Below are 143,291 nucleotides of genomic sequence, written 5' to 3'. Positions count from 1 at the left end.
ATCGTTTCAATAGAGGTTTTATCTTCTTTTCTGGAATATAAGCTCCATTAGAACGAGGCTTGTCTATTTCTTAACTTTGAACCCTCCGAGGAGGATTGCCAGGAATAGATACACTATTAATTGCCAATTGGATGGATTTACTGTTTTGTTAACATTATCTCTTTTTTTCAGTAAACATGAACTTTACATTTATATTGACCTCATCTTTTGAATTTAGATAATTTATGAGAAGTTGTCATCATTGAATAATATCAAAAACAGGATCTGTGACTGAAATAGAGCTTTAAAACTAGCTATAAAGTAGCAGACAACTAGTGGCTGAAGTTAAGGAATGTAGCCCTCTGTTATGGGTTGAATTATGCCCCTCAAAAAGATAGGTTGAAGTCCCAACCCCTGTACCTTGTGAACGTGACCTTATTTGGAAATAAGAGTTGCAGATGTAGTCAAATTAAGATGTGATCATTAGGGTGATGCCCTGATCCAGTAGGACTGGTGTCTTTGTAAGAAGAGGAAGCCAGTTGTGGTGGCCCATCCCTGTAATCCCAGCACTTTGGGAGGCTGAGGCGGGTGGATCAGTTGAGGTCAGGAGTTCGAGACCAGCCTGGCCAACATGGTGAAACCCCATGTCTACCACAAATACAAAAATTAGTCAGATATGGTTGTGCATGCCTGTAATCCCAGCTACTCCGGAGGCGGAGGCAGGAGAATTGCTTGAACCCGGGAGGTGGAGGCTGCAGTGAGCCAAGATCACGCCACTGCACCCCAGCCTGGGTGACAGAGTGAGACCCAGTTTCAAAAAACAAACAAACAAAAAAACCTAAGGAAAGGCATGCCTGACATATTCCAGGATTGATAAGGAGGCCAATTTGGCTCATGTAGAGTGAGGAAGGAGAAGAAAAGCAATAGTAGATGGGAGAGTGGGGGTATATCGTATAAGGATACATCTTACTGAGTTTAACAGTGTACCCTTGGGAGTGTTTTGAGTGGAAAATTGACAAGCTCTGGCTTGTTTAAACCGGATTATTCTGGATGTTGTGTTAATAGAGTTTAAAGAGACAAACTGAAGCAGGAAAATCAGTTAAGAAACCATTGCAGTAATCTCAGTGAGATGATGTTTTGTAAGCCAGGGTGCTAGCAGTAAAGATGAGAACTGCCGGATTCTGGATACATGGAAGGTAGACCAACAGGATTTCCTGATAGATCTTACGTGGATGTTTCAGTTACCTATTGCTATGTAACAAACTTCTAAAAGTTAATGGCTTAAAACAATATGAATTCTATTTGCTTATGGTGTTGTGGGTCAGAATTCAGGCAAGACTCAGGTGAGCAGTTCTGTTCCATGTAGTATGAGCTGGAGATAGCCACCTGGCTGTATTTAATTGGTGTGCTGGGGTGGAAGGTCCAGGACAGCCTTGTTTACAAGTCTTAGTGTCAGTGCTCTCTCCATGCCTTCTCTGTCTTCCACATGCTTCTCTCCATGTGGCTGGCTTAGGCTCCCTCAGCATGGTGGTCTCAGGATACTGATTTATTACTTGGCAGCTTGGATCCAAACCCCATTGTGTGAGTTCTCCTCAAGACACTGTTTGCATCATGCTTTCTGTTGTCCTATTAGCCAAAGTTAGTCACATGGCCAAGCTCACAGTCAATATGGCAGGGGAATATTGAAAGACACTTTCACAATGGGGTTGGAGAGATAGGAATCAATAATGTTTCCAGTATTTTTCATCCATGCATCTAGAAGGATGGTGTTGCCGTTAGTGGGGGAAAAAAGAAAAATTACAGGAGAAACAAGTTTTGGGGCAAAGATAAGAGTTTTTGTACATGTTTAGTGTGAGTTATCTACCACACATCCAAATGGATATAGACGTTTGACATTTAAGAGAGAGATCTGGGCTCTCTTAAAAGTTTTGAATCAGCCGGGCACAGTGGCTCACGCCTGTAATCCCAGCACTTTGGGAGGCCGAGGAGGGCGGATTACCCGAGGTCAGGAGTTTGAGACCAGTCTGACCAATATGGTGAAATCCCGTCTCTACTAAAAATACAAAAATTAGCCGGGTGTGGTGGGGGGTGCCTGTAGTCCCAGCTATTCGAGTGGTTGAGACAGGAGAATTGCTTGAACCCGGGAGGCGGCAGTTGCAGTGAGCCGAGATCATGCCACTGCACTCTACTGCACTCCAGCCTGGGTGACAGAGTGAGACTCCGTCTCAAAAAAAAAAAAGTTGTGAATCATCAGCAAGTATCTGGTATTTAAAACTGAGATCACCAAGTGCATGAATGTGGATAGAGAAGAGGAACAAGGACTCACTCGTCCCTAAGCACTCCCAAGTGAAGAGATAGGAGAGAAAGGAAGTAGCTGGTGAGATAGGGGAGAAAACAAGAGAGCATTAGTGTCCTGGAAGCCAAAGGGGAGATGTGGATCCAGCATGGAGTGATCAAATTTGTAATAAATTTCTGATAGTCCAAGTAAATTAGGCCTTGCAATTAATTTGATTTTGTGGAGATGAATGATGACCTTTTCATGTACAGTTTAGTAGACTAGTGGGGTGTACCGAGAGGGGCAGGAAGTCATGACTAGGGTGGGTTGAGAAGAGCAAGAAGTAGTGCCTGACATCTGAGAACTAATCTAACACAGGTAAGCCTCAATGCTATTACAGATTGATATGACGCTTTCAGCAAACTATGCTTTTCTTCTGTTTTTCACATAACACACACTTCAGACAAGTTGGTTACTGTGCAACTCAAAACACCAAACATCCCTCTTGCTAAAGGAGTGACTGTTACTTTGTTTCACCTTTATCCCTCCTTTAGTCTGCCATCCTTTCAGATTTCAGATCCTAGAATTGCCCTGGTTTTCTGAGAGCACACAATTCAGAACAAGCCCCTACTTACTTAGACCCTCCCCCAAATTACCCAACAAAAGCCAAGATCCTATAATCACCATCTTACTGAATCACCCCACACTTCTCCCTTGTTGCCATGAGTAATAAACTAAACGTATTTGACAACAGGTGTGGGGGTTTTCTGTTTTATTTTATTTTATTTTATTCTTTGGTCTATGGCTGAAAGGCATTGTCAGGGTTAAGAGGTGGTAGGGAGGGGAAAATTGAGCTTAGGCAAAAGGGGATGGGCTTTTGCTACAAAGGGGAACAGAGAAATAGAATGGCAGCCTGTGAGGAAACCAGGTCGAAGTTTTTAAGAGAAATAACAGCATGTTTGTGTGTTGAACGGAAAAATCAAGAAAGGAGAAAAATTGATCCTTTAGTGGAGAGCTGGGGGATGACACGTGGAGGGTACAGGATCCAGTGCTTTAGGTAGGATTGGCTTCAGGTATGAAGGAGCATAAACCGTTCGCCTACGTGTTCTGGTGGGTGAGATCCTGGAATGTGTCTGGCTGTGGTGGTTCGAATGGGCGAGGACGTTCTGATGACTTCACAGTTCTCAGTGCAAAGGAGAGAAGGCGGAAACCATTCCTCCCTCATATATCCAATTGCCTATCCAAATTTTCACATTTCAGTTTTTTTGTACGTTTTCAAAGAGCCTTTACTAGAATCTTAATTTCCTAGTATCCATCCCCAAGAAGAATGGAAGAAAACTTGATGTATGCACTGGTGGTATAAATCTTTTTTTTTTTTTTTTTTTTTTTTTTTTTTGAGACGGAGTCTCGCTCTGTCGCCCAGGCTGGAGTGCAGTGACCGGATCTCAGCTCACTGCAAGCTCCGCCTCCCGGGTTCACGCCATTCTCCTGCCTCAGCCTCCGGAGTAGCTGGGACTACAGGCGCCCGCCACCGCGCCCGGCTAGTTTTTTGTATTTTTTTAGTAGAGACGGGGTTTCACCGTGTTAGCCAGGATGGTCTCGATCTCCTGACCTCGTGATCCGCCCGGTGGTATAAATCTTACTACAGATCAGGGATACACTCCATATTGAGTGGAGGAAAAAGGAGAGAGAGGAGAGAGAGAAGAGAGAGAGAGAGAGAGAGAGAGAGAGAGAGAGAGAGAGAGAGAGAGAGAGAGAGAAGAGAGAGAGAGAGAGAGAGAGAGAGAGAGAGAGAGAGAGAGAGAGAGAGAGAGAGAGAGAGAGAGAGAGAGAGAGAGAGAGAGGAGAGAGGAGAGAGGAGAGATAAATTGGTTCTTTTTCTTCTGAGTCCTCAGGTGCCTCCAAATGTTTTTACATCCGGTCTCTTAAATTTTAGAAAAGTAGCCAAAATGTGGCGCTCATACGTTTGTTAAGATAACAATTAAAACTGCCCTCTACCACCAACTATCCAAGTATGCATAGTAACACAAAAAACTAGTCTTCAACAGTGGGCATTTGGTTTCCTGTGTGTTTTAAAGAGAACACGGGGAGGGGACATGTGATTTCAATTGCACAAGCACAATTTGTGACCTGTTTCGTTTACAAAAGGAGAACTTTTTACTGGAGAATCTGGTTAATACTGAAAGTGTTTAAATTAATTCGGCTTAAGAACTCTGTAGTTCAGGTGCTTTCGAGAAACCATTTAGGTTTCAGAGGAAAAATTTCAAGCCGCGCCCAACGTGGGGCTCGAACCCACGACCCTGGGATTAAGAGTCCCATGCTCTACCGACTGAGCTAGCCGGGCACCTAGCACGGCCGTTTGCAGTTCTACCTCTTGAGGAGTATTTTAACTACATGGTTTGCTCCTCCCCGTAGTTTCTTTTCTAAACAAATGTATAATATACTGTTAGATCAGCACTTCAGAATTATTTTTTAAGAGTGTTCTAAATATTTAATTGTACTTAGATTTAAGAATGTTTGTATATGTGGCCGGGCGCGGTGGCTCAAGCCTGTAATCCCAGCACTTTGGGAGGCCGAGACGGGCGGATCACGAGGTCAGGAGATCGAGACCATCCTGGCTAACACGGTGAAACCCCGTCTCTACTAAAATATACAAAAAATTAGCCGGGCGAGATGGCGGGCGCCTGTAGTCCCAGCTACTCGGGAGGCTGAGGCGAGAGAATGGCGTAAACCCGGGAGGCGGAGCTTGCAGTGAGCTGAGATCCGGCCACTGCACTCCAGCCTGGGCGACAGAGCGAGACTCCGTCTCAAAAAAAAAAAAAAAAAAAAAAAAAAAAGAATGTTTGTATATGTATCCAAAGATCATTGAAAACTTATGCGAGTCTTCATCATTACAGAGTCATTGAATCTTTTAAACAAAGTGTTTAAAAATATTTACTAACCAATATGTTTTGTTTACATAAATACATATCAAGGCCATCCAACTTCCATCAAATGGCATACCGGATTCCTACATGTTTGGGCTCCGCATTTGAGAAACAAAGTCCGATCTCTGAGAGGTTAGTTTCCCTGAACAACCGCGGGGCTTAGCTATTTTCTTTAGTATGGTCTGATGAAGGAGAGTTAAATTCAGAAAAGGAGGCTTCGAGTCAATTAACATAAGGTCTCTTTCGAGTAATTGTCTGACAATGAGCGATAGGACGTTTGGAGGGTGCTATTATTCTCCTCAAATGACAGAAGCTGGGAAGAAAGAATTACAGTCTCTAAATCTAATGGTAAAGAATGTGAACTCTAAGAGGCAAAGGGTCAGAAACCTGATTTTAATCAAATTACCATAGGATATACTGGAATAATGTCATATGGAAATATATATATTCTGAAATGATGGTGAACCTTTCTAGATAAGAAATTCTGGCCGGGCGCGGGACGCCTATGGGAGGCGGAGGCAGGCAGATCACGAGGTCAGGAGTTCAAGACCAGTCTAGCCCCCGCTCCTGTCTCTACTAAAAATACAAAAAATTAGCCGGGAGTGGTGGCCGACACCTGTAATCCCAGCTAGTCGGGAGGCTGAGGCGACAGTGCGGGACTCCATCTCAAAAAAAAAAAAAAATTCTTCTAATTTCTGTGATAATGGAGAGGGATGTGGTGTTTATACTACTGCTTAGCAGTGCAAGTTAAAGACCAATTTGTAAACCTGAAAATAACAAATAATTCTTACGATAGTATCCCCAAAGCACAGTATTTGGAAGCTAGATACATTGGTCTTCACATTTGAGGTATTCAATTTAAAAATAATAAGATACGTCATAAAATAGTATACATTTAGAGTTGTCTTGCTCTGTCGCCCAGGCTGGAGTGCAGTGGCATGATCTCGGCTCACTACAACTTCTGCCTCCCGGGTTCAAGCGATTATCCTGCCTCAGCCTCCCAAGTAACTGGGATTACAGGAACCCGCCATCATACCCGGCTAATTTTTGTAGGGACGGGGATTCACCATGTTGGCCAGGCTAGTCTTGAACTTCTGATCTCAGGCGATCCACCCGCCTAGGCTTACCCAGTGGGCTGGGATTACAGACATGGGCCACCACGCCTGGCCTTCTTTTCTTTTTTCTGTTTTTGAGAAGGAGTCTGGCTGGGCGCGATCTCAGCTCACGGCAACCTCTGCCTCCCGGGTTCAAGCAATTCTCCTGCCTCAGCCTCAGCCTGCGGAGTAGCTGGGACTACAGGCATGCACTACCAAGCCCAGCTAATTTTTGTATTTTCAGTAGAGACAGGGTTTCACCATGTTGGTCAGGCTGGTCTTGAACTCCTGACATCAGGTGACTCGCCTGCCTTGGCCTCCCAAAGTGCTGGGATTACAGGCATGAGCCACCGCGCCCAGACGAAAGAGCCCCCAAATTCTTAATTATTAATAAATATTGAGTGCACTAGGTGCTCAAATAGTGTTTATCACACACAGGTAATGATGTTAATTAAAAGATTAACTGGATACCTAAACAAGCTTTGAGTACTTATGGTTTACCTCCAAGGCCAACCCTTCTGCAACTATTAACCTTCAGCTTTCTTCACCTCTTTCTTGAACTATCGTGGTCTAAATTGGAACTCCCCAGGAAAGAATTGCAACTAGAGGCCAGGTGCAGAGGCTCACGCCTATAATCCCAGAATTTTGGAAGGCCAAGGAGGGCGAATCACCTGAGGTCAGGAGTGTGCGCTCAGCTTGGCCAACATGGTGAAACCCGGTCTCTACTAAAAATACAAAAATTAGCCCGGCATGGTGGTGCACACCTGTAATCCCAGCTACCCGGGCTGTTGAGGCAGAAGAATCGCTTGAACCCCGGGGGTCAGAGGTTGCAGTGAGCAGAGACCATGCCACTGCACTCCGGCCTGGATGACAGAGCAAGATTCAGTCTCAAAAAAAAAAAAAAAAAGAATTACAACTGGACTGTTTTAACGAGGGTTAGGTAAATTAAGTGGCTAGTCTTCCCAGTAATTCAAGTCCTTTTATCTATCAATTTGTTCAAAAATAAAAACATCAATTGTAACGCTTCATTAGCAGGAAAAAGCAATTGAAATTCTTTTTTTTCCCCTTACTTTCTATATCCAATTCTGCAAACCCTATGTCTTAGCCCATATTCTGCTACTATAACAGAATACCACAGACTAGGTAATTCACAAACAAGAAAAGTTTATTTGGCTCATGGTTTTAGAAGTTCAAGAGTATGGCACTGACATCTGGCAAGGGCCTTGTGCTGTATTATCCCATGACAGAAGATCAGAAGAGCAAGCGAATATGTGAGACAGAGAGCTGAAATCCAGTGAAATTCATCCTTGTATTAGGAACCCACTCCCAAGATAACTAACCCATTCTAGAAATGACATTCATCCATAGTGCCCTCATGACCTAATCACCTCTTACAGGCCCCACATGGCAATACCATTACATTGGCAATTAAATTTCGACACGTGTTTTGAAGGGGACATTCAAACCATAGCACCCTACACATCTGAAATCCATCCACACATTTCCACCTCCACTGCCACCACTTTAGTCCAAATCACTCTCCATTACTGCTAGCTCACAAAAGAGCAATAACTTTCCAACTAGTATCCCTGTTTCTCTTCTTTCCCTTAGCTATCATTCTTCACACAGAAATAAGAGCTCATTTAATGATTTAAATCAAATCATATAATTCTCCTGCTTTAAAAACCCCTGATAACCTCACAGTAGAAAACCAGTAATAAATGTGAAAGGAATGACGGAATTAGAAAATCACCATTTGGCAACCATTGTAATAATCAATTCAAACAAGAATCATCAGATATTAGAATTAATGACTGAAATGTTGAGGTGTAAACAAGATGTGTACATATTCTCAAAGTATTTCCTCACAAGATACTAATTACAAAGGTAAAAATAGAAACATTATCAGGGATAAATCTTCAGCCAGTGATCAAAGTTAACATTATCAGCAATAAAACAACTAACATCATGTCCCTCCTAATATAATGCTCTGACATGAATGAATACAAGGTCATTTCTGTAGTATTCCTGCCACAAATGCATCACTTGAATCAATTAACAACAAAAAAATCAAACCTAAATTAAGGAATATTCTACAAAATAAATGGTTTGTATTCTTCGAAAATGTTCATGCCATGAAAACTGAAGAAATACTGCTGGGCGTAGTGGCTCACGCCTGTTAATCCCAGCACTTTGGGAGGCTGAGGCGGGCAGATCACAAGGTCAGCAGATCGACACCATCGTGGCTAACACGGTGAAACCCCGTCTCTACTAAAAAATACAAAAAATTAACTGGGCGTGGTGGCGGGCGCCTGTAGTCCCAGCGACTCAGGAGGCTGAGGGAGGAGAATGGCGTGAACCCTGGAGGCCGAGCTTGCAGTGAGCGGAGATCGCGCCACTGCACTCCAGCCTGGGCGACAGAGGAGACTCTGTCTCAAAAAAAAAAAAAAAAAAAAAAAAAAACCCTGAAGAAATACTAAGCAGCTATTTTCCAGACTAAAGCAGACAACTGAATGCAAGGTGTGATCTTGGATTTTCTTTAGCTATGAAGGACGTTATTGGTAAAATTACCAAAAAAAGAAAAAAGAAAAAAAAAGCAGAAAGTTGATAGATCATAGTATTGCTAGTTTTCTGATTTTCACAATAATACTGTGTCTATGTAAAATAATGTTCCTGTGTTGGGGGAAAATACATACTGACGTATTAATATTTAGGAGTAAAAAGATGCTGATGCCCTATTTACAATGGGATTAAAATTCAAACCACTTTAAGATTTGGTCTCATGTGCACTTGTTCTCTTCCTGTCACTCTTCCCCACTTAATGAGGGGTCACTCTGACGTGACAGTTCCTAGCGCAAGCCAAGTTTTTTACTGTTCCCTAAACCACTGTTTTGTTACCCTATTTTAGTTTAAATATCACTCACTTAGAAAGTCATTCCCTGAGCACACTGCCTAAAGTTAGTACCTCCATTGTCTATTAAAGCACTCTTCCTTCTTACTATTTTGCTTATTTCTTGTTATCTATTTCTTTCTACTGAATGTAAATTCCATTAGAAATGGTGGTATGTTCTGTTTACGGCTTTTTCTTGAACACGTGGAATATATTAGGGCTCAATAAATATCTTTAATCAGACTTATCTTTAACTCTACCAAAAAGCGTTATACTCATAGAAAGAGCACTAATACTTGTGTAAAATTCCAAGCTGAATTCAAAGACGATACCCTGGAAGCGAAACTTCCCGAGAGCCTGGCATAAAAGAAGGTGAGGGGGATGCCATCAAGATTCTGGGTCAGGATGGGGACGCGGAGAAGGACAGGTTACTTCGCCCCTACTGCTTTTTCTATTCTTTGTGAGTATACGAACATCTCTCCCTTTTGGTTAAAGAAAGAATACAGTGAGGAGAAGGGAATAATAATATAAAAAGATAAATAATAATTCCTAGGAAAGGAATACAGCAGCTTCTCAGACAAAACGACGCCAAAAAGCTCAAAGTACGGGAACTGAACGCGGAGCCTTTGCTTTCCCCAACCCCGCCTCCATTGCTTCTGAACATGCGCGCCGCCAGCCTCTCGCGTACCGCTTCTTTCCCACAATACCCCTGGTCCTGGGGGCCGGAGCCCCGGAACGAGCCACAGAGAAAAAGGTTATTGGTTGGCCCTGCAGCCAATGAGCGGGTCTGTTACTAGTTTGCAGCATCCTGTGGTGTAGGGGAAGCGCTCTAGGCCTGGAATCCTTACGAGTCCCGTTGGGTTTAGCACGATGAGCTCAATCGGCACTGGGGTGAGTTCGCTGTCTCTGGGTGTGATAGTTTAACCTAAGGATTGGGGTTGAAGGGAACTCGGACAGACCACATGGGTTTCGCGGACCCTGGGTGCTCTGAGACCGCCTTCGGCTGGGTGGGCCACTTGCAGCTGTTTGGAGACCAGTCGTCTTGATCCCCTATATGCTAGGCCTGCGTCTCAGGTGACCATGACTCCTGAAGCTTTTCAGCCCAGGTGTAGCCGGCTTGGCGTCGCTGCAGTGAGGTTTGGAGCAGCTTTGGATTGCTGAGTCACTTTCTTCAGCCACTTAGGGAAACCGAAAGTGGAAACTCGTGGGGCTTGAAATAGTGTGTGCTCTTGAGAACCACCGAGGCAGTGAGATTTGGGATTCCACGGTCTGGAGATCGTGCTTTCTGTGGACTGCGTTTGCAGTTCCCAGGTTGCTGCTGATTCATGGGCCTTCTCTTGTCTTTAAGTGTGCTAAAGAGTCACTGGAAACCCTGTCGGTACAGAACTAATAAAAATGACCTGAATAACTAAATCTGATGAATCCTTCAGTTTTCCCTTTGTCCTTGTCTATACAAAGTACCCAACAGCACTTGTAGGCATTTATTGCGTAAACGTTTAAATGGTTACTTAGGAACTTAACAGCTTCAGACTTTTGATAGACTGTTGAGGATTTTGCAGTGGGGCTTCACTTGTTTGGCTTTCCTTTGTTAAACGTATGTATATGTGCAGTTTACTCCTTTTATGTACTTCTCTATGTGGAAAATACAGTTTCTACAAGATTTATTGGTTATTTGCACTAGAGTTACTGAATACTGAGTTTCTCAGTTCCTCAATTTCTACTTAACAAGATTCTCATGCTCAGCCTTAAGTTCAAGTACTAGTGTTCTAAATTTGATAACAGGCAATTTATGTCTGGAATGGTTTAATCCATTCGGTTATGAATGCTAAAGTTCTGCCATACTTTTCTTAGATAAATGCTCAATAATAAATCTTGTAGCAAACTGACTTTGCAATTATATTATTACCTTCAATTATTAGTATTTCATTCTACAAACCTTTTAAAGAATACTTGATAATATAACCATGTGGGATATTTTAGTAACAGTGGTAGGGTTAATGATCTGGGTTTAACAGATCAGGAAACAGACTCAGAAAGTACCACTGTTGAAGGCTTATCTTCTGTATTCATTTCTCCCAAGAACTCCAGATATGAATAATTGTCTGCTTGACATGTCTGTCCATTTGATAGTTTATTTTGTACTGCATGTCAAAGTAGAGCTCTGGGTTTTCTCCTTACCTTGCCATTTTGCATCTACTACAGTCTTCAGCTCAGTGAATGGTCATATGAAAACATCTGTGATTCATCTTTAATTCCTTTTTTTACTTCCAGAACCAACACTTTAGCAAGTTTATTTTTTTATTTTTTATTTTTTGAGATGGAGTCTTGCTCTGTCGCCAGGCTGGAGTGCAGTGGCACGATCTTGGCTCACTGCAACCTCCGCTTCCCAGTTCAAGCAATTCTCCTGTCTCAGCCTCTCGAGTAGCTGGGACTACAGGTGCACACCACCACGCCCAGCTAATTTTTGTATTTTTAGTAGAGATGAGGTTTCACCATGTTGGCCAGGATGGTCTCGATCTCTTGACCTCGTGATCAGCCTGCCTTGACCTCCCAAAGTGCTGGGATTACAGGAATGAGCCATCACGCCAGGCCTCGCAAGTTTATTTTTATTATTTTTATTTTTTTACTATACTCTGAAAAAGTATTCCCTTCTACCTCTTCTCTCGTCTAAGCTAGTACCACTATCTTTGGAACACCTTATCTTTGCTTCTGTTGTTCTCTCTAGAATTCATTTTCCACATAAAGCCAGAATGATGTTTTTTAAAATATAGATCATACCACTCCCGCTGCTTAAATTCCTCGTTGCATTTAGAATAAAATACAAAGTCCTTATTCCAGCCTGGAAGACCCAACATAATTTGACCCTCAGCTGCCTCACTAACACAGTCTACTCTTCTTTCTGCTGCTTACAGTGGTCGGGACACAGTGACCTTACTTCTGTTTCTTGACTGTGGTAGCCTTATTTCTACCCTAAGATCTTTGTGCCAAATGCCAAGAAGGCTTTTCCTTCATATCTTAAATGGCTAGCTTCTTGTCATTTAGGTTTGACTCAGCCTAAATACTACTGCCCCAGAAGGCCTTCCCTGATGATGTAGTCTGTAGTAGTTCCTTCCATTGCTTTACTCTTTTATTTTCATCTTAGTGCCTTTTCTGATTTACTGCTGTATCTCTAGCACCTAGATTCATGTCTGATTTGAAATTGAAGGACTTAATGAATGAGTGATCACCTTTGTATTCCATGTAGTGGACTAACATAATAGATACTCATTATGTGCTTGGTGAATGCCAAATGATTTGTTTGAAGTCTTTTAGTTTGTTAATTGCAGAGTTATGGTTACAAATTTAAATGTTCAAACTCCAATGGTGGTTCTACTGCCCCATATTAATCTTTTTCAAAAATGAGTTTTGTAATCTGTGTGAAAAGTGTTCTGACTTCACCTGGGACTTCATTCCATTACTCTTCAATAGCTGAAATCTAAGGTACATAGCTTTACCTTAGCTACTGTTGCTGCCCTGACAAGTTTCCCTTTCCTCTCTTGAAAGCAAGGTCTTTGTTGGGATATAACATGTTCCTGATGCTTAAGCCATTTAGAGGGGAAGAAACTGTATGGTCATTACTGCCAAAGATACAAGCTTACTGTTGCCTTTTCTCCTTAAGTATGACCTGTCAGCCTCTACATTCTCTCCCGACGGAAGAGTTTTTCAAGTTGAATATGCTATGAAGGCTGTGGAAAATAGTAGGTAAGAAACATTTAACCAGGTATTTACATGTCTCCTTTTATTTTGTATATTTTTGGAGATTAGGCTTTGTTATGTTACTTTGGTACAAATTAGTATATGTCCCCAAATCTCTATTCATTTCTAGATCTCTTTCTAGGCCAGATGTTTTCCATGAACCCCAGTCCTATATTTCTCATTGATTCCAGGATTATCCACTTAGATTATCCATGTTGCAGAGTATATAAAATCACATTCATTATCATCTTTTTGTTTTCCATTTTCAAATTCTTGATTTGTATCATAGGCTTCCTTGGCCATTAGGTTTGTGACCTTGTTATTTTTTATGTCTCATACATCTTGTGTTTTAAATGTCTTTTGCAGTTAGTCACGTGTTCGATTCAGCAAAGATTTTCTATGTCTGTTTCTCTTTTGAGACTTGAGTCGCACTCTGTCACCTAGGCTAGAGTGCAGTGGTACGATCTTGGCTCACTGCAACATCTGCCTCCTGGGTTCAAGTGATTCTCTTGCCTCAGCCTCCCCAGTAGCTGGGATTATAGGCATGTGCCACCATGCCCGGATAATTTTTGCATTTTTAGTAGAGACGGGGTTTCGTCATGTTGGCCAGGCTGGTCTCAAACTCCTGGTCTCAAGTGATCCGCTTGCCTTGCACTCCCAAAGAGTAGCCCCAGTCCTATATTTCTCATGATTACAAAGAGCTGAGATTACAGGTGTGAGCCACCACGACCAGCCTAAATATGATTTTTAAAAAGTCAGATTTATGCAAAGATGAAATATTTTTAAAAGTTGAAACCTTAAAAACAAATGTGTTTTTTTCCTGAGTGAAGAAAAAATGCAGCCGGGCGTGGTGGCTCACTTCTGTAATCCCAGCACTTTGGGAGGCTGAGGGGGTCAGATCACTTGAGGTCAGGAGTTCAAGACCAGCCTGGCTGGCCAACATGGTAAAACCCTGTGTCTACTAAAAAATAAAATAAAAAAATTAGCCGGGTATGATGGTACACGCCTGTAGTTTCAGCTACTTGGGAGGCTGAGGCAGGAGAATCGCTTGAACCTGGCAGGTGGATGTTGCATTGAGGCAAGATTGCACCACTGCATTCTAGCCTAAGCAACAGAGACTGTCTCAAAAAGAGAAAAAGTGAGGAAAGTGCTTTTTTTTCTTTTTCTTTTTATAATGAGACATAGTTTCGCTCTTGTTGCCCAGGCTGGAGTGTAACGGCGCGATCTTGGCTCACTGCAACCTCCGTCTCCTGGGTTCAAGCAGTTCTGCTTCAGCCTCCCGAGTAGCTGGGATTACAGGCATGCACCGCCACACCCAGCTAATTTTTGTGTTTTTAGTAGAAACACGGTTTCTCCATGTTGGTCAGGCTGGTCTCGAACTCCCAATCTCAGGTGACCCACCTGCCTCGGCCTCCTGAAGTGCTGGGATTATAGGCATGAGCCACCATGCCCAGCCTAAAAGTTCTTCTTTTTAACGATCTATGTAACCTGTCTTTGTTACACCAAAACTGAACAAATGACAGTTTCTTATTAAAAAACAAATATATATTTATTTCGAAAAAGAGACATGGTCTCACTGTGTTGCCTCAGTTGGTCTTGAACTTTTGGGCTCAAGTAATCCTCCTGCCTTGGCCTCCCAAAGTGATGGGATTACAGGCGTGAGCCACTGCGCCCAGCCTGTTATTCCTTCTTTTTAAAAAAAACTTTTTTTAGGGGCAGAACATAGGATCTTGCTTTGTCACCCAGGCTGCAGTGCAGTGGTGTGATTACAGCTCACTGCAGACTCGACCTCCTGGTCTCGAGCTATTCTCCTGCCTCAGCCCCGCAAGGTAGTTGGGACTGCAAGCATGTGCCACCATGCCTAGCTAATTTTTTGTAGAGACAGGGTTTCACCATGTGGCCCAGGCTGGTCTCAAACTCCTGAGCTCAAGTGATCCGCCTGCCTAGGCCTCCCAAAGTGCTGGGATTATAGGTGTGAGCCACTGCACCCAGCCGAAGTCTTTGAATTCTTTTGAAATTAATTGACCGTGAAGACTGCCTGAGAGGATCTCAGAGATTTCCAGATTTTCAAGAATGTTTTAAACATTGAGGAAGATGTTGAGTTGAGATAATTAAGACAGGCTTCCTGCTGAGCGTGAGCCACGCCTGTAATCCTAGCACTTTGGGAGGCTGAGGCAGGTGGATTGCCTGAGCTCAGGAGTTCGAGACCAGCCTGGGCAACACGGTGAAACCCCGTTTCTACTGAAAATACAAAAAGTTAGCTGGGTGTGGCGGTGTGCTCCTGTAATCCCAGCTACTTGGGAGGTTGAGACAGGAGAATCACTTGAACTCGGGAGGTGGATGTTGCAGTGAGCCAAGATCGCGCCACTGCACTCCAGCCGGGGAGACAGAGTGAGACTCCATCTCCAAAAAAAAAAGTGACAGGGTTTCAAAATGTTGGCCAGATGGGTCTTGAACTCTTGGCCTCAGGCAATCCTCTCACTTGGGCCTTCCAAAGTCCTGAGGTTACATTCTGACCTGTAGAGCTTGAGTTCAAGTAAGTTTGCAAACCTTTTGGGGAAATTCATTTAAATTAGCAGTGGTGAAGAGGAAATGTATTCTAGCATCCAGGATAACCTCAAAGACATGGAATCAAAAATGAACATGAGGTGTTTGAAGGTTGACCCTGAGGTAACTTCAGTAGAGTACAGAATTTATAACAGGAAATTGAATATGCTCAGGGGGCTCTGCCAGACTCTTAGGAGTTTAAACTTTCAAGGGGAGCCATGGAAGACACCTAAAGTGTTGGGAAAGGAGTGTCAGAAATTCTTAGAAAATTTGTTGTGTGCATCTGTTCATTTTTCTGGGAAGAAATGCCATAGTTTCATCAGATTTTAAGAGACCTGTGAATGACACAATTCTCCTGCTTTTTAGGTTGTGGATCCCTTTTTAGATTATGACTGGCAAAATGAAACAAAGCTAGCAATTAGGCTGGTCTTAGATAACATGGATTAGAGAAGTAGAAAAGATGCTGTAGTAATGTAGGCCTGAAATTATAAGGATCCCAATGCTGGTATAATTATTGTAAAGAAGTGGACATGAAGGAAATTTTGAAGAAAAAAAATTAATAGTAAATAGAAGCTCAACCTGGAGGATGTAGAGTTTGGTGATGCTGTTACCCAAAATTGAGAAGTTGTGCTGGTAGTCCCAGCTACTGAGGCTAAGGTGAGAGGATCACTTGAGCTCCAGACTTCAAGTCAAGCCTGGGCAGTATGGCAAGACTCCATTTCTTTAAAATAAAAAAAATAAGAGAAAGTTGAGATAATTTTACCAGAAAACTGTACAATCAAGCATTGCTTATTTTGTCTCTATTGTTTCCAGTCAGAACTACCTTTACCAAAAAGGAACAGAACAATAAAGTGTAACACATTTTCATCTTGAAATGGCAACATGTAATTTCTCCACATTTTACTTAAGAGGTTGTGTGTGTGTGTGTGTGTGTGTGAGTGAGACAGGGTCTTACCCTGTTGCACAGACTGGTGTGCAGTGGTGCAGTCTTGGCTCACTGCAGCCTCCACCTAACTGGGCTCAAGCAATCTCTCACCTCAGCCTCCCAGGAAGCTGGGACTACAGGCGTGTACCACCATGCCTGGTTAAGCCAGGTTCTGCCACGTTTCCCAGGCTGGTCTTGGACTCCTGGGCTTACGAGATCCTCCTGCCTCAGCATCCCAAAGTGCTGAGATTACAGGCGTGAGCCACCATGCCTGGCTTTAAGAGGTTATTTTAAGATCTTTTTATTTTAAACAGTTGTAGCAGAACATATATTTCATTCTCTTATATACTTATTAGAAGCAATATGTTTATTATGGGAAAATTGGAAGAAAGAGATGAGCAAAAGGAAGAATAAATCATAATCCTTCTACCCAGAGCAGTCACTGTTAACTTTCAAGTTTGTATCTAACCTGTCTTTTATATGTCTGTTATGTACCTTTTTTTTTTTTTTTTTTTTTTGAGACAGAGTCTCGCTCTGTCACCCAGGCTGGAGTGCAGCGGCCGGATCTAAGCTCACTGCAAGCTCCGCCTCCCGGGTTTACGCCATTCTCCTGCCTCAGCCTCCCGAGTAGCTGGGACTACAGGCGCCCGCCACCTCACCTGGCTAGTTTTTTGTATTTTTTTAGTAGAGATGGGGTTTCACTGTGTTAGTCAGGATGGTCTCGATGTCCTGACCTCGTGATTCGCCCGTCTCGGCCTCCCAAAGTGCTGGGGTTACAGGCTTGAGCCACCGCGCCTGGCGTTATGTACCATTTTTAATGGGCATGAATTTATGTCATTTGTTTATAACATAATTATCATAAGTCAGACACTGCGCCATATTGTGTTTCATTAGCATTTTTATACTTATATATTAATATATTTTTAGTCAAATGATGTACTAGATTCTGGAGGGAGGGTCACATGATATTTATATGGATTTAATGTGTTTATTACACTTTAGTGTGTTTTCTCTTCCTGGTTTTCAAATGTTTTAAGGTATTTGGCATGCCTTAAATGTTACTTATTTTTTTTTTTTTTTGTTAAACTTAAGTTTATGAAGTTTATTTTCAGTTAAAAAACTGATTTTCTTCTTGTTTCAGTACAGCTATTGGAATCAGATGCAAAGATGGTGTTGTCTTTGGGGTAGAAAAATTAGTCCTTTCTAAACTTTATGAAGAAGGTTCCAACAAACGACTTTTTAATGTTGATCGGCATGTTGGAATGGTAAGGTCATGTTTTAAAATGTTCCTTTTTGTCTTGTCCAGTTTCTTTTGAAGTAACTAATTGGAATAGATCACTGTGCAGTCAAAAAAGTAATCAGAGCGCATTACTGCATTGGTCCAGTTCACTGTCAAATAGAAAGGCAGTATTCTCATAACCTTATTAGTGATGGAGGAAAATCCAAGTTGCTGAAAGAAGAGCAGGAGAGGGAGAGGGCTGGGGAGTATGCGTAGAAATGAGATCTTGGCAGCACACATCACTGATGAAGGCATATGCTTGAGAGGTGAAGAATCTTTAGCTTTCTGTATCTCTTGTGGGGATCACTGTCACAGTAAAGATGTCATCAGATAGCAAACGCCTTTATATAAGGTGGAACATCAGGAAAGGATGTTTAATGAAAAGGAAAAGTGAACACATCCATAATAGTTTCACAGGGCATCACTGAAATAAGTTATTCATGCAGTTGGTATCTAAGTTGTGAGGGACTAAATTGCAAGCACAGCCATAAATACACTACTGGTATATTCCGCAGTTACCCTACATAGATGGCAGACTTGGCTTAGTAAGAACCAATATCGGGGAAAAAAAAAAAAAAAGAATGAAATGATTCTAATCCTGCCACCTGAAAAGGAAAGGAAGAAAGAATATTTGTATATTAGGTTCTATGCTGGGAGCTCTTTACATAAATTACCTTGTTTAATTTTGACAACCCAGTGAAGGTTATATCAATGTCATTTTGTTTATTTTCATTTTGGTTTGAGACAGAGTCTCTCTCTGTCACTCAGGCTGGATTGCAGTGGTTGCCATCTCAGCTCACTGCACTCTCTGCATCCTGGGTTCAAGCAATTTTCCTACCTCAGCCTCCCAAGTAGCTGGGACTATGGGTGCCTTCTACCATGCCCAGCTAATTTTTATGTTTTTAGTAGAGACGGGGTTTCACCATGTTGGCCAGGCTGGTCTTGAACTCCTGACCTCAAGTGATCCATCCGCCCGCCTCAGCCTCCCCAAGTGCTGGGATTACAGGCTTGAGCCACCGCGCCTGGCCATATTTTAATTTATTTTTTGAGGTGGAGTCTCACTCTGTCGTCCAGGAAGGAGTGCAATGGTGCAATCTCAGCCCAGTGCAACCTCCGCCTCCTGGATTCAAGCAATTCTTCTGCCTCAGCCTCGCCAGTAGCTAGGATTACAGACACGCTGCCACACCCAGGTAATTTTTGTATTTTCAGTAGAGACGGGGTCTCACCATATTGGTCAGGCAGGTCTCGGACTCCTGACCTCAAGTGATCTACCCGCCTCTGCCTCCCAAAGTGCTGGGATTATAGGCGTGAGCCACCACGCCCAGCCTAGCATTTTGTTCTTTTTAAAGGATGAACAGTATTCCATTGTGTATATATACATTTTCTTTTGACTTTTTTGTTGTTGTAGTACATATTTTTTTCATTATCTGGGTACTAAGCCTAGGACCCAATAGTTATTTTTTCTGATCCTCTTCCTCCTCCCACCCTCCACCCTCAAGTAGGCCCCAATGTCTGTTGTTCCTGGCTTTGTATCTATGAATTCTCATCATTTAGCTTCCACTTATAAGAGAGAACATGTGGTTTTTGGTTTTCTGTTCTTGTGTTAGTTTGCTAAGAATCATGCTGAACAGATTTATTGTTGCCAGTGAAACTGGTATGTTTTGATGAAATGTGCTAGATTGTAACCTAGCTAGTAGGAGGTGATCTTTTATTCTTTTATGTAATAGAAAAAGTTTATATTTTGAAAAAAATTATGCATAAATATATACACACACACACACGCAGGCCTTGCTCTGTTGCCCAGGCTTGAGTGCAGTGGCATGATCATAGCTCACTGCAGCCTTGTGCTCCTGGGCTCAAGTGATTCTCCTGCCTCAGCCTCCCAAGTAGCTGTGACTACAAGTGTGCTAGCACACCTGGATAACTTTTTGTTTTAAGAGATATGATCTTGCTGTGTTGCTCAGGCTGGTCTTGAACTCCTGGGCTCAAGCGATCCTCCTGCCTTAGCTTCCTGAGTTGCTGAGATTACAGGCATGAGCCAATGTGTCCGGCCAACATTAGACATTGAGGAGGGTTGGAGAAAATTAAGGCTTAATATCCTCCCTCCTTCCACAGTTGTCATCTTCAAGTGATTTGAGAATTATGTGACTTTACAGTAAGCTTTCTCTAAAGCAATAGAAGATTCTTTAAGTGGTATAACTTACTGGCATGGGTTACCTTGGGGAAGTTATTCTAAACACCCATTTCCTTGTCTGCAAAACAAGGGTGATAATAGTACTTCGCACATACAGTTGTTGTGAGGTTAAAAATTATTACGTAAAATGCTTAACATGTAATGAGTGCTCAGTATCTCTTAGTAATTATTATTACTATTACTGAGTAGCATAGGAAAAAAAGGCTTTTAAAGATTTTGATACCACTTTTAAATTCTGTAACTGTCCTAGGCTAGAGGGTTTCAAATTTGGTTGGTTTATGGTACCATAAGTGTCCCAGTAGTTTTTCTCATGGCTTCTCTAGGCTAAAAATACCTAATGGTTTCATTTTTAAGTATTTAGGTCCAAAGAACTTAGTGTTTACATCCTAAAAATTTAGCCATTTTTAAAAAAAATACACATATAGTGAAAAATATTTTTATTTAAAAATTAAAATGTTTTCTTTCATTTTAAGCAATCAAAATTTCTAGTATGTACACTGTACAACTTCCCAACTTTGGATGCAGCCACTGTCATTTCCTGTTTCACACTGATTTTTGCACAGTACTTACTTTTTTTCATAGCCACCACTAACAGCCTAGCTTCTGAAAGATGTGAAGGCATTGAAAGGAATGTAGTAAAATGATCTAATGTTCAAACTGAACTACTTGGACATTTTTCTCCAAACTTAAAATATGCCACACTAGACTGGGCGCAGTGGCTCACACTTGTAATCCCAGCACTTTAGAAGGCCAAGGCGGGCAGATCACCTGAGGTCGGAAGTTCAAGACTAGCCTGACCAACATGGAGAAACCCCGTCTCCATTACAAATCAAAAAATTAGCCGGGCTATGGTGGCATGCACCTGTAGTCCCAGGTACTTGGGAGGCTGAGGCAGGAGAATAGCTTGAACCCAGGAAACCGAGGTTGTGGTGAGCTGAGATTGCGCCACTGCACTCCAGCCTGGGCAACAAGAGCAAAACGCTGTCTCAAAAAAAGAAAAAAGAAAAATATGCCACACTAACATGTGATTTCACTGCAGTGCCTGAGGGCTTCTCGGCACATACATAGTAACTGCAGTTCTGTTTTTTGTTTGTTTGTTTCAGATTCTGAAATGTTTTAAATTTCAGATTTTTGGATTAGATATCCTCACCCTGTAATAACTTTAGAGAAAAGATCAAAATTGGGCCAGGCACGGTGGCTCACACCTGTAATCACAACATTTTGGGAGGCTGAGGCAAGCTGATCACCTGAGGTGAGCAGTTCAAGACCAGCCTGGCTAACATGGCAAAACCAAACTCTGTCTCTACTAAAAATACAAAAATTAGCCAATTCCAGCTGCAGGAGAATCCCTTGAACCTGGGAGGCAAAGGTTGCAGTGAGCCCAGATGGCGCCATTGCACTCCAGCCTAGGTGACACAATGAGACTGTCTCAAAAAAAAAAAAAGATGAAATCTGACCAAGACCCATGGTTTTTTTTCTTTATAATGAGGTAGTAAATCAGGGGAAGAGGATTTATGATAGAAGTAGTCCTGAATATTGGCTAGGCACGGTGGCTCACGCCTGTAATCCAAGCACTTTGGGAGGCCGAGGCGGGTGGATCACCAGGTCAGGAGATCGAGACCATCCTGGCTAACATGGTGAAACCCCGTCTCTACTAAAAATACAAAAAAATTAGCCAGACGTGGTGGCGGGCGCCTGTAGTCCCAGCTACTAGGGAAGCTGAGGCAGGAGAATGGCGTGAACCTAGGAGACGGAGCTTGCAGTGAGCAGAGTTTGCGCCACTGCACTCCAGCCCAGGCAACAGAGCGAGACTCCGTCACAGAAAAAAAAAAAAAAGTAAATAGTCCTGAAAATGAGCATTGGACAAAGCAATGAAGTTATACTTAGTAAATTTCTAAATTATAATTTCATACTCAAGCATCAGAATGCCTTGTAGAGAGCCTTTAAGCCAAAAAAGTTTATTTTGAATGGTAATACTTGTTAAAAAAATTTAGTAAATCTATAATAATTGCAAACTTTGATTTGTGATAGGAACGTGTTCCTCTAGTAAATTGGTGCTTTTTTTTCAGGCAGTAGCAGGTTTGTTGGCAGATGCTCGTTCTTTAGCAGACATAGCAAGAGAAGAAGCCTCCAACTTTAGATCTAACTTTGGCTACAACATTCCACTAAAAGTAAGTTGATAACATGTTGAGAAACCTTTTGGACAGTAATAGAAGTTTATTAATAAGCTCTTCTGCTTCCCTCCATAGCATCTTGCAGACAGAGTGGCCATGTATGTGCATGCATATACACTCTACAGTGCTGTTAGACCTTTTGGCTGCAGGTATGAAATTTTGTGAATTATTCAAAAGGCAGATCTGTACTATAGATAATTATTATGTTCCCCAGCATCTTAGCCTTTTACATACTTAAAAATAGGAACTCTTGTCGAGAAGTATTAGGGCAATTATTAAATAAAACAGTGTACATAGAAACTACTTGAGGCTGGGTGCTATGGCTCACACCTGTAATCCCAGTACTTTGGGAGGCTGAGGTGGGAGGATCCCTCGCGCCCAGGAGTATGAGACCAGCCTGGCCAACATAGTGAGAACCTATCTCTACAAAGAAATTTAAAGTTTAGTCAGGTGGAGTATCACATGCCTGTACTCACAGCTACTTATGAGCTGCTTGGGAGGACCATTTGAGCCCAGGAGTTCAACAGTGGAGTGAGTTGTGATCATACCACTGTACTCTAGCCGGGGCAATAGAGACTCTGCCTCTACAAAAAAAAAAAAAAGTAAAGTTTGAATAGTGAAAAGGACTATATAGATCTGAAGTGATTATAAAACACGGAACTGATAACAATGACTTTAATCTGATTATAATAAACTCTCTGGTATTAGTCCCTGATATTCTTAGGTAATTTTAAATATATGCTGTGTTAACATTAAGCAGCCAGTTATACTTCAGTTTTCTCATTAATTTCCATCTGATATACTTGAAGCCTGTAGGTAATATGCTATTAAATGGAGATGATTTTTGGCAGTCAGTAATTAGTCCATACAAAATTACATCTCACAATTCCCATTAAGCACAGTTTTTCTTTCTGTTAAAGTGCTGATATTTTATTTTGGGGTGAAGTGGGGATTCAGCTGCATAAAGACCTGGAATAGGTATAAATATTCAAATTTGGCTTCACAGAGAAGACTTATGACTAGATTTTTCTAAAATGAAAAGACATGTTTGACTTACGACTTAAAAAAAATGTCAAACTTGTTTAGTCAAAACAGTGCATATACTAACATCTGAGTGCTCAGCTGTAGTCCTACCTTTGAGTTGTTTATCATCAGTCATATTTAATTACTAAGACAGATATTAAAGAAAAATCGAGTTTTATTCTATTGGTAATGTTACATTAGTGTTTTATGTTTTGTTTTACTTTTTGAGACAGTTGCTCTGTCACCTGAGCTGGAGTGCAGTGGTGCCATCATGGCTGACTGCAGCTTTCACCTCCTGGTTCAAGTGATGCTCCTACCTCAGCGTCCCAAGTAGCTGGCACCACAGACACGATGCCTGGCTAATTAAAATTTTTTTTTTTTTTTTTTTTTTTTTTGTAGAGACAGGGTCTCACCATGCTGCCCAGGCTGACATTAGTCATTCTTAAGCCTCTCACTTAAATTACATTATGAAACACTTTGTTTTCAGACTATGTAGAATACCTTTCAACTGAGCTCTGAGTTCATCAAACTTCTCTACTCTTTTCAAAGGAGTAAAAATAGTAGAGATAACTTTTTTTTTCCCATAATTTTTTTTTGTTTTTTTTGGGGATGGAGTCTCTCTCTGTCGCCCAGGCTGGAGTGCAGTGGCATGATCTCGGGTCACTGCAACCTCTGCTTCCCAGGTTCAAGCCATTCTCCTGCCTCAGCCTCCTGAGTAGCAGGGATTACAAGCGCCTTCCACCACGCCTGGCTAATTTTTTTATTTTTAGTAGAGACGGGGTTTTGCCATGTTGGCCAGACTGGTGTTGAACTCCTGACCTCAAGTGATCTGCCCACCCTGGCCTCCCAAAGTGTTGGGATTACAGGCTTGAGCCACTGCGCCGGGCCAGAGAGAACTTTTTCAGTAAACATCTATTGGGCACTGAGTTAGTCATAGATGTGGAGACACAGGTGTGAAGTCACATTGATAAAATCTTAGAGGTGATATGATAAAGGGACAACAATTAGGGAGCGGACTGTTTCTGGACAGGAGGCAAGGAAAAGAGTGTGAGCTGTAGGGAGACTTGGTAGTTGCAAGCACAGGAACTGGTATGAAAATATGTGGGCCTGAGATAGTTAAGTATGCTTGGTGTGTAGAGTATGAGGTTTAGAGATGATATTGAAGATGTAGGAAGGGGTCCAGTCATGTAAAAGTCTGTGTTCCATGCTGATTTTCAGCAAAGAAAATGTTAAAAGGCTTTAAAATAGTGACAATGAGCTATATATTCTGAAGGATAAGTCTCATATCAGGGTAGAAGATGGATGGAAATGACGGTAGGGATGGGAATTGAATAGTTAAAAATACTCTGCATATGAGATGATGTGTAAGATGATGCTGGTTTCTTTTCTACTCTAAGGCAAATATAGTCATCCCTTGGTTTTTCTGGGGGATTGGTTTTAGGACCTCCCATGAATACCAGAATCCAAGGTTGCTGAAGTCCCTCATATAAAATGGTTAAGTATTTGCATATAACCTGTGCATATTCTCCTGTATATGTTAAGTCATCTCTACTTGCAATACCTAATACAGTGTAAATAGCTGTTACACTGTATCGTTTAGGGATAATGACAAGAAAATCACAGTTGTTCAGTAGAGAAGCAATGTTTTTTGGAAGTTTTCTATCTGTGGTTTGTTGAATCCACAGATGCAGAACTCATGGAAACAGTGCCCACTGTATGTTGCAATTTCAGAAAATCAGTATTTCATACAATCAGCTAATAGCCTAATTTGTTGAGCATAGAAAAATACACTGAACCAATTCTGATTATTGCAGATAAATGACTGGCAGGATATTGGGAAATAGAATGAAGGGTGGGAAGGATTTCACATGGATTCAGTATACTCTCTGCCAGGAATTTTGTTCCCTTGACCTTTTTGTGTTTATGCCTTATTTTTTGGGCCCTCTCATTAGTTTTGATTTTCATCTATCTTATCATTACTCCTTTCCCTGTACTGCTAGACTTTCTAGGAGACCTTAATCAGAAAGATTAATATTAAACAAACAAAGCTACATGAATTTTGAATAATCTCAAGTATGTACTAGTTTTAATTATTTGAAACCACTGTATGAAAGTACTATGAGTTATATGTATATTAGTAATTTATCTCAGAAACAAAATATAATTGCATTTTAATCATTTTTTCAAAAATACTTTTATGTTATTGCTGTGGTTTAAGCTGTTTGTATACTTTTATGCAGTTTCATGTTAGGGTCTTACAGTGTGAATGACGGTGCGCAACTCTACATGATTGACCCATCAGGTGTTTCATACGTGAGTACTTTTGAATCATTTGAAATTCTATTTTAGTTTAATGGTATTTCATTAGCATTTAAGTCTCATTATAAGATTATATGAAATTTAAAAAAACTCATTCAAGGAATTTTTTTTTTTTTTTTTTTTTACAACAACCTCTTGTCCAACAGCATTTTTTTTTTTTCCTTTTTGGTGGAACAGGATCTCACTGTGTGACCCAGGCCGGAACACACTGGCGTGATCCAATGGCTCACATTGGATCTGATGTTGGTCTAACAACAGTTGCGTGAGCACAGTGGCTCACTGCAATCTCTGCCTCCCAGGTTCACACGGTTCTTCTGCCTCAGCCTCCTGGGTAGCTGGGATTACAGGTGTGCACCACCTGGCTAATTTTTTTGTATTTTTAGTAGAGACAGGCCTTTGCCACTTTGGCCAGACTGGTGTTGAACTCCAGGCCTCAAGAGATCTACCCACCCGGGTCTCCCAAAGTGGGAGTATTACAGGTGTGAGCTACTGTGCCCAACCATGTTTTCTTGTTTATCATTAATAACCGATATGAGGCAGAGAAAAGATTTGTTGTTTTCAGTATGTTATTTATAAAAGCTATACAGTGCATATAGTATTTTGAATATGTGATTTTCCTTTTTTACTATAAACACTGTCTTAAAACTATTTAACGTCTTTTTTTTTTTCCCCCCTCACTCTTGCCCAGGCTGGAGTGCAGTGACACAATCATAGCTCACTTCAGCCTCTTAACTTCGAGGCTCAGGCGATTCTCCTACCTAAGCCTCCCAAGTAACTGGGACTACAGGCTTATGCCACCATGCATGGGAATTTTTCTATTTTTTTGGTGTCTGTAGAGACAAGGTCTTTCCACATTCCCAGGGCTGGTCTCAAACTCCTGGCCTTAAGCAATCCTCCTGCCTTGGACTCCCAAAGTGGTGGGATTACAGGCATGAGCGTCCATGTCCAGCCATGTCATCCCTTTTATTTTATTTTATTTTATTCATTTTTAAGATGGAGTCTCACTCTGTCTCCCAGGCTGGAGTGCAGTGGCTCGATCTTGGTTCACTGCAACCTCCTCTGCCTCCTAGGTTCAAGCGATTCTCCTGTCTCAGCCCACCATGCCTGGCTAATTTTTGTATTTTTCATAGAGATGGGGTTTTGCCATGTTGGCCAGCTGGTCTCCAACTCCTGACCTCAAGTGGTCTGCCCACTCCAGCCTCCCAAAGTGCTAGGATTACAGGCGTGAGCCACCGCACTGGACCTAATTTTGTTTGAGACAACATCTTGCTCTGTCGCCCAGACTGGAGTGCAGTGGCGCCAAACCTCTGCCTCCCCAGTTCAAGCAATTCTGCCTCAGCCTCCCGAGTAGGCTCGGATTAGAAGCATGCACCACCACACCCAGCTAATTTTTGTATTTTTAGTAGAGACAAGGTTTCACCATGTTAGCCAGGCTGGTCTCAAACTCTGGATCTCAAGTAATTCGCCCACCTTGGCCTCCCAAAGTGCTGGCATTACAGGCGTTAGCCACCTTGCCCTGCCTTCCCTTTTAAAGAGAAGGTTTAAATGTGATTTCTAAGAGCTTTCCCTAAATTATTACTTTTTTTTTTTTTTTGAGACAGTCTTGCTCTGTCACCCAGGCTGGACTGCAGTGGTGTAATCTTTTTTTTTTTTTTTTTGGAGACAGAGTCTCGCTCTGTCGCCCAGGCTGGAGTGCAGTTGCCGGATCTCAGCTCACTGCAAGCTTCGCCTCCCGGGTTCACACCATTCTCCTACCTAAGCCTCCCGAGTAACTGGGACTACAGGCGCCCGCCACCTCGCCCGGCTAGTTTTTTTGTATTTTTTAGTAGAGACAGGGTTTCACCGTGTTAGCCAGGATGGTCTCGATCTCCTGACCTCGTGATCCGCCCGTCTCGGCCTCCCAAAGTGCTGGGATTACAAGCTTGAGCCACCGCGTCTGGCCCTACAGTGGTGTAATCTTGACTCACTGTAACCTCTGCCTCCCGGATTCAAGGGATTCTCGTGCCTCAGCTTCTCTCAAGTAGCTGGGATTACAGGCCTGTATCACCACACCTGGCTAGTTTTTGTATTTTTAAAAGTAGAGACGGAGTTTCACCATGTTGCCCAGGCTGGTCTGGAACTCCTGGCCTCAAGTGATCCACATGCCTCGGCTTCCCAAAGTGCTGGGATTACAAGTGTGAGCCACCGTGCCCAGCCTATTATTACCGTTTCTTAACTGTTTTCTTGAGATGGAGTCTCACTCTGTTGCCCAGGCTGGAGTGCAGTGGTGCGGTGTCTGCTCACTGCAACCTCTGGCTCCCAGATTCAAGTGATTCTCCTGCCTCAGCCTCCCTAGTAGCTGGGATTACAGGCACCTGCCACCACAGCCAGCTAATTTTTTTGTATTTTTAGTAGAGACGGGGTTTCCCTATGTTGGTCAGGCTGGTCTCCAACTCCTGACCTGAGGTGATCCGCCTGCCTCGGCCTTCCATAGTGCTGGGATTACAGGCATGAGCCACTGTGCCCGGCTGTGCATCCTTTTCTTTAAAAAAATTTACAGAATAAAAACATTGGGGTTTAGAGTACTGAACTCATAGGAATTAACTTTATTTCTGTGTCTCAGGAATATATAATTTCATTTTTCATTGTCATAGTGCTAAAATCTTTCCCATTCATGTTCCCCAAAATGTCTCAAAGTGTGTATGATTACGCAATTTAAATATTTTTGGATATACCTCTATTAAAAATAGAGGTAGTTTTAGAATTGTTTGGTATTTTAATATTTTTGAGCCCTTTGGCATTCATCAGAATGTATTTGACTATATTTTTCCATACTTGCTTTTAAAAGTCATTTAACATCCTTTCACTAGGTTATAAATAGAAACATTAGTAGTCATTAATTATATATAGCATACTAATTCAGTGACTATTTTTTTTTATTCTAAATAGGGTTATTGGGGCTGTGCCATTGGCAAAGCCAGGCAAGCTGCAAAGACGGAAATAGAGAAGCTTCAGGTAATAATTAATGCTTGAATTTTTACTACATTGTCATGCTAATGCAGTGAAATTTTATCACCACAGACATTTCAGTCTAAGGCAGGGATGTCCAATCATTTGGCTTCCCTGGGCCACACATAAAATACACCAACAGTAATGATAGCTGATGAGCTTAAAACAAAAATCTCATAATGTGTTAAAGTTTGAATTTGTGTTTGGCTCTGGCGCCCCGTGGCTGGAGAAGCTTGGTTTAAGGATATAGTGTGGTTTGATGTTTAGAGTAGAGCTTTATGAGGCTGCTAAGTCACTGAATGTGAAAGCTGATAACATATCTACAGTTGTGTTATACATCCCTTTATGATTTTTAGTAACTGCTATAAAGCCTCAATCTAGAAAAACGCAACTTTTAATATGATTTCACAAAATCCTTGAAACCTATTTATGAATCTACGTGAGCTCTAGTTTGAAAATTTTAAAATTTTGAGTTACTAAAAAGTTACATTTTTCCTATATTATTTCTTTCTTTGGAACACAGCTTTTATGTCTGGCTGTGCTCCACTGGTTCTCTTAACTTTGCTCCTAGCCACATAAGGCATAAATTTTAGCCTATACTCTTATAACTACCCACTTATTTTTTCCACAACATTCAGCTATTAGTGTGAACAAGTTTTCTTAAAAGCTTGGTTTTCCTTTTAGCCATACATTGATCAACTTAAAGACTTCATGGATACTGTTTCAATATTATTGATGACCTGTCAGAAACTTGCCTAAAAAGCAGGCATACAATTTATCAGTGTTTTGGTAAACTCAAGTGAGATAAAATTTCACATACATTTAAATGTTAATGCTGCACTAGAATCTTTCTCAATTACTCATTCAACTTATTTAAGACCAGCTTCTAGAAAATATTTATTCGCGCTTGGCATTTGTACAATGCTGAGTTCTAGAACCATCTATAAAGCCTAATTTGTTTCGTATTTTAGTAAAGTTGACAAAAGGATCTTAGAGGTCATTTAGCCTAAGCTCAACTGCAGATTAAACACACTGCATAGGAACGAACACAGAATCAGCTGGTTCTGAACAGTATCCAGACCTTATGAGTCTTAGACCTACGTTCTTTTCCATTGCACACTTACTAGTATGATGCTAGGTTCCTATCTTCTACTCTTTTCCTTTTGTTTTCATCTCTCCATACTATTATATGGAAATTTGAAAATTAGAATATTTACACTAGTTGAGGGGGATTACCCCTGTAATACCCTACCAGTTTGGTAGGCCAAGTTGGGAGGATTGCTTGAGCCCAGGAGTTCCAAGTCCAGGCTAGGCGAAAGAGTGAGACTCTATCTCCTAAAACAAAATGTTAGCGAGGTGAGGTGGTATATATCTGTAGTCCCAGCTACTTGGGAGGCTGAAGCAGGAGGACTGTTTGAGCCCCAGGAGTTGGGGGCTACAGTGAGCTATGATCACGTCACTGCACTCTAGCCATGGCGACAGAGTGACACCTTATCTAAAAAAAATAAAGGAAATTAGAATATTTAGAGCAGTTACTATCTTTCTATAGTTAAATCCTAGTAAGGAATGGGAAAAACAGTAAGTCCCAGACAAAAATCAAGAAAAAAAATCACTTTAATTGAGGAACACTTACAGTTTGTGACAAAATTATGCTGTGAATCAGGTGTTACAAATTATGGCCCACGGCCTGCTTTTGTGTAAGTTTTATTGGAACACAGCTACATTCAGTCCATGGCTACTTTTAGAAAATACAACAGTAGACTTTAACATTTGGAACAGGGAACAGAAACCAGAGCCATACAGCTAATAAACCTGAAAATATTTACAAGTTGATGCTTTACAGAATCCATCTGCTGACCCCTGCTCTGTATCATTGTTCTCTTCTGATAGTTTACCAAAAAATAAGAACTTTACAAACATATGTAAAAATATATTTGCCAATTAAAATATGCTTTTCAAGTTTGACTTTGTAGGATGCAGTTAATTCACTAAATACAGAACTTAACCAATAAGGGCAAAAATTCAAAGATCAGTATTCTTTCCCTTCCTGTGATCACCCTCAATTTAACATGAAGAACTGTAAACATCATAAGCTTACAACAAACTCATCTAGTTAGACTTCAGTTAACCACTTACACATCCCCCTCCCCTATGAACTATTTGAAAAAAGCTGCAGGCATATTGCATCCCTAAATACTTTATTCTCCTTATACCATTATCAGACCCAAGTATCATCTAATAGTCCATAATCAAACTGCCTGAGCAATTTCTACACTGCCTTTTTAACTGTTTCAAACTATCGAGGTTCACATTTTCTTCCTTAGATCTCTTTTAGTCTCTTTCTTCCCCAAAATATTTCTTTAAGAGTCTGTGCCACTTGCCTTTAGTTGTACCCAAATAATGGTTTATGTATTTCCTAAGATTAGTATTCTTAAATTTAAATCTAGTGTTTTGTTGTTGTCATTGTTCCTTCTTCCTCATGTGGTTGTGCAGGCATAGCTTGAGCATCCAGATTTCAAAATGGAAAAAAAAAGATAATCTAGCTTAAATATATAGTAGTTGAATCACCTAAAGTCTAGACTGCTGTATGAGCACCCATTATCTTTCACTATATTCCATCATCCCCCAATGTATCCGCAATAGATGAAGGGCAGTTTGCGCAAACATTGTTTTGATCCTGTCATGTCTGTTCAGAAATGCCTGTCTATTCAGAAACCCGTATGTCTGATGATAAAATCTTGCACTGGTTACTATCAAAACCTAACGACATACAGACTCCTCAGCTAGGCCCTAGTGGTACTTTTCTACCTTGATTTCCAAGTGTTCATTGAAAGCATGCTTAATTCTAATTTGGATAAAAGCTTTTGGCTTCCCACTTCTGCTTTATACGTTCATCTCTCTTGAAATCCAATCCAATCCAATCTATATTCTAAGAACCTGCTCAAATCTTGGTTCTTCAAAGCTTTCCCTGGTATTTTGCATTTTTGCTTTGAATAGTTCCACAAAGGATGATTTGTTACTCCTTCCTTCATCTTTCTGTATCTTGCATATAGTAGACATTAATGATTTGTTTGCATTTTATTATCCTAAATTGACTATAAAGAAAATCTAGATGTCTTCTCCAGTCGTTCAAACTTCAGGTCAGACTTCAGATTTATAGGTGGCTGTGGATTTTTATAATTTTATCACAAAGTTAGTGGTAACTATAGGATATCTCAGAATATCTTTTTTGGTGTATAAACTTTTTTTTTCTTTTTTTTTTTTTTTGAGACGGAGTCTCTCTGTCGCCCAGACTAGAGTACAGTGGCGTAATCTCGGCTCACTACAACCTCTGCCTCCTGGGTTCAAGAGATTCTTATGCCTCAGCTTCCTGAGTAGCTGGGATTACATGGGTGCACCACTTCCATGCCTGGCTATTCTGTATTTTTAGTAGAGACAGGGTTTCACCATGTTGGTCAGGCTGGTCTTGAACTTCTAACCTCAGGCAATCCGGCTGCCTTGGCCTCCCAAAGTGCTGGGATTACAGGCGTGAGCCACTGAGCCTGGCCTGGTGTATAAATTTCAAAACATTAAAATATGAATCAGGAAACTTCGATTCTGGTCTTTTTCAGACTTCAGGTTATTTTCCTTGGTTTTATATCTGAGTATAAAAGTGAAAATAATTACACAAGTGGAAAATGTTCTTCTGATGAATATACATTTTATTTTCTGTAGATGAAAGAAATGACCTGCCGTGATATTGTTAAAGAAGTTGCAAAAATGTAAGTTGAAATTTTTCTTACCATCCACAAAGATATTTCACTTGACCTTTGCATATATATATTACATTAATCCTAAGAGGCTGTTTTCCTGTAAAATAACTTAGTGTGTTTTAGAAGGTAAATTTAACAGTCTAAGAAGCCTCACGAAGGAGGAAAATGTTTTCAAGCCCCGTTTTTTAGTAGAATGAACAGGAAGGGAAAAATAGCTTTTGACAAAATAAACTCCTGTTACAGGTTAAGGACACATAATGTACCATTAGGGTCTTAATTTGTTAGCTCCCAACTTCTCAAATCTCTTAAGTACTAATAATAGTAATCTTAGATTGCCTCTAAGAATGCTTACAAACTTTATAGGTTTACAACTAATTATTTCCATACATGATCCATGAAGCTGGCTCATTTACATAATGTGTTTATTTGGGAAAGATATGTTTCACTTTTTCATGTTTATTATAAAAGTTCCTATAACAAGGTAAGAAGAGCAGTATTACAAAACATTTCAAAAACTAGCTTAAGAAACACTGAATAGTTGATGACAGGTATGTAAACTAGAATACTATTAATACGTAACAGGTATTTAGACAGTAAGCAATAAAAAAGTCAATTAACCTGGGTAGTGATGTTTCAAAAATTTTTTGATTCTTTTAGATAAAAGAGTGTAGACATTTGGTATTACAAAGATTCCAACAAAACACGTTGTGTAGCCAGCTTTTTAGATTCAAAAGTTATATTCAGATAATTCTTAACACCTCTAACTATTCCACATTAGAACTACATGAACAAGGTCTAGTCAATCAGCTCTCTATACGGTAGTGTCTCAGGTTTTACATCTAACAATACAAGAAAAAAAATTCCAATGGGCTCTACTGTATAATAAACATACTATTTACATGACACTCAGTCTCTTATAAACTGGTCCATCATTACTGCTATTGCCTTTAGCCCTCCTGCTTCCTCCTCCCCTCTGCCCTCCCAGTTTCAGTTGTGAAGCAAGCAGAAGCCATTCTAACGGCAACATTAGGAACCAACATACAGCAGAACTGCTAAGAAAGGAAGTCAGTTATCTTCCTTGAATTGTGTAGTATTTTATCATGATATACTGTTTCCTTCACTGAACCAATCCTTTGAAGTGCTTCTGGAAATCAGTTCTTACCATCTTTTATATTTAGGTATAATGGTAGTCATCTATTAAGTGTTCCATGTTAGGAAAGCCATCCCTTCTTCGTTTAAGAAAATGGAGCAGCATGTTATCTTTTACTTAGTTCTAGAAAATTGAGATCCTCTCATATTATAGCAAGGTTTTAGAAGACCCTCCTAAAAGTAAGGTATGTAACTCAGTGGAAAGTATTAGATAAAAGCTATACTCTGCTACTGTACTTAATTTCTTGATTTTTTTTTTTTTTTTTTTTTTGAGATGGAGCCTCGCTCTGTCGCCCAGGCTGGAGGGCAGTGGCATGATCTTGGCTCACTGCAAGCTCCACCTCCCATGTTCAAGCAATTCTCCTGCATCAGCCTCTCAAGTAGCTGGGATTACAGACACCCACCACCACGCCTGGCTAATTTTTGTATTTTTAGTAGAGAGGGGCTTTACCATCTTGGCCAGGCTGGTCTTGAACTCCTGACCTTGTGATCCACCCGTCTTGGCCTCCCAAAGTGCTGGGATTATAGATGTGAGCCGCCGCACCTGGCCTCTTGATACTTTTTATGTTACTTTAATATGTTGCATGACAGTGCCTCCTTCTTTGCTGTAATTTGTAAAGTACTACAATGTGAAGGCCAGGTTATGTGGCATATAAGCCATTATAAAATGGACAAGGAGCTTAAAAAGACTACTGCCAAGAAGCTGTAGGTTGAAGAGACCACTAATAATTGCAAGCACATAAATTAGTTGGTTTTACTTATTTATTTGAAACAGAGTCTCACTCCGTTGCCCAGGCTAGAGTGCAGTGACACGATCTCAGCTCACTGCAGCTTCCACCTTCTGGGTTCAAGTGATTCTCCTGCCTTAGCCCCCCGAGTAGCTGGGACTACAGGCCCGTGCCACCACACCTGGCTAATTTGTGTATTTTTAGTAGAGACATGGTTTCACACTTTTGGCCAGGATGGTCTCAATCTCCTGACCTCATGATCTGCCCACCTCTGCCTCCAACAAGTGCTAGGATTACAGGCACGAGCCACCGTTCCCAGCCAATTAGTTGGCTTTAAAAATATTAAAATTAATGGGACAAAAAATAAATTTCCTAAAACACAGTTAATGACACCTCTTCCTAGTGAATCCATTTTCTTTATGAGTTATCTTTTATAGTTATATCTTTTTTTTTTTTTTGAGACGGAGTCTCTCTCCGTAGCCCAGGCTGGAGTGCAGTAGTGTGATCTTGGCTCACTGGAACCTCCGCCTCCCGGGTTCAAGTAACTCTCTTGCCTTAGCCTCCTTAGTAGCTAGGATTACAGGCACCCACCACCACACCCAGCTAATTATTGTATTTTTAGTAGAGACAGGGTTTCACCATGTTGGCCAGGCTAGTCTCAAACTCCTGACCTCAAGTGATCCATCAGCCTTGGTCAAGTGTTGGGATTACAGGTGTGAGCCACTCACTGCACCCACCCAAGTTATATCTCTAAAGCAATGTGCAAAAATAAACTGAACTTGGGTTGATTAAATATATTGAATATTTGTTGGGAGAGCAAATGTTTCATTTCAGTCCCTGTGTAATTTGTCTTCTCTAATGTTAAATGCTATGTAGAATGTGTCTGTGTAATTTTATAAATAATTTTATTATGGATGGACATTCTAATTTGTACTGACTATGGGTCTGTGAACTACTACAATGTTTGGAGGTTACCAAAATCTTACCTTTCCCTTTTCTATTCTAGAATTTACATAGTACATGATGAAGTTAAGGATAAAGCTTTTGAACTAGAACTCAGCTGGGTTGGTGAATGTAAGTTATTTTTGTACATTTATTTGCCTTAGGAATGATCTGTACCACAGCTAATTTACAACTGAGAGTCCTTTCTAAAATAATGAAAGCTAAGACAAATTTACTAGGTTGTCTAAATGAAGGGAAAGTTCTGCTTAATAATTGACTTAAGTTGTGAACAGGTTATTTTTTGAAACATCCATTTCATGGTTTTAAAGATACTATGCTATAAATTAATGCTCAGGATTTATAAATTATAGCATAATTTACTTTCATGTCCATAAGAACTTAATATGTAGGCACATATAATCTCATGTGGAAGCAGCACACTAAAATATTTGAGTATTACTCATAGTACAACTTTGCAACCTTAGGTGAGGCAGATCTGTGGATTGGGTAGATCCTATGGTATACTGCAAGTTACAATACAGTTCTCAATTTAAAATTCATTTACATATGTGGCTTAATTTACAGTAACTAATGGAAGACATGAAATTGTTCCAAAAGATATAAGGGAAGAAGCAGAGAAATATGCTAAGGTAAGCCACAGCACAAAAACTTCTCTTGGCCAGGTACAGTGCGGGGAATCACTTAGCCCAGGAGTTCAAGACCAGCCTGAGCAGCACAGCAAGACCCCATCCCTAATTAAAAAAAAAAAAAAAAATCCTCTAACCAAAATTATGTCTTGAATAATATAAATCAACTTGGGTGGCTTCTATTAAATATCACTAATAGTTCAGTTGAACTAAGGATAGAAATTTTCTAGGTTATCTCTAGTGGGTACAGTTGCCTTGGTTCCAAAAAAATTGTGGGGGGTTTAGATTGCAAAGAGGTTTTTTAGGACTTTTAAGTATATGTTCTATTTTTTTTTTTTGAGACGGAGTCTTGCTCTGTCACCCAGGCTGGAGTGCAGTGGCACCATCTCTGCTCTTCAACCTCTGCCTCCAGGGTTCAAGCAATCCTCCTGCCTCAGCCTCCCCAGTAGCTGGGATTACAGGAGCACGCCGCCACACCTGGCTACTTTTGCATTTTTGGTTTCACCAATAATACAGGGATGGGTTTTCACCAGGCTAGTTTCAAACTTGACCTCAGGTGATCTGCCTACTTCGGCCCCCAAAGTCCTGGGATTACAGACTTAAGCCACTGCACCTGGCCTCTTAAGTATACATTCTATCAAAGATACAGTCATTGCATGTTAGAGCAATATTTGCTTAATTATCTTTGCGTCGGTATCTTATTCTAGAACTGTTGATTCAGTTACAAGTAAAGGAATTTAACCACTTAACTCAGGTTGTTGTAGCTTAACTTGCCCACAGGTATGGGATGTAACAATTTTAAAAATCAATTTTAAACACCTATTTTCTCTTAACAGGAATCTCTGAAGGAAGAAGATGAATCAGATGATGATAATATGTAACATTTACTCCAGCATCTATTGTATTTTAAATTTCTACTCCAGTCCAATGTAACTATTTAGCCCTGGATTATACAATTTTCATTAAATTTTTGTCTTATAACTATTGAAGTTTGGTTAATATCTGCTTTACAAAATTGGTGGGGGTCAATGAGAACATTTACTCAATTTTAAAATATAGATTTATGACTACTGAAAAATTCCTTGGTTAAAACGCTGCAGAATTAATTCCAAGACTGTAGATTAATTCAAAGCCCCATCTTCATCACTCAACTAGAATTTACAGATCGTATTCTCCTGGGCTTATCAACTTAGTGGACAAATAATTGATACGGTTTCCCACTTTCATATTTAGTGAAATAACTGGTGGTAATCAGTCACTTTTAATCTTTAGGTGTGATAAAGATGAAAGATGTTTCAGTTTTGGATAATTTTTCAAAAACTGACCCTTCTCAAAAAAGATTGTTCAATGCATGAGCCAAGAATGTTTTTGCTTTTTTCCTTTATTGTGGTGAGGGGTAGATTTAAGGATCAATAAAGTCCCTATTCTGTCACTAAAAAAATTTCTTGATCTCTAAAGATTAAAACAAAAATACCATCAGACAGCTTTAATGTTAAAAATCAGAATTTATGTCAAAGTGCTCTGTAAACAGAACTGTTACTAAGTGGAATAAACAGCACTGTGGCCAAGAAGAATAACTTGAAGCTGAAAAGCAGTACTCACAGCAGGAACAAACAATTTGAACTCAGGCCACGTATACACACCCTCTAGTGGACTCACGCCAGTGTCACTCCATTCAAGTGTTATGCTTTCCTAAGAAGGTAATCTAGCCAGTGAATTTGGGTGCAGGGTATCACTGGACTTTGAGCATTTGTGTAGTTTAAATAGCAAATCATTATACCTGAATATTAATAGCTAACTACTATACAAACAACTCAAAACCAGTAATGTCATATGTCATTACCATGGCTGCTTTTATGTAACATTATCTGCTATATATTACCACTCAAAATATATTTAAAAACACGTATTTTAAAATATATTAGAGCATATGGCTCAAGCAATCCACTCACCTCAGCCTCCCAAGTAGCTGGAACCACAGACCACAGGCAAGCATTACCATGCTTGGCTAACTTTTAAAAATTTTTTGTGGAGATGGGATCTCACTATGTTGCCCAGGCTGGTCTTGAACTCCTGGACTTGAGCAATCTGCCCACCTCAGCCTTCTAAAATGCTGAAATAACAGGCGTGAGCCACTGGGCCTGGCCACAACTCATATTTAATTGTGAATGACACAAGGGTCGGTTTTAGAAAAATACAGGAACAATACTAAATTGGATCCATTTACAGACGGATAAATTGACTATCCCTAAGCCAATCTATGGTCATTCCTATACCTTCCCAAAGTTCCAAAGTATAAATGGCACATGAATCTTTATTCTTTCAATCTATCCTTAAAATTTACACCAGCATAGTTAAAACCCTCTTTAAAAGACACTGGTTTTAAAGAACCAGTGAGGGGTTTGACATCTATAGATGCCATAACGTAAGCAGACATACCTAGCTCTTCAACTCTTATGAAAGAAAGAAAATCAAGTGATGTGATTTTCTTTTCTTGAGATGGCGTCTCACTCTGTCACTTAGGCTGAAGTACAGTGACACGATCTCAACTCACTGCAACTTCTGCCTCACGGGTTGAAGAGATTCTCCTGCCTCAGCCTCCCAAGTAGCTGGGACCACAGGCACCTGCCACCACGCCCGGCTAATGGGGTTTCACTGTATTAGCCAGGCTGGTCTCAAACTCCTGACCTTGTTATCTGTCCACCTCAGCCTCCCAAAGTGCTGAGATTACAGGCATGAGCCACCATGCCCAGTCACCAAGTGATTTTCATACACACTAAACAGGATTAACAAATAAAAAGCTGGTACATTTTACTTTGATAATTGTAAAATTTATTTTAAGCAAAGACTGAGCACCTTATTACCATAAATCATCTTGATGCCGGGACCTAAAAAAAAAAAAAAAAAAAAAAAAAAGTTTAAAAGGTTTGCTTTAGAGATTCCAAAGAATAAAATATATTTAGACTTATAAAAGCACTTATCTGATAAGATTCTATTTGCTTTTATTTCTTTATTCATAAAGAGACCTAAAAAATAAGAAAATCAACTTGTAGGTTATCAATGTTTAACAGATTTCAGCATTAGAATATTCTTCATTTCATAGAAGCGGCAAATTAAGATTACAAATATTCCCATTTTGTAAAAATAATCCAGCTATCAAAGGAACTTCAAAACATGAAATGGAGCTATTGTAACCCCAACCAAGTACATAGCTTTTTTTTTGTTACCACTGACCACAGGTATCTATCTATTATGGCTTAACTATAATGAAGTATATACCACTACCCCCGCCACAAGACTGAGAGTTGTTTAAAAAAAAAAAAAAAATCCTGTCCTTGTATTTCAACTGGTGAGCACAAATAACTATTCACATGCTAAAGGTACACATATTGAAATCATACTGATTAACTACTGGATAAGGTAGACTGTTTAAAAAACAATGATTCAGAAATGTGTCAACTGAAGGCTTGTAGATTAATATGAGCATGGAGGCTGGGTGTGGTGGCTCACACCTGTAATCTCAACACAGGTGAGACTGGGAAGCTGAAGCAGGAGGATCGCTTGAACCCAGGAATTCAAGACCAGCCTAAGCAACATAGTGAGAGACCGTCTCTACAAAAAATAAAAAAGTCAGCCAGGCGTGGGCATGCGCCTGTAGTCCCAGCTACTTAAGAGGCTGAGGCAGGAGGATCACTTGAGCCCAGGAGTTCAGGGCTGTAGTGAGCTATGACACCAATACACTCCAGCTTAGGTGACAGAGCAAGATTCTGTCTCCAAGAGGAAGAAAAAAAGCATGGTTTATCACCTGAACAGATCTGGAAAACTGAAACGCTGAAAATACATAAATGTGGGAAGGACCAATTCTTTTATGAACTACAGTAGTGGGATTTTTCTTAAAAGAAGTTAGGGCTTCCTCTCTACCCCAGTTTACAATTTAAGAAAACTAGTACTGTAGTTCACAACAGGACATTAGTTTATAAGCTCATAGATTTCAATCTGGCTTTGTCATTTAATAATTGTGTGACTTGGGGAAGTTACTTAATTTTCTCATCTATAAAATAAGAATTATGTACCATTTGAAATGACAACAAAACTGGAATTATTCAGATATAAATCTAAATTTGTCCAAGGTTTTAATGTTGGAAAATTATTAAATGAGAAAAATAACTGAAACAAAGTGTTATCAGAAAAGACTGTATTGCTAAGATATCACTTCTCTCCAAAATCATTTATTAGATTAGATGTAAACTTACGTCAAATTCCCAAGAGGCTTTTTGGGGGAAAGTGGCAGAAATCAATAAGCTGTTTCTAAAATTTATGTGGGAAAAGTAAAGGAATTAGAAGAGCCAAAACAATTTTGAAAAGAACAAGAGAGAAGACCCACACTACCTAATTTCAAGACTCACTATAAAGTTCATGATGTAGACATAATATAGAATGGAGTTTAAAAATAGACCCACAAATACAATTAACTGACAAAAGTAAAACGGCGAATTAATAGAGAAAGGATAGTGTTTTTTCAACAAACGGTGCTGGAACAACTGAACATTCATATGCAGGAAGAAAAAAAATCCCAAACACAACCTCAAACCATATCTTACCTATATATAAAAAGTAGCTCAAAAGTGATCATAGACCAAAATGTACCTCAACCTATAATGCTTCAAAGAAAACAGAAGACATGTGACTGGTTTAAGAAAGAGTTCTCAGATACTACACCAAAAGCACGATCCATAAAAGAAAAACAATTGACAAACTTCATCAAAATTAAAAGCAGCTGCTCTCCTTCCTAAAAACACTATTAAGGGACTGACAAGACCTGAAAAATTCTGGGGGAAAATATTTGCAAATCACATGTCTGACAAAGGACTTGTGTCCAGAATATATGAAGAACTCTCAAAATTGAACAATATGAAAACTCAACTTTTAAAAATGGGCAAAACAATAAGACAATTTACTAAAGAAGATACATGAATGACAAATACATGAGAAAAGATATTCATTAGGAAAATGCAAATTAAAATCACGATGAGATACCACTCTACATCTGTTAGAATGTGAACAATGAAAACCATACATTCTGACTACACTAGCATTGATGAGTATGTAGACTAACGAATGCTTTATTGCTGGTGGGACAGGAAAATGGTAGATGCTTTGGAAAACAGTTTGGCAGCTTCTTAGGAAGTTTAACACTTAGCATATAACCCAGCACTCCTATTCCTAGGTGTTTACCTAAGTGAAATGAAAACTTTGGCTACATGATTCACGCATACTATATGATTCCAATTGTATGACATTTTTGAAAAGGTCAAACTATATGATCAGAAAAACAGAGCAGTGGTTCTCAGGGTGGGAGTGGGGGGATGAGCATGGGTAGAAGTTGTTAAATTAGCACAAAACAACTTCCTGTAGTGATGGAAATGTTCTCTAACTTGATTGTATTTAGCTGTAAGACTGTTTAAATTTGTTAATATTAATGGAATCATACGTACACAGAGTAAATTTTACTGTATTATAACACAATAAACCCAGACTTAAGAAAAACTGCCTAGTATATAGAAAATGTTGAAACGCACGTTATCCTTCACTTCAGTTGAGCATCTGCACACCACACTAGCATGTGTGCCACCTGGGATCCTTTTTATTACACTGCAATAATCACACTGGCTAAACCTATTCTTTAAACTTGTAACAATACCTAATTTTACAGTTTGAGGAAAGCATTCCATTTTAATCCAAAAAATAGACCTCAGTATTTCTTCCCCCAAGACAGAATTTCGCTCTTGTTGCTCAGGCTGGAGTGCAGTGGCACAATCTTGGCTCACTGCAACTTCAGCCTCCTGGTTCAAGCGATTCTCCTGCCTCAGTCTCCCGAGTAGCTGGGATTACAGGTGCCAATTTTTGTATTTTTACAAGAGACGGGGTTTCATCATGTTAGGCTAGTCTCAAACTCTGACCTTGTGATCTGCCCGCCTCAACCTCCCAAAGTGCTGGGATTACAGGTGTGAGCCACCGTGCCTGGTCTTTTTTTTTTTTTTGAGACCGAGTTTCACTGTTGTTGCCCAGGCTGGAGTGCAATGTCGCAATCTCAGTTCACTGCAACCTCTACCTCCTGGGTTCAAGCAATCTCCTGCCTCAGCCTTCAAAGCAGCTGGGATTGCACGCACGCACCGCCACACTTGACTAATTTTGTATTTTTAGTAAAGACGGGGTTTCACCATGTTGGACAGGCTGGTTTCGAACTCCTGACCTCAGTTGATCCACCCACCTCCCAAAGTGCTGGGATTATAGGCATGAACCATTGCACCCGGCATACCTCAATCATAATAAACATTAATTGCTTATTAGAACTGTTAAAGGACACAGGAAATAGAAAACGCAATTCTTGCCCTTTAGTTTACAAAATATTCTGAGAAGCTGTTTCCTTATAAAATCACTAAATTATATCTTACCCTCCTTTGAATTAAGGTGAATTTTAAAAAGATATCTTTTCGCATGTTGCTGCTGCTTAAACTAAAACATCACCAACAAAAAAAAAAGTAAATAAAAAAACCCAAAAAGACCCGTGTGCTGGTGTCCAACTGTGGTCCCAGCTACTCGTGACACTGAAGTGGGAGGATTGCTTGAGCAGTGCTGCAGTGTGCTGTGTAAGTGCCTGTGAATAGCCACTACACTCCAGCCTGGACACCATAGCGAGACCCTGCCTCTATAAAGTTAAAAAAAAAAAAAAAAAAAGATTAACGGTGGCTCAAGCCTGTCATGCCAGCACTTTGGGAGGCTGAGGCAGGTAGATTACACAGTCAAGAGTCAGAGACCAGCATGACCAACAAGGTGAAACCCCGTCTCTACTGAGACAGGAGAACTGCTTGAATCCAAGAAGTGGAGGTTGCAGAGAGGCAAGATCGTGCCACTGAACTCCAGCCTGGGCAACAGAGTGAGACTTCATCTGAACAACAACAACAAAAAATAAAATAACAAAAAGGGCAAAGAAGAAAGTCATCCATATTCCCACAAACTGGAGTAACTATTTTAGGATTTTCTTTTTTTTTGCTTGCTTCCATGGTTTCTCTCTTTTTTTTGGATACAGGGTCTCACTCTGTTGCCAGGCTGGAGTACAATGGCACGATCAAAGCTCACTGCAGTCTCAACCTTCTATGCTTAAGCTATCCTCTCACCTCAGCCTCCTGAGTAGCAGGAATCACAGGCATGTACCACCATGCCTGACTAATTTTTTAAATTTCTGAAGAAACAGGCTCTCCCTATATCGTCCAGGCTGATCTCAAGTTCCTGACAAGTGATCCTCCCACCGTGGCCTCCCAAAGTGTTGTGATTACAGGTGTGAGCCACTGCCAGCCTCCATTGTTTTTGCAATGTATGTACTTAAGTTATGTGGTATGTTCATGTGTACCTATATATTTACTGTCCCTCATATAAATATTAAAACATTACAAATAAAAGTAACATTCCTTCTTTGACCACGCAACCCCTTCAAGAGGTACTCTATTAAAGTGTATCCTTCCAGTCCATACATCTCTTTGAAATAAATACTAGTATAATGTGGTTAACATATAAAGATAGCTGATGAGCAGGATTCCTTACTCATGTATCTTGGGTTTGTCTTTGAAGTGTATCATTTGGACTTATATTTGATTTCTACTACATGGAATCACAAAGTTTTGAGAAAAATTCTTGTAAATAAAGAGTTGAACTGTAAGATCCATGTGGAAATGGGAGTTAATATTTTTCAGGAAAAGCCAAAGGCTGTAAGATCCATGTGGAAATGGGAGTTAATTTTTTTTTTTCAGGAAAAGCCAACGGGATTCAAGATTAATGTAATATAAGGAGAATTATTCTTAAGATAGCACCAAAGAAAATTCTGATAATTCAGAGAAAAGGAAATGGTAAGGAAAATTACAGACATAAAGATAGTAACATATGATATTTAGTAGGTTTGACTGGCTTGAGTGTCAGCAGCAGCCAAGTGATAGCAGTAGAAATTCAAGGCAAACATCTGGATGCCTACAATGTATCACATCACCAAGGAAGATTAAAATTTAAGAAGATATAGTCCTTTCCCTAGTGAGAAAAGCAGATACTAAAATCACTGGCAAGGTCTATTAAATGTGTATACAGGCTGGGCACAGTGACTCCTGCCTGTAATCCTAACACTTTGGGAGGCCGAGGGATCACTTGCCATCAGCAGTTTGAGACCAGACTGGCCAACACAGTGAAACCCCATCTCTGCTAAAAATACAAGAATTAGCCAGGCATGGTGGCCTGTGCCTGTAGTCCCAGCTACTTGGGAGGCTGAGGCAGCTGAACTTCTTGAACTCGGGAGGCAGAAGTTGCAGTGAGCCAAGGTAGTGCCACTGTATTCCAGCCTGGATAACACAGTGAGATCCTGCATCAAAAAAAAATATATAAAAAAGATGTGTAGGCCGGGCGCGGTGGCTCAAGCCTGTAATCCCAGCACTTTGGGAGGCCAAGATGGGCGGATCACGAGGTCAGGAGATCGAGACCATCCTGGCTAACATGGTGAAACCCCGTCTCTACTAAAAAAAATACAAAAAGCTAGCCGGGCGAGGTGGCGGACGTCTGTAGTCCCAGCTACTCGGGAGGCTGAGGCAGGAGAATGGCGTAAACCCGGAAGGCGGAGCGTGCAGTGAGCTGAGATCCGGCCACTGCACTCCAGCCCGGGCGACAGAGCGAGACTCCGTCTCAAAAAAAAAAAAAAAAAAAAAAAAAAAAAGATGTGTATACATATACTTGTATGTCTATAACTGAACTACAAACATGTGCTTTGGGAAGGAGAGGACATAAATTCTGACAAATACGGAAGGGAATTTGGGAACATTTCCTGGACACCTAGTGGAAGACCCCTCCAGTGAATGAATTCAGGAGAAAAAGCATATCAATAATTAGGAGCAAAATACTTCTGAGATGCCAGTAATTAAAACAAAGTAGACTATGTAAAAATATGAAGGACAGAATTTACATGATAGTGGGAATGCATGCAACAGACAACTTTCTCAAAGTGTGGTTCAAAGATCACCTAAGTCAGAATGCTACAGATTTGAATTCACTAGGTATGAAGAGGGACCCAGGAATCTATACTTTGAATAAGCACCTGATGTAATTCTTATTAACACTCTAAAATTGAGAATCACTGATTTAGAAACAGGTTACTAAAAGGAGAACAGGGTAACAGAAAAGGTTACTTTTAAAGAGATGACACTTAGGGCTGGGTGCAATGGCTCACGCCTGTAATCCCAGCACTTTGGAAGACCAAGGTGGGTTGGTCACCTGAGGTCAGGAGTTCGAGACCAGCCTGGCCAACGTTGAAATTCCATCTCTACTAAAAATACAAAAATTAGCCGGGCGTGGTGGCAGGCGCCTGAAATCCCAACTACTCAGGAGGCTGAGGCAGGAGAATCACTTGAACCTGGGAGGCAGAGGTTGCAGTGAGCCGAGATTGCACCACTGCATTCCAGCCTGGGCAACAGAGCAAGACTCCATCTCAAAAAAAAAAAAAAAAGAGATGACACTTAGAAAGCAAAATGGGGGATGAAGCAGTGGGGGATGATGGGTATTTAGGAAAAGTTTTTTCATGATTGTGTAAGAACTGTATGTCTCGGAAATAGCAGCATACATACACCTAGATGACAAAAAGAGCAGAGGGTTGGGGAGAAGGGGAAGGAAGAACCTGGCAGAAAATTTACAGGGATGGTTCCAAATATTTTACAATTCAACATCAGCTCCCAAAAAAGACAAGGTACAGATGTTAGGAGAACATTTCCAACATGTGAGTGAACAAAGAGCCAGGGTACCAATAAGGAAGAAATCCTGTAACTGTTTACTAACGGTCAGGGATTGAAAAGCATCTTTCATATTTTACTGACAGGTCAAAAAAGAGAAAATTAGCTCTGACTTAATGCAGAACAGGACGATTTGGTCAAAGAGAATTTTATAGAAGAGCTTTGGTTCCACCATTGCAAAACAGTATTTCGTTACCAGCAATATTAATAGGATTCAGGATTACACTGAAAGCATATTCTATTTACACATTCTATTAACAACTAATTAGAATTTCATTTCATAGGATAAAAACTGACAGAAAATTCATCATTTATAATTAGATGTTATATTTACTATTTTAGCTGCAAAAGATTCTTAAAATGGTTTTACTGCAACTTCCCCCAAAAGATATTCAACATTTACAATGTAGCCCAGTTCTAATTACCACCTAACCTTTGACCTGTTTCTTCTGTAAGTGAAGCAAATGTGGCTAAATGCAGTTCTTACATATTTCTGGAATAAAAGTCTACTAGAAATGAACATAGATCCTTCCTTCATAGGCAATATAATAATTCATTCATAACCTCAAACACATTTGACATGGAAAGCCTAAAGGCAAGCCACAAAGTAGGCAAGTCATACACTAAATAGTCTGACAGCAAAAAGTTTCTCTTCCTTCCTGGCAACCCTTTTTCATGATAAGCAGCCAAATGAATCTTTCTGACAAATGACATCATATGTAGACAAGACATGCCATTCTCCCCCACCACCCGACCTAGATATCTGGACAGCTTCCAAACTGAATTTCAGGAGAAGCTAGGCTAGCATAAAATCCATTCTTTTCCCTAAATGGAAATCTGACAAAACAGGAAGTACACAGCAGCACAGAGAAGCAAGTTTTGTGGCTTAAGTATTTGCTGGTAACAGACTAGTTCTTCATGACTAACAAAATGCAGAACTTCAAATTTGAGAGGAAGACAGCAAGTTTGCCTTGGGTTACCAAGACCTTGGCAATTCTAAGGCCTTAAAAGCAGTATCACATGATACACAGAGGAATAAGAAACAAGAAGGTGGTGCCTTTTTTGTTGTTGTTATGTTCCTTCATACAAAAATCCTCCTCCCTGTACCATCTGACCAAGATCTAGGCCACCAAAATTATACAAACACTGGAAGGAGCTTTATGAATGCATATACAGACTAAAGAACTAAGATTTTTTTGAGAAACTAACAATTCTGGTTTGATTTGAGGGAAATAATTGGGGATTTATTTTTATTTTTTTGCTTGCCACAGGATTTGAGGTAACTCTAAATGTAAATAAATACAAATCCTTATGATCCCTAAGTGGGCTGTTTGAACTGGCAGACTCAATAATATATTAAACTTAACAAAAGCCAACAAAAAGAAAAAAAAAAAAATGAACTCATCCTCCATGCCTTTTTTCCCACTCAACCCACTGCTGTTAGGAATTTTTCAGATAATGATTAATTTGTATCTAACTTTTAAGCTATCATACATAAGTGTAGTAGTATATCTAAGTGACTAGCAAATGTTAAAGTACCAAACAAATTTAAAACGTTGTTATCTAGTTGATTCCTCATCCCGTCCAAAGCAGGCTGAGACCCACAGTAAGTCATGAAACCACTTCTGTGGATCACATCAGATTTTTTTTTTTTTTTTTTTTTTTTTGAGATGGTGTCTTGCTCTGTACCCAGGCTGGAGTGCAGTGGTGTGATCTTGGCTCACTGCAACCTCCACATCCTGGGTTCAAGTGATTCTTCTGCCTCAGCCTCCCAAGTGGCTGGGACTACATATGTGTGACATCATACCCGGCTAATTTTTGTATTTTTAGTAGAGACGGGGTTTCACCATATTGGCCAGGCTGGTCTCTTAACTTCTGACCTGTGATCCACCCATCTTGGCCTCCCCAAATGCTGGGATTACAGGCGTGAGCCACTGAGCTCGGCATCCACATCAGATTTTTTTTTTTTTTTTGAGACGGAGTCTCACTCTGTCACCCAGGGTGGAGTGCAGTGGAGCGATCTTGGCTCACTGCAAGCTCTGCCTCTTGGGTTCACGCCGTTCTCCTGCCTCAGCCTCCCAAGTAGCTGGGACTACAGGCACCCGCCACCACGCCTGGCTAATTTTTTGTATTTTTTTAGTAAAGATACAGGGTTTCACCGTGTTGACCAGGATGGTCTCAATCTCCTGACCTCGTGATCTGCGCGCCTCAGCCTCCCAAAGTACTGGGATTACAGGCGTGAGCCACCGCGCCCGGCCCCACATCTGATTTTTTATACAAATGAACTACAGAAGAAAATACTGAATCACACTGTATTACTTTTGTGTGTGGGCAGCATAGACATATATATAAAACTGAAATGTCACTATAGTGACATTAATGAAATGTCACCATAATGAAATTAATCAGTGTGGCTATTACTTGAAATAATCTGTTTTAACACCAACCAATGAAAGCAATCAGAACTCTTGTTAAATAAAACAGTGAGACAGAGGGGCCATTAAAGTTTCTGTCGGAATTTGATTCTAGGAATGTCAGCCAATTCCTCAAATGCTAAAATTATCAAGTAAATGTCTAAAACTTCTAATTCTCAGGGTTTATTTAAAAAGTTAACCTTGCAGGGAACAGGTAGATATCAGAAGCTTAGAATTCTTGTTTTAAAAATATGGTGCTAGATTGCAACCCTAAAATATTAAGAGCTGTAAATACCTAGCCCAATGACCCTCTCTCTCTAAAAGCAAAAGCAGTGATGTATCCCAGGTCACAGCCAAAGAGTAAAAGGCTAGAACACGTAACATCCGGTTTTCAAATCCAGTGTTTTAGAGTGCTTACTCAATCCAATGTCCTTTTAATTATTGTAAAAATTCTGAGAATTTGGGAGCTAAGCGCACACAACTACTGCTTTAACTCTATGAATGCCTACTACGAGGCTGATATTTTAACTTATCTCCCCAATTCCTGCCATTCTCATTTCTTCCAAATCATGATGCCACACCTTAGCAATATCACAGCAAGGATCAAGTGTCCTCATGAAATATCTCATCCAGTTCCTATTCTCAGACTATACCCAGTTTCACACCTAAAGGCATTATGGTATTGTGATAAAAAAAAAAAAAAAAGTATTTGGAGGGTGAGATTATGGGTTCAATAATTTATTGAGCCACGTGGCTTATCTATCCCACTATTGGCACGTGACGAATCCTCAGCCCTGGATGAATTTTTCCCAGATTTGTACCACTGATAATTATTAGGAAGATCTGTGAAAAATGAAGTAACAAGAAGCAGAAAAACAATTCTCTGGTGGTTATTTAGAGACACAATCTTTTTTTAAAAAAAGATTTCATTTTAAGTGACTGGCCAGGACGTTCCTGAACGTACAAACACTGACAAAACACATTTTTACTGGCATGCATTTGTCCATTAAATATGACCTTTTAGCTTTTGATATCTTTTATAAATTTTCATTACACAAATGAATGCCTACTAAATCCCAAGGCCTATGTTAGGTTCTAAACCTACAAAGAAGAAAAAGGTAGTTTTCTGCCTGTAAAGATTACATAACACAGTAAAAGAGACTTACGTTAACAAAAGGCTGAAGTGCAATACAGACAGTGGTAAAGAATCATGTAACAGGAAACATGAAATTCACATGATTACCTACATAGTTCTACCTATGGAACTATCAGAAAATTTCACTTAAAGATAGCATTTGAACACAGGGAGATGGGATAACATTCAAACTGGTGAGAACAACATGAACCAAAGTAAATGAGAAAATATGGATTGTACAAGAGAACCATGGTAGTTGAATGCGACTGCTGCATATGATGCTTGAAGGGAAGTAGTGAAAAATAAGGTTGGAGAGAGGTGGATATGACCTTTAGGAGGGTCTCAGAATCAACGAGTCTAGATGCTTAATTTCTGTGTATCAATGCAATAAACGTATACATTTAAAACTCTCTTAGAATGAAATGCATGTAAGAGTATTACATACGCTACCATCACCACCTCATACCCATGAGGTACTTCCTAAATATTTGGCACCACTCTAAGCACTTTACATGTATTTACCATGTAATACTAATTCCAACCTTGTCAGGTCAGATCTATTATTATCCCCATGTTACAGATGAGGCAAGGAGAATAAGAAATTTGCTCTAAATCACCCCTCCTCATAAAAATCCTGGCCATACCTACATATTCTAAAGCTAGAAGTATCTTCTTTGCTATCCCGGCATAATTTTTAAAGTTATCATTCTTATGGGGGCACAGGAAAAACCTAAATCCTACAAAGTAACCTAAATGACTTAAGAATCCTTAAAAAAATAAAAGGTGTCAAGTGAGAGCCAAACGGGCAATAGGTGACTCTGTGCCTCGCTGAGGAAAAACAACTAAACATGGATAAAGGATATCCTAAGAAGCCAAGAGACAAAATGTTGTCATATGCATTTTTTGTGCAAGCTTGTCGGGAGGAGCATAAGAAGCACCACCCAAATGCTTCAGTAAACTTCTCAAAGAGTTTTCTAAGAAGCGCTCCGGGAGGTGGAAGACCATGTCTGCTAAAGAGAAAGGAAAATTTGAAAATATGGCAAAGGTAGACAAGGTCCGTTATGAAAGGGAAATGAAAACCTGTATTCCCCCTAAACAGGAGACAAAAAAGAAGTTCAAGGATCCCAAGGTACCCAAAAGGCCTCCCTTCAGCCTTTTTCCTGTTCTGAGTATCGCCCAAAAATCAAAGGAGAACATCCTGGCCTGTCCATTGGTGATGTTGCGAAGAAACTGGGAGTTACGTGGACTAACACTGCTGCAGATGACAAAACGGCCTTATGAAAAGAAGGCTGCAAAGATGAAGGAAAAATACAGGAAGGATATTGCTGCATATTGACCTAAAGGAAAACCCGATGCAGCGAAAAAGGGAGATGTCAAGGCTGAAAAAAGCAAGAAGAAGAAAAGGAAGATGAGGAAAATGAAGATGATGATGAGGAGGAAGATGAAGAGGATGATGATGAATATGCTGGTTTTAGTGCAGTTTTTTTGGTCTATAAAGCATTTAACTCCCCACACACAACTCACTCCTTTCAAAGAAAAAATTTGAAATGTAAGGCTGTGTAAAATTTTTAATACTGTACAGTGTCTTTTTTTGTATAGTTAACACACTACCAAATGTGTCTTTACATAGCCCTGTCCTGGTGATATTTTCAGTAGCCACTAAACTTGCCTAGTACAAGTACAGGGGTTGTAAATTGGCATGGACATTTAAAGCAGGTTCTTGTTGGTGCACAGCACCAATTAGTTATATACGGGGATGGTAGTTTTTTCATCTTCAGTTGTCTCTGATGTGGCTTATACAAAATAATTGTTGTTCTGTTAACTGAATACCATTCTGCAATTGCAAAAAAAAAAAAAAGTTGCAGCTGTTTTGCTGACACATTGAATGCTTCTAAGCAAATACATTTTTTATTAGAAAAAAATAACAAAAGGTGTCAAAGGCAGGAGATAAAAAGTGAAGCAATAAAAACATACACATAACCACACATTCATTAAAAATCAGAATGTTGTAAACTGATGCACAAATGTTAGGTTTCTAAATATACTAATTTGTTCCTGAATCTGAAAACAGGTATCTTTGTGTAACTCAAAGCTAGCAGTACAATGGAAAACATTTTAAGTACCTATTTAAATCAAATCAAAGATTGTCTTGATAAATATAAAACAGCAGCTCAAATTTCATAAGCTCACATACTATCCCAAAAGGAAAGCTCCAAAAAAGTTAAGTTTTATAAAAGCAGACTAAAAAGTGGAATCAAAAAAATATATATATTTAATATTGTGATTGGTATGTAATTGATAATGTAAAAGACTGACTTTTTCCTAAAACAAAATCAGGAAAGAGAGCAGCAAATAAAACCTTTTTTTTTTTTTTTTTTTTTTTTGAGACAGGGTCTTGCTCCATTGCCCAGGCTGGAATGCAGTGCTGCCATCTCGGCTCACTACAACTTCCGCCTCCTGGGTTCAAGCAATTCTCCTGCCTCAGCCTTCCAAGTAGCTGGGATTACAGCCGCCCACGACCACACCCAGCTAAGTTTTGTATTTTTAGTAGAGACGCGGTTTCACCATGTTGGCCAGGCTGGTCTTAAACTCCTGACCTCAGGTGTTCCGCCTGCTTCGGCCTCCCAAAGTGCTGGGATTACAGGTTTGAGCCACCACACCCGGCCATTTTTTTTTTTTTTTAGACGGACTTTTGCTCTTGTTGGCCAGGCTGGAGTACAATGGCACGATCTCGGCTCACCACAACCTCTGCCTCCCAGATTCAAGCAGTTCTCCTGCCTCAGCCTCCAGAGTAACTGGATTACATACAGGTATGCACCAACACGCCAGGCTAATTTTCTATTTTTAGTAGAGATGGGGTTTCTCCATGTTGGTCAGGCTGGTCTCAAACTCCCAACCTCACGTGATCCACCCGCCTCAGCCTCCCAAAGTGCCGTGCCCGGCCAAAAAAACATTTTTAAAAAGTCTTGGGAAAAAAGGCAGTGGAGGTGGGGTGGGAGGGTGATGGTGGTGGCAGATACACAGGAGGCTAACTGGTGAAATCCAGCTCTTTCTCCAGAGTTAGCTCAAAAGTCCACCTACTGCATGTTTTCACGTAATTATTAAAAGTAATTTCTTATACTGAACATTTTGTTGAAATAAAAGTGATTTCTAAAAACAAGACACTTAACACCTTTACTTGGATTTCAGATAAAGAATCTTGGCTAAACATTCATGTTCCATAAACATATCTGTTCCCTCTAGATATTATTTTAAAAATAAACTAAAACAGAATACATAAAAATTAGTCCACTCAGGAAGAGGGGAAAACATATTTCACCCTATATATTTGAGCCCTTTTAAAACATACATATATGAAAAGACTTCAAAAAATTTGTGGAAAAATAGAATGATAAAAAAACATGAAGTTTACTTCTCAACATAAGCTCCATCAAATCAAGACACTTTTATAAGCAATAATACCAGTCATTCAGTCCATTCCTAAAGAACTGAGGGTCCTGGGAATTTAGCTATGTCAATGCAGTCTTTTTTACACTAACTGAAGAAAAACGGGTGCCCTTAAAAAAAACCTGTTAAGATTAGGAATCAAAGCAGTCACAGGGAGCCAAATCAGGACTGCAACGTAGATGTCTCATGATTTCCCATCAAAATTCTTGCAAAACTGCCCTAGTTTGACGAAGGGCCTTGGCTGCACTGTTGGAGTAGAGTACATTTTGGTGAAGCTCTCTCAGGTGTTTTCCTGCTAAAGCTTTGGCTAATTTTTTCAACAAAATACTCTCATAAGCAGATGTTGTTGTTCTTTGGCCCTCCAGAAAGTCAACAAGCAAAATGATTTGAGCATTCCAAAAACCTGTTTTGCCTTGACCCTTGCTCTTGACCAGCCTGCTTTTGCTCTGACTGGACCACTTCCACCTCTTGGTGGCCATTGCTTTGACTGTGCTTTGTCTTCAGAGGTGTAATGGTAAAGCCATGTTCTATCTCTTGTTACAATTCTTCAAAGAAATCCTTTAGGGTCTTGTTCACACTTGTTTAAATTTCAATTGAAAGCTTTGCTGTTGTCTTCAGCAGATCTGTGTGTACAGTTGTGGCATCCACTGAGTGGAAAGTTTTGCTCAAATTTAATTTTTCCATCAAAATTGTGTAAGCTGAACCAATTGAGATACTGGCATAAACAAGATTAACTTTTCCCTTGCAAACTGATGTGATTGGTCTGCTGCTGTAGGCTTCATCTAAAACTTTGCTTCGTCTTAAACTAGTTATGCATTTGTAAACTGCTACTGATTTCTTTGGGGGCATTGTCCCCATAAAGTACTTGTAAAGTATCAATGATTTCGCCATTCTTTCACATCACAACTTTCACCATCAATTTGATGTTTGTCCTTGCTACAATTTTAGCAGAACTGATTTGCCCTGATAGGGGCTCTTTGCAAACTGATGTCCTAAACTTCTTAGTGCCTCAAACTAGATCCTGTTCAGACATGTTATAACAAGTTAGTATGAATTTATTTTGGTGCAAAAAAATTTATGTTCTCACAAAACTGTATTTTTTCAATAATGAAAAACAAATCTCTCCTTAATTTGAGAATCACCTGGTTTTCCTGAACTTAGTTTTTCTTAATTCAAGTTGAACTACAGTATCAGTTACACTTAAGTCTAATAGAATAGAATAAAAAGCCACCATGTAGAAACAAGGTAAGGTTTGGTTTAATGCGTTGTCCCAATTAAGGAACCCATAAAGATTTTGACAAAATGAAGAATAAATGCTTACTGGACATTTCAAGCTCTAACTAGCATGTTTAAAACAGATTTCATCTTCTTTACCAACCAGCGGCTTTTCTTGACTTGCCAAATCAGTGAATGGTACTGCTTGTTCCCTCTTTCTTAAATCTTGAGTGTGTTTTTTCTTTCTTCTTTACCTCTATAATCAGAGATCAAACGCTGTCAAGTTTTCCTTCCCCAAAAACAATTCCTTACTCACTTATTCCTTTCTCTCTCCAGACCCTACTCTAGTGTCATCTCATGCTGATACCACTTCAACAATATCTTGTCTCCCCACTTCCAATTCCTGTGTCATTTCTTCAGTTACACTGGGCAGTGTTTCTAAATAATTTTCCAACACTGTATTTTGTTTATGCCATGCCTTTCTGTGTCTATTCAAAAACTCTCAGCAAAAGTAACTAAAATTAAAAGGGAAATCTGCATGGAAAAATATGTGCAAGTTACCACTACTATATAATAAACTCAAGCAATTAAGAAATAAAATATCTAGATTCTAATACATAACTAGAACTGTGAATAGACAACCTGTAAAAGAATCAGTAAGTGAAATCACAGAACAAGGTCCCATTTCACTAATTCACAACAAAAACCCTACAAAGAAAAAAAGAGCTCAATATATTTTGCACCTATTAAATTAGTAAAAATGATAATTATAGATTACTCAATGCCACTAGCTAAACTCACAGGAAGAGTGATAGTGTAAATTATTATAACCAGCTTGAACAACATAGCAATATTTTAAGAGTCATAAAAATGTTCATACAATGACTTTTTAAATGTACTCCTAAAAGAACAGTCCAAAAGAGAAAACACTCTATGCATGAAGAAGGTAACTGAAGCACAACACTGAAGGACTATGAAACCTACATAGTCACGCAATAGAAAAGTGAAAAGGATAAAAAAGCTTGATGGAATATTTTCAGACATTAAAATCATTATAGAGGCTGTCCATTACACTGAATGCTTGTTATAATGTTAAAGGAACAAAGAACACCAAAAACTACTATAAGACTAAAGAAAATACATATAGACAAAGAGGAAGGAAATTTTAAAAATCTCTTAGAGTGGCATTAAAAGTGATTTCTTTTTTCTTTTGAGACAGTCTCACTCTGTTGCACAGGCTGGAGTGTAGTGGTGCAATCTCGGCTCACTGCAACTTCTACCTCCCAGGTTCTCCTGCCTCAGCCTCCCGAGTAGCTAGGATTACAGTCACGTGCCACCACACCAGGCTGAATTTTGTAGTTTTAGTAGAAATGAAGTTTCACCATGTTGGCCAGGCTAGTCTCGAACTCCTGGCCTCAAGCAATCTGCCCACCTTGGCCTTCCAAAGCGCTGGGATTACAGGTGTGAGCCACCACGCCTGGCTGCACTTTATTTTGTTTAGTTCCATTATAATTTGTAAAATTTGAAGTAAGACAAAACAAAAATAATAGTCAATTTCTGCTTACACCCAATCTTCCAAGACCCTCTAGAACCTTGTAATACCCCATTGGATTCTGATGTGCAGCTAACCCTAGAAACATGGGTAGGTTGGCCACATACAATTTTCCCTACATAATCTTCAGCCAATCATACTTTCTGAGCTGGTTTACCCTCTGTCCCAAATACAGATTTCCTTCTATTCTTGCTCACAACCTTTCATCCAAATAGAATGCCTTCTTTCCTTCTAATTTTACATATTGTATCTCACTACCCTTGAAAAGCCTTTAATAACCATTATAAATTTCTTTCTGCTCTGCTTTCTAAAGCAATTTGTTTTAAAAGAACCACTGGATGTGACTGTATACAGAACTTTGACAAATCCATTATCAGGTACCATTTAAATCTATACATAAGGTTATATAGACTGCTTACATCTTTTGAAATAACTACTTAAATTAACTTTCCACATGTGTAATTACATTCTCCCTTTTATTGATCTTAAGCCCCTGGAGCACAGATCCTTGTAGGAAAGCCATTATTTAACGCATATCTGCTTGAATCCGAATCCTAAAATACGCTGTCATTCCAGTTTGAATTATACGAACCATTATCTATGACTCCATGTGGCCATAAAATCAGCAGATAAATCTAACAGGGTGCTGGGCGTGGTGGCTCACCCCTGTAATCCTAGCACTTTGGGAGATGAGGTGGGTGAATCACGAGGTCAGGAGTTCGAGAGCAGCCTGGCCAATGTGGTGAAACCTGTCTCTATCAAAAGTACAAAAATTAGCTGGGCATGGTGGTGTGCACCTGTAGTACCAGCTACCCAGGAGGCTGAGGCAGGAGAATCGCTTGAACCCAGGAGGCGGAGGTTGTGGTGAGCCAAGATCATGTCACTGCACTCGAGCCTGGGCAACACAGCGAGACCCCGTCTCAAAAAATAAATAAATAAAAATTGAACAGGGCAAAAAAACAATATAAAAATTGCAAAGTCTGCTTTGGTTACAAATAAGTAAATTATGTAACTTTCCATAAAATAACTAAATCTTCAGGAAAGCTGCTACGTTCAACACAGCAATCATTTCCACTTCTCAACATACATAAACAACTGCACAGTTGAACAAATTCTACGTTTTTTTTTTTTTTTTGCGACAGTGTCTCACTCTTGTTGCCCAGGATGGAGTGCAGTGGCGTGATCTAAGCTCACTGCAACCTCCACCTCCCGAGTTCAAGTGATTCTCCTGCCTCAGCCTCCCGGGTAGCTGGGGTTACAGGTATGTGCTACCACACCCAGCTGATTTTGTATTTTTAGTATAGATGGGGTTTCACCTTGTTGGTCAGGGTGGTCTCAAATTCCTGACCTTCGGTGATCTGCCCGCCTCTGCCTCCCAAAGTGCTGGGATTACAGGCATTAGCCACCATGCCCAGCTATCATTTTTCAAAAGATACACAGATACACACACACACACACACACACACACACGAGCAACAGACCGGTCTTGATTACCTAAGAGGAGCTAAGTAAAATTACTTACCACAGACAGGTCGCAGATTCAGGTTTTTCAAGGAACACTTTGCTTAATTTTCCCATAAAATCAGCCTTATTCTAAAAAACAAGACTTTTTTAAAATTTTGAGTATGTTATAGCTCGGACATTCAGAATACAGAGTGTTGATTAAAAAAAACCACACACACAAATTTGCTTCCCTCCTAAACACTCTCATTGGTAAGATTGGTTAAAAAAAAAAAAAATTTACATACATGTTCATGGGGTTCTGTGATAAAATTATCAAGAACTTAAAACTGGAAACCACACAAACGGGCAGACAAATCCATAAGGATGTGCTAACTTTTAAGATTTCGGTCTAAAATACCACATTGGGAAGCTAATTATGTATTCTCTTTCAAACTCTTAACAAAGAAATAAAATATTCTTCAATATAGCTTTATGTCACAGAAACAATAAAAAGTTGATAATTATGACTCCTAATAGTTTGGGCTCATTTAACTAATAGGTTACAAAAATACAATTACATCATAATTTCATTCATTTATACCCAAGATGTTGTCTCCTAATTACTAATATTCGTCCATAGTTACCATTAAAATATTATAAAACTTAAAAAGGGATTGGAGAATAAAAAGAAGTCTGAAAAAACTAATACTCTGATACATTCTTCGTTTTATTTTTAGATGGAATGCTTCTTATGTCATCCTTGCACTGAGACCATGCTAATCTCTGTATGGTTCCAATTTTAAGAGGTGAGCTGCCAAAGCGAGCATCATACATTCTTAATGGGCCTCTAAGTCTACATTTTATTAACAATTACAAATCAATTTGGTATTAAAGCTAAGTATTTGGAATATTTTAAAATTTAAAGGTTAAGACAGCATCTATGAAACATTAATTTTCAAGAAAGAATTATTGTTATGTTGAAAAAACAAGGCCGGGCGCGGTGGCTCAAGCCTGTAATCCCAGCACTTTGGGAGGCCGAGACGGGCGGATCACGAGGTCAGGAGATCGAGACCATCCTGGCTAACATGGTGAAACCCCATCTCTACTAAAAATACAAAAAACTAGCCGGGCGACGTGGCGGGCACCTGTAGTCCCAGCTACTCGGGAGGCTGAGGCAGGAGAATGGCGTGAACCCGGGAGGCGGAGCTTGCAGTGAGCCGAGATCCGGCCACTGCACTCCAGCCTGGGCGGCAGAGCGAGACTCCGTCTCAAAAAAAAAAAAAAAAAAGAAAAAACAAGTCTGGGCAACTAACAAAACCCCATCTCTACCGAAAAAACAAAAAATTTAGCCGGGCCTGATGGCACACACCTTTAGTTCCAGCTACTCAGGAGGCCAAACTAGAAGGATCCCTTGAGCCTATGAGTTTGAGGCTGTAATGAGCTATGATCGTGCCACTGTATTCCAACCTGGGTGACAGAATAAGATCCTGTCTCAAAAACAAAACCAAACAACAGAAAGAAGTAGAAGAAGAAAAAATCCCAAGAAAACAAAAGACGTTAAATTGGTTTATTTCACATTTTGCATACAAATGTGCATACAGATTTAGAAGAAATATCTACAACAGAGCACCTATCAGGTGGGGGAACATAACAGTGATTAAATAAAACAGTTGCTGCTTTCTGGGAATATAGTTTCAAATTTGGGAAGAGTGAAACAAATGCAAAGTAAGTGTGGTGAGGCACATGTACAGAGGGTCCTATCAGGCTACAAAAGCACTGAGAGAAAGAATACACACAAGAAGGGGAAACTTCAGAGAAAACTACAGGGAAACAGAAAGTAGTTAAACTCAACTAACTAGATCATGGAAATAATTTGTTAGTATTCCTAAACATCACTTCTGTGTAACAAAATGTTTCACTGTACAAATGCTCACCTAAAGTGAAAAAAAAAATTAAAGTAAAAAAAAAAAATCACTCCTATGGTCCAAGAAAAATTCTCATATATTTTATGATATGTGTAACTTAAGGACTGCGATTAATATTTTTTGAGACCAAGTTTTGCTCCTGTTGCCCAGGCTGGAGTACAATACCACAATCTCAGCTTACCGCAACCTCCATCTCCCAGGTTCAAGGGATTCTCCTGCCTCAGCCTCCCAATTAGCTGGGATTACAGGCATGCACCACCATGTCCAGCTAATTTTGTATTTTTAGTAGAGACGGGGCTTCTCCATGTTGGTCAGGCTAGTCTTGAACTCTCGACCTCAGGTGATCTGCCTGCCTCGGCCTTCCAAAGTGTTGGGATTACAGGCATGAGCCACCACGTCCAGCCAATTATTTCTACTTGAACAAAGAGAGATCCAAGATAAAATGTTCAGAAATAAAGCTAAAGAAAAACCAGAAATTCTGAGGGGATGGGAGGGGAGGCAGTGACAAAAAGGACAATAAATGTAAGTACAGTAAGAAGAAAAGCTTTCTGATGGACTATACAAGCATCCCTAGCCTTAAATACATAACCCTTTCATATAAATATACGTGCAATACATATATACATATAAACACACACATATATACACGTATATATATTTGAGACGAAGTTTCACCGTCACCCAGGCTGGAGTTCAGTGGCACAATCATGGTTCACTGGAGCCTTATTTCTCGGACTCAGGTGATCATCCCACCTCAGCCTCTCGGTTAAGGGTGAACACAGATGCATGCCACCATGCTGGCTGGTTTCTTGCACTGTTTGTAGAGATGAGGTTTCACCATGTTGTCCCAAACTCCTGGGTTCAAGCCATCTGCCCACCTCATTCTCCCAAAGTGCTGGGATTACAGGCTTCAGCCACCACACCAGGCCTTCAGCCTTGTATTTCCACCTCTGGGAGTTTATTCCAAAAATAATCAGGGATGTGAAAGAAGATTTAGATGCCCAGAAACTTCAGCATCTAAAATTCAGCATTTACATTCGGGCAAAAATAATTGCGGTTTCAGACTGTGAATTTTAAATCATTATAAATAGGCTCAAACACATCTTCATTAATCAAAATAGAAACCATTACAACCAACACATTTTTAAGTTTGTTTATTCCTGTAGTGTAGAAGTCCATGCTTTAGGATTTGACGAACTCTTGGAAAGCATTTTCTGCATCCTGCTAGTTGTGGAAGTGTTTTCCCTGCAAAAAGGTGTGGCAATGCTTGAAGAAGTGGTAGTCAGTTGGAGAGAGGTCAGGTGAATATGGTGGATGAGGCAAAATGTCACAGTCCGATTTGTTCAACTTTTGAAGCACTGGTTGTGCAACATGCGGAAGGGCATTGTGAAGAATTGGGCCTCTTTCTGTTGACCAATGCTGACTGCAAGCATTGTAGTTTTTGGTGCATCTCATCGATTTGCTGAGCATACTTCTCAGATGTAATGGTTTCCCCGGGATTCAGAATGCTATAGTGGATCAGACCAGCAGCAGACCACAGAACAGTGACCATGACCTTTTTTTGGTGCAAGACTGACTTTGGAGCATCTTCTCAGTCCATCCACTGAGCTGGCCATCACCGGTTGTCATATAAAATCCACTTTTTCTCGCACATCAACATCTGACCAAGAAATGGTTTGTTGTTGTGTAACATAAGGGAAAACGACACTTCAAAACAATGATTTTTTTTTTCAGTCAGTTCATGAGGTACCCACTTATCGAGCTTTTTCACTTTTCAATTCACTTCAAATGCCGAAGGACTGTAGAATGGTCCACGCTGAGTTATTCAGCAACATCTCAAGTAGTTGTAAGAGGATCAGCTTCGCTGATTGCTCTCAACTGGTAGTTATTAACTTCTGGCGACCAGTCACTATGCTCCTAATTTTCAAGACTCTCCTCCCCTTTGCAAACTTTCTTGAACCAGCTGGGCACAGTGGCTCAAGCCTGTAATCCCAGCACTTTGGAAGGCAAAGGCAGGCGGATCACGAGGTCAGGGGTTCGAGACCAGCCTGGCCAAGATGGTGAAACCCCGTCTCTACTAAAAGTACAAAAATTAGCTGGGCATGGTGGTGCGGACCTGTGATCCCAGCGACTAGGGAGGCTGAGGCAGGAGAACGGCTTGAACCCAGGAGGTGGAGGTTGCAGTGAGCAAAGATCATGCCACTGCACTCCAGCCTGAAAGAGCAAGACTCCATCTCAAAACAAACAAACAAACAAACCCTGAACCACCACCGCACTGTACGTTAACAGTTCCTGAGCCATAAGCATTGCTGATACGGTGTCTCTGTTGTTTTACAACCCATTTTTAACTCATATAAGAAAACTGCTCCAATTTGTTTTTTTGTCTAACATCATTTTCATAATCTAAAATAAACATGAAGGCTGGGCACGTAGCTCACGCCTGTAATCCCAGCACTCTCGGAGGCTAAGGCGGGCAGATCATGAGGTCAGGAGATCGACACTATCGTGGATAACATGGTGAAGCCCCTTCTCTACTAAAAATACAAAAAATTAGCCGGTGTTGTGGCACGTGCCTGCAGTCTCAGCTACTCAGGAGGCTGAGGCAGGAGAATCGCTTGAACCCGGGAGGAGGAGGTTGCAGTGAGCCGAGATTGCGCCACTGACTCCAGCCTGGCAACAGAGCGCGACTGTCCCTAAAATAAAATAAACAGCAAGTAGTAAGTCATTACCAAAAAAAAAAAAGCAAGAAATGCCCATTAAAATGATATATAACATAACCACATTTATTTAACAACGTAGTCCAACATCAAATGGCAAACTCCAGTAATGCAAAAACCACGATTACTTTTGCAACGACCTTCTAAGACAATATTTTGCAAAACATGTACAAGGATATTCACTGACATATTACTGCCATTATATACACATAAACAGGTTACATAAATTACGGTATATTTATCCCACAAAACACTATGAAGACATAAAAGATGCTTTACGATAAAATATTTTCAATGTTCCCAATGTTTTTGATAAAGAAAAATAATGGTAAGAACATGAACAAAACTTGAATATTTTGCAAAACAACACAAACAAAAAAGACAAAGCCTTTTGTATAATATATAACTGTAGTAAAACCTGTAACTACCTTTTGGTGGAGGGAAGAGATTTTTGTATTCTTCTTTGGGCTTTTTAGTAATTTCCAAATGTCCATGCATTATTTGGATTCCATAGTAACAGTTTAAACTTTGATAGTGGAATTATAGATTCTTACCCTCTAAAAAGTTCAGTAATACATTGTTTTATAAGGTCTTTTAAAAAACTTCACTCCTACGAGATCGCGCCACTGCACTCCAGCCTGGATGACAGACTCTGCCTCAAAAACAAAACAAAACAAAACAAAACAAAACAAAACAAAAAAACCTGCTTCACTCCTAAACACTCCTATTTACAAGATCTTTTCTATATAAGAAATTTTCAAATAGGCGGGGGCAGGGGGGAATCTCAAAAATAACGCATAATGTTTTATGATAAAAACATTAGGTACTTCAAAGTCCAGAAATAAAAACCACGTAAATGGGTAAACAAGTCCATAAGGATGTCCTAATTTTGCGATTTCATTCTAAAATATTACACCAGGAAGCTAATTACAGACTCATTTGAATTTGACCAAACAAAACATCTTTCAACTACCCTTCTTCCCATTCTAGTATTCCTTTACTAATCCACAGAAAGTTTTTCCAGGTGGTCCCCCGCAATTCTAAGGATTTTCAGACATTATGACTCACCTCAGTAATCACCGAGATGTTCTGTTTTTTTCAGCACGACTGCCAAAAAACCCAGTCACTGTTAAGTCACACAATCATTTTCTAGTCTTGGGCCCCACCAACAGAGCAGCAGGGTTTAAAACAGAGGTACTGAGGGTAACTATTGGGATCTATCCTGTACGACTAGGTCACTCACTAGAAATGCCAACATGCCTTTCACTTTTTTATGAATACTTTTGAGCAAAATCACTGTTACGAATAAAAAACTGATTCTGCTTAGTTGTTTTCTTACTGAGAAAACTTAGTCCACGTGGATTACTGACGATATATCACATTAAAAAAATTACTCCATTCTATAAAACTAGTCAATTTATACTCCAATTCCACCATTTAAAAATACGTTTCGTTTAACAGAATACAAAATGTTAACAGAACAAGATCAACGTCTATCTTATCGGGGACGTCCTTTTAAGATGTTTTCAGTACCTGCACAACCACTCTTTCCTTTCAAAAAGCAGCATAAGCCTCGCGCAGGGTGACACAGACGCTTGTCTAACGTCACAGAAGCAACGTCTGTGCTGGCAAGTAAATTCCTCAGCATCCAGAAAGCCAGCGCTTTCTCCAGTTTCCTCACAGCTTTTTCGCGTGAGGAGCACGCGGAAACCTCTACCTATGCAGAATGTTTCTAAGAATCACTTCTCCCCTGTCTTAACTAAGGAGACTCCCACAGCTTGTGCCAATCAGGTGGAGAATATGGCAAGTATCCAAGATGCACTTCCAAAGACAGGAATGACTGCTCAGAGAGAGGCAGAATTCAGAAAATCTCTCACATTCTCGAAAGCCCGAAAAAGCACCACCAAGAAAGACGTTTGCCTCTCCTCCACCTCTTTCTCTCTCGGCGGGAGAGGAAGCCTCGCCCCCATTCATCCCACCCCTTCTCCCCACCCCGCCGCAGGGAGAACTTTTACCATGGCTTCCTGCGGCCCCTTCACTTCCGGTGCCGGTGCCGCTAGGGCTGCGCCATCCCCCCCAGTCAATCGGACAACCACAGCCTCCAACTGACCTTTCTGACAGCTCTGAGACTCCTCCGGCCAAGACTAGGTGCTGTCCTGGAGGAAACGGTGAAGGACGCACGCACAAAAACCAATCTACCTGATGAAAACTCCGTTCCCTTCTTGCCAGAAACATAAAATGCGATGGAGCTACGGCGACCGCTGCCGAGACAAAATGGCGCCGAGAAGCTGGTTTAGCGCAGGCGCCTTGGAAAGACCCTGCCCCGCCCCCGTGCAAGCCCCTGGCTGCATTTCTGGGTTCCGTTTCCATGGGACACTCCGCCGCCAATCCTCATGCCGAACTGCTCTTCCTGACCCCTCAATTCGCCAATCAGTGCCCAGTCAAGCACATCCGGAGTCGTCTCTACCAATCATTTCTCAGGACTTGCTTACTCAATAACCAACTCTCCTATAACGTTGGTCTTCGGCAAAAGCCAATCATAAGTGGAAGATGTCCTACCTGCTGTTTTTCGCACCAATCCATGAAGTTTCAGAGCTACATCCAATGAGGACGGCAGGTAGCGAGGTCCTATCCGAAGCTCTTCGGCGTCATGAGCAGCCAATAGGAGTTCGTGTAGAAGCGAGTCTGCTCAACAGCTTGTTATTTGGTGGATTGTGGCAGTAAATCGGGGCGAGTGGGGAACCGGGCGCAGGAACTGCAGCCGCGGTTGGGAGTGGTGCTGCCCGGACGGGGGCCCACGGAGGTCAGAGGGGAGGAGGACTCTGGAGCTGACAGCGCGCACTTCACCCGCAGTTGGTAGGTCGGGAGAGGGGAATCGGGGGATACTGAATGGACGAAGCGGCAGTGGCAGCAGCTGCTGCTGCCCGGGGTCCCGGTGCAGTTGGAAGCTTTGGAGGTGGGGAGAGTGATGCTAGGCAAGTGGCGCGGCAAGCGCAAGAGAAGGGGCCAGCCATGGAGCAGCGGCAGCAACTGCAGGAACCGTCGCCGCAGCTGCAGCCGCCTCGTCCGCTTCCCCGGGTTCCCGGGAAAATGGCTGTGGGGCTGGCCGCGCCGCTAAGTTTGCTTCCGCGCCGTGAGGAGCCAGCTGCTTGGGGGAGCCGTTCCCCAACTCCGCGGCGCGTCCACCTTTGCGGAGTCCGTGGCAGGACTCGAGGGGCTGCGAGCTGATACCTCTCTAGGCTGTACAAAAAGTTGAGGCGGGCGCTGGGAGGAGGCAGCGGCTGCTGCGGTGCGGCTCCCCTCCCCTCCCACACCCTGTCCGGGCCACCTCCCCTCCTCCTCCCCTCAGTCCCCCGCCCCCTCCCCCGCGCGGGTCTCCCGGGGCTCTGGCGGCTCCCGGCTGAAGGCCGCGGCCCCTGCCCCTTTGGGTGAAGGAGCGATTCTCCTTTCTGACATGGTGCAGAGCAAAGGAAGGAGAGCAATGGCGCCGTGACACTCCGCTGCCGCCACCGCGGGCCCGGGGCGGGCCGAGGGGGCCGAGCGGCGGAGGCGGGGCGCGGGCCGAAGTCGGGGTATCCGGGGGACAGCGGAGCAGAGGCTCGGCCGTCGCCTCCGCGGGGGACCTGGGGAAGCCCGAACGGCGCCCTGCCCTTTTCCGGAGCTATCTGTCCTGGGGCTCCCAGTTGAGCATTCCGGGTCAAAGTGGCCAGCGAGGCGGGGGCGCGGTGGGCCGCTGGCAAGCTCCGGGGCGGAACGGGCTGCCCTTTGGCGCGCGTGGGGTTCTCGCTGCCCCCTCCGCTCCTGCATCCTGGCTGCCCTCGGAAGTGGTCTTGTCCCTTGGCTGGTGAGGATTCTGCCCCTCCCCGCTGGCGTTTGTTTACTTTCTTTCCCTTGGTCGCTCCCTGCAGTTGACTGATTCTGTCTGTGCCTCTTTCCCCCTCCCCGTAGTTCTAGCGACTGCGAAGATAGCTCGCTGAGCTGGAACCCCACAGATCACCAACAAAAATGAAGGTAAGTGGAGTCAACGCTGCCGTGATCCTCGCGCCTTGGACACTGCCAGTTGTCAGGCTAGTGCCGTGGAATGTCATTTGTTTTGCTCCTCAAAATTGATGTTCCTACTGATCAGCAGTTTCGGCATAGGAGGATGTGTTGAATGGGTGAGAAATGATCTGTGTGTCTAAATGCGGAGTTTGGGCCCTCTCTGTAGCAGTACTTTGGAAAGGCTGGTGCAGCCTTTCAATTGTTGTCCATTCGGATAGTATTTTTAAACACTTCCTGTGTTGGCAGCAACCTTTGCAGAAGTAAAACTTTTGTCCTGCTTTGGTTCTTTGGGGGATTTTTCGAAAATTTTTTTCTTCCTCAGTGCCAATGCGATTTTGTAAAAGAAAGAGTACGTGGATTAAGTAATGAAAATATCATTTCTTCTGTGTGTAAAGTGAACTTATGTGGCTAAAATATTTTAAGTTGAACTATAATAATAGTTTTAGTTAAATCTTTCCAGTAAATATTTTAAAACATATACTTATTCTAAAAAGATACATATTCTACTGAGGATGACTGCAAATATCGATATGTAGATGGTTAAAGGGAAAGGATCTCATATAGCATTCTTGAATGCTGTGGCCATTGAATGTTTCAGGTCAGATTTTTATTTGCCAAAAGCATTCCTATTCAATTTGTATTTTTTGTAAACGTTCTTAAAAGGTAGCCAATTCCTGTCTTATTTACCATTTCAGTATATTAAGCTCTGAAATATAGCATTTTCCCAAACTTTCTCATGGTTTTCTATTTTCTCCAAGTAAATGACATGTTTAACCTTCTTTAATATTACTTGGGAAAACTTATTAGAAAACAAAAAATCATTTTCTACTTAAAAACATATCTCCAAAGTGTATACTGTTAACTTTGCACTTAACAATGTTATGTTGGACTTGTATGGATACACTTTAACTTCTGAAAAAAAAAAAGGTAAAATGACAGATTGAGATAGCAATCATCTTGTTACTGTAAAGATTAAAATGAATGGTAGAGTGAAATTTCTTGCATCATTCAATGTATCATTCTGGTTATGTCCATTTGCTGAAAGTAGATGTTTCTTAGTAACGCTTATTTTTTTATACTAAGAAGATCAGTATGGTAAACTAGGTATGTCTACAAGTCTTGAACCATCGGTTCATCTCTGCATTCATCGGCTGAATTCAGACTTAAAACCTTTCAAATGCAGCTTTTAGCAAATGAATTTTCCAAATTGATACTCTCCTTATGAAAAGATGTTACCTTTATGTAGCTTTGTCAGTAAACAATTATGTATGGTTAGTGTTAATTTTAGTAGCAATATTTATTTTAATTTGAAAAATTTCAGGTAGCTATAAATGAATAACTTAGTTTTATGGTATGTGTAATATGAAATATTTTTTCTGATTTTTTTATTTTTCTGCTTATATAAATAGAATTTTTGAAAAATTTTGTATCTGGAGAAAAAACATTATATTTACTCACTGATAATTTTAAATTACAACTTTAAAACATTTTATCATATCAGGACATCAGTCTATAAAATGAAAGGTTGCTCATCAAGTGTTTGCTTTCGGGTATTTTTCAAATTTTCAATGATATTAATAAGCAAGTCATTTTGATATTTTTCATGCTTCAAACACAACCTTTTAATGAGACTTGAGGTTGGAGTAGGGAGGCATAGTAATGACATTCACAGTTTATGTTCCTTTCACCAGGCGGCGGATGAGCCTGCCTACCTGACAGTGGGAACTGATGTCAGTGCCAAGTACCGGGGTGCCTTCTGTGAGGCAAAAATTAAGACTGTGAAAAGGCTGGTGAAAGTTAAGGTAATATTTGTTTTTATGCAATAGTTTTATTAGCTCTAGATTGTAGAAATTTGGGGAGAGAGAGACTGCAAATCAGCATTTTATTGAGTCATTATATAAAAATCCTTTATATACTATACTTACAGGAAAAAAGCACATCAAAATTCAAGAAATAAAGAACTCAAAAGGAGAAATTATTCCAAAATGCTACCACCAATATACCATGCTCATGATATTTCCTGTCATTTGGATCTTTACTATTTGTGGTAGCATACTTGGACTGTAATCTATTTTCTCCCCTCATTTAATGTTCAGGTAGAGACAATTTCAATGTTTAGGACAATATAAATAACAACGGGAATTATGTTTTCAAGACAGTGTAAAAAAGCATTGAAAAAGTTTATTTTGGGGCTGGGCATAGTGGCTCATGCCTGTAATCCCAGCACTTTGGGAGACTGAGGCGGATGGATCACCTGAGGTCAGGAGTTTGAGACCAGCCTGACCAACATGGTGAAATCCCGTCTCTACGAAAAATACAAAAATTAGTAGCTAGGTGTGGTGGCGGGCACCTGTAATCCCAGCTACTCAGGAGGCTGAGACAGGAGAATTGCTTGAACCCGGGAGGTGGAGGTTGCAGTGAGCCAAGATCATGCCATTGCATTCCAGCCTGGGCAACAGAGCGAGACTCCATCTCCAAAAAATAAAAAAATTAACCTGGCGTGCACATCTGTAGTCCCAACTACTCGGGAGGCTGAGGCAGGAGAATCGCTTGAACCCAGGAGGTGGAGGTTGCAGTGAGTCGAAATCGCACCACTACACTCCAGCCTGGGTGACAGAGGGAGGCTGACTAAAAAAAATATACATATTTTTGGCTGTGCAAGGTGGCTCACACTTGCAGTCCCAGCACTTGGGGAGCCTGAGTGGGGGCATTGCTTGAGCCAAGGAATTCAAGACCAGCCTGGACAACATAGTGAGACCTTGTCTGTCCAGAAAAATAAAAAATAAAAAAATTAGCCAAGTGTGGTGACAGGTACCTGTGGTCCCAGCTACTCTGGAGGCAGAGGTGGGAGAATTGCTTGAGCCTGGGAGGTTAAGACTGCAGTGAACTGTGATTGTGCCACTGCACTCCAGGCTGGATGACAGGGCAAGACCCTGTCTCAAAAAAAAAATTTTTTTAAAGATGCTTTTGCTCAGAAATAACTTTTTTTGGTGATTCCTGCCAGTAATTTTCTTATATGAATATATTTTTAATAGTCTTTGTTACTTTATACTAAATACAAGAGTAATCTATGCTTATTATAAACATTTTTAACATAGAGGCATATAAGTTCATGAAGTCTTCTTAAAAAATTTTATTTAAGTTGATTAATAATTTCATATATTCATTGGCTACATAGTCATGTTTTGATACATATAATGTATGGTGATTAAATCAAGATAATTTGCATATCCATCTCAAACATTTTTCATTTATTTGTGTTGGGAATACTCAGTATCCTCCTCTTAGCCATTTGAAACCATGTAATATAGCATTGTTAACTAGTCATCCTGTAGTGGTGTAGAACACTGTGAAAGTCCTCCTTGATATGACTCCAAAGAGATTTGATGTGGTCTTCCAAATTTTTTTTACTGTGCCAGTCGTAAAATTATTGTCATTGGTATTGGATCATGCTACATTGCAGTTTGCTTTATTCACTTAAGTATCTGATGTTTTCCTACCAGAATTAAGCACCATAAAAGGAGGAAATGTCTGACTTGTTCTATGCCCAACACATAGAGTAGTGCCTGATACACAATGGACACTCAAAATTTGTTGAATAAATCAATGAACTAGAGCAGTGATTCCTAAAGTGTGGCCCCAGACCAGTCGCATCAGCCTTACTTGGGAACTTGTTCCAAATGCAAATTTTCCCCACCCCAGATCTACTTCATCAGAAACTCTGGGGGTAAGATCCAGTAATTGTATTTAATAAACCCTTTAAATATTTCTGATGCATGTTAAAAGTTTAAGGATCAGGCTGGGCACGGTGGGTCATTCTTGTAATCCCAGCACTTTGGGAAGTCAGAGTGGGCAGATCACTTGAGGCCAGAAGTTTGAGACCCACCTGGCCAAAATGTTGAAACCCCATCTCTAGTAAAAATGCAAAAAATTAGCCAGACATAGTGGTGCACACCTGTAATCCCAGCTACGTGGGAGGCTGAGGCATGAGAATTGCTTGAGCTGGGGAAGCAGAGGTTGAGACCCTGTCTGGGGAAAAAAAAAAAAAAAGTTTGAGAAACATTGACTAGAGGAGTGTGATTTGTAGAGTAAATAGATGTATCTATGATTATTATAAAACTTATGTTTCAATTTTCTTGATGAACCTTCAAGTATTAGGATAGGATGTCAATTGACATTCATTTCTTTTTGTTTCATATAGTGTTTTTATCATGTCAGCTATATAGGATTTGATTACTCTATATTTATTTGGGATTCTTTAACAATTCAAATTTGGTATTAGTATTGTGTGTGTGTTCTTATTTACTTAAAATTAATACAATGATTGTTTTAGGAGGTCTTACCATGCATTACCTAGATTTTGAATTTATTTGGACCATCTCTTATTTGGACCATAGTAACCAGCCATCTATTATGGATGGTTACTCTGTGTATTTAGATGTGTCCTAGAAGGGAGCACTTGTTTGTATCATTGCATATTATGATTATTGTTTAGCTTCACTTTATAAAGGATCAGAGTTGTGGTTTTAATTTGTTTACCTTTCATATAGGCAATACAGTTTGATACTGGTTTTTTTTCTTTGTGTACTTGGTGACAGTCAGAACCTTTTGTGACTTGTTGATAAAATGCAGTAAAGGCATTTTTTTTTTTTTTTACAGTAATCACTACAGATTATTATATAGTTCATTCATTCAGTAAACAGTTATTGAGTGCTGGTAATATTCATTGACACTTGCTAACTGTTGGGGATATAGCAATGAAGGGAGGACTCAGCCCTCAAGGAGCTCACAGTTAATAAGAGAATGTAGTAAGTATTATAGCAGAGGTCACCACACGGTGCTAAGAAAGCATAAATTAAAGACATTATTGTTACAGTGTTACTGTAAATGTATTTGTTTTAAAAGTAATATGCAAATTATCTTGCAAAATGTTTTTCAGGTACTCCTGAAACAGGATAATACCACGCAATTGGTACAAGATGACCAAGTAAAGGGTCCTTTAAGAGTATGTATGTTGTACAGTTTAAAATCTAAAATAATCATAGATTTATACCGTGTTTACTGAATTTACATTTCTACATAGACTTAACATTTATGAGAACGTTAATCAGAAAACAATACATATGAAGGGTTTAAATATAATTAGTATAAATTATGATATTGCAATGGCTGTATTCTAAGTTTTAGAACACTAAACATCTTCTAGAAGGGTAATTTAATACATATAAACATGTTAAATTTTTCACCTACCTTTCTGTTATGAATTCTTGAACTGGTTACCTGGCTTTGTTTTGCAAATTGTTGCCGTATCTGAGGTGATGTTTAGCCTTCTAAGTTGAGTATCATAACCATCAATCTTCAGTGGTTCTAATTTACCAAGCAAACTATGTTCACTTCCTAATTCAATTTCATGAATACCTAGATTATGTTTTCCAGCCATTTCTGGCCATTTGTTTATGTAATAAATCTGTTATATCAGAGTACCATTTTGGTTAATATCTGATATACAAAGGTCTGGAAACTGAGAGAAGGTCAACTGGTCCATCCCTATCTCTCCAGGTGAACCTTTATCTAAAAGATTCCTTAAATATGCTGAATCCAATATTCGTATTTCTGTGAAAGAAAATTGATGCTATTTTGGTTGTCTTATAATTTTACAGTTCTTCTATTTAATTTTCTTGAAGGCAGTGTGATATAGTGGAAAAGCTCTAAAGTAAGATTTAAGAGACTGGGCTGTCATGCTGGACTCTGCAAATTATTTTCTCTTTCTGAACTGCAATTTTCAGTGTGTAAAGTAAGGGTAATAATAGCTACCTAAATTTTGTCAGTGTTTTGGGGCTCAAATTGCATAATACATAGATAAGTACTATGAATGCTAAAGATCTAAGACAGTGTAAGAGAATTATCATAAGTATGGTATTTATTTTTCTTACCTAGATAATAGAATTGGTGGAAGTGATTTGGTTTATTTGTTTAAATTTGGTAAGGAAATTTGGATTTCACATTTTAGGTTGGAGCTATTGTTGAAACAAGGACATCTGATGGATCTTTTCAGGAAGCTATTATCAGCAAGTTGACAGATGCTAGTTGGTATACCGTGGGTAAGTAATTAAGTAATTTAACACATTTAACACATAGATTTGATTTGGACTTTGCGTGTATCTGTGTTTTGTGGATAGACCAAATCATTGTGTTGGTGGAGAAATATGTATTATTTCCTATCAGTTTACTGGATATAGCTGGCTAAAATTCTAAGAATGTCCTGTAGGTAACAAAAATAATTATCTTTTACAGTAACTTGGCCACTTGTGTCTATTTCATCCAAGAATGTACTTCTATTTTAGGTTATTTTAATGTTTCTCTTCAAGAAGGTTAGATCACATTATTGTGATCACTTTTTCTATTAAAATTCTGTAGTTGTGATCTTTATTGTATTGCTACGTATTTTATATAAGGGTAATGTAGATGTTGCCAATTTACAGATTTAAAAAATCTTGACCATAGTAGATTCAAGAATAGGTGATTGTAACTTAGTTTTTGATTTTTGACACAATGTGGGTGCTCATATTGACAGCTTTCAAGGTCGGATACGGTGGCTCATGCCTGTAATCCTAGCACTTTGGAAGGCTGAGGCAGGTGGATCACTTGAGGTCAGAAGTTCAAGACCAGCCTGGCCAACATGGTGAAACCCCGTCTCTACTAAAAATACACAAATTAGCCAGGTGGTAATGACGCATTCCTGTAGTCCCAGCTACTCAGGAGGCCCAGGCACGAGAATTGCTTGAGCCTAGGAGGCGGAGGTTGCAGTCAGCCCAGATAGTGTCACTGCACTCCAGCCTGGGTGACAGAGTGAGACTCGTTCTCAAAAAAAAAAAAAAAAAAAAAAAGCAGCTTTCAAGAAAGAGATAGATGTTCCTAATATGAATGCATTCTTAACATTCCATTCATAATCTTATACTGTCTTTAGATAACTTTATTGTATTAATAGTAAGAAGCAACAAGTGTCATAATACGTGTAAGTTAAAACCTAAAAGTAGTACTTAAATAGTTGCTGTCATTATGTTGATGAGAATAACATTAGGTAACATTTCCAAATCTCCTCTCAGTACTTTCAAACTACACAGTCCTGTGGATATCATCCAATCTATAGCATTGTTGGTTTTTATACTTATTTCTTCATTTAAGAGGTATAATTATTTTGTGGTTTTCTTGTAGAAATAAAAGAAATGACCATTTAGGTTTACTTTTAGTTTACTTGATTTGTTGCTTAGGGTAAAAATCATTCCAGTTGATGCTCAATGTTGTGAAGAACTATGCTTTGGTTAAAAATTTCTCTGTCTTTCCCTGTGCCTTCTATTAGTAGTACCAGTTTGCTGTGTGTAACAACTTTTTTCGAACCTCTTTTGTTCTTCCTGTACTTGCTAGAATTTAGTGTTGGTTCACAATGGTGCTATTATTCTGAACTACATATTTTTAGGAAACTTAGTTGTGGCTATTGATATTTGTTAAATATTTAAAAACTAAGTGGCCAAATGTGGTGGCTCGCACCTGTAATCCCAGCACTTTGTGGGGGCGAGGTGGGTGGATCACTTGAGGTCAAAAGTTCGAGATCAGCCTGGCCAACATGGCAAAACCTCATCTCTACTAAAAATACAAAAATTAGCTGGGTGTGGTGGCGGGCGTCTGTAATCCCAGCTACTCATGAGGCTGAGGCGGGAGAATCGCTTGGATATGGGAGGCAGAGGTTGCGGTAAGCCTAAATCATCTCATTGCACTCAGCCTGGGCAACAAGAGCAAAACTATCTCAAAACAAACAAATAAAAACTAAACTTAATGTTAACTCTTAGAGATTAAGTAAATATACCTTTGCTGTATTAAACTAAGACCTGATAAAAATTACAGGTGTGTGTAGAATCACTGGAAAATATATGATGGATATTCAGATACTAATATTGCACATTATATTGTATTCACTATAAAGGTTGTACTCACGTTACTTATGAAGCTTTACTGATAAAATGCGTATGCTCAACAGAAGGATTACTTTTCAAGTTTTCTCATTTTGGGTTTCTTCATCCCAGAGTAGTTATTCAATTATAAATAGCAACCTTTGTCCTCTACATGAATAGCATTTTAGTGTTTCTAAAAAGTAGTCACTACTAAGCATTCTCTATGTTGATTTTCTGTGTTGGATAATTACAGAAGAAATTGTATAATTCTTGTTCTAAAAGAGCTTTAGAATCTTAATTGCATATAATGGAGGTATCAAGCATTAGTGTACATAAGAATCACTTGGTGCTTGCTTAGAAAAATGAGGATTTGAGGACCCCAAGCCTCTCCAAATAGTAGGCCTGGGGTTGGCAATACAAGAATGCTTTAGTAAGCTTGTCAGTGATTCTGATGCAGGTAGTTCATACTTATAAAAAAGAGGGAGAAACAGATTTATTTGGGAGACAAATTCAAAATATTAAAGATTTTTGCAGCTACGTGCATGAAGAAAATTCATAAAAAGGTTTTTTTTTTTTTTTTTTTTTTTTTTTTTTTTTTTTTGAGGCGGAGTCTCGCTCTGTCGCCCGGACTGGAGTGCAGTGGCCAGATCTCAGCTCACTGCAAGCTCCGCCTCCCGGGTTTACGCCATTCTCCTGCCTCAGCCTCCCGAGTAGCTGGGACTACAGGCGCCCGCCACCTCGCCCGGCTAGTTTTTGTATTTTTAGTAGAGACGGGGTTTCACCGTGTTAGCCAGGATGGTCTCGATCTCCTGACCTCGTGATCCGCCCGTCTCGGCCTCCCAAAGTGCTGGGATTACAGGCTTGAGCCACCGCGCCCGGCCATAAAAAGGTTTTTAAAGGCACTGTTCCATTCAGAAAACTCAAGATAGCACTGCTATGAAGAACATTTAGATATTGAAGGAAGTGGGTCACATAAAGAATGATCAGAGTATAATGACCTGAGTTACCAGTTGATTTAAAAAAACGGTAAAATGAAATGTAAAACCTCTTGGCTCATGAACATCCTGTATTTTTCTTTCAGTGAGTACCCACTATGTATTGGGTTTAATTGCTCTTTTCTGGAATTTTTCTTGATTTCTAGTTTCTAGCAAAGTATTATATGGGTATAATCAGAAAAGTTTTCAAAGTGTTTATGACCTCCATTACCTTTTTGGTTTCATGAGATACCAGAAATTATGTCAGATTATTAAAAATAAAACAATAGGATACCACATTGCTGATTTTGATCAAATAGGAGTTATGATCATTAGTGATCTAAAGTTATTAGAATCAGTTATAGCAACTGCTTCTTACATAATATAGGTGTCAGTTTCCCTTCTGTTAAACTTGATTAACCAATTTTGAAGGAGATTATGAATATAGTATGACTCAGTTTTTAAAATATCTGGTAATATCTTACCCTCTGATGGTTTATTTCTTGTTTTTTTGTTTGTTTGTTTGTTTTAGAGGCAGGTCTTGCTCTGTTGGTTTTGTTCAGTAGCACTATCATAGCTCCCCGCAGCCCTGAATTCCCTGGGCTCAAGCAATCTTACCGTCTTAGCCTCCCAAAGTGTTGGGATTACAGGTGTGAGCCACTGCTCCCGGCTTCCCCTTTTAATGTTGAACAGTAAACAGCACCAACTGAAAGGGATTTTTTGTTTTTGTTTTTGAGCAATAGAAATATTTCCTCTTCTTACCATTCCTACCATAGTTTATTCATTGATAGTTCTTGTCCTTGCCATTAAAGATAAGGAATCTGTAATATATGGAAGTGTGTTACCTGTTCAGTCATTCAAAAGATGTCAAATTGAGCCAAGATATTGGATCAATTTAAGTCTTTATGAGCAGATGAATGGGCTCTATGAGAGATTTGGGCTGGATAGAGCCCAAATCTCTAGTTATGTTTAAAGAAAAAAGGAGGCCAGGTGCGGTGGCTCAAGTCTGTAATCCCAGCACTTTGGGAGGCCGAGACAGGTGGATCATGAGGTCAGGAGATTGAGACCATCCTGGCTAACACAGTGAAACCCCGTCTCTACTAAAAAATACAAGAAAACTAGCCGGGCGAGGTGGCGGCGCCTGTAGTCCCAGCTACTCGGGAGGCTGAGGCAGGAGAATGGCGTAAACCCGGGAGGCGGAGCTTGCAGTGAGCTGAGATCCTGCCACTGCACTCCAGCCTGGGCGACAGAGCGAGACTCCGTCTCAAAAAAAAAAAAAAAAGAAAGAAAGTAGTAAGCAAAAACAATGTGTGTAGTCCTATGATAGGCTTTAACTCATTTTTAAATGGCCTTCCCTAAGACTTAGTTCTCCCATGATATTTTCTTAATGTAATTATGTATTTAAGTGTTAATTTCTTAAATTTACAGATTCCTGGAGTTTTTTTTTTTTTTAACCTTAGCTGCTGAGGGACTTCTGTAGTTATCACAGATGATTCTATGAATAACAAAACTATTGAAGCTAAAGCAATCTTGATCAAGAAGAATAAAACCGGAGACATACCATCTGATTTCAGAATATACTACAAAGCTATAGTAATCAAAACATCATGATACTGGCATAAAAACAGACACATAGACCAGTGGAACAGAATAGATATCCCAGAAATAAATTTACCTATTTATGGTCATTTGATCTTTGACTAGGGTGCCGGGAGCACATACTGGGGAAAGGACAGTGTCTTCGTAAATAGTGTTGGGAAAATTGGGTATCTACATGTAGAAGAATGGAAGTAGACCCTCATCTTACCGCATATACAAAAACTAACTCTAAGCAGATCAAAGACTTAAGACCTGAAATTGTCAAACCACTAGAAGAAAACATAGAGGAAAAGGTTTTATGACATTGGCCTGGGCATTGATTTTTTTTTTTTTTTAATGACCCCGAAAGCAAAATTAGATACCTGGGATTACATCAAACTAAATAGCTTCTACACAGCAAAAGAAACAATGAAGAGAGTGAAGAGACAACCTTCGGAATTTGAAAAAATACTTGCAAACTATGTATTTGATAAGGGATTCATATCCAAAATTTATAAGGAACTTAAACAACTCGATAGCAAGAAAACAACCTGATTTAAAAAATGGGCGAAGGGCTGGGTGTGGTGGCTCACTGAATGCCTGTAATCCCAGCACTTTGGGAGGCCGAGACAGGTGGATCACTTGAGGTCAGGAGTTCGAGACCAGCATGGCCAACATGGTGAAACCCCATCTCTACTAAAAATAAAAACATTAGCTGGGTGTGGTGGCTCATGCCTGTAATCCCAGCTACTTGGGAGACTGAGGCAGGAGAATCATTTGAACCTGGGAGGTGGAGCTTGCAGTGAGCCGAGATGGCACCACTGCTCTCCAGCCTGGGTGACAGAGTGAGACTCCATCTCCAAAAAAAAAAAAATTATTTAATATTAATAGTATGTATTTATGTTATGCAACATATTTTGAAATATGTATACATTGTGGAATGGCTAAGCAAGCTAATTAACAGGTGGATCACTTCACAGGCTTATTTTTTGTGTGTGGTGAGAACACTCAAAATATACTCTCAGCAATTTTCAAGTACACAATGCATCGTTATTGGCTAAAACCATCATGTTGTACAATGGAGCTCTTGAACTTATTCCTTCTAACTGAAATTTTGTATCATTTAACCAACATTTACCCAATCCCTCACCCCCACCTCCCCAATCAAGCTGCCCCCACCCCTGATAACCAACATTTTACTCTCTAACAAGAGTTTGACTTTTTAAGTGAGATCATATCATATGGTATTTGTCTTCCTGTGCCTGGCTTATTTCACTTGGCATAATGTCCCCCAGGTTCAACCATGTTGTTACAAATGTCACGATTTCCTTCTTTTTAAAAGCTGAATAGTATTCCATTATGTATATATGTTATGTCACATTTTCTTTATACATTCATCTGCTCATAGAGACTTAAATTGATCCAATATCTTGGCTATTGTGAATAGTGCTGCAATAAACATGGGAGTACAGATACATCTCTGACATACTAGTTTCATTCTTTGGTTATATACCCAGGAGTGGGATTGCTGGATCATATGGTAGTTCTGTTTAGCTTTTTGAGGAACTTCTATGCTATTTTACATGATGGCTATGCTAATTTACTTTCCCACCAATGGTGGGCAAGGATTCCCTTTTCTCCATATCCTTGCCAGTGCCTGTAACCTTTTATCTTCTTGATAATAGCCATTCTAGGAGGTGTGAGATGAAATCTCTTTGTAGTTTGTATTTGCATTTCCCTGATGATTATTACTGATGTTGAACACTTCTTCACATACCTCTGGGCCATTGGTATGTCTGCTTTTGAGAAATGTCTATTCAGGTCCTTTGCCCATTCTTTTTATTTATTTATTTATTTATTTATTTTTAGATGGGAGTCTTGCTCTGTCCCCCAAGCTGGAGTGCAGTGGTATGATCTTGGCTCACTGCAACCTCCACCTCCAGGGTTCAAGCAATTTACTCCATTATATGAAGAATTCTGTAATTTTGTTCATCATAACTGCTGTATCCTGATATAACAATAGTGATACTTAATTTTCCAAAGACAGAATTCATTACTTCTCTGACTTCATTTTATACTTCTGTTTCATGCCTATTATGTCTTTTGATACCCCCCCAACTAAAATGTAGCTCATCAGTTAACTTTCTGATTCTCAGTTTCTTTATCTATAAAAGGAGGATAGTGGTTCCTACTTTGTAGAGGCTGTTGTGAGGATTAGGACATGGTAGAAGCTTAATAAGTGATAGCCAATTATATTTTAGATAAAATTAATTTACTGTTATTATTTTACTATCTTTCAGTATCAGTGCTGTGATAACAGGGAAATGGGTCTTTTGTATTCAGTAGTTGATCAGATCCTTTCATTTGAATTCTAGCTGCTTAGGGTTAGGATTTGTGTGTTTGTTTGCACTGGCATTATTTTGTCTATTGTGTTTAGTATGGTTGGTGCCACTGTGAAATTCTCAGCTTTGTCATTTTCCTCTTAATAGATTTTAATATTTTAATCCCTATTAGGATTCTCTAGAGAGCCAATAAGATATAGATAGATGCTAGATAGATAGATTGATATGAGAGGGGATTTCTTAGAGGTCCCAACCTTTTTAGCACCAGGGACCGGTTTCGTGAAAGACAATTTTTCCATGGGTGGGAGTGCTGGGGGATGGTTTCAGGATGAAACTCTTCCACTTTAGATCATCAGGCATTAGCATCTCATAAGGAATGCACAACCTATTGCTAGATCCCTTGCTTGGGCAGTTCACAAGGGTTTGCATTCCTGTGAGATTCTAATGCCACTGCTGATCTGACAGGAGGTGGAGCTCAGGTGGTAATGCTTACTTGGGCACCACTCACCTGCTTTGCGGTCTGGTTACCAACAGCCATGGTCTGGTACGGGTTTGTGGCCTGGGGGTCGCATACTCCAGTATTAGACAAATTTGCTCATGATATTATGAAGGCTGAGAATGACCATGACAGGCTGTCTGTAAGCTAGAGACCTGAGATGCCAATAGCTAGGCTCCATCCAAGTCAGAAAGCTTTAGAACCAGGGAAGCTGAGGATATAATTCTCAGTCCCAGGCCAAAGCCTTGAGAATCTGAGGGACTGCTGGTGTAAGGTGCAGAGTCCCAAAGCCAAAGAGCCTGGAGTTCTGATGTCCAAGGGCAGGAGGAGAAGAGTATCCCAGCTCCAGGAGAGAGGAAATCCCTTTCTCTCATTTTTTGTTCTGTCTGGGCCCCCGGCCAATTGGATGGTACTTGCCCACATTGAGAGTGAATCTTCCTACTTGGTTCATTGACACACGTGCCAGTTTCCTCTGGCACACCCAGAAGTAAGTGCTTTACCACTTCTCTAGGTATTCTTAATTCAGTCAAGTTCACATCTAAAATTAACTGTCAAAATACCTAACATAATAACAGAGATACCACTTTTGGTTATATGTATGTTCTGCTAGACTCAATGAGCAATCTATTCAAAAGCCATTTTTGGCAAATACAAGGCATTTCATAGAATTATTAAATCCTTGTAGTCTGACTTTTTTTGGTCTTAGCATGCTGTAGAAGACAACTAAAAAAAAGCTAGACTTGCTATATACAACATTAATTATTTCACTCTTACAAAAATTATACTCTTCAGTGCCTACAAATGTTGTGTTCTTTTAGATGATAATTCTAACATGCAAGTTAAGAGAGGAAGTTTATTTTAGATGGAGCTTCTTCATGGTTTTGATAATCAGGGATGTCATGATTAATAAGTTCATAATGTTGGTTTTATAAAAAATATAGGAATATAGAAACAGGGTCTCACTTTGTTGCCCAGGCTGGACTGCAGTGGCAGTGATAGCTCCCTGCATTCCTGAACTCTTGGAATCAAGTGATCTCAGCCACTCGAGTAGTTAGAACTGCAGACACATGCCACCACACCCAGCTAATTTTTAATTTTTTTTTTTGTAAAGACGGAGTCTCACTGTGTTGGCCAGGCTGGTCTCCAACTCCTGGACTCAAGGGATTCTCCTGCCTTGACCTCCCAAAGCACCAGGATTACAGGTGTGAGCCATCACACCCCCCTATTGTTGAGTTTTCTGTTTGTCTTTCAGAAAATCTTGAAAAATTACATTATTTAACAAATTTACAAAGTACTCAAAAACCTATTTGTATAATTTTGTGAATTAAAAAAATCTTAGTCTGGGTGCAGTGGCTCATACCTGTAATTCCAGCACTTTGGAAGGCCAAGGTAGGCGGAACACTTGAGGCCAAGAGTTCGAGACCAGCCTGGTCAACATGGTGAAACCCTGTCTTTACTAAAAATCCAGAAGTTAGCCGGGCCTGGTGATGTGCACCTGTAATCCCAGCTACTTGGGAGGCTGAGGCACAAGAATCACTTGAACCTGGGAGGTGGAGGTTACGGTGAGCCAAGATCATGCCACTACACTCCAGCCTGGGCATCAGAGTGAGACTGTGTCTCTAAGTAAATTAATAAATCTTACACTATTTCTTTTTGTTCACTTAAAGTTGGGAGGGTTCCTATGTAAAACTGTAAAATAGTTGTTTGTATCATAATCCCCTTTTGAGAAATCCCTTTTTTTAAAAAAATATTTCTATCCATGATAAGGTGTATTTAAGTGAAATGAATTTTTCCTTCCAAAAATCTGATTTTATTTCAAAGTGATTATTGAAAATTTTAAATTGTTGAAATACAGAAATTGCTGAAATATTTTGTTTGAAATGCTGAAATTGTTCAAATTTTTCATCAGAACATTTTGGTTTAGGGCTGCCATTGATTAATGATAAAACACTATGGAAAATATTTTGTTATATAAATTTGGAGTGTTGGTCTTACATTCACATTTTCCTCCTTCATACCTCCATTTAAATGTATGTGGGTCTGGTATCGTCATCTTTGGTATTGTAGGCATTAAGAAAAGTTGAAAACCTTTCAGGTTTTATTCTTTTTGAAATCTTATACTTACAGATACTAATACTAACAAGAATTATATTAAGTTTGGTTTGTGATAATTTCATGATTTAAAAATTTTAAGAGAACAGTGGTTAATTTGTTAGACTTGACACTATATGAATCATAATTTTTATATCAAATATTTAGCACTCTATTACTCAAGTGCAGATCAGTGATGTAATCATTGGAGGATGTTGTGTTTTAACTTGTCATTGTGCCTGCAGCTAGTCATTAATTTCTGGATCATTGACTGTGTATAGCACAGCTGTTTTTTTAGAATAGTGGTTCTTTTGAGTATGTGCTTCAGGAGTTTTTAATTTTTTTCACATTGTCTCCTGCATGTAAGAGAATCTAAGTAGGTATCTGTAGTCTAAGAGGGAGAACTGATTGAAGTAGATAAATATTTAACATGTTGAAAGCTTTTATATAATTTTCTTTTAAAAAACTTATTCATTAAAAGTAAGTGTAGGATTTGAAGGCAAAGTGTTTGCTAATAAAACAACCTTTTAAGAAAGTAATCCAGGATTATAATTTCATAGGTAACCAATGAAAAGATTCTAAGATATCAAATGAATGTAATGTAGAATTTCTTTTTATTAGCACTAACTTATTTTGTTAGAATGGAAAAGTATCTAGAATTGTGAAAATTAGTACTAAATCTTAATAATTGTTTTTGGGTACATATATATTCTTTCTTGTTGAATGAATATGGATGTTAAGTATTTGAAGTAAAGATTGTATCTTATTTCTTCATAACCTGGGACAATGAGGTACCTTCTGAGAACATACTCTTTTTAATAAACTTTATAAATGTTGGATGCTAAAATCAGAATACAGTCACAAAAGTTAAACCTATACAGTTATCAAAATAATATATTGTTAGTGATTAGGAGAATATTAGGGATAAATTATAAAATTCCTTACCCCATTTCCTTGAAATGTTTAAACATAGTCAAGTAGTATGATTGTTTTGTTTTTGTTTTTTAGACGAAGTTTTGCTCTTGTTGTCCAGGCTGGAGTGCAATGGTGCGATCTAGGCTCACTGCAACTGCTGCCTGCCGGGTTCAAGCGATTCTCCTGCCTCAGCCTCTGGAGTAGCTGAGATTACAGACGCATGCCACCACACCTGGCAAATTTTGAATTTTTAATAGAGACAGGGTTTCTCCATGTTAGTCAGGCAGGTCTCCAACTCCCGACCTCAGGTGGTCCGCCCGTCTCGGCCTCCTAAAGTGCTGAGATTACAGGCGTGAGTCACCGTGCCCGGCCAAGTAGTATGATTTTTAAAAATATGTAGTAAAGGCCAGGCGTGGTGGCTCACGCCTGTAATCCCAGCACTTTGGGTGGCTGAGGCGGGTGGATCACGAGGTCGGGAGATCAAGACCATCCTGGCCAACACGGTGAAACCCGGTCTCTACTAAAAATACAAAAATGTTAGCCGAGCGTGGTGCTGGGCGCCTGTAGTCCCAGCTACTCAGGAGGCTGAGGCAGGAGAATGGTGTGAATCCGGGAGGCAGAGCTTGCAGTGAGCTGAGATCACACCATTGCACTCCAACCTGGGCGACACAGTGAGACTCTGGCTCAAAAAAAAAAAAAGTAGTAAAAGTGGTCTAAAGTTTCTTTTTAAAAAAACCTTTATATTTTGTTTTTATTTTTTTTGAGACAGAATCTGGTTTTGCTGTCACACAGTGACGTAATCATGGCTCACTAACCATGGTTGAGCCTTGGTTTCTCCCTGCTCAAGCAATAGTTCCACTATGGCCTCTCCAGTAGCTGGGACCACAGGTCCCATGGTGAGCCACCATGCCTGCACTAAAAACTTTATCTTTCTGTTTCCTTATTTCAACCTTTATTTCTAAACTACTCAACTGGGTACAGTGGCTGATGCCTGTAATCTGAGCACTTTCAGAGGCCTAGGCAGGAGGTTCATTTGAGGCCAGGAGTTTGAGACCAACCTGGGTAAAATAGCAAAACCCTGTCTTTTTTTTTTTTTTTTTAAATTTTTTTAAACAAACTATTTATATCCTTTTCTAACAAAAGAAAGAACTTGTATCTTATGACTTTAGAATTTGGCAGCCAGTACCTGTGTAGTAGGTTATCATGCAAATAAATAGAAGCAGTAGAATAATTCGGTAGCAATACCAGGAGTCAGTTTCTGGAAGTTAGGGGTACTCTAATATTAAACTTTTGTGGAAAAATCCATACTTTCTTTAAAATCAGGTTTTTGTTCATTCTCCTAGGATTGCAGTTAATTTAATATTTATGCTTTGACTAGGTTGCTAATGAGTTAAGAAGGTGGTTCTGTAGTGATAGAAATCAAAAAAGCCGATGGAGATACTTAAGCAGTTGTGGGCAGCCATTTAACCTGTGTTTTTGGTATCTATAGAATGAAAAATATGGCATGGTATGCTCATTGTAAAGGTTTTGAAAAATGACTAAAATAATGGTTCTTATAAATATTAAGCTCTACTTAATAACAATAATAGCATTCTGTGCTTTTAAGTTTTTATTTCATTAGTGTGCATAAATTCTCTGATATCTTGTGCTTATTATAGTGTTTGATGATGGTGACGAGCGAACATTGAGACGTACCTCGCTTTGTCTGAAAGGAGAGAGACATTTTGCAGAGAGTGAGGTAGGGTGACATGGATGGACTATTTGGATTGAACTACAGGTACTGATCTAGAGGTAAAACGTGATTTAATTAATCTGTTTCTTATACAGACACTTGACCAGCTTCCATTAACGAATCCAGAGCATTTTGGAACTCCAGTAATTGCAAAGAAGACAAACAGGGGAAGGAGGTCTTCTCTTCCTGTGTGAGTTTTTTCGTATATGGTATCATTTTAATTTCAGTAATTATAACATTAAACAAATGATTTTCTTAGGATGGCTAAATTCATTTGGGTAAGCTTTCCATAGCATATTGTATCCTTATGTTAGACATTTTACCCTGAGTGGACCTTATTCTTGATTATTCCCATTATTTGCCCAGGAATGATAACAACTCTTATTTTAAAAAGATTATTTTTGTTTTAAGTTACTTTGCCAAAGTTTTTTTTGTTTCGTTTTGGATTTTGTTTTTTGAGATGGAGTCTCGCTCTGTCGCCCAGGCTGGAGTGCAGTGGTGCAATCTCGGCTCACTGCAGCCTTGGCTAACCTCTGCCTCCCGAGTTCAAGCAAGTCTCCTGCCTTAGCCTCCTGAGCAGCTGGGACTACAGGCACATGCCACGACACCCAGCTACTTTTTGTGTGTGTGTGTATTTTTAGTAGAGACAGGGTTTCACTGTACTGGCCAGGCTGGTCTCGAACTCCTGACCTCGTGATCCACCTGCTTCAGCCTCCCAAAGTGCTGGGATTACAGGCATGAGCCACCACGCCCAGCCTGAGCCACTGCACCCGGCCCAAAATTTTTAACTGATATGATGATTTTTCTATTTTAAGTGAGTATATGTTTTTTATCTTTTACTTCAAAAACATTTCAAACTTAAAGATTGCAAGAATAATACACGAATGTCTGTGTGAATGTCTATATACTTTTTTTTTCCTTTTTTTTTTTTTTTGTGAGACGGAGTTTCACTGTACCGCCAGGGCTGGAGTGCAGTGGCACGATCTTGGCTCGCTGCAGCCTTTGCCTCCCAGGTTCAAGTGATTCTCCTGCCTCAGTCTCCTGAGTAGTTGGGATCACAGATGCGCCACCACACCTGGCTAGTTTTTGTATTTTTAGTAGAGACGGGATTTCACTATGTCGGCCAAATGGGTTTCAAACTCCTGACCTCAAGTGATTTGCCCTCCTTGGCCTCCCAAAGTGCTGGCTGGGATTATAGGTGTGAGACAATGCGCCTGGCCTAATGTCTGTATACGCTTTATCTAGATTTACTAGTTCTTAACATTTTTCACACATTTGCTTTATGATTCCTTCTCTCTATATATACAAATTTTTTTCTTTTCTTTTTTTTTTTTTTGAGATGGAGTCTCACTCTGTCGCCAGGCTGGAGTGCAGTGGCGCAATCTCGGCTTATTGCAGCCTCTGCCTCCCGAGTTCAAGTGATTCTCCTGCCTCAGCCTTCCGAGTAGCTGGAACTACAGGTGCGTGCCACCATGCCCAGCTAATTTTTGCATTTTTAGTAGAGACAGGGTTTCACCATGTTGGCCAGGATAATCTTGATCTCTTGACCTCGTGATCCACCCGCCTCGGCCTCCCAAAGTGTTGGGCCACTCCCAGCCTATAATAATTATTTTTATATTTTCTAATAATAATTTTATTTTGCTGAACTATTTGAGAGGAAGTGGCAAGCATCATGATCCTTTATCATTAAATATTTAAGAACAAGGAGATGCTCTTACATAACCAAAGTATGAATACCAAATTTAGAAAATTTAACATTGACGGACTACTATCATGTGGTTAATATTTCAAACTTTGCCAGTTATTCCAATAATAACCTTTATAGCATCCCCTAGTTCCCCTGATTCCAGGATCCAATTCAAGATCATGCATTGCATTTAGTTTATATGATTCTTGAGTCTCCTTTAATCTGAAAAAATTATGCAGCCTTTTTTTTCCCCATGACATTGACATTTTTGAAGAATACATGACAATAGTCTTGTAATCTGTTCCCTTATATAGGTTTGTCAGATTGTTTTCTCATTGTTAGATTCAGGTTATACATTATACTCCATAAGTGATGTTGTGTCCTGAAGGAAAGCCCAGCAAGAAATATTATCAGTTTGTCCCATATCTGGTGATACTAACTTTGATCAGCTGGTTAAGGTGGTGTCTGCCAAATTTTTCAACTTCAGAATTACTGTAGTTACCATTTTTCCCCTTTGTAAATCTGCGTGGAGATACTTTGAGACTACTTAAATATTCTATTCTCTGTCAAACTTCCATTTACAAGGTTTATCTACTAATAATTCTTGCCTGGATCAGTTGGTACTATTATGATAGCAAAATGCTGATTTTTCTAATTTTTCATTCTTGCTGCATTTTTTAGTTATCATTTAGCTATAATGAAATTCTTTTCCTAATGCTATGGATTCTAATTTTACTTAATGGGTTATAATTCAGGTTGTTCCAGATTTAGCCAAGGAAGCCTTTCCAGGATGGCTTCTGTGTTCTTTTGATAAGTCCTCACCATTTCTTGAGCACTTATTCACCTTCTGGCATGACAAGGTATCCTAGGCTCATGTTAATTTTTTCCTGCGCCAATCCTGGAATTGGCCATTTCTACAAGGGTCCCTCATTTATTTTAGTGGGAAATAAGATTTAGAAACCAAGATCCCAGTATTAGATATGTACTCACTGCTCCTGGGGAGTATATAATGAGTCTTTTTAAAGGCAAAGTCAAATAACACCTAAGCTGCAAACCAGAAAGTAATAAAACGCCTCTGAGGACCCTAAATGGAAATCCTAACTCAGCCATATACTAGATATATCACTTCTGGAAAATTACTTAACTTCTTATAGTTAACTGCATTTATGTATATTAACTCAAATTTTCACAAAACCTGCAAGATATTCTCAATTTATAGCTGAGGAAAATGGGAATAGTAATGGCTTGCTGGTTTTTGTATTAGATAATGTATACAATTTTCTTTTTTGTTGTTGTTGTTTTTGTTTTTTGTTTTTTTGAGACGGAGTCTCACTTTGTCACCCAGACTGGAGCGTAGTGATGTGATCTCAGCTCATTGCAACCTCTGCCTCCCAGGTTCAAGTGATTCTCATGCCTCAGCCTCCCGAGTAGCCAGGACTACACATGTGTGATACCACACCTGGCTAATTTTTGTATTTCAGTAGAGATGGGGTTTTGTCATATTCGTCAGGCTGGTCTCCAACTCCTGACCTCAAGGGATCCACCTGCTTCAGCCTCCCAAAGTGCTGGGATTACAGGCATGAACCACTGCGCCCAGCCGATAATGTATATAAATTTATCAGTGTGTAATAAGTACTCAGGACAAGATATATATTTAATAATTCAATACCCAGTATTTTCTCTATAAGCTACCTCCATAGACTTCTACTGAAAACTCCCTTATACTTATTTTATAATTTTAACAAGTTGAGTTATCCGGTTTCTCAGAGTGCAGCCGATTGGAAGATGTGTCAAAAGGAAATATAGGAAAAATTAGCAGATGCAGTCAATAAAGAAAACTGTGGAGTCTTACAGCTGAGAAGTCTATGAGAAGAAAAGGAGGACTAAAACCATAAAAATATAATGAACTAAGTGGTTTTGAGCCATTTAAGAATTAATAAGAGTTAATAACTCTGTGTACTTTAGTAAACTCCAACATTATCGATATATTGCAGGATGTCTTCAAGAAGATGTCAAATTCAATATACATTCATTAGAAGCTCAAATGGGGAATACATAGTAATTTTTATTTTAAAAGTGTAGGCTTGGCTGGGCACGGTGCCTCACACCTGTAGTTCCAGCACTTTGAGAGGCCGAGGTGGGCGGATCACGAGGTCAGGAGTTCAAGACCAGCCTGGCCAACATGGTGAAACCCTGTCCCTTCTAAAAATACAAAAATTAGCTAGGTGTGGTGGCACGTGCCTATAATCCCAGCTACTCAGGAGGCTGAGGCAGGAGAATCTTTTGAACCCTGGGAGGCAGAGGTTGTGGTAAGCTGAGATAGTACCACTGCACTCCAGCCTGGGTGACAAAGCGAGACTCCATTTCCAAATACACACACACACACACACGTATGTACATATATATATATACATATATGTATGTGTGTATATATATACACACATATATATAAATATGTATGCTTAAAATTTGTTGACACTTAAGGGTAAACTTTAGTTACCCAGATAAGTTACCTTAAGTAAACCCTTATGGGTGTTTTCATAGCCAGATATTTTTGTAGCCAGTTAGAAAATTAAAGTTATGTTATCTGGCATAAAAATAGAAAGGCAATCTTAAAAAGAAAAAAAGCGCATTTGGCATAATAAGTATTTAATGGTGTTGTAATTAGGTTTTTCTGTCCCAGCTGGTGTTGGCATGAGAGCCTAAGTCTAAGCACTCATTGATCTAGTGAAGTGGACTCAGAGTTACCATAGACAGCTCAGGACTACATACTTCGGTGAGGCTAAGGAAGGACCCATGTCTTCAATTATAATAAGAATGAAGAGGCCACTACTTCAGGGTAATCCATTAGGAATTGAATTGACTATATTAAATTCACAATATTCTGTATCAAATAATTATTTGTGTTAGGATAATGATCAAGTTATTCTAACTTTTAGTACCGAAGATGAAAAGGAAGAAGAAAGTAGTGAAGAGGAAGATGAAGACAAGCGCCGTCTCAATGATGAATTACTAGGAAAAGTTGTAAGTGTGGTGTCTGCAACTGAGAGGACTGAATGGTACCCTGCTTTGGTAGGTAAAGTTTCTTTGCAAAGTTAATCAGCCATCTAAATATTTGTTTAAAATGGATTTTTAAAAAGCATTTAAAATATTTTGAAAATATTAAACAAATTTGGACTTTATTGGAGATTTTTTAAATTGAATAATCATAGTCAGGTCCAGAATACTTCACTGTCTTCTTTGGTTATTCTTTTTTAAATTCTATATAGCCTTTTATTGAGCTCTTTTGTATTTCTTCCCTCATAATATATCCAATGGCTTTTTACTCTATTCCCATTACCATGGGTTCCCTTAACTTGATTCTTGAATTCTTTCTTTTCTATGAATCCAGACTAATTTTCCAGCACTAACTTTTATAGAGAAATATTTTTTTCTTTCTGTTGAGACAGGGTTTCACTCTGTTGCCAATGCTGGAGTGCAGTGACGTGAGCACAGCTCACTGCAGCTTCAGCGTCTTGGGCTCAGGCGTTCCTCCTGTTTCAGCCTCCCAAGCAGCTACAACTACAGACATGCACCTCCACACCTGGCTATTTTTTATTTTTTATTTTTTGTAGAGATGTAGCCTCCCGATGTTTCCCAGGCCAGTCTCAAACTCCTGGGCCCAAGCAATCTTCTCACTTTGGCCTCCCAAGGGGCTGGGATTACAGGTATGAGCCAGTATGCCTGGCTGAGAAATCTTTTTAAAATATAAATTTAGTCATGATAGTCCCATTCTCAGAAATAGAAAACCTTCAACGAGTCTGCCTAGTTGATCAGTTTTGCATTTTTTAAATGGATGTTTGAGGCCATCCCTGGCTCTCAGTTTATTTCCTATTTTTAGTGTAAACTATACTAAAGTTGTTTAACTGCCCCATATGTAGGATACATCACTCCTCTAAGTCTTTATCCCTGCCTTAAATTAATTAGCATTTACTGAGGATCTGCAGTGAGTTCAGCTTTGTTCAAAGTTCTTTAGAAGAGGCTTAAATGTATTGCCTTCAAGAAGCTTACTGTAGACATGTAAGAGATTACAGTTATTAAAGATTGTATAGTAAATAAAAAAAAATTTGGTACAGAATGGAGTAAGAAAGGATGTATGGAAAGGAGGGATTCAGCTACATTTTAAGGAATATTTTAGAAATGACAACTTTTAGGTGGGTTGGTAGAGAAAGCTAATTTTTGCTTACACAGAGAAGGAGTAAGAAGAAGAGATACACAAGAGAATTATTTCGGAGAGGAGTAAAAAATAATTGGAAATTAATGTGTGTTTTCTTCTCTTCCTACTCCTTCACTTCCTCCTCCACTTACTCATCCCCTCTTAAATATCTCTTAAAGTTCAACTCAAGTCCTACCTTCTTTGCAGGGTCTCTCTTAAATACTCTTCTTTTGTTTTGTTTTTGAGAGAGGGTCTTTGTTGCCCAGATTGGAGTGCAGTGGTGTGATCACAGCTCACTGCTGCCTTCATCTCCCTGGGCTCAGGTGATCCTCCCACCTCAGCCTGCTGAGTAGCTTGGGACCACAGGTGTACGTCAGCACACCTGGCTAATTTTTGTATTTTTTGTGGAGACGTGGTTTCGCCATGTTGTCCAGGGTAGTCTCGAACTCCTGGGCTCAAACGATGACCTTGGCCTTCCGAGGTGCTGGAATCAACAAGTGTGAGCCACTGCGCCTGGCCCTAAATACTCTTAACATAAGTATGCCCCTTTGAATTTTGGTATCACTTATCTCTAATAATAATTGTGGCACAAAATGTATCTCAAATTAGATTATAATCCTGTAAAGAGCTGAAAGTATATTTTTAGGTTTCTGTGTGCATGTAAATATATTACTCAGTTCATAGAGAATAGATTAAATTTATATGGGGAAAATCTGAAAGTCCCTTGAACCTTTCAGTTGTATAGAAAAATAAGTAATTTGGATGCAGAATATTCAGATTTTAGGTTTGCCAAGAGTTTTTTTTTTTTAATAAATTCTTTTATTTATTCAGATTATCATTTACCAGGGGATATTGAAAATAAAAAATGAGTAAGACACTATTCTTACATTTGGTGATTTTATGTATAATGTACAGAATAATCCAAGTAACAGTAATATAAAATAGTGTATGTTCAATATTAGGACTCCCTGGCCTGAGAGATTACATTTATTTGAGGAAAATACAGAAAGTCTTCACAAAGCAGGTGCTTTTGAGCTGAGCTTTGAAGGATTTAAAGATAGTAGGCAAAGCTTCACTAGAGGAAACAAAAAAATAGGTTAAAAAAAATAGCATGCCTGTAATCCCAGCACTTTGGGAGGCCGAGGCGGGTGGATCACGAGGTCAGGAGATCGAGACCATTCTGGCTAACACGGTGAAACCCTGTCTCTACTAAAAACACAAAAAATTAGCCGGGCGTGGTGGCAGGCGCCTGTAGTCCCAGCTACTCAGGAGGCCAAGGCAGGAGAATGATGTGAACCCGAAAGACGGAGCTTGCAGTGAGCCGAGATCGTGCCACTGCACTCCAGGCTGGGAAACAGAGTGAGACTCCGTCTCAAAAAAAAAAAATTAAAAAAAAAGGAATGGGTTTGTTCACGGAACTATTTGCTCTGGGAATCCATTTTGGCTAAATATTAGATGTGAGTCAGACAATAATAGGAAATATACCTGTGAACATAATTTGAATCTAGGGCGGAAGGGTCTTTAAAAGTTCACCTAGGCTGGGCGCGGTGGCTCAAGCCTGTAATCCCAGCACTTTGGGAGGCCGAGACGGGCGGATCACGAGGTCAGGAGATCGAGACCATCCTGGCTAATACGGTGAAACCCCGTCTCTACTAAAAAATACAAAAAACTAGCCGGGCGACGAGGCGGGCGCCTGTAGTCCCAGCTATTCGGGAGGCTGAGACAGGAGAATGGCGTGAACCCGGGAGGCGGAGCTTTCAGTGAGCTGAGAGCCGGCCACTGCACTCCAGCCTGGGCGGCAGAGCAAGACTCCATCTCAAAAAAAAAAAAAAAAAAAAGTTCACCTAAAGAATTTGGGCATAATTCTGCAGAGAATTTTCCAGAAGAGTGATGTTATTTGAGCTACATGTTTAGGAATGTGAATGAAGAATGGCATGTTACTAGAAAGACTGGAGGTGGCAGGAATCTATTTGAAGGCCATTAAATAGTTGATAGGTGAGGTAATTAGACCTTGGATTATGCCTATTCATCCTTTAAAATTTACTTTAAGCTTTTCCTGCCGCACCTTTTCCTTGCCCAGGTTAGGCAAAATCTCCCTCCTCAATGTTTTCATATTATTATGTGCTAGTGGTATCACTGTACTTATCCTCCATTGTGTTCTTTTTGTCTATCTTTTTATGTTTGTCCCTCCAGTACACTGTTAGCTCCTTGAGGGTTGGCACAGCTATATTATTAGTCTAATAATTACCAGCACCTAGCAAACAAACAAAAAATACTTCCATCTGGTGTTAAGACAGCTGATGTGACTGCCAAGAATATTCAATTATCTGGATATACACTGTTTAGTATGATAACCATGAACCATGTGTGGCCATTTAAGTTTAAATGTAACTTAATTAAAGTAAAATAGAATTAAAAACTCAGTCTCCCAGTTGCACCAGCCACATTTCAAGTGTTTAGCACCATAAGACTCACTGCTACTGTATAGGGCAGTGCAGATATAGAACATTTCCATCAGTGCACAAAGGTCTGTGAATGGTGCTGGAATGTAGCAGAGAGAGGTTCGTGTTAGGGAGAGCATGAACAGATACATTTAAGCAATTTTTTAAAAATATGAAGTTCTATAAAGGATACAGAGATTATTTACCAATGATACTGTTAAGATACTATTTTCAGAAGTTAAGAAATTAAAAAGTTCTTTGCTCATGTTTTAACTTGCTTTAATTACTAAGGATTGTACATATTTTGGTTAAAAAAGGTAACTTAGTTTTTTTTTTTTTTTTTATGACCAGATTTCAAAAAAGATTCTTATTCAAATATATTTTTAAAAATTATATGCCAAATTTTCATCACAGATTATACAATTTATTTTTTGGACAATAATTTAGCTTAGAATAAATCCTGATATTTTTAATGTGCTGGTCACATTTTAATTTATATTTCTTTTCTTTTTGAAATGGGGTCTCACTCTGTCACCCAGGCTGGAGTGCAGTGTCGTGATCTTGGCTTACTGCAGCCTCCATCTCCTGGGATCAGCTGATGCTGCCATCCCAACTTTTTGAGTAGCTGGGACTATAGGCACACACCACCACACCAGGCTAATTTTTGGTATTTTTGGTAGAGACAGTGTCTCACTATGCCACCCAGGCTGGTCTTGAACTCCTGAGCTCAAGCTGTCTGTCCACCTTGACCTCCCAAAGTTCTGGGATTACATGCATGAGTCACTAGACCTGGCCCTGTATTTCATTAATTATTCATTTTATAATTAATGACTACGGATAAAATAAATTTCTAGACAACCAATGTGCTAAACAAAATATATAAGGGTATCTTTTTTGTATATAATTCCTTAATAACAGGGGCTATTTATAATGAAGCTGTTTTTTGTAAAAGATGATCTGAGAAGTTAGGGGATCCAGAATTGTTCTTTTGAAAAATACTCTTTTTCTGAGCACAGGAAATAGGAATCAATCTGTTCTTATTTTGTATTTCAGGTAATATCTCCCAGCTGTAATGATGACATCACAGTGAAAAAAGATCAGTGTTTAGTTCGATCATTTATTGATTCTAAATTGTGAGTAATGAATTCTTTAATGATGTTACATGGGAGGAAAAAATATGGAATTACAATGATAGACCCCTCCCCCACCAAAACTTTATTTTTATAGTCTAATCATTTATGAACTGAGAAGTTGCTACCTAATACATTTTGACTTTTTGTAATGTAGGGTATTTTTCACTAATACATTTTGTGTAAAATCTGTGAACAACATTATGTGAGAACAGTATTAAGTTTTTTTTTTAGCGAAGCATGGTATTGATTTTTTTTCTTAATTGTAAAAGTCTATATTTTTATCATGTGTAGTATGTGACATTTATTATTAACTCCGAAGCTTATTTTTATTTTTTATTTTATTTTATTTTTTTGAGACAGAGTCTTGCTCTGTAGCCCAGGCTGGAGTGCAGTGGCGCGATCTCGGCTCACTGCAAGCTCCGCCTCCTGGTTTTCACGCCATTCTCATGCTTCTGTCTCCGGAGTTGCTGGGACTACAGGCGCCCGTCACCACGCCTGGCTAATTTTCTGTATTTTCAGTAGAGACGGGGTTTCTCCGTGTTAACCAGGATGGTCTCCATCTCCTGACCTTGTGATCTGCCCGTCTCGGCCTCCCAAAGTGCTGGGATTACAAGCGTGAGCCACTTTGCCCGGCCTGAAGCTTATTTTTTAATCTATATTACAAGGGCAATTATTTTGACTTTTTTCATGATTAAAATCCAGACTTTTGGGCCGAGCGCAGTTGCTGACGCCCAGCCGAGGCGGGCAGATCATGAGCTCAGGAGATCGAGACCTTCCTGGCCAACATGGTGAAACCCTGTCTCTACTAAATATAAAAAATTAGCCAGGTATGGTGGTACATGCCTGTAGTCCTAGCTACTTGGGAGGCTGAAGCAAGGGAATCGCTTGAACCTGGGAGGCAGAGGTTGCAGTGAGCCGAGATCGCACCACTGCACTCCAGCCTGGCGACAGAGCAAGACTGTCTCAAAAAAAATAAAATCCAGACTTAACAAAAACTTTTTCCTAACCTCATCTCTGCTTTGTGATCAAAAAAGTGAAATTAAAAAAGTTTTTTTGAGTTACAGTTCTCTGTGAAAAATTTAATACTATACTATATCTTACAGTGGTAAAAATATTTCAATATTACTATCTAGTAAATGTGCTTTTTTACTAAAATGAAAAATAAATTTCACAAATATTAAAGTAGACATTGTTATCTACAAGTGTTGAAAACATCATGCTGATATAAATTACCCCGTACTATCTGTAGCAGGACTGTATAGATTGAAATATTGTGAATGTGAGGCCCTCGATGTACTTTGAGTATATAAAACTTCAGAATTAAGATAACTAGCTTTGCCTGTATTACCTCTTCTTACCTTTTATTAAGGAGTAAGTTAAAAACATTTTATAGGCAATATTTTGATTTTGAGGTTTTTGTTTTCCTATATGTCAACATGTACTATTTAAGTAATAATTTGTATTGAATAAGTTATTTTCCTCCCCTTCTTCTTGATAATTAGTTACTCTATAGCAAGAAAGGACATTAAGGAAGTAGACATTCTCAATCTACCAGAAACTGAGCTCTCCAGTAAACCAGGTAAAATAAGGATGAATTAACCTATTATTTTATGTTGTGGCTCTATATGGAAAATAGCAAATAAAGCAAGACTGATACTCTCTGGTGTCACCATTTTAAGTGTTTAGAGTTGATAACCACTCTTACTTGATTTTTTTTTTAATGTCTAGATATATTTGATGTGTGATTATTAGATAGGTTTAATTTTTCATATTTTACCATTAAGATGTCTCACAGTATTCTGTAAAGTAATAACAAATTTTATATAACATTATAACTTATGAAATATGTTCAAGCTTACTGTATCATTTTATAAATGACAGCTGAATTTGAATTCAGATCTTCTGATTCTGAATGCCATGCCTTTTCTATTGTTCTGTGCTGCTAATTCCAAGCAACTGCTGAAGTACATTTTCACTCTTAGGGCTTCAGAAAGCAAGCATCTTCTTAAAAACTAGAGTTGTTCCTGATAATTGGAAAATGGATATAAATGAAATCCTTGAGTCATCCAGTAGTGATGATGAAGATGGCCCAGCTGAAGAAAATGATGAAGAAAAGGAAAAGGAGGTCAAAAAGACAGAAGAAGAGGTGGTAGGTATAATTTCATGTTTGTAACAAATAAAAATATCTTAATATTCTCTAGTGAAAATAATACCTTCATATATTTTTCCCTCTGTTTAGATTCTCTATTATTTGTTTCCATTTCTAGCATTGCTTGATTTGGATGTTGAGAAGGTTTTTGGCTCATAGCATAGTGTGTAAATCAGAAGTAAGAGGTTACAAGAAAATACTTTTCAGTTTGGTTAATCAACAAGTGCACACTGGTTTTTTCGGGGTCTTTTCCAAAACAACCCAGGAGGAAAAAAAAAAAGAAAGTTTTAGGTATTTTATATGTGTTAACTCATTTAAACTGCTACCGTATAAAGTAACTGTTGTTATCCTACTTTAAAGGTAAGGAAAGGGAGGTTCAGAAAAGTTAAGTAACTTCCCCAAGGTGGCACAACTAAAATGGGAAGGATAGGGATTTGCACCCAGGTCTGGCCTGTCTCAAGTTTAAAACCCCTTTCAGACATTTCACAATATTTCAAGGATAATTAGGGGGAAAAAAATCTTATCCAAACCCCAAAGACAATTTCATTTGGCAATTTGATAAATCATAGAAAAGATTTAGATTGTATGTTCTAAGTGCTAATGGTTTTCTTAGTAATATTGCCATGTCATTTATAATGTGCATATAATTGTAGGAAATCATCCATGGAATACTGCATGATTGCTTATATGAATACTGTTGTCTGTTCTGCAATGTTGTATCAAATGGGGTAAACTGTCTAGTATATTTTTGGTTGTTATGGGGTAAAAGAGCTTAGGGGCAAGACAAAGACAATGAATTTACTGAAAAGGGGGACCTATTTGAGCATGAAAAATATTTGGAAAAATGTGGGATGCTTCTGTTTTAAATACACAAATATGGATTTATGAAATGAAATGAGTATATTCGAATGTGATGAAGGGCATACGCTATTTCTTTCCTTTTACTTCCCCTGCAGTATTTGGTTTTTTTACACTCTGAAATCAGAATGGCGGTTCATACTTACAGGCTGCCTACAGAGTTGCCATAGTAACATGCTGTTGGTTTTAAGTGAGCATGCTCGGAAAGACAGGAAGGTTTAGCAGAGGCTTGGCAGGTTGCCAATGGAGGTTTGCCAGATGCTTTGAAATGGGCTGTCTTTCTTTTCCTTTCATGTAATGTCTGATTTTTATGTGGAAGAGAATGTAAGTAGTGCTGTATAACCCTGCGGATGCTATGCCCTAAGAGGGAAAGCAAATATTTGCAAGTCAGACTGAAAAATGTCCAGACCCTGTACTGATTAAGTAGAAGGGGAATCTAACCACTTTGCATTTGAAAGAAAATGCAGCATATAGGTAAGATTTTTTTTTGTATGTATAGTTACCAGTTTGATTGCCAAAGACGGGATTAAATAAGAATTTTAGGTATTGATGATGTAGCTGATATGGAAGGACTCAGAACCAAGAAATATTCTTTCTTGTAAAAAAGACAGTAGGAGTCTATTTTTAGAATATCAATGGATGAAGGCTATTTTTCTGAAACAAGATAGATTTTGAAATGAAAATGATAGATAGTTTGCCAAAATTCAGGATTTAAAGTCAGAATATTAAATGTGAATTTTGTATTTTATCTGTATTTATTTATAGATTATATATTTTCAGGGTAATTAGGCCACATTTTCAGGGTGTGAACTGTTGCAAATCTGTGATGTAGCTTTTGTTTTTTAAATTAACATTAGTTAGGATCTTATATTGTCCAATATTGAAGATCAAGATTAGCCTCTTTATTTTTGCTAATACTTTTAATTGCTGTCCCTTCCAGAATGCATTTTCCCTCCCCCCCCCCCCCCACAAAAAACCCTGGAATTTTAAACAAAGAGGGTAAAAAGAGCTTTGTAGAAAGTTGCAGAGGGAGACTATAAAATAGTAAATTGTAAGTAGTGGTCTTATTACAATGATTCATAAATATTGTAATGTTTTATTCAAGCTGTGAGTATACATTAGTATAAAAGAATGAAGAGCAGAGGCAAAGCTCTGTTACCTATTGTTTGCAGGTAATAGTAAATAAATTTTTAAAGGTAAGAAAGCTTATAAGGATAGTATCTTCTTAAAATGTGTCACGTAAATTATGAGCCTGTTAAAATTAAGTGAATCAGGATGCTTTTCATCTACTGAAAAATAACAGCAAAATTACAGAATTTAGGCACTGATTCATATGATTATTTATTTTTCAGATGGTCAATTTCATAGCATATGTTTTATTGAATTATTGAACTAATTCTTTTTCTCTGGCTATACAGGAAGATTTTCTTGAGTGAAATTTTGTTGCTTTAGAAAAATATCAGCTGCATTTCTTGCTCTTGGGTTTAAGATTTAGTTGCTGAATCATTGTAGCTTGTCTTGAACAGTTATTTTTTAAAAGTGTAATATACTGATAAACTGAAAAGCACTGTATACAATAAAGAGGAGGAGAATGACTGTGGTATAAAATGAATAAAAATCTGATAAGCCATGGCCTACCTGGCTTAGTCATTATGGGCCTTTACCATGTAGGTGAGGCCACGCTGTTGTATTACATTACAGATCAGAGTCTTCCCAAAATGTAATGATGCTATGCTTTTCATGAAGATTCAATGTTGCATTACAATAATCAAAAAGATCTTTTGTAAGATTCTCTAAACCACTGTAACAATACTCTAGTCTGTCATTTGGTGTTTTTAGTATAGCAAGCAAATTTTATGCAGTAGAATCATACAAGTGTTAGATACTTCTGCAGTGTTAATGGGCAGTGAACATTGTTTTTATATTTGATGCTTTGGGTATCCTAAGTAGCCTTAATGAGATTTGAGATTCTATGACTTTACAGAAAGAGCACCTTTTCCCCTTAATATTAGTTTGAATTCCTAAGTATTGGTAGTTCAGGATTTGAGTACAAGATATAGATCTCATGCTGTTACTATGTGGGAAAAGATTGAGGATCTGACAGAAAGTAGGTTTTATATTGATTACTTTAAACTTGAACTCAATAATTATATTGAAAAAATCCCTGGGGGATATTTTTATGGGTATTACTTAAATGTTTTTGTTAAGAAAGTTTTGTATTAGAAAAGATATTACTGGATTTTTCACCTTTAAAATTGATCAAAAAGTTCATGTAAACATAAGTAATCATCTCAATTATTCATTTATTCCTGATTTATATTTACTTTGGATAAATATAGGAGAGTTTTCTAAGGGTAAAAAAAATGGATTGTTGTTTAGAAAACTGAGCATTAAGGGGAATGTGACCAGTCTTAGCTTTTTAAATCATTTTAGCTTATAATAAGTAGGCTTATAGGTTGGGCCCTTTTAAAAATTTCCTATTTAGTAATGAAAATTTGAATTCAGTGAATTTGTAAATAACTACTGCCGTTTCTCTGATATTGGGAATTGTTTAGGGACCACTGACATACTAATGCCTAAGATTATATTCCACTGTTGTAAAAAATCGTAAGTACTTGAGTTTGTTTATTCATGGAAACATAAATATTATTTTTGATGTTTAAATCGTGTTATTTGTGCATATTTATGCCTTTTTGTAGACGGTAAAGGCATTTGTTGATGGTCATTCAAGACTACTTTAGGTATAAACTTACAGTAAATCCTTGATAACTTAGGAAAACCATGCTAAATTGGTAGAATTTAAAGAATATTTTAAATGTAATGTTAACATTTTGTATTTCTAAGCAGATCCTAAAAGGCAACCTTCCAGGAATAATTGAGACTTTAGCTTGCAATCATATAACAACTGACTTGCTAAAATCTTAAAGTTTAGCCCATTAAACAAACAAAAATGCCCCTATGTATTTAGCAGAGTCTTGCTTCATGGTGGTAGTGTAAGAGTCTAGCCCAATTAGGATCATCTAATCAGATTAATAAGGATTCCACATTTGTACACACAAATATAGCTACATACAGCTATGTTTTTATGTATTTAAAAAACTTTTATATCAATTCATTTTTTAGTTGTGGTCATATGAGATAGTTGTACTAAAAATCTTGGATTTGATAGCATTTAAATGACATCTTGATGATTAAAATGTGTACCTTTTCAAATGGGGAAAAATTACTAGGCTCAGTTAACTGATAAAATATAAGAATCATGTAATCATTTATTTTAGGCAGGCTGTTGTTAAAACTGTTCTCTGAAATTATAAGTGCCTTACTATGAATATATCATCTCTTATGTGAGCCCTGAAATTTTCTGTAGGTGTACAATAGGGAAGAATAGTACCATTCTAAATTTTATGATTACCAAATTTCACTGGGCCTTCTTCAGCACTATTGGTCAATTCCCAATTTCTGTAAGCAAATCATTATTTCCTCCATTAAACTGATAATCCTATATCCACTCCACACAACTTTATAAAGAAATTGGGAGCTTCAGATGCGAGCATGCTGTAAACCTGTTTGCCTGCTCTCTTTCGCTTGAGGCACAATTGATAGTGTTTTGTCTTCCTTTATAAGATGAGTCACTCAGGTTATGCTCTGGATCTCATTCCCTTCCTCCTTTCAGGAAAAGAGAGACTATCGACAGGAAAAGAGAGACTATCGACTCTCTCTTTTCTTTCTTGCATCTTTAACTTACTCCTTTCAGTTGTATCCTTCTCATCAGCTTTGTAAAACATGCTTACATCTCTCCCAGCCTTCTGACAACCCCTCCATATTTTCTCGACGAGTCTTCGGACAACCTCTGTGCTTTCCTCTCCAGGTAACTACATTTCTTCTTCATCGGCTCATGGCCAGATCGCTTAGAGTTACATACACTGTTCGTAACCTCCCCTTTACTCTTAATTCACTATAGTGTGTCTTGCTTTCCCACAACTAAAACAGTTTTACTAAGGTTACCAGTGACTCCAACAAACTTTTGTACTAAACCAAACACATTTTTGTCTTGATCTTACTTGACTACTGAGTAGTAGTCAGTACCTCTGACATACCTAACTTCTTAGAATGCTTGGTATCCATGACATCACAGTTTTTTGGCCTACTTCCTATCTAAAATGATATAATGACTCGATATCTATATGTACATCAAAGACGTCTCTTCTTAGCTCAGGACATTTATAACAAACTGCCAATGAAGATTTCATCTTGTTCCTTTTTTTTTTGGAGACAGAGTTTTGCTCTTGTTAGCTAGGCTGGAGCACAATGGCATGATCTCAGCTCACTGCAATTTCTGCCTCCTGGGTTCAAGCAATTCTCCTGCCTCAGCCTCCTGAGTAGCTGAGATTATGGCATGTACCTCCATGCCTGACTAATTTTCTATTGTTAGTAGAGATGGGGTTTCTCCATGTTGGTCAGGCTGGTCTCGAACTCCCGACCTCAGGTGATCCACCCATCTCGGCCTCCCAAAGTGCTGGGATTACAGGCATGAGCCACTGCGCTCGGCCGAGGATTTCATCTTAACTTGTACATATTCAGACTCAGTATGTGCAAGACTGCATTCATCTTCTTTTTCCCCTAAACCTGTCCTTTCCCTGGCTGTCCTTAATTCATTTTAATAGAAGCAACATCTCCTCAGCTGTCCAAGCCAGATACACAGAAATCACCTTGATTATTCTTAACCCCCTGTCCAATCAGATACCCAGTCCATTCTCTTCTACCCACTCGAATAGCTCTCAAATTTGTCCACTTCCTTTGGTTTCTTTTCTTCTTTCTGTCAGTCTTACTCCAAGCTACTGTTCTCTTTTACCTAGTCTGATGCAATAACAATAACAACTTAATTGTTCTTTCTGTTTTTTTTTTTTTCTAACTGAAAATATATATATGTGATTCTTTTAGGAATAAAATAATTTTAGGGAGCAAAAGAGGTTGTGGTTTTTATTCTTTTGGATTAAAATGTTTCTAAAGCATATTGCATAATACCACCTTTTTCTAAAAGCAGTATAATGTACATTATTTAATGTAATATTTACTCAAGATTTAATTATTGCATTCTTGTAAATCACATACTGTCTTGGCTCTTAGCCCTTACATTAAGTGACATAAGTCTGTAAAGATTGTGAATTTTTTTCCCAGTTTTCTTTCTTCTAATCTATATATTGTCAATTGTTAGTTTTTACATATGATAACTTTCTGGACAGTTCTTCAGAATTCCACTTGGGGTGAGTCTTATTGATAACCTACGTAGTCATTTTGACCTATGGCTCACCTGAGTTACCAGACTTACCATTTGTTTTGTTTGCTTTTCACTTTAAGTTAAACCTAAAGTTAAACCTGAAGTTTAACTGAAAGTTTAAAATTTTAAGCTTTCTTTTTAAATTCGTCTTTATTTGCTGTTTCACTAAGGTGTTGTGACAACAAAATACATCTGTTGTACCGGAACATACATCAAGATGTACCTTTCATAATACCACTATTAAAATGTTTACCTTTTGTAGGAGATACAAACAAGTAAAGATGACCACGCTAAATAATGTTCTCAGTTTATTCATGGAGACTTGGTGGTTTTTAAAGTAAGACTGTTTAGTCCTTGCAACAGTCTATGTAAATATATATATAAATAAATATATACACATGGAATTGCCTCAGAGTGCATTGCCTGAGAAAAGAGAGATTATGAAGGGGAGTTAGATACCTTATCCCATAGTTCCTCCCAAAGTGGACTTCCTTTTTCTTTTTTTCTTTTTTCTTTTTTTTTTGAGACAGTTTCACTCCGTCACTCAGACTGGAGTACGATTTCCACTCACTGCAATCTCCGCCTCCCAAGTTCAGATGGTTTTCATGCCTCAGCCTTCCCAGTAGCTGGAATTACAGGCATGCGCCACCATGCCCAGCTGATTTTTGTACTTTTAGTAGGGACAAGGTTTCACCATGTTGGCCAGGCTGGTCTCGAACTCCTGGCCTCAAGCGATCCGCCCACCTTGGCCTCCCAAAGTGCTGGGATTATAGGCGTGAGCCACTGTGCCCAGCCCCAAAGTGAACTTTCTAGAACCTTATAATAAATCTCCTAGAACCTTCTCTTTATATATATATATATCTTTGTGTGTGTATATATATATCTTTGTGTGTGTGTGTATATATATAAAATTAAGAAAACCGAGGTTTAGAGAGGTTTCAGAATTTTTTACAGGCTTTTAAGAAAATGTTCTCTCCTCCTCTAGATTGTAAGATCTGTGAAAGCAGGGGATTTCAGGGTTTTTGTTTTTTCCTTTTCCTACCAGTATATGTAGCTAACAGCTATCAACACAGAGCTTGCTTAGCTGATATTAAACCTTCATTAAATGAATGAATATGGGTTATGTAATTGTTGTAGCAAATTACTCTTTGAAACAAGGTGGTGGGAAATTTGTTATAAGGTTCTAGAAAGTTCACCTTGGCCGGGGGAACTAAGGGATAAGATATCTAACTTCCCTTTATAGTGTCTGTTTTCTCAGGCTGTGTACTCTGTAGGCAATCTCAATTTCTTGCATAATTTTGTGAGTTTATAAAATAAATTATTTTTTGCTTAAGTCATCTTGGGATAGTTTTCTGTCACTTGTAGTAAAAGTTCTTGACTTTCAGTGCTCCTTGTTTGTATTTTGTTCCACTTACACCTCTTTATTCTCCCTTCCACGATATGGGACTTCTTACATCTCCCCTGCTGCCACTTAGATATTGTTCAGAAGTTGCTGTTGAGCTGTAAGGTATATTACATTGAATATTGCCTTTGTGTTGCCCATTTCCTTTGTTAGTATTAAGTATAATAGGAAAGATAAAATGAAAGTTTTAAAAACTCAGAAAATAAGTGACAACAGCTGAGATTTTAAAAATTCAACAGATGTTTGTAGGAACAAAGAGGTGGGCACGGGTCAAATCATGATGGGGCAGACTTCTAAAGGCCTGTGATGAAAAACCCAGACTTCGTCCTGAAGGTGCTGAAAGCCAGTAAAGGGTTACCAGCAGGAACCACCTATGTTTTTTATAAAGATGTTTATGGATAATGAATTCAAAGGGAAAACACCAGAGGGAAGACATCTGGAGTAAGTGGTGATTATACCTCACTGCAGCCTCAACCTCCCAGGCTTATGCCATCCTCCCACCTTAACCTCCTGAGTAGCGGGACTAGGATTATAGGCACGCACCACTATGCCCGGCTAATTTATTATTATTATTTTTTTATAGAGACGAGATTTTGCTCTGTTGCCCAGTCTGGTCTAAAACCCCTAGGGTCAAGTGATCCTCCTTCCTGGCCCTCCCAAAGTGCTGGGATTACAGGCAGGAGCCACTGCGCCTGACCAAAAATTCTAAGGGATTCCCATAGGGGTTCCTGAAACCTAAGAATACCCATCAATAATATGTACTGTTACATACAAAACACAGTACAGGGAAACCACAAAGATCAAGTTTAGTTATACCTTTCCTCACTTTAAAAATGACCGTTTTTGTGGCTCCAATATGTTACACGCTAGGAAACTATCCCAAGCCACCAGTTAGAACTGTGTACAAGTTACATGGGTCTGAGGAGCTTTGGGTAAAGTTCATCATCTTTTACTGACATATTTTGACAATTTGGACGCTGTCCACCTTCCTAATGTGTATTGGAAAGTAGAGTTGCTAGCTAAGAAAGCTAATAGCTCCTACAAAAATAAGATATGATCTTATTTTTCGAATTGTGTTTGTCTCTGTATTACTCTGTTCTCACGTTGTCATAAAGAACTACATTAGACTGGGTATTTTATAAAGAAAGAGGTTTAATTGACTCACAGTTCCACAGGCTGTACAGGAGGCATGGCTGGGGAGGCCTCAGGAAACTTATAATGAGGAGAAAAGGTGAAGGGGAAGCAAGCATATCTTCATGTGGCAACAGGAGAGAGAGAGAAAGAGAGAGAGAGAGCGTGAGCGCAAAGGGGGAAGTGCTCTACACTTTCAAGCAACCAGATCTCATGAGACCGCACTATCATGAGAACAGCAAGGGAGAAATCTGCCCCCATGATCCAATCACCTCCCACCAGTTCCTTCCCCCAGTATTTGGGATTGCAGTTCAACGTGAGATTTGGATGGGGACACAGAGCCAAACCATATCAGTTTCCCATCCCACTAAAATGGTAGGAAGTCTGTTTACTAGAATTTGTGACATTTTCAAATGCATAATCATTCATTTTCAGATTAATATATTTGGACAAGGGACAAGGTGAATGCCAGCAAGTCATGGGCCATAACCACCTGTGGGTTTTTTTGGTTTTTTTTTCTTCTTCTTTTTTTTTGAGATGGAGTCTCGCTTGTTTTGCCCAGGCTGGAGTGCAGTGGCACAGTCTTAGCTGGGATTACAGGTGCTGCACGCCAGCATGCCCAGCTAGTTTTGTTTTGTTTTTTGTTTTGTTTTTTGTTTTTTGGTTTTTTCTTTTGAGACGGAGTCTTGCTCTGTCACCTAGGCTGGAGTGCAGTGGCACAATCTTGGCTCACTACAACCTCCACCTCCTTGGTTCAAGTGATTCTCCTGTCTCAGCCTCCTGAGTAGCTGGGATTACAGGCGCATGCCGCCACGCCTGGCTAATTTTTTGTATTTTCGTAGAGACGGGGTTTTACCGTATTGCTCAGGCTGGTCTTGAACTCCTGAGCTCAGGCAATCTGCCCATCTGGGCCTCCCACAGTGCTGGGATTACAGGCATGAGCCATTGCGCCCAGCCTAATTTTGTAATAGAGACGGGACTTCGCCATGTTTGCCAGGCTGGTCTCGAACTCCTGACCTCAGGTAATCCGCCTGCCTCGGCCTCCTAAAGTGCTGGGATTACAGGCGTGAGCCACCACCCCAGCCCCAACTGTGTCTTAAGAACATCCTCAACTATTCTTATTTCCTCTCTTTCTCTGACTCTTGTATTTATATTATCATAAATCTTAGCTCTCATACTCAATGAATGTGAAACAAGAAAACTCTACACAATTCATTTGCACAGATACCATTTTCATTCACATGAGTATCTAAACTAAATGCCAGTCATTATGAGTAAGCCAGGCACAGTGGTTCTCTCTTCTTCCCTCTTCCCTTCCCTCTCCCTCTCCCCACCCCTCCATCCATCTGTCTTTCTCTCTCTCTCTTCCTCTTCCTTTCATGTGAAGAGGTGAACTTTCCATCCCAGCTGGCAAGACTAATTCAGGCATGCATTCTCTTCCTTGTGGACTGTTATAATGGCTTCCTTGTCCCTTCCAATCCATCAAACTCATTCTTAGCTGAGACATTTTAAATATACAAATCTGATCTAATTATCTTTCCCTGTCTCAAACTTCACATCTAACCACAGTATCAAGTTTTGATTATTTAGCATACTATTACAGAGTCCTTTCCTAATCCCAGCCTGCCTTTGTCAGTCTCATGCTTATGCTGTTTGCTCTAGCTCCAGGGCTGTCTACTATTTATATTTTGAAGCTGCCTAATACTACCACTGCCAGTTCATCTCAAGGAGAACCATTCATTTCCTCACTTGCTCCTCCTGTATTCTTTTATGTATTTTACAACACTTATCACATCGTGTTATATTGGCTTCTTTTACCTTTCTACACCTCCTGCCAAACTCAGAGCAGCAAAAATAGAAAGGAACCATGTGTTCTCATTTTAATCCACAGTGCTTTTGAACAATCTCTGATTCATGGTAACCATCAGTAGATGTTTAAGCTTAATCTGAAGACGTGCCTAAAGTCAGAAAATTCACAATTTAGTAGTGTAGATAGATATTCAACTACTTATAATACTAGGCAGTATATACTAATACTAAATAAATCGGAAATTTCTTGAAATTATGATCATGAATGTGACTCTTGGATCTCTGGCATTTTACTGGGTACATAGTTATTCTTATGTATAAATGTAAATGACTAAATGAAGGGAAGAAGTCTCCTCAGCATGGTCTAGTGGACCTCTACCTCCCATTCTTATAACCCTCTTGTATTCCAAAACCCTTGAAAGATGCAACAGTCCCAGGCCTTGACCAGGAGGGAAATTGCTATGAAAATGCCATGGACAGAGAAAGCAAACCGTGATAGCAATTAAGAGCCCCATACAAAAGTCATAAAGGCACATTCTTCTCATTGGAGGCATTTTCTAGCGTATGCAGTTTTACTGCAAGGTGACTAGCAGTAAGGCTATTTTCAAGAATAATTATGAGGAGTGGCTTATTGTAAGAGAAGCAATTTTAAGTTTCACAGAAACATCAGATAAGTTTAAAACTTTGTTTATAGCATCATCTTTTATTTATTCTTGGTAGAAAATAAATTTCCCCTCAAGGCATATGTCTGTAAGTAGAATTCTTTATTCATTTATGTCTTGTTTAACTGTATCAAAACTACAATTTTATGGCCATAGTTTCTCATGAAACCTAAAGCACTCTTGGTTACCCACTAACTTTTAAATAAAATACACATAAATAAAATTTTATCTATAAAAATATATTCTTAACATTAAAAATTTATCTAATGTTGGGTACAACCTAATTTTTCAATTGATGAGTTAATTTTGTTTACTTGTATTGGGGAGCAACTTTGATTTTAAATTACTGCCTTTTTAAAGAATTGCTTTTACATATATTGGATACAGAAGGGATCCCTGAATTCTGTAACATCGTAAATACTGGAATGAGGCCGGGTGTAGTGGCTCACATCTGTAATCCCAGCCCTTTGGGAGGCCAAGGTAGGTGGATCACCTGAGGTCAGGGGTTTGACACCAGCCTGGCCAATGTGGCGAAACCCAGTTTCTACTAAAAATACAAAAATTAGCCAGATGTGGTGGTGCATGCCTGTAATCCCGGCTACTCAGGAGCCTGAGGAAGGAGAATCACTTGAACTCGGGAGGCAGAGGGTTGCAGTGAGCTGAGATTGTGCCATTGCACTCTAGCCTGGGTGACAGCAAGACTCTGTCTTTAAAAAAAATATACTGGAATGAAGTTTTCATCTGAAGAGAGAATATTATGAATACAGGGCACAGGCAAAGCATAGAGCCAGTCTGGCATAAGTGGTTTTTGGTTTTCATTTTTTTTTCCCCACACTAGAAGTTCTTAAAATTAATGCGTGAAGTGGTTCTTGGGCTATTGAATTACTTATTTTCTTGAGTTAACTCATTGGCAGTTAACTTTGTAAAAGCAATATTTTTAAATTCACATGGGGAAAAACTGCCATCTCTTAATTTGAGCTTTAAGTAATCACCCCTACTAACTACTTTATAGTGATTATTAACTTTGTAAATTGCTGATTTTGGACACATGTTAGAACTTAGATTTAAATTTCTTCATATTTGGTAAAAGTATTTTAGTGTTATAAATCATTATGAATGAATGTACTAAAAGAAAAAAGAATGTAATAAAAGATCTTACTCCCTTTCTCTTGATTGTCTCATGGTTTTTTATTATATATTTTAATCAACTACATACTTATTGATCCTGGCTATATTATCAGCTATTAGATAACACAATTTTAAAGTGCCTCTTGCCCTCTGGACACCAAAGACTCAACATTTATTGCTTGAGCATTGCCTTTGTTTTGAATATGGCTTTGTAAAGACAAAAATCCAGGCCGGGTGCTGTGGCTCATGCCTGTAATCCCAGCACTTTGTGAGACTGGGGTGGGCGGATCACCTGAGGTCAGGAGTTCGAGACTAGCTTGGCCAAAATGGTGAGACCCCTCTCTATTAAAAATACAAAAAAACTAGCTAGGTGTAGTGGCAAACTACTGTAGTCCCAGCTACTCAGGAGGCTGAGTCAGCAGAATTGCTTGAACCCAGGAGGCAGAGGCTTCAGTGAGCTGAGGTCGTCCCATTGCACTCCAGCCTAGGCAGCAAGAGTAAAACTCCATCTAAAAAAAAAAAAAAAAAAATTCTGAGCTCTTTTAGAACAGAGGAGAATAATACTCTAAGTTATGATCATTTATATGGAGGAAACATCAGTGTTTTGTTTCTCTGTAGTGTTGCTAAACTTTAAGAATTTTTAAAGAAGCTAAATCAGTAATTATGTATCTTGTTTCCTTCCCTAAGAATTACTTCTGGAATTATTTTGTTATCTTATTTTTAGGTGTTGCAAAGTCAACTACAGGGGCCATACTAGAAAGGCAAAAGAGACAACCATGTTATTGTGAGATGAGGGCGTGATGAGGTCTGGGGTAAAATAGAATATATGTGACTCACTTAAATGTATTCAAATTTCTTTAAAACATTGTGCCATCTAAACAAAAATCCTTTGCCACTGTGACTTTGCAATCCCTGGTTTATATTCATCTGACAATAACAAAACCTATCATATTTATATGAAAATTACTTTTATATGTAAATATATGATATAATGAACATGTATCATGATTGTGCTCATCTGCCAGTATATTTGCGTGGGCCACATACTACTTTTAATGGGCTTAGAAAAAAATACCAGGTGAGGTGAAAACGTAACACTCCCATTTTATTCCTGAATGTTTTCCTCTTGGCTAATCTTAGTCCTTACAGTGATATTCAAAGGTAGAGTTAGACTGGTAAATGGAGTGAAGGGTAGATATTTTATAGCTTCATAAATATGACTTAAAATGTGGCATCGTAGGATATTGAGAAAATTCAGATTTTTCAGCTTAATGACTTTACATTGGGTTCACAAAAATAAAAGAATGTCGACATGTATCTTTTCCAGTTCACTGCGCCATACATTTATATATTTTATCTTTACAGCCTGAGGAAGAACTTGATCCTGAAGAGAGGGACAACTTCCTCCAGCAGCTTTATAAGTTTATGGAAGACAGAGGTATTTTCATGCTCATTATTTTAAAGTAGTCATTTATTTTACATGTTTACATTCTAGGTATATGCATTGTTTTTGTTAGTATTGCAGATAAACAGTTTTGGATTTTATTTATTTATTTATTTAGAGACAGGTTCTTGCTTTGATGCCCAGGCTGGAGTGCAGTGATTTGCTCCTGGCTTACTGCAGCCTTGACCTCCTGGGCTCAAGTGATCCTCCTGCCTCAGCCTCTTGAGTAGCTGGGACTACAGGCATGTGCCACCATACCTAGCTAAGTTTTTATTTTTCTATTTTTTGTAGAGACGGGTTTGGCCATATTGCCCAGGCTGGTCTCAAACTCCTGGCCTCAAGTGATCCTCTTACCTCTGCCTCCCAAAGTGCTGAGATTACAGCTGTGAACCACCATGCCTATCTAGTTTTGGATTTTAAATAAATCCTAGAATCAGTTACACCTGACAGTAGTAAAATATTTGGAATTAAACTGTGAATACCTAATTTACATAGAAACAAGTGAGAAAGTATTTTGATACAATTTAGTTTTCCCTGTCACTTATAAAACTAAAGAATATTCTGATATTTCAGAAATAGAAAGTGACCAGTTATAATGTTAATCTGCATATCCACTAATTGCTAATGCTGTATTCGTGGTAAATAAACTGGATAAACTAGCGTGATCCTTGTTCTCAGCAAATTAAACATAATAGGAGACCAATTGTTATCTGAAAAGGATGAGATTTCTAATATCGGTAGAATAATAGAACAATTATAAACCATCCTACTCCTTGGCATTTGTTAGTCCTGGAAAATCTTAAGATAAATTGGTCCTAAACATTCTGTGTGGCCTTCAGAAATCATCCTTCAGATTACTGCTAACAGTCTTAACATTTGTGTCAAAGCAGTGAAAATGAAACCAAGGTGTAAATCTTATCTTTTCTATTGTGTTTGTTTATGCCTAAACTTTTTTTTTTTTTTTTTTGAGACAGAGTCTTGCTCTGTCACTCAAGCTGGAGTGCAGTGGCATGAACATGGCTCCCTCCAGCCTCCACTTCCTGGGCTCAAGCAATCCTCCCACTTCAGGCTCCTGAGTACCTGGGACCACAGGTGCACACCACCACACTCAGCTAATGTTTTCCTTTTAATTTTTGTAGAGACAGGATATCGCCATGTTGCCCAGGCTGGTCTCAAACTCCTGAGCCCAAGTGATCTTCCTGCCTTAGGCTGCCAAAGTGCTGGGGTTACAGGTGTGAGCTGCTGCACCCAGCCCTATGCCCAAGCTTCTTGAACCAGCAACATTGTTGGCCACACCATGCAGTGTTTGGTTTTACTCAGTTCATTCACAGTTAAAGAGGTGGCTTTATTAGTTTTAGAAGTATAACACCTAAAATCTGAAGATCCCCACAAAGGCTATATAAATAATGGAGAGCGTATCTTATGTTGTCTTACATTGTTTAAGGCTCTTTAAATATGTGCCTCTAATTAATGAAATTTGGGAAATTATAAGTTGACAGCTTTGTTTTCAAATTAGTATTTCTCATTTGAATAAACATTTTATTTCTACCTACTTACATTGAAAAGGTACTCCAATCAACAAACCACCTGTTTTGGGCTATAAAGATCTCAATCTCTTCAAACTCTTCAGACTGGTTTATCATCAGGGTGGATGTGACAATGTAAGTATAACACTGCTCTTTGAAACATGTATTGATGTCATAAAAAGGTAAATTATCTTATATTGCATTATATGCACATTGGATAATAAATACATTTCCTTAATGAACATAGAATATTAGGGTAAAGATTATTTCCTGGCCAGGCATGGTGGCTCACACCTGTAATCCCAGCATTTTGGGAGGCTGAGGCGGGTGGATTGCTTGAGCTCAGGAGTTCAAGACCAGCCTGGGCAACATGGTGAAACCCTGTCTCAACAAAAATTAGCCAGGTGTGGTGTCGCATGCCTGTGGTCCCAACTACTCGGGAAGCTGAGGTGGGAGGATCACTTGAGCCCAGGAAGTCGAGGCTGCAGTGAGCCCTAATTGCACCACTGCACTCCAGCCTGGGCGACAGAGTGAGACCCTGTCTCAAAAAAAAAAAAAAAAAGGAAAAAAACAAAGATTAATTCCCTTTGCAAATGTTAACATAAAAACTTAATTTTCCAGATTGATAGTGGTGCTGTATGGAAGCAAATTTATATGGACCTTGGCATTCCTATTTTGAATTCAGCTGCTTCCTACAATGTAAAAACTGCTTATAGAAAGTAAGTAGTATAGTTTATTCATCAAAGAATATATATTTATAGGAAATATTTTCCATTTACTTTGTTAACAAGAATACATCAATCTAGGAACATTAAAGTTAGAGAAAGTATATAAAAAGGTTTAGGTTGACAGATACTTGTGATTGAAAGTTATTTCAGTGCATCAAATCTTATTTACTTACTTCTTATGTTGTCCTGATTTCCTTTCCAAAAGCAAGATGCAGACAGTGTCTGCGATTATGATACATATTATAGAGCTACATCTTTTGGGGTGAACAGCCTTCATATCAAAACTTACGATAGTTATGTTTAGTTATCACAAGCTCAGACGTCTCAGGATGGCATTTTATGATCAGTTCTTCTGTTTATAATTCGATCTAAAACACCAAGAAAATAGTAACACAGAAAATAGCAACACAAAATTTTTTTTAAATTACTGGGCTTTACTTTTTAAAAATGTGTTTAATAACATATGAATTCAAGTTAAATGCAAAGACTGTAAGATTTCTTAAATGAAATATTGTTTGTTTAGGTATCTGTATGGTTTTGAGGAGTACTGCCGTTCGGCAAATATTCAGTTCAGAACTATTCATCACCATGAACCAAAAGTAAAAGAGGAAAAAAAAGACTTAGAAGAATCAATGGAAGAGGCTCTCAAATTAGATCAAGAAATGCCTTTAACAGAAGTGAAGAGTGAACCTGAGGAAAATATTGATTCAAACAGTGAAAGTGAAAGAGAAGAGATAGAATTAAAATCTCCAAGGGTGAGTTCTTAATACTAGTTTTATCTGGTTTAAGTATTACTTAAAATTTTTTATTATAGCCATTTTCATATATACACAAAATACAGTGAACCTAGCTTATTTTCCAGTATTTAATGCTGCTTAGCTAACTACTTTTTTCTAAATATATTGTATATTATTTTCTCTACCTGAAAACCCTTCCTTCTGTTTTCTGTTTATGTTCGATCAAGTCATTCTCATCTGGGATGAATCTCAGATATTCCTTTTCCAAGTCTTTTGCTAAAGTATCACCTCATTGAAGGCTATCTCGGTCACCTTATCTGAAATTGTAACCTGCCTCCTCTCTTTGGAACTCTCAGTCCCTCTAATGTTGCTCCTATTTGTAATGTACTTATTCTGTTTATTGTGATTATCTGTTTTGCCCCACTCTACACAAGAATCACACTCCACGAGGTCAGGGGTTAGTGTTTATTTCGTTTATTGACAGATCCCAGGCATTTAGAATAGTGCCTGGCACATAATAAAAGCTTATTAAATAGATGTTGAATAAATGAATCACCTCTTTATAGCGCCTGTGCCCTGAACTAGATGGTATCTTGTCTTTGTCTGTAACTTTATAGCACACTGTGTGGCTCTAGTGATGTGTGCATGTACGCTGGTTGTATCTTCCAACTCTGCTCCTTCTTTCCTTTAATATATAAAGTCTGTTTAGGAATTGTCATCTAGCATTTGGATCAGTGTCCAGTGATGTTTACATATAGGATTTATCAAGTTTTAGAAAGAGAAAGGAATTTACCGCACCATCAAAGAAGTTTAATTACTTTAATATGTCTTATTTTTTGGTGGAATCATATTTAATGAAAAAGAATGTGAAATTTCTTTGTCTTATAGTCCAGAAACCAGTTGTTGAAACTGTTCATTCTTTCATGTGGTAAATGGAATCTTCTAGTGAATGTCATGAAGTTTCCAAATTGGTTTTTTCTTTTCTTTTTTTAATTTTTTTTTAAATTGTGGTAAGTATATATAACATAAAATTTGCCACCTTAACTCTTTTCAAGTGTACATTTCATTGGCATTAAGTACATTCTCACTGTTGCATAAGCGTCACCACCATCCAGTTCCAGAATATTTTTACCTTGCAAAACTGAAATTCTGTACCCATTAAACAGTAACTCCTCATTCTTCCCCCAACCCCTAGCAACCACAATTTTACTTTCTGTACCTATGAATTTGATATTCTAGGTATCTTTATATAAGTGAAATCATACAGTGTTTGTCCTTTTGTACTGGCTTATTCACTCAGCATAATATCTGCAAGACATTATGTTGTAGCACGTATCAGAATTTCCTTCCTTTTTAAAGGTGAATAATATTTTATTGTATGTATTGTGGACATACTTTCTTGTCATTACCTAAAAACCTTCCTCGTCCTACATAAAATATCTGCAATGTGCTGTCTAATATAGATGAACCATAAATTTACATTCTCCAAAATTTTCTCCCAATTTTTTACTATTTTAAAAAGTGCTGTAATACATTTGCTTGTAAAAATATCCTCATCACTTATCCACATATATAAGCCAGGCTTCTAAAAATAGCATTTCTCACCTGTAGTCCCAGCTACTCAGGAGGCTGAGGCAGGAGGATCACTTGAAACCAGGAGGCAGAGGTTGTAGCGAGCCAAGATTGCACCACTGTACTCTAGCCTAGGTGATAGAGCGAGACTCCATCTCAAAAAAATGAATAAATAAATAAAAATGGTACTTCTGGGAAAAAGGCATAGAGAGACCCAAATTTTATAGCAGTTGTTTTCATTCATTTACCTACAGATATTTTAAAAGCACCTGCTAGGCCGGGTGTGGTGGCTCACGCCTATAATCCCAGCACTTTGGGAGGCCGAAGCGGGCGGATCACGAGGTCAAGAGATCAAGACCATCCTGGCCACATGGTGAAACCCCGTCTCTACTAAAAATACAAAAATTAGCTGGGCGTGGTGGTGCGCGCCTGTAGTCCCAGCTACTCATGAGGCTGAGGCCGGAGAATCGCTTGAACCTGGGAGGTAGAGGTTGCAGTGAGCTGAGATCATACCACTGCACTCCAGCCTGGCGACACAGTGAGACTCTGTCTCAAAAAAAAAAAAAAAAAACACCTGCTATGTGCCAGCCACTGTGTAGATCTGAGGAGATGGAAGTGCCGTCTTGAAACTTGCATGCTAGTGCTTTATGATAGAAAAAAATTTCTTCTTTTTCTGCCTTTGAAGTGTAAATAGCACATAGCCAGCAACTAGGGAAAACATTTGTTTACTGAGATATTAATTGTATCCTAATGCTTCCTAAGTTGCTGGCTGTTTATCTGCTTTATTCCAAGAAGAGGAGAATTCTGCCAGTGTATAAAAGTTGTCTTGAAATATAACCTAGGAGATAGTGAAATTGCTCACCAGTCATGGTCACTTCAGCATTCAGTGGGCTAGATAGAAGCTACTGGGGGTAAAACATATTGCTGTTGTCCCAGCGAACTCTCCAGATACTCATTCAAATAAGTCTCCTCACTTTTTTTTGCCATTGATGGAATTCAGTCCTTTTAAAATGTAGTCATCACAAATACAGTGACAGTGTAAATTTTGTCTTACTGAGCTGTAGAATTAAAGACCACAGAGCTTTTAAAGAAGCAAAATTCAGGGGATTGGTTTTATTATTGTTACGTTTTATCATTAACATTAGATAATTTATTTTAAATTTTTATTACAGTTGAGGAGTAATAACAATGAGATAAAATGATGTAGTAAACAAAGGAGACAATTTTTATTCCTTTTTTGTTGTTGTTTCCTTTTTTCACTCAAACAGATTCTGACAGATATTTCTTTTTTTTTTTTTTTTTTTTTTGAGACGGAGTCTGGCTCTGTCGCCCAGGCTGGAGTGCGGTGGCCGGATCTCAGCTCACTGCAAGCTCCGCCTCCCGGGTTTACGCCGTTCTCCTGCCTCAGCCTCCCAAGTAGCTGGGACTACAGGCGCCCGCCTCGTCGCCCGGCTAGTTTTTTGTATTCTTTAGTAGAGACGGGGTTTCACCGTATTAGCCAGGATGGTCTCGATCTCCTGACCTTGTGATCCGCCCGTCTCGGCCTCCCAAAGTGCTGGGATTACAGGCTTGAGCCACCGCGCCCGGCCAGATATTTCTTAAGTAGTATGTAGCCAAAGTAGACCTGGACATAATTAAGTAATTTATATTAGTTATTCTTTTACTTTCAAAAGGAAGAGAAATGTACCTTTGAGTTGGTTTTCAGGGCCGTGTTTCAAGCTAGAGTCATTGCTGTGAAGGTTAAAGGAAAAGATGTTTTTTCCTGCTTTTTTCCCCTTTATAGTGATAGCTATTTTAAAGTTTTTATCACCTCTACTAGGGACGAAGGAGAATTGCTCGAGATGTAAATTCTATTAAAAAGGAAATTGAAGAAGAGAAAACAGAAGACAAATTAAAAGACAATGATACAGAAAATAAGGATGTAGATGATGACTATGAAACTGCAGAGAAAAAAGAAAATGAGCCACTACTGGGGAGAAAAAATACACCAAAGCAAAAAGAGAAGAAAATTAAAAAACAGGAGGATTCTGACAAAGATTCAGATGAAGAGGAAGAGAAAAGCCAAGAGAGGTACATTATCTTATGTTTGTTCTCCAGAAGCACCTGTCTGGGGTACAACAGCACTTTGTTCCTGCTTAGAGATTCAGGTTTAAGGGAATGTTTTCTTATTGGGACTTCCGTTCCTCTTGTCTAATGAAGGTGAGACACATTGTGAAGATGATGTGTATTGCCTTTCGGAATCGGAGAATATACTGGTCGCACCATTTTAATAGCACTTGTGCCCTAAACAGTGGCCTCAAAGAAGGCTGCGCCACCCAGTCAAAAGAAAGGTCCTGCAGTTGACAGCAGGGAAGGGAGCTGGAGAAAAATGGAGGAAGTGGACAAGAGGAAACAGCGACAGCAAAAATTCCATTTTAAAAAAGGTACAATGTGGGAAAGCTAACAAACACATGGGTGCACAGTACTAGCAGATGTTTCTGTGTGTTAGCTTTAAGACATTTTTCTTTTTCAAGTTATTGTATTAGATTAAGTGGCATGCACCCCTGATTCTAGTTTGGAAAATACATTCTTGCCCCACATCACAACAATAAATTTTAGATTTTTTAATGTCCATCCTGTTTGCTGTTGAGTAAAACATGTATTCTTTTTTTTCTATGTATTAGACAAGTATGGACTGAACTGACTTAAAAATAGTCAAAGATGAGGCAGTCCAACAGGATCGAGGTAGTCTCTGACCAAGGTATTAGCTGTTTCTGTAAGCGTTGAGAAATGGATTTACTAATTTTAGGACACTACTAAAAATGAATTTTAACTGAGCAACAACATAACACACTTACTTGTAATACCAGCTCTCTTCCATAGTTATTTTTCTATTATTATATGATGTTAATTTTTCTAGAAATTTGAGTTGTTAAGCCAAATTTGGGAAAACTGACCTGCCATTGAGATAATAAATATTTGGAAAAATAGTATGATTAGTGAATGGGAGAGGTAATTTGATTTAATACAAATAGGCACAGGAGCTATCACAATTACATGTGAACTAGGTTAGTGAGTTAAAAAAAGGTTCTGTAATGAAATATAATTAGGATTAGGAAAAGTAGGAGGAAATAATTGGAGTTGAGTATAATGATATGAGTGTAGAATTTTAAATATTTGGATAAACAAATTTAACCAAAGGTGAACCACTTAAAAAGTAGAGCCTAATTGGCCGGGCGCAGTGTCTCACACCTGTAATCCTAGCATTTTGGGAGGCCGCGGCAGGCGGATCACGAGGTCAGGAGATCAAGACCATCCTGGCTAACACGGTGAAACCCCATCTCTACTAAAAATACAAAAATTAGCCAGGAGTGGTGGTGGGCACCTGTATTCCCAGCTACTCGGGAGGCTGAGGCAGGAGAATGGCATGAACCTGGGAGGCGGAGCTTGCAGTAAACCAAGATTGTGCCGCTGCACTCCATCCAGCCTAGGTAACAGAGTGAGACTGTCTCAAAAAAAAAAAAAAGGAAGGCCTAATTATAGTTTGAAGCTTTGTGAAAAGCTTTGAAGCTTTTTGTGAAAAACATCAAAATATGTATATTGAAATATGTATATAACACATTAAAACATATAATACATCTACGTAAAATGTGATTTAAAAAGACTATAACTGCTATGTAAATGGAGATTTATTTTAGAGAAAATTTCACAGACTTGAATATGAAGAACAATATTATCTTAAAGTAGTTTTTCTCATAATGTTTTGAATTTACCTCATCAGTCTATTATTGGAAAGTGTCCTCCAAGAGAAAACATTCCTACTGCAAATGGGCTGTCAAAGCTTCATGTCAGGACCCCCAGGGGTCACCAAAATAATGCCCTATATTTATTACAGAGAACAATACTACTTGTTGAGCTTTTAATGCTTGTGACACTAGAATGATCTTTGATGCAGTTCTCTTGGAGTCTTTACAGCATTGATACACAATGTTTTATTATAAAAATATTAAAAGTATTTTTAGACCTCCCTGTGTTAATCTTCTTTATACCTTATTATCAATACAAAGAAAAACTGATGGAATATGAGTAAACAAATAGAATTCAACACAAATGTAAAGCTTTGTTGTTGTGGTGCTATCCTACAGTGTCAGCAAGTGACCTAATACTCAAATTTCTTTTCTTTGTTAGGGTTGGGAAACCTTTAAAATATAAATTAGTTTAAAAGACATGGTTACTAAGGTAGATAGCCATTGCTTATTATTTTGCCCACTAAAAAAACTAGTCTTGCCAAGAACTATTCTAATTATGGTAGTAAAGCAGATTTAAGAAAATTCAGTTGCAGGAAGTTACAAAATATCCTTAAATCTTTTTTTACATATAAGGTGGCACTTAAATATGAATTCTGAAGAATTTTTTCAGAGCATATTTTTCTTGTTTTGTCAAAAGTGATTTGTTTGATTACAGATCATCATTAGCTGGCACTTAAATACGAATTCTAAATAATTTTTTCAGAGCATATTTTTCTTTCTTTGTTTTGTCAGAAGTGATTTGTTTGATTACAGATCATCATTAGCTGTGACTTGATTGGCTTTTAAAAAGTATGGATTGGCTGGGCGCGGTGGCTCAAGCCTGTAATCCCAGCACTTTGGGAGGCCGAGACGGGCGGATCACGAGGTCAGGAGATCGAGACCATCCTGGCTAACACGGTGAAACCCCGTCTCTACTAAAAAAATACAAAAAATTAGCCGGGCGAGATGGCGGGTGCCTGTAGTCCCAGCTACTCGGGAGGCTGAGGCGAGAGAATGGCGTAAACCCGGGAGGCGGAGCTTGCAGTGAGCTGAGATCCGGCCACTGCACTCCAGCCTGGGCGACAGAGCGAGACTCCGTCTCAAAAAAAAAAAAAAAAAAAAAAGTATGGATTTACTTTGGTGCACCTTTACGTAATAATTCCTTAGTAAGTAGGCCACAGAAATCTTCTCCTTCTCCTCCTTCTTCTCCTCCTCCACTGATATGTTATTAAGGTAATATTTAGGTTGTGAATAATCTACCTGTTGAATTCTTTTAGCATATTTTATTCTCCATTAAGTTGTTAGTAGCATTATCAATATTATAACTTACTGCAGGGAAGAAACTGAAAGCAAATGTGACTCTGAGGGAGAGGAAGATGAGGAAGACATGGAACCCTGCCTAACAGGAACCAAAGTGAAAGTAAAATACGGACGAGGGAAGACTCAGAAAATTTATGAAGCCAGTATTAAAAGCACTGAAATTGATGATGGAGAAGTTTTATATTTGGTACATTACTATGGATGGAATGTCAGGTAAGCAAGAAAGTATTTTCTTACTATTGAAATTTTTTCAGTGGTTAAATAGAACATCAACTTAATGTTGTGAAGAGTGAAAGCAAGTGATGGTATATATTTACAAAGCACACCTTGATTCTGAATTTTCCAAGACTTTGACATTCCTGCTGTTATACTAGCAGTGTCAGTGCTTCTAGCCAGAGACTACCAGGATCACACCTGTAGTTAGAACAAGTTACATTTATTACTCATTTATAGTGAGGAAGAACACACAGCAAGAGGAACCATAGGGCACCTTAGTAATAAGGTGTTAAATGAATCAACAGAGGCTCAAGGCACCACCTTTGGAAAACAATAATTCATAATTCTGTGGAGACATATTACTGAATATGAGCAGGGAGCCACGCCCACAGTTTCCAACTGTGCAGTATTTGTTTCATTAATCAGAAATCAAGCCTGTGTCAAGCACTGTAATAATTCTAAGTCGACTAATTAGTAAAACAGAATGTTAGAACTTAGATTTGGTCTTCCATTAGATTATTTTGGGGAGGGTTTAAGAAAGGCAGGGCATGGTGGTTCATGCCTGTAATACCAGCACTTTGGGAGGTGGAGGCAGAAGATCTGCTTGAGGCCAGGAGTTTGAGACCAGACCTGGCAACATAGTTAGACCCCCATATGTACAAAAAATTAAAATTAAAAATTAGCCTGGCATTGTGGCACGTACCTGTAGTCCCAGCTACCCAGAAGGCTGAGGTGAGAGGATCACTGGAGCCCAGGAGTTGGAGGCTGCAATGAGCTATGATCATGTCACTGCACTCCAGCCTGGATGATGGAGCAAAACCCTGTCTCTTATTAAAAAAGAAAAAGAAAAAAAAGGGATTTTGCTCCATATTGGATCCTGTCAGGAAGCTGGGGTAATTATAATTGGTTTTCTTAATAAATCTTATCTAGAAGGAGAGACAGACCAAGGTAACACTATAACTGGTAAAGAAACAGCAATCACTCACATTAGTCAAGAAAAAAAAGATGTCGTTTTTGTGACTTGGACAATGTTCCTGTTTTTTCTGTGTTCAGACACGATTAGGAAGTGGTCTTGTTTTTGTTTTGATACATCATGGTCACAGAATGGACTTGTCTGATGTTGATGCTCTTTGAAATTGTTCATGTTTCAATAGCAGGATAGTGTGGCCTAGCTATGAGTGCCAGACTAGCTCCAAGCAACACCAAGGCCCAACTGATAGTGCCAGGCAAATTCCTAAATGTCGGAGGCTGCCTTTCTTGTTCTCTTTTACAAAATCTGGCATGTTTAATATCTCTGGTTGCCCTGTATTTATTTGGAGCCAGACTGCTCCTGAGTTTCTCTATACACTAGATGTGAGCTCTGTTATGACTCAAATCCCTCATCTCTAAACTGGGAAAAATACAGTTCCTATTTTGTAGAGGTGTTATATAATGCAGTAGTTCCCTCTCATCTGCTGGAAATGTGTTCCAAGACCCCCAGTGGCTGCTAAAACTTCAGATAGTACTGAATCCTATATATCCTATCATTTTTCCTATACATACATACCTACAATAAAGTTTAATTTATAAGTTAAGCACAGTAAGAGATTAACAATAATAATAAAATACAGCAATTATAACAATATATTGTAATAAAAGTTATATGAATATAGTCTTTCTCTCAAAATATCTTAATATTTTTGGACCATGGATAATTGAACTGTGCTGTGGCTAAGCAGGGACTACTGTAGTGATAATATTTGTATTAAGATGTAAATGCTTAGAATCATGCCTGGCACTTAGTGCTCCATGAATGTTAACTGTTTTGTTTTCTTTACAATATATTGCTGAATTCAGGGGAAAAGGACTATATCTTACCAACTTTCAGTCATTATATTTCCAGTTGCATCACGATAGCCTTCTTTCTTCCTCAGATTCTTATTTAGTTCACAACTATCCACTCCTGTTTCACATCTGTATATGTCTGTGTTCTGCTTTCTAGAATTTCCCATATCATCTTTCTTTCTTATCTCTTTAATGTTTTACTTTATGACTCTTCTCAGCAGTCATTTTATTATACACTCAGGTTTTGGATTGGTCATCTCCCTAATTCGTTACTTAACTGGTACTCTCCTGGTTCATGGTTTTTCATTGTTCTTGTCTACTCCTAAAAGCTGGTATAATTCTGGCCTGTTCATCGAGATGAAGCCACCATGGTTCCTAAAGAATTTAGCCAGATTCCTGAAAGGGAGTATCTGCAAGTGTAAGAAGTGTGAGAAGAGTCCTGGTCTCTCACTGAGAAATCCTGGGACTGTCCTTGGTTAGTAGTATTAGTGCTAGAAGTACCTACATGGTATACTGCTTTGTCCAGTGTCGCCAGGACCAAGTACACTAAAAATCAGGCTTGTGCTTCTTGGTTGTCTGATACCTTCTTTGGAATTGTGGAATTGGATAGAGTTATCCCTTTGTTAGCCCTGGATCAGATACATAACTCTCTTATTGCACTTACCAGACTGTACTTGATTTTACCCTATGTCTGTCTTTTATAACAGACTATGGGTTGCATGAGAGCATGGGCCATGTTTATTCTCTACGTACTTCCTGATACAGTGCATACTAGTAGGCCCTCAGTATATGTTCAGATGAATAAACATTTCCATATAAGTTAACAAAGTACAGATATTTAAAGGCCTAGTACAATGCTCATAGCCAGTCCCATTTTAGAAACTAGCTACTGTGTTAATGAGGTGAGAGATAGTTTTCAAATCATAGTACAGGTAGTTCCCAACTTACAGTGGTTCAACTTCAATTTTTTAAAATTTAAAATGGTTCAAAAGCTATATGCATTCAGTAGAAGCCATACTTAGAATTTTGATTTTTTTTTTTTTAAGACGGAGTCTTGCTTTGTCACCAGGCTGGAGTGCAGTGGTGCGATCTGGGCTCACTGCAACCTCCGCCTCCTGGGTTCAAGCGATTCTCCTGCCTCAGCATCCCCAGCCTCCCAAGTAGCTGGGGTTATAGATGCATGCCACCACGCCCAGCTAATTTTTGTATTTTTAGTAGAGATGGGGTTTCACCATGTTGGCCAGGATGGTCTCGATCTCTTGATCTTGTGATCCGCCCGCCTCGGCCTCCCAAAGTGCTGGGATTACAGGCGTGAACCACTGCACCCGGCCTGAATTTTGATTTTTTTTTTTACTGGTCTAGTGATATGCAGTATGATGCTCTCTCATCAGACTGTGCAGTGGTGGCAAGCCACATCAAGCAGCGAAGAAACCATGAGACTAATCAACCAATACTGTACAGTGTATTCAATAAATTACATGAGATATTTTAGACTTTATTACAGAATAGACTTCATGTTAGATGATTTTGCTCAACTGTAGGCTAATATAAGTGTTCTGAGCATGTTTAAGGTAGGCTAAGCTAAGCTGTGATGTTCAGTAGGCTAGATGTATTAAATGCATTTTTCGACTTAGGATATTTTCAATTTGTGATGAGTTTATCAGGACATAATGGCATCATAAGTAAAGGAGCATCTGTATAGGTAGTCATGGTACCATGTCAGCTGAAATACATGCATACAGGAACCATGTCCTTACTTTGTACATCTCCATGGTAACTGGTTTACAAAGCAAGAATATCGTTTCCAGATACATGAGTTTCTGTTAACATGCTACAGTCTAAAGCAAGTTTGTCCAACCCGTGGCCCACAGGCCATATGCAGCCCGGGATGGCCTTGAATGTGGCTCAACACAAATTCATAAACTTTCTTAAAACATGAGAGTTTTTTTGTTTGTGTGGTTATTTTTTCTTTTTCTTTTTCTTTTTTTTTTTTTTTGCTCATCAGCTATCATTAGTGTTATTTTATGTGTGGCCCAAGACAATTCTTCTTCTTCCATTGTGACCCAGAGAAGCCAAACGATTGGACACTCCTGGTCTAAAGCAAGGACTGCCTGTAGTTTCTTCAATTAAGTGTACATATTTTTAGATTTTGACTTAATTCTATAAATACTTGTATATTTATATAATGTAAAAACTGTTATTTAGTTCCAGAAAACTTAATTTCTTATTTGCCCCTGATTAGTCACTTGGACTATAGACATTCAGCAGTGATAGTAATCATTTGAGAAGGCCAGATGCAGTGGCTCATACCTATAATCCTAGCACTTTGGGAAGCTGAGGTAGGCAGATCACATGAGCTCTGGAATTCAAGACCAGCCTGGGCAACATGGCAAAACTTCCCTGTCTCTATAAAAATTACAAAAATTAGCTTGGTGCAATGGTGTACACCCATGGTCTCATCTACTCAGGAGGCTGAGGTGGGAGGATCATCTGAGCCCAGGGGATCATGCCTCTGCACTCCATCCTGGCAACAGAGTGAGACCCCCTCTCAAAAAAATTGCTGGTCCAGTGGCTCACCCCTGTAATGCCAGCCCTTTGGGAGGCCAAGGTGAGCAGATCACCTGAGGTCAGGAATTCAAGACCAGCCTGGTCAACATGGCGAAACCCTGTCTCTACGAAAAATAAAAAATTAGCTGGGTGTGGTGGGCACCTGTAATCCCAGATACTCGGGAGCTGAGGCATGAGAATCACTTGAACCCAGGAGGCAGAGGTTGCAGTGAGCCAAGATGGCACCATTGCATGCCAGTCTGGGCAACAACATTGAAACTGTCCCCCAAAAAATAAAAATTAAATTAAAAATAAATTTAAAAATAAAAATTTTAAGTAAAAGTTTAGGGGAAATGAGTTTTCAACTTGAGCTAAACAGAATAAACTTAGATAAAGGAGGTGAAATACAGATACCTCTAAAAAATTTCAGAGTCCTAAAGGCAATGTAGTTCAGAAGAAAATTTTATTGGAAATACTAGAGACTAATTTTTTATGTTTTTACTAGAGACTAGAGAGAGTGTTGAGGAGGAAAAGGAAGTTGAAATGGACTTGATAAAATAACCTGAAACTGATCACCTTGCAAATCTGAATTTATCTGACTAGCTTTCTATTATTCATTCAATAGAACGAATTCTAGTGCAGAATCTGATTATAAGCTCAGGTCTGTAAAAGCTGTAGAAAACAAAGCAGTTCAGATTGTCTTGAATCTAGAGTTTGCTTTCCAAGACCTCCTTCTAAACCTGTTAACTCTTAAATCCTCTTGCCTTTCCCTGGTGGTTATACAAAATACCTAGTAGAGTTATTGGCACATGTTACCAGCAAACCAGCCCCTGTGCCCTTCATATTCTTGCCAACACTAAGAACAAACTATTTAGTCTGTCTCACTGTTGTTTTTGTTTGGTGAATACATTTCAAAAAGGTTATAATTTATGAAGCTTGTACCTATTCTTTTTTTTTTTTTTTAAGGTATGATGAGTGGGTGAAGGCTGACAGGATAATCTGGCCTTTGGACAAAGGTGGACCAAAGAAAAAACAGAAGAAAAAAGCGAAAGTATGTTTGTAGATTTATGTCCCTTATAATATGTATAGGAATTATTCAAATTGTATTGTGTGTTTTTTAAGACTTCTTAGTTTTAGGTTTATACCAAGATTAAGAACAAGGTATATAGACCTCCCATGTACTCTCTGCCCCATACCTGCATAGTCTTCCCAAATTGTCAACATCCCCCACCAGAGTGGGGTATTTGTTACAACTGATGTGCCTATATTGACACATTATTGTCACCCAGAGTACATCATTTACATTAGGGTTCACCGTTGGTGGTGTGTATGCTATGGATTTTGACAAATATATAATGACATGGATCTACCACTATAGTATCATATAGAGTAACTTTACTGCCCTAAAAGTCCTTTATATTCTGTTTATTCTTAACCCCACCCCAACCCCTGACAACTACTGACATTTTACTCTCTCCATCGTTTTTTCCATTTCGAGAATATCATATAATTGTAATCATACACCATATAGCCTTTTTAGATTGGCTTCTTTTGCTTAGTAATATGCATATACGATATTGTGTTTGTTTAATAAATCTTTTTATTGTAATAATCATCTTGGCCGGGTGTGGTGGCTCACGCCTGTAATCCTAGCACTTTGGGAGGCTGAGGTGGGCAGATCACGAGGTCAGGAGATCAAGACCATCCTGGCTAACACTGTGAAACTCTGTCTCTACTGAAAATACAAAAAATTAGCCAGGCGTGGTGGCAAGCACCTGTAATCCCAGCTACTCGGAAGACTGAGGCAGGAGAATGGCGTGAACCCGGGAGGCGGAGCTTGCAGTGAGCCGAGATCGCGCCACTGCACTCCAGCCTGGGCAACAGAGCAAGACTCTGTCTCAAAAAAAAAAAAAAAAAAATCTTGATTCTTGAAAGTTAGTTGTGATCTTTTCTTTATAACCCAGGAGCTTAAAAGTAACACATTACCACATTGTTTTGGCAAAAGTGAAAATCAGCAACCCTTAGGACATGACTTTCAAACTCATATTCCCGTAGAGGCTTTATAGGAGAAGGATGAAGTAGGACTAACCGTGACAAACGAGAGGACACATTCCTCATTTAGACAGAATGGAACTAACCACTCTGCTGTGGGAATGCAGACCCAGGGTTGCCAGATTTTAGGATTTTTCAAGACCACTATATTTCTTAAAATGTGAAATTTGACTTTTAAATGCTAGAAGCCAATACTAAAATTTTAAAACACATATATACTGGCCAGTTGTGCCCTCACCCACACCCTCAGTTGTCAAGCTTTGCTGTAGAGATTTGCCCATGGTTTTGTCTACTGGATGATAGATATCTTTCCTTTCTGCAGGGGATAGTCGGGAACAGTGGGGAGTGCTGAATGGTTGTATAGCCTTCTAATACTCTGACGCTGACCATCACAATATAATTCCAGTATTACAAATTGTACAATATTGTATCTATGTAAATACAAAATACGTTAGAAATTCAGAAGTGGAGGATTATATACCAATTTCAGTGACACTAATGTTAATAAGTGCCGATAACCTCTCAGACCAGCCAGAAAACTCTTGATCCTTCTATAAGCACAGACTAGGAAGTGACATATAAAATATCAAACCTTTTTTGAGATGTAGTTTTCTTTGGATAAGTAGAATGTTCATTTTTCATAAAGCATTGGCCCTTCTCATACATTTTGTTGTTGTTGCCCAGAATAAAGAAGATAGTGAAAAGGACGAAAAGAGAGATGAGGAGAGGCAGAAGTCAAAACGGGGACGACCTCCTTTAAAATCAACCCTTTCATCAAACATGCCGTATGGCTTATCTAAGACAGCAAACAGTGAAGGAAAATCAGGTACCAGAAGTGCTCGCAGCAATATACCAGACAGCTCACCTCTGTCAAATGGAATGGAAGGTGCTCGATTTTGAGGATGGCTGACTTTAAAAGAAATAACATAAATAATAAAACTTCCATTGTGTGAAATATTCACAGTACAGGTTGAGTATTCCTTGCCCAAAATGCTTGGGACTAGAAGTGTTTTGGATTTTTGGATTTTTTTTTTTAAATTATTTTTGAATATTGCATATACATAATGAGCTATCTTGGGGATAGGACCCAAGTCTAAACATGAAAATTAGTGCTTCATATATACCTTATACACATAGCCTGAAAGTAATTTTATACCATATTTTTAATAGTTTTGTTCATGAAATAAAGATTGTGTACTTTGAACCATCAGAAATCAAAGGTATAACTGTCTCAGCCACCCATGTGAACAGTCTGTGATTGTTTGGCATCACTGTTATTCTTGACTCTGAATTTATATGCCACCTACTGATAAGTAATTTTCTTACACTTACACATAATTACATAACAGTAAAACATGACTTACAATTAATACAGTGGAAAAATAGTGTGTGTAAGGAAACTAAGCAGCGAGGTAGCATCACCAGAATATCTGTACTGGCTGCTAAACAACAATGACAACAAACAGCAGGCTTTCAGTCTCCACCTACGATGCCGTGTTTTCATTAAAAGGTTACCTGTATACTAGCCTGGGGCTGCCGAAGACAGTTGTGCACCTGTGTTTGGATGCAGGTGTGGAATTTTCTACTTGGGGCGTCATGTTGGTGCCCAAAAAGTTTTGGAATTTGGAGCATTTTGGATTTCAGGTTTTTGGACTAGGGGTGTTCAACCTGTAAATCACCTAGGTTTTTAATCTCATATGATTGAAACTATAAAATTTGATTTGAAGAAAATATTTTGCTGTATCATTTTTATTTGAAATTCAGTGATGTTTTCATTTAGGAATACTTTTTCTCATAAATATCTTAAAAATAATATATTTTAATAGAAGGTGAATTGACAATCCATGCATCCTAATGTGTGCTACACTTTCCCTCAAAGTCTGTACCAGTGTCTCCTATAAATTCAATGCTGTTCACCTGGGATCTTTCAGCAAAGCTGAAACCATGTGGTTCTAAGAGAATACAGACTACTGTGGTACAGGCATGTTTTATAATGAGTATAGGTGAACATATTTTATTCTGCTTGTACTCATTTTCCCCACTTTTCTACCTCTGTATACTTTTAAATGTAATTAAGAAATTATAGGCTGAGCGCAGTGGTTCATGCCTGTAATCCAGCACCTTGGGAGACTGAGGCAGAAGGATCACTTGAGCCCAGGAGTTCCAGACCAGCCAGGGCAATATAGTGAGACCCCATCTTTACGAAAAAAATTTAAAAATTAGCCAGGCATGGTGGTGTGCACCTGTGGTCCCAGCTACTCAGAAGGCTGAGGTGGGAGGATTGCTTGAGTCTGGGAGGTCAAGGCTACAGCAAGTGTAATCATATCATTGCACTCCACCCTGGGTAGCAGAGCGAGACCCCACCTTACTCTGTCGCCCAGGCTGGAGTGTAGTGGCGCAATCTCAGCTCCCTGCAACCTCCAACTCCTGGGTTCGAGCAGTTTTCCTGCCTCAGCCTCCCAAGTAGCTGGGACCACAGGTGTGCACCACCATACCTGGCTGATTTTTGTATTTTTAGTAGCAACGGGGTTTTACTGTGTTAACCAGGCTGGTCTCGCACTCTTGACCTCAAGTGATCTACCCGCCTCAGCCTCCTAAAGTGCTGGAATTACAGGCATGAGCCACTGTGCCCAGGCCCGAAAAAAGAAATTTTAAATGGTTGTCTTACATAAAAATTTCTCTTCTTTCAAGAAAAAAGCTATACTGAACTACATGTTTGCTATTAGTACATGTGGTGCTTGTGTGCAAATTATAAAAGGACATCCTTCCTCTTTACTGCCATCTGCTGACAAATGAAAGATGTCCACAAAGTGAAAGGTACCTAGAAGGCATAACTGTTTAGTGTCCAGTTTACAAAACTACATACCAGCCTTATTAAACTACCACTGAAAGGGATTTTTTAAAACATGAAAATGAATTCTACATTCTGTTTATGATAAAACCACAAAATAAAATTGTATACACCTTTTCACTTAAAAATTCGTGTTTGCTGTTTTGAACTTCTTGAGAATATGAGCACCATGTGGACAAGATTTTTATATTTTTTAGATCCTATACAGTCTTAGAACCCTACTTTATTATTTTACAAGTTCCCTTACTTACAGGGAATAATTTTTGTTTCCTATACTTTCTTGTTTGTTAAGAATATTTAAAGTTTTGAGGATTCCAGTTGCCCATTTTAAAAACTTTTCTTGCTGGGCGCCATAGCTCATGCCTGTAATCCCAGCACTTTGGGAGGCTGACATGGGTGGATCACTTGAGGTCAGGAGTTTGAGACCAGCCTGGCCAACGTGACAAAACCCCGTCTCTACTAAAAATACAAAAATTAGCCGGGCATGGTGGCCCGCGTCTATCCCAGCTCCTCAGGAGGCTGAGGCAGGAGAATGGCTTGAACCTGGGAGGCGGAGCTTGCAGTGAGCCGAGATCACGCCACTGCACTCCAACCTGGGCGACCGAGTGAGACTGTGTCTTAAAAAAAAAAAAAACAAAAAAAGAAAAGGAAAGGAAAGAAAAAAAACTTTTCTTTCCACAATTATTTTAAGTAGAATGTCATGTTCCTTTCTTAGGATACAAAATGCCCATCACATGTCCCTCCTAGATACTATCTCAAACCACTTAACAAATTAACTTCATGTCTAGGATGTCTAGGTACTAATCCTTTGATTTTTTTTTAAGGACTCTTGTACCTAAATATCATACTGGGGAATATTGCAAAATAGCTTTTCATATAGATTTGAGTTAGTAATACGCAATATAATATATTTTTACTTGGAGCTTAATGTAGATTCCCCTCCCCCTCAAATTCTTGGCACAAATGTTATGATTTGTTTTATATCGGAAATTTCTACAGGGAGGTATTCAGAGGTACATGATTAATATTTTTATTATTATTTTTGGTAAGATTTTTATTATAAAATTACATTGGTAATATAAAAGCCTGCATAATATAATAATATTTCCTCTTACAGACTCTTGTTCATCTGATAGTGAAGCAGAAGATGCTTTAGAAAAGAATCTAATAAATGAAGAACTTTCTCTTAAAGATGAACTAGAAAAAAATGAAAATTTGAATGATGATAAGCTAGATGAAGAAAATCCAAAGATTTCTGCACACATGTTAAAAGAAAATGATAGGACTCAGATGCAGCCTTTAGAAACCCTGAAGTTAGAAGTTGGAGAGAATGAACAAATAGTACAGATTTTTGGAAACAAAATGGAACAAGCAGAAGAAGTTAAGAAAGAAGCCGAAAAATCTCCAAAAGGAAAGGGAAGACGAAGCAAGACAAAAGATCTTTCCTTAGAAATTATAAAGATTTCATCATTTGGCCAGAATGAAGCAGGAAGTGAACCTCATATAGAGGCTCGTAGTCTTGAATTGTCTTCATTAGACAATAAAAACTTCTCTTCTTCTACAGAAGATGAAATTGACCAATGTGTGAAAGAAAAGAAGTTGAAACGGAAAATACTAGGACAATCATCACCAGAGAAAAAAATAAGAATTGAGAATGGAATGGAAATGACAACTACTGTATCTCAAGAAAGGACCAGTGATTGTATTGGATCTGAGGGAATGAAAAAGTTAAATTTTGAACAGCACTTTGAAAGAGAAAATGAAGGAATGCCATCATTGATAGCAGAGTCAAACCAATGCATCCAACAACTGACTAGTGAAAGATTTGATAGTCCAGCTGAAGAAACTGTAAATATTCCACTAAAAGAAGATGAGGATGCAATGCCTCTGATTGGGCCTGAAACCTTGGTTTGCCATGAAGTAGATTTGGATGATTTGGATGAAAAGGATAAGACCAGCATTGAGGATGTAGCAGTTGAAAGCTCTGAGTCTAACTCTCTTGTTTCTATTCCACCTGCCCTACCTCCTGTAGTCCAACATAACTTTTCAGTAGCTTCACCACTTACTCTTAGTCAAGATGAGTCTCGAAGCGTAAAAAGTGAGAGTGATATAACGATTGAAGTTGATAGTATTGCTGAAGAATCTCAAGAAGGTCTTTGTGAGAGGGAATCGGCAAATGGATTTGAAACTAATGTTGCCTCTGGTACCTGTAGTATAATTGTACAAGAGAGAGAGAGCAGAGAGAAGGGTAAGGACTTTCTAGGGAAAAGTTAGTGTTTATATGTAAACCAAAAATTAAAACTGTTGAGTTTTAGGTACTGTTGATCTGTAAAGTACTTTCTTTTTCTTTTCTCTCTTCTTAAAAAAAGAAATGTCAGTGTAGTCTGTTGAATAAATATACTTCCTCTTTTTTTTTTTTTTACGTTCTCTTTTTCATCTTATTTCAGGTCAGAAAAGACCAAGTGATGGCAGTAGTGGATTAATGGCAAAAAAGCAAAAGCGTACCCCAAAGCGAACAAATGCTGCAGCCAAAAATGAAAAGAATGGAACAGGTTGGTGTTTTTCAATGCTAGCTTTAGTCTTACAGTGTTAGTATTTTTAGCAGTTTGTTGGCTTGTTTTAAACATAAATGGAGCAATACTATATTGTTTTATAACTTTGCATTTTCATTTAACAGTATTATACTACATATTTTGCTATTTTTATTCTTATGAACTCTAGTTCATTCTTTTTAACAACTTTAGGAAAGTATTAAAAAGTTTATCATTTTTAACCATTTCTCGTTGGTGAGCATTTAGGTTTTGTTTTTTTTTTTAATACTGTTATAAACTTTGTGCATTTGTGCACATATTTCTGTAGGATACCAAAAATGTAATTGTTAGGTCTGTTGCATTTTGATATTTAAGAATTTTATCATTTATAATCTGAGTTAATCTTTTTTATTATTTATAGGACAAAGCAGTGATAGTGAAGATCTTCCTGTCCTAGACAATTCAAGTAAATGTACCCCAGTAAAGCATCTTAATGTATCTAAGCCACAGAAACCTGCACGATCTCCTGCAAGAATATCCCCACACATCAAAGATGGAGAGAAAGATAAACACAGAGAAAAACATCCAAATTCATCCCCTAGGACATATAAATGGAGCTTTCAACTCAGTAAGAAGCTTATAGAAAACTTGATAGATGAATACTGTAAAGTGGAATATATCTTAAAATATCAACTTGGATTAATGTTAATAAAATAAGGAATAATGATTAACTATTTAGATATTCCAAATACTGCCTTAGCAATAATCACTACGTGTTGTCTTAAGTATAAATCTGTGTCTTTCCATAAAATTAACTTGATAAATATTGACTTACAGGAAGGTCTCCATTAAGAAGACATGTATGATTTATATAAATCAGTGAAACTGAAGTGCCCTTTGTAGCACTAACTACTGTATAACTAGTAGTAGTGAAGAAAATGTCAATACAGGGAAACTATTCTGATAACTATAATTATAGATAGGTCAGGGTTGGTTTGTGTTGATGTTTTCTTATGTTTTTCTGATCATTTAAGTAATAAATGTTTAGTATAGAACATTTGGGATCTAAAAATAATTCTTAATCATGAATTTAATTCACATCTTCCCTGTTTACAATCTTTTTTAGCTTACTGTACTAGGTTTTAATAAACTAAAGCTTTTGTTGATTTATGAGTTAGATGTTTGATAGAACTGCCATCATTGTTCTCAAAGAATTATTTTAAAATGCAAATTAACTTTTTTCCCCCCCTTTTAGATGAATTAGATAATATGAACAGTACGGAGAGAATCTCATTTCTCCAAGAAAAACTACAGGAAATCAGAAAATATTATATGTCTTTGAAGTCTGAAGTTGCAACCATAGATAGGAGGAGAAAAAGATTAAAAAAGAAAGACAGGGAAGGTAATTTTATTATAATTTTTCTCCTCTTATATTTCAAAACTATATCCTATCATTTTAGAAGATTTAAATTTGATACTCTTTGAATATAGCACACATTTATTAAGTGCTGTTTTTAAATTCCTAGTGTTTTCTTTTGCTGAAATGAGTAGGTCAGCAACTGAGTTAATCAAAATGACACCCTTAAAAGGGAGTATGAACTGTCTTTCAAAATGTGTGGTTGTACTAAATGTGATGGATTCTCAGGTAGAGCATACTCCTTCTGAAATTCACTCTTTGCTCAAACATTTATTGGCACCTATTAATAGGCACTGTATTTGTTGTGGGGTTCACCAAAATGAATGAATCATAAGGCTTATTCTCAAGGAGATTATCTTGTTGGGATTAGAAATCATTCCCTAAACAACTAAAAGATAAGATAGTGCCGCCCAGCAACTTTAATGAGCATGTGCCGTGCGCCAGGCACTGCCAGGTGGTGGAAGTGCAGAAATGAGTTAGACACAGACTTTCATCTCAGAGATCTTAACATCTAGTGGAACAGTGTGTGCCCTAAGAATGATATTAGCAAGTATAGGAATTAGTGGAAGGAGAGGTTACTTTGGAGTAATCACAGAGAGGGAGTAGTGTCTGAGCTAGCCCTTCGGGGCTTATAGGATTAACTTCTAGTTAAACATGAACATGTCCATATACAATCCATCCCCAAGCCCTGTTAAAATAACAGTAAAGGAAATTAAGAGCCCTAAACTCAAAAGGACAAGAGAATGACCACAGCAGACAAGAAATGTCAACAGTATATCTTTTGGAAGCTGCATAACTGATGGACTACTATAACTGTCCTAGCAGATGAGATACTGCTGAAACTAAGCTTGCTTGTCCTCATAGTGAGACAAAATAACAAGAAGGAAGACAATTCATACCATGTAACCCCAGAAAAGCCCTCAGAAGGGATATGGGACAATGCTGAGAAATGGGATTGGTTGAAAATGGAAGGAGAAATTGGATCTCCTCTTCCCATCAGTGAAGCAAGTCTACCTCACCCCCAACTCAAGCAGAAAATAGATTAACTTAACGGAGAATGAGGAAATCAGTAGGCTTGTAGACTTGGGGGCACCAGCCACAGCTGAGGGTAATGATTAAGTGCTAAGCCAAAATAGTGGATGGAGTGAAAGTTTGCGTACTGAATAGTTAGATTGCTGTGCCTCTTCGTTAGAAGAGGCCTAGTCCTCTTGGCTTCCTGAAAGCTGGCAGCTAAGCTTATGCTTATTCCTGGGAGGAGATTGGAAGATTCTTCTAAAGAAAATGACCAGCCCAAGAAAAATTACCTACTATTTGGATGTTCCTGAAACAAAAATCAAGATCCTTGACAATCACTACATGTGCACTGTCCATATTTAAAAGCCCTGATGTTCATACACAGCTTTCAGTCAGCTTTTTAATGTTAAATATGGAAGCCACATGACCAGACATTTGAGGAAAACCCCTACATAAAGGCAGAAGCCAAAGTAAAAAAAAGGAACTGGAAAAAAACAGATAATATACCATATTTTAAAAAAAAAAGCACTACTATTCTTAATAGTTAATCCAAGTTGAGTATCCTTTATTTGAAATGCTTGGGTCTAGAAGTGTTTGGGTTTTTTATTTTTTCAGATTTTGGAATATTTGTACATAATTAAATATCTTGGTGATGGGACCCAGGTCTAAACACAAAATTCATTTATGTTTCATAGACACTTTATACACATAACCTGAAGGTAATTTTATATAATACTTTAAATAATTTTGTGCATGAAACAAAGTTTGTGGTAAGTGCTTATGTGTGGAATTTTCCACTTGTGGCATCACATGGATGCTCAAAAGTTTCAGATTTTGGATTTTTGGATTAGGGATGTTCGATTTGTATCCAGAGGTAAAGGGAAAGATACTGCTACCTTGAAACAAAAGCATAGTAACTATTTTAAAAACTGAGAGAACAAGAAGGATATCTTTAAAATATGATAGCAGGAATTTAGAAAAATTAATAAGGCAGTGAAGCTGAAGAAATTCCACTAGAGGATCAAAAAGACAATAGGAGAGAAGAAATAATAGAAATATGGAAACTGGTGAGGAGCTCCAACTTCTGAATCATAGGATTTCTAGAAGGAGAGTTGAATAAACAAGAGGAAGTTGTCATCAGAGAAATAGTTTTAAAATTCTAGAACTGAAGGATGTGAGTTAGAAAATTGAAAGGACTCACTGTGCCCTCTATAAATAATGGGAGTGAAAATCACCAAAGCATATGAAATTTCAGAATCCTGTAGATAAAGAGTAGATTCTAGGCCTGGCACAGTGGCTCATGCCTGTAATCCCAGCATTTTGGGAGGCGGAGGCAGGTAGATCACTGGAGGCTGGGAGTTTAAGACCAACCTGGCCAACATGACAAAACTCCCTCTCTACTAAAACTGCAAAAGTCAGCCGGGCGTGGCGGCAGATGCCTGTAATCCCAACCACTCAGGAGGCTGAGGCTTGAGAATCACTTGAACCCGGAAGCAGAGGCTGCTGTGAACGCCGAGATCGCGCCAGTGCACTCCAGCCTGGGTGACAGAGTGAGACTCTGTCTCAAAAAAAACAAAAAGATTCGAAAAATTTACCATATAAAGATACATATATAAAAAGAAATGGATCTTAGAACAGCATCAAGAGTCTTACATCTGATTTCTCAATGGTAGTACTAGACACTAGAAGCCAAGCTAAGACGACATGGGATCTGGCAAACAAGGAATCCTATGTAGGAAAATAGAGAAGGAATATCTGAAGGTGATGGTGAATGGAAGCTGTAGGATGACCACTGCATAGCAGACTTAGAAAGCAACTATTCCGGGAGTAGGATGGAACAGGAGGTGAAAGCTCCAGAAGGGATGTCTCTTAAAAAACAAATAAAAGGTAAATTACCTGATAGAGTTGATCATGTTGAGAGAAGTTTTCTGCCTCTAGTAGAGATTTAGAGGATGACTTTGTGGTAGAGTGACCTGTCATGTGTGGTCTTGACCATTGTGCTCCAAGTCCAGCAGTTTTTAATTCCTACAAATAGGAACAGGGTGGAACAAATGGAAAGAGATCAGACTTCTCGTGTTCATCCTTTTAAAAGCTGTAAATACCAAGATGTCTTTATAGAACTTTTGAATATCAAAAGAAGAAAAGAACAAATTAGCAAATTAAAATTACTTCAGAGAGCCCACCACTGCTCTGGGGTCAGTTTCCTAAAGGTGACATACATTTCAGACAATTAAAATTTTTTTTTTTTTTTTTGAGACGGAGTTTTGCTCTTGTTGCCCAGGCTGGAGTGCAATGGCACGATCTTGGCTCACTGCAACCTCCGCCTCCCAGGTTCAAGCCATTCTCCTCCCGAGTAGCTGGGATTACAGGTGCCCGCTACCATGCCTGGCTAATTTTTGTATTTTTAGTAGAGATGGGGTTTCACCATATTGACCAGGCTGGTCTCCAACTCCTGACCCCTAGTAATCCACCCACCTCGACCTTCCAAAGTGTTGGGATTACAGGCGTGAGCCACAGCGCCCGGCCAAAAAGATTTTTTTATTACCATCTTTTTTTGGGGGGCAGGGGAACAGTCTGTCACCCAGACTGGAGTGCAGTGGCGTGATCACGGCTTGCTGCAGCCTCACACTCCTGGGCTCAAGCGACTCTACCACCTCAGCCTCCCAAGTTGCTGGTATCACAGGTGCCTGGGACCACTGTTGCCTGCCACCACACCCAGCTAATTTTTTAGTTTTTTTTTTGTAGAGACACATTCTCACTATGTGGTTCAGGCTGGTCTCGAATCCCTGTTCTAAAGCAATCTTCTTGCTTTGGCCTCCCAAAGTACTGAGATTATAGGCATGAGCCAACATGCCCAGCTTATTATAGTCTTTTCTCCATTTTTATTTGCTTAGGTTTTCATAATGAGTTATTAAACTGAAATTTGAGTGATTTCTGGCATATATATAAGAATTTGTTGCCTGGGCATGGGGCTCACGCTTATAATTCCAGCATTTAGGAGGCTGGGGCAGGAGGATGGCTTGAGCCCAGGAATTGGAGACCAGCCTGGGCAACATAGCAAAATCCCATCTCTACAAAAAATTAAAAATTTAGCTGGGTGCAGTGGCATGCACCCATAGTCTCAGCTACTTGGAAGGCTGATGCGGGAGTGTCGCTTGAGCCCCGGAGGTTGTAATGATACTTGAATAAACAAAAATTAAAACTTCAAATAAAATAGGAACAATCAGGGAAAGATTGGCAGAAGACAAGAGTTTTGCAAGGAAAGAGAAGATAAAAGCAAAGAACTTAAAAAGTGGCAAAACACCTAATGCTCAAAGTACTGATCCCTAATCTGTGTTATGTCCTCCTGGAGAAAATTACATTAAAACCATTTGAGGACTTTTTGCTTATAACACATTACTTCGTCCTGATCTCCATGATTCTGATACCTGTCAGAGGAAATTCTCTGAGTTAAGTTAATTCTTTTATGGTCCTATGACCCATAGATAAAGCAGAAATTCCCTATGGTTCTGTGTTTATCTCACTCAGGTTTACCTTGTTTCTGACTGAGCTAAGTTCCTTCAGGGGATCTCCCAACTAGAGGTTTAAGAGTTTTTGTCTCTTTAATCTTTATATTTTATGATGTCTTTTTAAGTGTTGAGTAGTACCTAACTGACCAAAGACTAACTCCACTTAATTGAGCCAAACAAAATTTTTGCTGACAATTTGTTACTCCTTCATGTGACATATAAGAGGCCTGTGATTACGGTGAATAATGTTAAGAATTTTATTTCTAATTTGCTGTTAGCTAGGTATCTTTGTGTAACAGTTTTTGGATCTAACATAGTTGTTTTGATTCCACAGTGTCTCATGCGGGAGCCTCCATGTCATCTGCTTCATCAGACACTGGAATGAGTCCCTCATCATCATCTCCCCCACAAAATGTACTTGCTGTAGAATGCAGGTGATAAACATTTTCTCTACCTTCCCAGCAGTTTGCTGCCATGGACATAAATCCCCAGACCCTGAATTACAACCACAGAAAGCACTCAACTGGTTTGACATTGCTAAGTATATCCTATATACTTTTCCAGGCTGGATTGTATCTATTCCCCTCTCTCTTTTTTTTTCTTGTTGCAAAAAATAAGCTGATTAATAAGTGAAGGTTAAGCAGCCTGCCATATTTGTCATAATTTTTCCTCTTTACTTTTTTTTCGTTTGTTGTGATATAGAACAAAGGGCACTTAGCAAATTTGAATTTGTATAATAAAGTTTTCAGGTGTTATAGAAATCATAGACAAGCAAGTGCACATGATAAACATCAAAATATTACCCAGCTGAATAGTTACTGCTGCACTTTCACTAAGATGTATTTGAACACTTGGTGAGTAGGGGGTTTATGTTGTGTTTTTTTCATTATTTTTTTTTTTTTTTTTTGTGGAAGCACTTGCTATTTAGAACTGCCAAAGTATATGTTCAGCAGTGTGCCCAGGATTAAAGGTGTAAATGGGACAAAATAAATTGTGAAAGGAAGTGTAGTTGACTGAAAACTACAGTTGTAATAAGTCTTCCACTTTTTATAGGATTTTTGAGCACACAATTATGCAAATATTTTAATGTTTATTAATGTTTACAGTGGAATTGTGAATAAGTTTTCAGTGGACTATCTTATCCCTTGACAAAAATATTTTGTCTTTTTTCTATGTAATTTCAGAGTTTTTATTTTGTTACAAAAAGACAAAAATGAAATATATAACAACAATGAAGTTATTTAACAAGATTTCTAAAGCTGAAAATTTTGTGTAAAATAAGGTATTATCTTGCAACTTGTTAAATATATTTATTCAGACATTGGATGTTGTATTTTTATGTATTTTTTAAAATATTAATAAAATTGAAAAAAAGAAAATTCTAGGTTAATTCACTCTTTGGATGACAATAGCTCTCAGCTGTCCTTTTTACAGGAGGTTGCATCCTGCAGCCTTGCCTGTGTTAAAGGGAGTCTGTCTCAGTCCATCAAACAGTATAGAACTATAAATGGGCATCTGGATCATTAAAGTATGTCCTTGTTTAGAAACTTTGGCAGTCCTAGTATTTAAACTGTTTTGAGGATCAAATTTTTGGTTGCCCTTAAGATACTTTGTCACAGTTTTTATGTTTGCTATACTGCCGAATGAATTTATATCTCCCAAAGTTGAGATGCAACAACTAAGTAAAGCAACTATGTATGCTTTGTCTGTGAATTGTTCCACAGACTGATACATTTTGTAAATAATTCTTCCAAAATCATGTATTTAAAGCAGTTTTGCATATACATTATGTAAAAAGGTGATTTTTTAAAAGCAATTTTTAAATTCATGTTTGTACGTTGAAAGGGGTTTTTTTTTAAAACCTCCTTTTCTGTGTTTAATATGCTGTAGAATAATAACCTAGATGCTCTAGACTGTATATCAGGATCTGATTTACAAGAAAAAGTCAGAGCTAAACACTAGTGATGGCATAGCATTACTGAAATCATTGTTTCTTAATTTCATTTTACCACATTGTGAACTTGTGATTCAGATTCCATTTTCTCAGAGAATTAAAAACAAAAAAGTACTCTTGTAAAATGCACTTTTCTGTCTTTTCTTTGCAAAGCAGAAGTATTTCAATGTAAAATAAAAATGGAGCTCAGTGGGCAGTATTAATAAAGGCCATGTTTTAAACATAGGCTTTATACTTTTAGTTTTATTTTAAGTGATTGCTTTTTTCCTAAGTGCTAATAACTTACAGTTGGAAAATCAGATGTCACAAAACCAAGCATTTTAGTATATTCTTCAGCCTTTATAATAAGTTATTTCTACTAATTATAAAAATGAAAAGAAAAGTGTCATTTAAATCCAGTTGGACCTAGGAGGCAACTTTAGATTTATACATTAAATATTTTAATGATTTCCTTCTGTAGCAATTCAATAAATGGGAGATAAATAAGTTATCAGCTTGAGTACTGTCCCTTCTAATTGATACAAATTTGGTCATGAAGCATTGGGATGTTGCTACAGAGAACAAAACTGTATATTCATTGAATAGATACACACTGTTAAAATCCTTTTATCTGGAGGCTGGAAAGGATTATGAAACTAACTGAATATTGACTAAGTATGACATTTCAAATATTGAGCATATTTTGAGTTTAGGTTAACTTTGAATAGATACCTCTTACATGTGACTAAGAAGGTAAAAATATAGGCCGGGTGGGGTGGCTCACACCTGTAATCCCAGCACCTTGGGAGGCCAAGGCAGGTGGATCACAAGCTCAAGAGATTGAGACCATCCTGATCAACATGGTGAAACCCCGACTCTGCTAAAAATACAAAAATTAGCTGGGCGTGGTGGCGTGCGCTTGTAGTCCCAGCTACCTAGGAGGCTGAGGCAGGAGAATCACTTGAACCCGGGAGATGAAGGTTGCAGTGAGCCCAGATCGTGCCACCGCACTCCAACCTGATGACAAAGCAAGACTTTGTCTAAAAAAAAAAAAAGTAAAACTATAAAGACACTCTAATATAATGGAAGTTGCCATCTATAAAATCGTTATTTAAAAGATGATGGAGCTTTCTGTTTTAATATTGCATTGCATGCTTTTATTTCAGTTTTTGAAACAGGGTCTTGCTCTGTCACCTGGGTTGGAGTGCAGTGGTGTGAACACGGCTCACTTCAGCCTTGACCTCCTGGGCTGAAGCGATCCTCCCACCTCAGCCTCCTGAGTAGCTGGGACTGCAGGCATGCACTACGACACCTGGCTAATTTTTAAATGTTTTGTAGAGACAGGGTCTTGCTATGTTGCCCAGGCTGGTCTTGAACTCCTGGGCTCAAGTGATCCTTCTGCCTCGGCCTCCCAAAGTGCAAGGATTATAGGCGTGAGTCATTGTGCCCAGCTGGCCATTGTGTGCTTTTATTGTTTGTTATTTTGTGTTAAATTTCTAGTTTTCTTCTCTTTCAGTAAGAAAGATGGTTGCACTTAGCATATTAAAAGACTACTACATACTATGCCTTCTATGAAATTGCTTTAAGTTATGAAAATCTATGTGGATTGCCCAGTTAATTTGCTTATATACCTTTCTTTTCTTATAAGCCCTGTAATTTTTTTTTTTTTTGAGACAGTCTTGCTCTGTTGCCCAGGCTGGAGTGAGTGGTGCGATCTTCGCTCACTACAAGCTCCGCCTCACGGGTTCATGCCATTTTCCTGCCTCAGCCTCCCAGGTAGCTGGGACTACAGGCACCTACCACCATGCCCAGCTAATTTTTTGTATTTTTAGTAGAGACGGGGTTTCACCGTGTTAGCCAGGATGTTCTCAATCTCCTGACCTCGTGATCTGCTCGCCTCAGCCTCCCAAAGTGCTGGGATTACAGGCGTGAGCCACTGCACCCGCCCTTAAGCCCTGTAATTTAACATAGCTATCAAGATTGTGAAAGCATTCAAAGCTATATTCAACCATGTATAAAACCTATTAACAGAATTCATTCATTGATGATTTATTGAGTATCTTCCATGTGCTAGGCATAAGCTTAAGGCCCAGGAGCCACAACGGTGAACAAGACAGAATAAAGTCCTTCTCTTCATGGAATGTATAATCATGGTATAATGATAGATGTAAACAGTTAACTCATGTAATTATTATTTTTTTATTACAGTCTCTGCTTATCCAAACTCATGTAATTGTAAGTGCAGGTATAATAAGCATATGAAGTTATGGTGTGCCGTGAGAGAATGATACAGAGCCCACTAGTTTGAAGGCAGGGGTGGTATGGAAAGGCTTTGCAGAGAAAGCAACAGTATAACTGAACTCCAGTGAAGATTATGAATTGGCTGGGGAAGTAGAAGGAGAGCTATGGAGAGTATAGTGTTCCAAGAACATGGGGGAGGAGAGATTGGTAGAAATAGTCCAGGTAATGAGCCAAGGCAAGAGTAGACCTGATGCAGGATCCGAGTCAAGTAGGACTGAGAGTGGTAGGGGAACAGGAGCAAAAGGGACAGGTGGTCAAGGTTTGAGCAGTTCCCTACCACTCTCAGCCCTACTTATCCGGAGCTGTCTCAAGAGCCACTTTTCCATGAAGCTTTTGCTGACTTCTCACTACCACCAGAATAGTGCCCTCTTCAATCTGTGTTATTTTACTTGACAATTTACCTGATGTTTACTTGTGCATGTGTGTTTCTACCCTACTAGATGATTGAGTTCTTAAAGCCAGACGTTTGTTTGTTTTTTAGTAGAGACAGGGTTTCACCACGTTGGCCAGGCTGGTTTCAAACTCTTGACCTCAAATGATCCACCCGCCTTGGCCACCCAAAGTGTGGGGATTACAGGTGTGAGCCACCATGCCCTCCTTTTTTTTTTTTTTTTTTTTTTTTTTTTGAGACGGAGTCTCGCTCTGTCGCCCGGGCTGGAGTGCAGTGGCCGGATCTCAGCTCACTGCAAGCTCTGCCTCCCAGGTTTACGCCATTCTCCTGCCTCAGCCTCCCAAGTAGCTGGGACTACAGGCGCCAGCCACCTCGCCCGGCTAGCTTTTTTCTGTATTTTTTTAGTAGAGATGGGGTTTCACCGTGTTAGCCAGGATGGTCTCGAACTCCTGACCTCGTGATCCGCCCGTCTCGGCCTCCCAAAGTGCTGGGATTACAGGCTTGAGCCACCGCGCCCGGCCACACCATGCCCTCCTAAAGCCAGAGATTTAAAAGAGGTCTTTAGGGTAATTTTTTTGTTTGAGACAGGGTCTTACGTTTGACTACTGTCACCCAGCCTGGAGTGCAGGGGTGTGATCATGGCTCACTGCAGCCTCTATTTCCCTGGCTCAGGTGATTCTCCCACCTCAGCCTCCCAAGTAGCTGGAACTACAGGCGTTCACCACTTTGCCTGGTTAATTTTTTTATATTTTTAGTAGAGACGGGGTTTCGCCATGTTCCCCAGGCTAGTCTTCGAATTCCTGGGCTCAAGCAGTCCACCTGCCTCAGCCTTCCAAAGTGCTGGGATTGTAGGTGTGAGCCATTGTGCCAGCCAACGTTCTTTTCACAAAGTAATTTTAAAAAATAATTTCAAAAGTGTTAAAGTAGATTTGTTTAACAGTCTGATCTGAAAATATTCCTAAATTGATGAGCTTTTTTTTCCTTCTCTCCTTGTTCTTCCTTTTCCCATTACTTTCATGTGGTAACACACGGATTTTTATCACATTAAAGGAAGAGTACAGTAAGTGATGACATCCATCATTAGTGAAGGTTGGTTGACTCTTAGAATGGAGTTCGCCCTAATGCGGAATTTGTAACAAATACATGCTTAAGAGTAGAAATTTTTTTAGTTCTTTAAATTTTATTACAAAATCAAATGTTTTCCATGTTGACAAGCACAAAAAACTTCTTTTATTCATATAGCTCCATTATGTATCTCTTTAAACAGAACAAGGGCAGTGCTTATAATTTTGGTGTTTGTACTTAACATAATTATGAAGCTATCTTCATTTTGTAATCTGTGTCATGCAGAATTCATGTTGAAAAGTTCTTTTGTAAAAAGCTTAAGGAACTTCCACATAGATAAAATAAATGATTACTCTGTACAAGTAATTGGATTTCTTCTCGAGGCTAAATTACATTAAGCAACACAATCTGATTCAAGAATCCCATCATTTTAGGGTTGCCAGAGTGAGTAAATAAAAATACAGGATACCCAGTTAAATGTGAATTTCAGAAAACAGATACTTTCCTTACATAAAGCTATCCCATGTAAAAATGGTTATTTATTAAAACACACTTAGGCTGTGCGTGGTGGCTCATGCCTGTAATCCCAACACTTTGGGAGGCTGAGGTGGATCACCTGAGGTCAGTAGTTCAAGACCAGCCTGGCCAACATGGCAAAACCTCATCTCTACAAAAAATACAAAGATTCGTGGAATGTGGTGGTGCATGCCTGTATTCCCAGTTAGTTGGGAGGCTAAGGCAGGAGAATTACATGAACCTGGGATGTGGAGATTGCAGTGAGCCAAGATAGTGCCACTGCATTCCAGCCTGGGCAATAGAGCAAGACTCCATCTCCAAAAAAAAAAAAGGCCGGGCGCAGTAGCTCACGCTGGTAATCCCAGCACTTTGGGAGGCCGAGGTGGGCAGATCACAAGGTCAGGAGATTGAGACCATCCTGGCCAACATGGTGAAACCCCGTCTCTACTAAAAATACAAAAATTAGTTGGGTATGGTGGCACGTGTCTGTAATCCCAGCTACTTGAGAGGCTGAGGCAGGAGAATCGCTTGAACTAGGAGGTTGCAGTGAGCTGAGATCGTGCCACTGCACTCCAGCCTGGCAAGAGAACAAGACTCCATCTCAAAAACAAACACAAAAACCTCAGACTTAACTAGGTATCCTGTATTTTATTTGTAAACCCTATACTAAGTTGCCCTTCTGCTATAACACAAAACATATATTTATTATCCTTAAAGAACTTTTTTGGTCCCAGTTGGAGGGTAACAAATTGCTCAGGTTTTCTCTTGGTTTCCAGGAATGAATGTGCATGGGCAGCCCATCACTG

At 39.0% G+C, this 143,291-nt stretch overlaps 2 protein-coding genes, 1 non-coding gene and 1 pseudogene across 6 annotated transcripts; 2 read left to right on the top strand and 2 right to left on the bottom strand.

Moving 5' to 3' along the window:
* Window positions 1-4,525: 4,525 nt before the first annotated feature.
* Window positions 4,526-4,598, bottom strand: TRNAK-CUU. Its single transcript has one exon. It is a non-coding gene; the product is annotated as a tRNA-Lys (tRNA).
* A 5,259-nt stretch (window positions 4,599-9,857) lies between these two features.
* On the top strand, window positions 9,858-36,551 carry PSMA3 (proteasome 20S subunit alpha 3). Its single transcript, XM_033187909.1, has 11 exons — window positions 9,858-10,056; window positions 12,824-12,906; window positions 17,514-17,637; window positions 21,915-22,016; window positions 22,095-22,168; window positions 25,283-25,355; window positions 28,290-28,355; window positions 32,064-32,110; window positions 34,985-35,052; window positions 35,506-35,570; window positions 36,404-36,551. The coding sequence occupies exons 1-11, from the start codon at window positions 10,036-10,038 to the stop codon at window positions 36,446-36,448; spliced, it is 768 nt and encodes a 255-aa protein (XP_033043800.1). The 5' UTR covers window positions 9,858-10,035; the 3' UTR covers window positions 36,449-36,551.
* A 20,771-nt stretch (window positions 36,552-57,322) lies between these two features.
* On the bottom strand, window positions 57,323-57,418 carry LOC117071705 (annotated as a pseudogene).
* A 6,360-nt stretch (window positions 57,419-63,778) lies between these two features.
* ARID4A (AT-rich interaction domain 4A) lies at window positions 63,779-138,358 on the top strand. Of its 4 annotated transcripts, none has more exons than XM_033187904.1 (24): window positions 63,779-64,089; window positions 65,182-65,244; window positions 66,966-67,076; window positions 70,214-70,279; window positions 71,285-71,375; window positions 83,278-83,357; window positions 83,447-83,541; window positions 87,978-88,110; window positions 92,728-92,807; window positions 94,310-94,386; window positions 94,790-94,956; window positions 108,590-108,662; window positions 110,235-110,329; window positions 110,816-110,913; window positions 111,446-111,677; window positions 115,051-115,301; window positions 118,334-118,531; window positions 123,872-123,956; window positions 125,642-125,783; window positions 128,926-130,056; window positions 130,256-130,360; window positions 130,761-130,967; window positions 131,595-131,741; window positions 136,614-138,358. In XM_033187904.1, the coding sequence occupies exons 2-24, from the start codon at window positions 65,239-65,241 to the stop codon at window positions 136,715-136,717; spliced, it is 3,774 nt and encodes a 1,257-aa protein (XP_033043795.1). In that variant the 5' UTR covers window positions 63,779-64,089; window positions 65,182-65,238; the 3' UTR covers window positions 136,718-138,358. The 4 variants fall into 4 exon arrangements, with proteins under 4 accessions (XP_033043795.1, XP_033043793.1, XP_033043794.1 ...); XM_033187902.1 differs by having other exon boundaries at window positions 125,642-125,843; XM_033187903.1 differs by lacking the exon at window positions 63,779-64,089 and adding an exon at window positions 64,591-65,077 and having other exon boundaries at window positions 125,642-125,843.
* The last annotated feature ends 4,933 nt before the right edge of the window (window positions 138,359-143,291 follow it).

The sequence above is a fragment of the Trachypithecus francoisi genome, unplaced genomic scaffold (genome assembly GCF_009764315.1).
Source record: "Trachypithecus francoisi isolate TF-2019V2 unplaced genomic scaffold, Tfra_2.0 Lachesis_group3, whole genome shotgun sequence".
In the NCBI taxonomy this organism is placed as follows: Eukaryota; Metazoa; Chordata; class Mammalia; order Primates; family Cercopithecidae; genus Trachypithecus; species Trachypithecus francoisi.
This window is presented reverse-complemented; position numbering and strand designations above follow the sequence as displayed.

Coding starts and splice junctions, on each gene's coding strand:
- PSMA3 (XM_033187909.1), top strand. CDS start 10,036: ATGAGCTCAATCGGCACTGGG. Junction 22,169..25,282: donor GTTAGACCTTTTGGCTGCAG/GTATGAAATTTT, acceptor ACTTTTATGCAG/TTTCATGTTAGGGTCTTACA. Junction 35,053..35,505: donor ACTCAGCTGGGTTGGTGAAT/GTAAGTTATTTT, acceptor CTTAATTTACAG/TAACTAATGGAAGACATGAA.
- ARID4A (XM_033187902.1), top strand. Junction 83,542..87,977: donor AGGAGGTCTTCTCTTCCTGT/GTGAGTTTTTTC, acceptor TCTAACTTTTAG/TACCGAAGATGAAAAGGAAG. Junction 110,330..110,815: donor ATCAGGGTGGATGTGACAAT/GTAAGTATAACA, acceptor TTAATTTTCCAG/ATTGATAGTGGTGCTGTATG.